This window comes from Lithobates pipiens, unplaced genomic scaffold, assembly GCF_037356315.1.
Source record: "Lithobates pipiens isolate NorthernLeopardFrog02 unplaced genomic scaffold, aLitPip1_a1.2 Scaffold_27, whole genome shotgun sequence".
NCBI lineage: Eukaryota > Metazoa > Chordata > Amphibia > Anura > Ranidae > Lithobates > Lithobates pipiens.
This window is the reverse complement of record NW_027507788.1, coordinates 88213842-88337923: the sequence shown is the minus strand read 5'-3', so window position 1 is coordinate 88337923 and position 124082 is coordinate 88213842. Positions and strand designations below refer to the sequence as shown.

At 43.4% G+C, this 124082-nt stretch overlaps 1 protein-coding gene across 1 annotated transcript; it reads left to right on the top strand.

The window, feature by feature from the left end:
• The first annotated feature begins 35662 nt into the window (after positions 1–35662).
• PRRG2 (proline rich and Gla domain 2) lies at positions 35663–117402 on the top strand. The gene is made up of 7 exons (XM_077457189.1): positions 35663–36147; positions 79958–80063; positions 92199–92362; positions 102277–102325; positions 105604–105736; positions 109630–109785; positions 114685–117402. The coding sequence occupies exons 2-6, from the start codon at positions 79970–79972 to the stop codon at positions 109781–109783; spliced, it is 594 nt and encodes a 197-aa protein (XP_077313315.1). The 5' UTR covers positions 35663–36147; positions 79958–79969; the 3' UTR covers positions 109784–109785; positions 114685–117402.
• Positions 117403–124082: the final 6680 nt, after the last annotated feature.

Below are 124082 nucleotides of genomic sequence, written 5' to 3'. Positions count from 1 at the left end.
ATCCCCCCCCCCCCCCCCCCCCATCTGATGGGCCCTTGCTAAAAAGGGAGGGGGGATGTTTAGGACAGGTAACCCTCTCCACTTGATTGAGAGCTGAATGCCTAAATAATGTGTGATACTTTGGGAAGCCCCTCCTTAGTTACACTATTGGCAGCCCACCAGACAGGTAAGGACAAAGGGGCAGAGCATATGAATTAGAGCATATTGCAATGATGGTAATTAGGGAATGAGGAAAGAAATGCAAGACATTAGCAATCATGAAATACATAGAATGTGATGTTTAAGGATAAAAATTAGCATAATATAGTCCTTCTGCAGGAGCTGAATGATGGCAGAACAGGTCTCTGGAATAATGATCCCCAGAGCCTGGGGGGAGATGCCTGTAGAGAACTTGAGGTCCAGAAGACGTCTCCCTGTCGCCAAGTAGCGCAACGTGGCGATGAGCCTCTGCTCCGGAGTGATGGCTTGCCACATGCAGGTATCCTGCCTGGTGATATAAGGGGTCAGCAAAGCCAGCAGACGGTGAAAAACGGGGTCCGTCATCCTGAGAAAAATCCAGAAATTATCAGGATTATTCTCGCGGATCTCACGGAGCAAAGGCATGTGGGAGAACTGGTGACGCTGGCGCAACCAATTCTTGGTCCACAAACGCCTCCCCTCCCTGTTAATGGACCGGGCTTGTGTCAAAGTCAAAGTAAGAACCCCAACAAGAAGCCCCTGCACAGCACAAACTGTACGATGAGTACGCAGACTAAACATGTTTGGAAAACGGTCGGCTGGTCAGAACGGACACCAGAAAACACCGATAAACAGCAAGGCCTGAAAGGACGACCTAAATAGCAGAAGCAAGCAGACAATAAAAAATGCCTTTCAAAGCGTACTATAACAAGATATAGTCCACAATGAGAAGCAAATACTTAATGACTGCACGCACTGATTATCAGATACGCAAAGACAAGCACAAACTGAAGAGCGATAGCGATCTGAATCACTAATCTGAAAAGCGCGAATCGTCTCTCACCAAACTTGTACTAAAACACGAGATCAGCAGAAGGAGCTCAAAGGGTGCCAGACGTGGTGCTGAACTTCCTTTTTCTAGTCCCGCCGTACATGGCTTACATCACCGCGTTCTTGGCAACCGCTAAATCAGACAACTTGGCCCAACCGTGTGTATGCAACAGTTTCGGACACAATCCGTCGGACTAAATCCGACGGACAAAATCCGACGGATTTGGTTGGCAAAATCTCCGACCGTGTGTACAGGGGCTTAAAGTCTATGGGACATTAACATGAAAAATCAAAAGTGTTCGTTTTAAAGGCTTATATGCAAGTTATTGTCATAAAAAGTGTTTGGGAACCCGGGTCCTGCCCCAGGGGACACGTATCAATGCAAAAAAAAAAGTTCTAAAAACGGACAGTTTTTTGGAAGCAGTGATTTTAATAATGCTTAAAGTGAAACAATAAATAAAAGTGAAATATTCCTTGAAATTTTGTACCTGGGGGGTGTCTATAGTATGCCTGTAAAGTGGCACATTTTTCCCGTGTTTTGAACATTCCATAGTTTCATAGTTAGTAAGGTTGAATAAAGACACCAGTCCATCCAGTTCAACCTAAGTGAGTGTCCACAATAGACCCTATCCCTGTACATTGCACACTCACATTGGTCCCTACCCTCAAGGCGCCCACAATCCAAGGTCCCCATTGATATACTAGGGCCAATTTTGGACAGAAGCCAATTAACCTACCCGCATGTCTTTGGATTGTGGGAGGAAACCGGAGTACCTGGAGGAAACCCACGCAGGCACAGGGAGAACATGCAAACTCCAGGCAGGTAGTGTCGTGGTTGGGATTTGAACCAGCGACCCTTCTCACTGCTAGGTGAGAGTGCTAACCACTACACCACTGTGTTCCCTGCACAAAATTACATTTCTAAAGGAAAAAAAGGCATTTAAGTTGCTCGCGGCTACAATGAATTGTCGCTCCCAGCAATACAGATAAAAGTCATTGAAAAAAACAACATGGGATCCCCCCAGTCCATTACCAGGCCCTTTGGGGTCTGGTATGAATATTAAAGGGAACCCCAAACCAAAATTAAAATAAAAAAATTGTGTGGGGCCCCCCCCAAAAATCCTTACCAGACCCTTATCCAAGCACGCAACCTGGCAGGCTGCAGGAATAGAGGGGGAGACGAGAAAACGCCCTCCCCCTCCTGAACTGTACCAGGCCACATGCCCTCAACATGGGGAGGGTGCTTTTGTGTAGCCCCCCAAAGCACCTTGTCCCCATGTTGGTGGGGACAAGGGCCTCATCCCCACAACCCTTGCCCGGTGGTTGTGGGGGTCTGCAGGCGGGGGGCTTATCGGAATCTGGAAGCCCCCTTTAACAAGGGGACCCCCAGATCCCCACCTCCCCCCTGTGTGAAAAGGAAACGGTGTACAAATGTACCCCTACCATTTCACAAAAAAAGTGTCAAAATGGTACAAAAGACAAGACACAGCTTGGGAAAAAATAAAATAAAAATGTCCCACAAAGTCCATTCATCTTCTTCTCTCGCTCTGACGACGGACCGAAAAAGAAAAAACAAAAGCCACGACCGACCCCCCTCCATGGCTTTGACAGTTCTTATATAACTGAGGACGGGGCCACACAGTGACGTTCCTGGGTGACCTCGCCCCCTCCGACGCACAGGGACTTCCCCATGGCTTTCCAGAGGCGTCAGAGGGGGGCAGGGCCACCCGGTTACATTTTATCAGTTTTATTTGCTTTCATGTTGAAATTATGGCGTGATCATTTAATAGTTTTGTCTGCTGACCCTGTCAGAAACAAATCAAATTCTAATTTGGCTTTATCTAAGTTCAATTTCAGTGAAAGAGGAGGATTATTTTGAAATGCCATATAGTATGTATTAATATTTGTTTCTAACTTACAGCAAATGGCGTTACGTTTTTGAGTAAAAAATCTTTAAGAAGCCATGTGGGAACATGTGTTTTTGGAATTGTAGAGACTATAACAGTGTAGATTGTGCTAGGATCAGACCATGGGATGGGTACGATTTTGAATACCAGAATTTCTGGGACCATACCTATGGTCAAGAATATACGATCAATCCACGAAAGTGAACGATGGGGATATGAATAATGTATACAGTATACTGTCTTTTAGTGGGATTCAACTCACACCAGGAGTCTACTAAATTGTATTAGTCTACTAAATTGTATTTCGTAAAATAAGTTGTGAAAAGGAGTGTTTATTGGGGATGTTTGACTGAGGTATTGGTGATTTGTCTAAAAAGGGAAAAAGAGTCTGAATATAATCTCTGTATGTAACTACAGTACCTATTTTATGTGATTCCACCATTTGTAATACATGTGAGAGAAAAGAAGTAGGTTGTTTATTAGTGGCATAGTATGACACAATCTATCTAATAAATGACCTGTAAGAATCAGATAACAGTCTTTAATCTCCTTTAATAATGTAAATGGGATACTACTAGTGATGGATAAACTTCCGACGGGACGTTTCGCGAACGCAAACCGCGAACGCGGCCAAAAGTTCGCGAACTGCAAAGTCTGAGGTGGACCCCATTGACTGTAATGGCAGGCGAACCTTAAAAACCTACAGGTCATATTTTCAGCCACAAAATACTTACTAGCTGTGCACACATAGTCCCACAATATGGACACTGACATAACAAAAGTATTAAGTGAATCTAGGATTGACAACGACAAGCATTCTTTTTTTATCTGTGAAATTTTAACAATTCAGGAGCGCATGAAGGCCATGGAGGAGATGCAAGGTCATGGCAGGCTATGAAGGGGGTGCAGGAGATGATCAGTTCCACAGTCAGGGCAGCGCAGTCCTGTGCCAGTGTCCCAGTGTGCCAACCTGTGCTTGAGCCCCTCTTTCTGCCCGGCCCTTACCCCCACCTATGCAGGGCTCCACTGCGGTGGTCCGGAGGTGCCAGTCCTGTGCTGATCCTCAGCCATGGTGCTGGCACTGCCTGCTGATTGGCTTCTCCGCTGCTATCTCCCTCACTGTCTGAAACCAGCACTGCTATAGAGAGCACTGACACCAACACCGTGATAGAGAGCACTGACACCAGCACCGAGATAGAGAGCACTGACACCAGCACCGTGATAGAGAGCACTGACACAAGCACCAAGATAGAGAGCACTGACACCAGCACCATGATAGAGAGCACTGACACCAGCACAGAGATATAGAGCACTGACACCAGCACCGAGATAGAGAGCACTGACACCACACCGGCACCGTGATAGAGAGTACTGACACCAGCACCACGATAGAGAGCACTGACACCAGCACCAAGATAGAGAGCACTGACACCAGCACCGTGATAGAGAGCACTGACACCAGCACCGAGATAGAGAGCACTGACACCAGCACCGAGATAGAGAGCACTGACACCACAACAGCACCGTGATAGAGAGCACTGACACCAGCACCGTGATAGAGAGCACTGACACCAGTACCGAGATAGAGAGCACTGACACCAGCACCGAGATAGAGAGCACTGACACCAGCACCGTGACAGAAAGCACTGACACCAGCGCCATAAGAGCACTGACACCAGCACCGAGATAGAGAGCACTGACACCACACCAGCACGGTGATAGAGAGCACTGAAACCACACCAGCACCGAGATAGAGAGCAGTGATACCCCACCAGCACCGAGATAGAGAGAGAGAACTGACACCAGCACCGAAATAGAGAGCACTGACAGCAACACTGAACCAGCAACTCGCTACGGGACCCAAAAATATGACACCGCTCAACCTCTTCAAACAGAAGGGGTACGGCATATAGTACGGTGTGCTTTTTTTGTACAAGGAAGTGAGCCAAAGGTAGAAAAAAGGTCAGTATTCGATTAAATAAATCGTTTATAGAGTTATGCATATACATGGTCTACTGGTGACATGTGTTGAATTCCTCCGAGATCCACGCCTCAATCATTTTTATAAATGTGAGTTAGTAAACACTGTCGTGAGCTAGGCGAGTGCGCTTATCGGTCACAATCCCTCCTGCTGCACTGAAACGTCCTTTCGGACAGGACACTGGACGAGCGGCAAGCCAACAGTTCCATTGCAAATTGGGCAAGCTCTGGCCAGAGGTCAAGCCTGCCCACCCAGTAGTCCAGGGGTTCATCACTCCTCAGAGCGTCCACATCGGCCGTTAACCCAATGTAATCTGACACCTGTCGGTCTAGGCGTTCCCTGATGTTGGATCCGGATGACACCTGTCAATGGGTCGGCTGAAAGAATGACCTTATATCAGAAGTCACCAACACATCTTCAAACTGCCCTCTTCTTGCAGGCGTTGTTGGATTGGTACCCGCAACTCTTTCTCTGGGAGTGGGAATTCCTCCTCTGCCAGCGCACCCAAAAGCAGAATGCAGCATTTCTCGAAGCAAGGCCTGGAAGTGCTCCATTCTGACAGCCCTCTGTGACGGTGGTAACATTTCCGCCATTTTGTGTTTGTACTGGGGGTCTAAGTACGTTGCCACCCAGTACTGGTCCTTGACCTTTATGCTTTTCATCCTCCTCTGACTCCTCTTCTGACTCCTGTTGTTGACTTGTCTCAGATAGAGGAGCCCCCCCTGGGAATTCATCCAGCATTGCGACTTCCTCATCTTCCTGCTCCTGCTCCTCCATGGCTTGATCAATAACACAACGCAATGCACGCTCCATAAAGAAGGCATAAGGTACCATGTCACTGATGGCGCCATGGCTGCGACTGACCAGTTTGATGATCTCAGAAGTCTGCATGTGTCACGCATGAGCAGCCACTGGCGCTGTGAAAAAAAAACCAAGCCCCCCAGAACCTGTTCTGCCACAGAGTTCGTACAGGTAGTCGTTAACTGCACGTTTCTGCTGGAGCAGCCTATCAAGCATATAGAAGATTGAGTTCCATCGAGTCGGGCAATCGCAAATAAGATGTCTGACCGGCAGATTGTGCCGCCGCTGAATGTCAGCAAGGCGAGCCATGGCCGTGTAAGATCTTCTGAAATGGGCCGAGATTTTCCTTGCCTGCCGCAAGATGTCCTGGACCCCAGGGTATTGGACAACGAATCGCTGCACGACCAAGTTTAAGACGTGTGCCATGCATGGCACGTGTGTAATTTTGCCCTGTTTCAATGCGCTAAGCAGATTGGCACCGTTGTCACACACCACTTTACCAACTGTCAAATTGAGCGGTGTTAGCCACTGATCTGCCTGTGAACGCAAAGCTTAAAGGAGTGCAGGGCCAGTGTGGCTCTTGGCTTCCAGGCACAACAGACACAGCACAGCATGGCAACGTCTCACCTGGCATGTCGAATAGGTTCTGGGGAGCTTGGGCGGTGCAGCGGAAAAGGAAAAGGAAGAGTCAGCCGAGGAGGAGAGGGAGGAGGATGGAGTAGGAGGAGGAGAAGAAGAGGCAGGCCTGCATGCAATCCGTGGCGGTAAAACCAAATCTACACGGGTGCCACGGGTTACATGCTTGACGGCCGTCAGAAGGTTCACCCAGCGGGCAGTAAAAGTTATATACCTTCCCTGCACGTGTTTGCTAGACCATGTGTCTATGGTCAGATGTATCTTGGCACCGACACTGTGTGCCAGAGATACATTTGTTTGCCGCTGAACATGGCCATATAGCTCTGGGATTCCCTTTTATGAGAAATACTTCCTTCCTGGGACCTTCCATTGTGGTGTTCCAATGGCCAAAAATTTTCAAAAGGCCTCCAAGTCCACCAGTTTATATGGCAGTAGTTGGCGGGCTATCAGTTCTGACAAGCCAGCCGTCAACCGTTGGACAAGAGGGTTATCCGGCGTCATAATTTTTTTACGCTCAAACATTTGGCCCACAGAAGCCTGCCTTTTTGCAGAAAAACGTGAGGACAGCATGATGGAAGGTGGAGTGGAGGACAATTGTGAGGAGAGAGGAGAAGAAGTAGAAGACGAGGCTGGATGGTGAGAGCCTGGAGTGTGGCTTTGTGGGTTCCGTTGCTCCCACTGGGCTCGGTGATGGCAGCTCATGTGCCTTCTTAAGGCAGTCGTCCCTAGGTGAGTGTTGGGCTTACTGCGACTTATGCGTTGACTGCAAAGATTGCATATGGCAAAACTATTGTCAGCAGCGGACACGTTAAAAAAAGCCCACACTGCGGAGCCCGGTGCCGGCATCCTGGGAGCGCCAGATGTGACCGTACATGGTTGATGCCTCGCTCCTGATTAATTAGCAGTCTGCTTTGTCCCTCCAGTGCAATCTAAGTTCCGTCTGCTTCTCCTCCCTATCTGCTGGTCCATATCTTCCTCTAAACTCCCCTCCTCTTCCTCTCTTGTGGGCACCCACGTGACATCACTAGACACTTCATCATCGACGTCACCTTCCCCACCGCTATAATTAGAGATCTCGGAGTAGGCAGCAACAGCGGGGAACAAACCTTGGACTGATCTGGATACTGTCGTCAGACTGCTGAGTGGCGGTTGTTCCTACCTCCTCTTCCTGATCCAATGCCAAGAGTGGCTGCGCATCGGAAATGTCTTGTGATGGATCGGAAAATAATTACTGTGACTCAAGCGGAAGGTATATGGTGGTGTTGGCGGTAGTGTCTTTGTGGGTGCACACAGCAGAGAGTGAAGAGGGTGCAGGACAAGAGGATGAGGAGGGTGCAGAAGAGTAAGGCTGAGTGAGCCACTCAACCAAGTCTGGTGCGTCCTTTGACATAATCGCACGCACCTTCTGCAATTTGCCACTTTGGCTCAAGTCTGTTGCTCCTGCCGTACCCCTACCACCCCTGCGGAAGGGCAGGCCTGTTCCTCTGCCTGTGATTTTTTAAATGACCCTGTGACAAAAGTCTCTAGAGAAGTGCAGTATGTATGTGGAAGAAGGTATATAACACCCCGCTTCAATATGTCGTTTTTGGGGGCCACTGGTCTATCACACCAGTTATAATACTTTTTTTTATTGCGTTTGTCACTCTTTGTAGTATCGCTGCAGAACCGCTCAGCAGTCACAATGCTGCACAGTGGAAATGCACTATACTATGCTTTCTATATGTGCAAGTATTTTATACGTGTATTACACCCCTATATACTGCACACCAATTAGTACACCTATACCAGCCCTTAAAAGGACCTTTGTGGACCTAGTAGCTAGTGATTTGCAGACTGTCCCTCAGTCCCTACACTGATAAAAGACAACTGCAGAATCGGTCAGCACTCAACTCAGCAGTCAAGTATGATAGGCTTTCTATATTTGAAAGAAAGTATATTATACGTGTTCTACCCCTGCTATATACTGTACACCTATACCAGTCCTTAAAAGGACCTCTGTGGACCTAGTAGCTAGTGATTTGCAGACTTTCCCTCAGTCCCTACACTGATAAAAGACAGCTGCAGAATCAGTCAGCACTCAGCTCAGCAGTCAAGTATAATAGGCTTCCTATATTTGAAAGAAAGTATAATATACCTGTACAACCCTATTTACTGTACACCTATACCAGTCCTTAAAAGGACCTTTGTGGACCTAATAGTAATAGCTAGTGATTAAACAGACTGTTCCTGCTCCACACAGTGTCCTGTCCCTACACTGACAAAAGACAGCTGCAGAATCGGTCAGCAGTGCACTCAGCAATCAGCAGCACAGCAGTCAGCAGCAGTGCACCAGAACCCTATATACTGTACACCTATGCCAGTCCTTAAAAGGACTTTTGTGGACCTAATAGCTAGTGATTTGTGTCACTACAGTCTGTCCCTGCTCCACACAGCAACCTCTCCCTACACTGACATAAGACAGAATGTAAAATGGTCACCAGATCAGGTCTATTTATAAGGTAAGGGGAATGTCCAATTGTCCATGTGCTGAAATGTCTCAATTGGCTGTCCTGTACCCCACGATGGATGTGTCATCATGGGTCAAAGTTCTTTCACAATGTAAACGCATATGTCCGCCCGCGCGAACAGCACCAGAAGTCCACCGGTTTGGCGAATCGCGAACATGCAAAATTTGCCGCAAACCAACCGCCAGGCGAACCGCAGGGCCATCCCTAGATACTACAATGAAATGCACAAAAGACTTTAGTGCATTTTTGCAGGACGTTGAATCCCTGTACACTCAGGCATATGTTTAAGGGAGCCATGATATTAAAGAGTTATAAAGTATGGTATCACGGACACGTAGTCAAAAACTGCATATGAAAGAATTTGCCTCCGGAAGGGGGGAGGATAAAGAAAGATAAAAAAGGAAAGGGAAGAAGATCCAAAAGAAAAAGAAAATGTTAAATGTCATGAATATTAGATATAATATAACTAATTAACCTATAACATATCCATTGAGGGGAGAATAAATCTCCCTCCAAGGGTACATTAGCTACTGTCAATGATTAACTGAGGGTAGCAATAAGTGAGTGCAGGGAAAAATCCCTGAAGGATATGGAAAGCCAACTATTAAAATTGTACCATAACCATTTCTGAAACAAGAACAAAAAATGCCCAAGCATGAATTAAGGGTCTGAAAATGGCAAAATATGATCACTAGAAAGGAATCCAGGTTTTATATGAAGCTAGCCATGTGAGTCTGGAACATATTGATGTCTACAACACAATGTATTAAAATTGCTTAATCTTATTGATGCAAAAAAAGGTTAAAAAAAAATAATAATAATTAAATGAATGAATGAATGAGGAATGAAAAAATAAAACCTTATAACATCTTTAGCATTTATGAAATAGCAAAAATAAATCATATAAGTGTGAGCCTATGAACATAACATAGCCAGATGCTCATTGGTAATAGACATGTGCAGAGTAAAATATTTTGTTTCGGAATTTCGTTTTCGACCGCAAAATTTATTTATTTAGTTACTCCTGAAATTTTATTTATTTTGTTTTTCGTTCAAAAATTGCATTCGTCCGAAAATCCACATGAATTACGGTCGAATCTGTCTTTGAAGGCTTATGGTGTCTGTCGAATGTATAAAGAAGATTAGACGGAGCTAGTATATAGCATACTTCGTGTGAACTTTAGAACCCTATTAAAGTCTATGGGACTCCAACGTTCAAAATCTAAAGTACTAATTTTAAAGGCTAATATGTAAGTTACTGTCCTAAAAAGTGTTTGGGGACCTGGGTCCTACCCCAGGGGACATGTATCAATGCAAAAAAAAGTTTTAAAAACTGACGTTTTTTCGGGAGCAGTGATTTTAATAATGATTAAAGTGAAACAATAAAAGTGTAATATTCCTTTAAATTTCGTAGGGGGGGGGGGGGTGTCTATAGTATGCCTGTGAAGGGGTGCTTGTTTCTGGTGCTTAGAACTATCCCTCCACAAAGTGTCATTTATGTAGGAAAAAAAGTCCTTTAAAATCACTCGCAGCTATTATGAATTGTCGGCTTCGTAATACAGAGAACACTCATTGAAAGTCATTGATAAAAAAAAATAAAAAAATAAAAATAAAGCGTGGGGGTCCCCCAAATTCAATTACCAGGCCCTTCAGGTCTGGTATGGATATTAAGGGGAACCCCACGTCAAATTTAAAAAAAATTGACGTGGGGGTCCCCCTAAAAATCCATACCAGACCCTTTATCCGAGCACGCAACCTGGCAGGCCGCAGGAAAAGAGGGGGGGGCGAGAGAGCGGCCCCCCTCCCTCCTGAACCGTACCAGGCCACATGCCCTCAACATTGGGAGGATGCTTTGGGGGTCTGTGACCCCTCAAAGCACCTTGTCCCCATGTTGATGTGGAGAAGGGCCTCATCCCCACAACCGTGGCCGGTGGTTGTGGGGGTCTGCGGGCGGGGGGCTTATCAGAATCTGGAAGCCCCCTTTAACAAGGGGACTCCCAGATCCTGGCCCCCCCTGTTTGAAATGGTAAGGGGGTACAAAATTACCCCTACCATTTCACAAAGAAAGTGTAAAAAATAGTTAAATAAGACAAACACACTTTTGAAAAATTCCTTTATTAAAAATAAAAAAAAATAAAAAAAGATTCCAGCGGTGGTAATCCACTCTTGCTATCCAGCGACGGATGATCATCTCTCCGGGCTCCAGCGATGGCTCATCTGAATCAGCGCAGCGATTCCATCCATCTTCTGTCTCCACTGAGGAGACACTGTGGGGAATTTCCGGCGGCCTGACGTTTGTTATATGCGGAGGGCGGGGCCACCCGTCACCTGACCCTGCCCCCTCTGACGCAAGGGGAAACCCGGGTTTTCCCGTGACGTATGGGTGACCCCGCCCCCTCTGATGTAACGGAAACCTGCCTGTGTTACATTAGAGGGGTGCGGGGTCACCCATACGTCACGGGGAAACCCGGGTTTCCCCTTGCGTCAGAGGGGGGCGGGGTCAGGTGATGGGGGGCCCCGCCCTCCGCATATAACAAACGTCAGGCCGCCGGAATCCCCGCAGTGTCTCCTCCGTGGAGACAGAAGATGGATGGATTCGCTGCGCTGGATCAGATCATCCATCGCTGGACCCCGGAGATCGGTCGCTCGATAGCAAGACTGGATTACCACCGCTGGAATCTTTTTTTTATTTTTTTTTATTTCTAATAAAGGAATTTTTCAAAAGTGTGTTTGTCTTATTTAACTATTTTTTACACTTTCTTTGTGAAATGGTAGGGGTACTTTTGTACCCCCTTACCATTTCAAACAGGGGGGGGCCGGGATCTGGGGGTCCCCTTGTTAAAGGTGGCTTCCAGATTCTGATAAGCCCCCCACCCGCAGACTCCCACAACCACCGGCCATGGTTGTGGGGATGAGGCCCTTGTCCTCATCAACATGGGGACAAGGTGCTTTGAGGGGTCATAGACCCCCAAAGCATCCTCCCAATGTTGAGGGCATGTGGCCTGGTACGGTTCAGGAGGGAGGGGGGGCGCTCTCTCGTCCCCCCTCTTTTCTTGCGGCCTGCCAGGTTGCGTGCTCGGATAAAGGGTCTGGTATGGATTTTAGGGGGACCCCCATGTCAATTTTTTTTTAAATTTGACGCAGGGTTCCCCTTAATATCCATACCAGACCTGAAGGGTCTGGTATGGATATTCAGGGGGAACCCCACATCAAATTTTTTTTAAATTTGACGCAGGGTTCCCCTTAATATCCATACCAGACCTGAAGGGCCTGGTAATTGAATTTGGGGGACTCCCACGCTTTTTTTTTTTTGTTCTCTGTATTACGGAGCCGACCATTCATAATAGCTGCGAGTGATTTTAAAGGACTTTTTTTCCTACATAAATTACACTTTGTGGAGGGATAGTTCTAAGCACCCAGAAACAAGCACCCCTTCACAGGCATACTATAGACCCCCCCCCCCCCTACGAAATTTAAAGGAATATTACACTTTTATTGTTTCACTTTAATCATTATTAAAATCACTGCTCCCGAAAAAACGTCCGTTTTTAAAACTTTTTTTTGCATTGATCCATGTCCCCTGGGGCAGGACCCGGGTCCCCAAACACTTTTTAGGACAGTAACTTGCAGAATCTTTTCTCTCTGTCAAATCTTTTTTTCTCTGTCGAATATTTTCTCTATATAATCTTGGACTAATAGAGGTAAGGTTAGGCACATTTGACCACAGGTTCTATAGACACAGATTGTTATTGTCAGAGTCACGTCAAATCTCCTATTCTATATCTAACTGTTGTAACAACTAAACGAAAATAAAGCATTTATTTATGTCGGATCTTTCGTTTTTCGGATTCTGTGCTTTCGTTATCGTTTGTCAAAACTAAAATAGCTGAAATTCGGACGAAAATGCATTCGGACGAAAACGAATGCACATGTCTAATTGGTAATAATAAAAGAATAGAATCAAGGTGACTTGTAAATACCATGGGTTTACACAATGTGGCAATCTCTTTCTTGTTTTATATCACTTGCATGAGAGAGAAAGGAAAAGGAAGAACTAGCAAGGCTGATTTCAATGCTATCTTTGTCTGTTTTCCATGGATGTGTCCTCAATGGAGTGTGTGAATCAATGCTTTGCTAGGCTCCTATAACGTGCAGTCTACAGTGGGGATCGAAAGTTTGGGCACCCCAGGTAAAAATGTGCATTAATGTGCATAACGAAGCCAAGGAAAGATGGAAAAATCTCCAAATGGCATCAAATTACAGATTAGACATTCTTATAATATGTCAAAAAACGTTAGATTTTATTTCCATCATTTACACTTTCAAAATTACAGAAAACAAAAAAAAGGCGTCTGCAAAAGTTTGGGCACCCTGCAGAATTTATAGCATGCACTGCCCCCTTTGCAAAGCTGAGACCTGCCAGTGTCATGGATTGTTCTCAATCATCATCTGGGAAGACCAGGTGATGTCAATCTCAAAGGTTTTAAATGGCCAGACTCATCTGACCTTGCCCCAACAATCAGCACCATGGGTTCTTCTAAGCAGTTGTCTAGAAAACTGAAAATAGTTGACGCTCACAAAGCTGGAGAAGGCTATAAGAAGATAGCAAAGCATTTTCAGATGTCAATATCCTCTGTTTGGAATGTAATTAAGAAATGGCAGTCATCAGGAACAGTAGAAGTTAAAGCAAGATCTGGAAGACCAAGAAAAATATCAGACAGAACAGCTCGCAGGATTGTGAGAAAAGCAATTCAAAACCCACGTTTGACTGCACGATCCCTCCAGAAAGATCTGGCAGACACTGGAGTTGTGGTACACTATTCCACTATAAAGAGATACTTGTACAAATATGGTCTTCATGGAAGAGTCATCAGAAGAAAACCTCTTCTACATCCTCACCACAAAAATCAGTGTTTGAACTTTGCAAATGAACATATAGACAAGCCTGAAGCATTTTGGAAACAAGTTCTGTGGACCGATGAGGTTAAAATAGAACTTTTTGGCCGGAATGAGCAAAGGTACGTTTGGAGAAGAAAGGGCACAGAATTTAATGAAAAGAACCTCTGTCCAATTGTTAAGCATGGGGGTGGATCAATCATGTTTTGGGGTTGTATTGCAGTCAGTGGCACAGGGAACATTTCACGAGTAGAAGGAAAAATGGATTCAATAAAATTTCAGAAAATTTTGGATGGTAACTTGATGCCATCTGTGAAAAAGCTGAAGTTAAAGAGAGGATGGCTTCTACAAATGGATAATTATCCTAAACACACCTCAAAATCCACGGGGGATTACATCAAGAGGCGTAAACTGAAGGTTTTGCCATGACCTTCACAATCTCCTTACCTCAACATTATTGAAAATCTGTGGATAGACCTTAAAAGAGCAGTGCGTGACAGACAGCCCAGAGATCTCAAAGAACTGGAACACTTTTGTAAGGAAGAATGGGCAAAGATACCTCAAACAAGAATTGAAAGACTCTTGGCTGGCTACAAAACGCGTTTACAAGCTGTGATACTTGCCAAAGGGGGCAGTACAAGATATTAACTCTGCAGGGTGCCCAAACTTTTGAAGACGCCATTTTTTTGTTTTCTGTCATTTTGAAAGTGTAAATGATGGAAATAAAATCTGACGTTTTTTGACATATTATAAGAATGTCTAATCTGTAATTTGATGCCATTTGGAGATTTTTCCATCTTTCCTTGGCTTCGTTATGCACATTAATGCACATTTTTACCTGGGGTGCCCAAACTTTCGATCCCCACTGTATCTATCTGGTAAGGGTACATCTTTTATACTTCACAATGGAAGGTGCACTTTGGGTTTCTTTGTTATCCTTCATTCCAAGAATCACGAGGAGTGTTTGGACAAATATATGGACACTTTTTTGGATTCATTATCCAGTTTTTCTAGACACTAGCGCTGCAATATTTAGTTTTTATGTTATATGTGGCACCCTCTGCCAATAGGTAGGTGCTAATAATAGTTTTATACTAGAGATTGTCAGCACGGGCAAATTTAGGCAGGCCTATGCTGTAAGCTAGGCCTGTCTGTTTTGATCTGGGGGCTGGTAGTGGTCAGAGTAGCAGTGGGGGTTACCCCCTGTGCTCTAGTTCTGAGGCACCTCTCCTGCTTTCAGGGAGAAGATTCTGGAAGAGGGGTTGGGTCTGGAACTGGAGAGGCAGGCAGCTCATGTGGGAGCCCTGACCAATCCCCAATTGGTATTGGTAGGGGGTGGAACTCCTATATAAGCTGAGGTGATATGGGGGGAGATGTCGGCTGAGTGAACTGAGATGTCAGCTGAGTGAAGTGAGGAATGGAATGCTAGGCAGCAGCAGGAGGGCACCCCCATCTGGAGGGGTGTACCGATTGCAGGAGGAGGCCCGAGGAGAGCTGTGAAGGAACTTTGCCTCCACACAGTCGTTGCCATTGTCTTTAGCACCACACGGTCAGTGGTAAAGAACTCCTGGAGCAGAGCGGCAGGTGAAGCTGTCGGAATGCATGGTCCTGTCAAGTTCCTCATCAAGGACTCAGGGCAGTGGAAGGTCGGTAAATGTGTTAGAAGAGATAGTCTGCAGCAGTTAAGAAGAGGAGGAGCATGGAGATGCAGGAGGAGATTCATACTCAGTTTATATGTACATCTAATCTTCTGGCTCTAACTTTGCGCTGTTGTGCTTAAATCTTAAAATATGATGACAATGATAGATTCTATGGGCATCCCATATCCCTATTCAAGTTGTAGCCCCCAATAAAACAACAAAAACAAACCCAGCTAAAGACTGTGCATTGTCTCTGAAAGTGATGTATGAAGTCTGACAGTGGGGTGAATTGTTGGATTGTTTGTTACTAGCGGCAACTACATTGCTACATATATTTTGTTCTTTAAGGTTTTCAATCTCTGTCGAGTAATTCAGGCTATAGTTTTCCATGTCATCTTCTCTAATTTCAAGTTCAGACATGCGTTGACCTAGTTCCCTAATCTCTTTAGCGAGGCTAGCTGTAATATGGTCTGAGGTACAGTTTAATGATTCTTTGCATCTTTTGCTTGATGTGTTTTCCATTGAAATGAATAGATATGCATCGAAACACATCTCAATGCCCCTCATGACACATGTCAACACGTCATAATGGACATAAATAAACCCCGGTAATTTGTGTTATGATGCACAATGACATCCAAAACAATTAATTGAAATGTGTATTAAAAAGTGTATGCTACCCAAAAAAAAAATATTTTCGATATATGTGTTTGTCTATTTATACCTTTTTCAAAATGTTATTTTTATTGGGTTATAAGAGTAAAACCAAATACAGAAATTGAAGTACAGTGCACATTGTACCAATAGTATAAGCATAATGATTACAGATAGTATTTATGAAAATGATGAGAACAGGTGAACAATGTCCATTATGCAGAGCACAGGGGTGATCTGCACAGCTTATTAAAGTTATATAATGTAAACAACTCACATGTAGAGTCCCATATTCCGATCGATCCCATGGTTCCCAAACTTTATCAAATTGGGGTATAGAATCGTGTACAGAAGCCGTTAGATATTCCATCCTCAGGATCTCGGCTACCAAATATAAAAATCTGAGCCACGAAGGAGGCGTGTTGGACAGCCAGCATAGTGGAATAATTATTTGGGCTGCAAGCAAGATATAGGAGATCAGCTGGTTAACTTTTTTGGTTAGACCATTAACAGGAAGCCCCAGTAGGCAATTTAAGAGATCTAGCGGAAGTGACACATCTACCACCCTCTGGATTAGTTGCCTCACATCACGCCAGAAGGGCTGAATCAGAGAGCACTCCCAAAAGATATGAAACAAAGAACGGTATAGAAAGAATACATCCTCCGCATAGTGGGATGGAGCAGGTTTTGAAGTTGAAATAGTGGGGCACTAAGCCATGGAAATACCCTGCCCAGAGACATGTTGTCCGGTATGACTGGGTTAAACAACACATTCATAAGGGGAGGGCATGATGAGGCAAGGGGGTAGCTTTTGAGGCATTTATGCCAAACATTCAAAGTAAAGTTCATTGGAGTGGTACGTTGGCGTTTAAAAATGGGATTCAGGGATGGAGGAGTACCCCAAACTAAGGAGCAAGGGTGGACCGGGTATAATATTCCCTTTTCAATAGCCGTCCACTGATTAAAGTGTAAAGAGGACCATGAAACTATAGCCCTCAAGTGTGAGGCGTAATAATATTTGATAATTTCCGGGGCGGGCCCTGGATCTTAGAGCCAATAGCATCGAGCTCGCTATACGGTGAGCCCTACCGCCCAATACAAACTTCAGAAAGGTCCTCTGGAGTTCTTTTAGTTGAGAGACTGGCATGGAAACTGTCAGTGTTTCAAAGTGATAGAGCAGTCTAGATAAAATAGACATTTTTAGGACATTAATCCTATCTAATAGGGATAGAGGATATTTTGTCCAGGTCGACAGGGATTTATATATGTCTAAAACTAGAGGAGGGAAATTATCAGGATATATGAGTGAGGAGGACCCCTAAAAATTTAAGAGAAGTGTTGCACCATTAATAAGGGTATGCCTCCTTAAGTTGCAATACCAAGGATTCTGGGATGTGTATGGGGAGGGCCTCAGTTTTGGAGGTATTAACCTTATAGCCGAAAATAGCACCAATGGAGGACAGCAATTTGTGTGAGGGGAGGGATATTAGTGGGTTAGTGATAGTAAGAAGAACATCGTCCGCAAAAAGCGTCAGTTTGTACTCCCCCTGTCACATCAACACCCCACGAATATCTGGATGAGTGTGTATGGACTCGGCCAGGGGTTCTAGACATAAAATAAAAAGCAAAGGGGATAAGAGAGACCCCTGCCGAGTTCCATTTGTCATGGGGAAGCTAGGCGACAGGAGAGACGGCATCCGTACCTGGGCTATAACCATCGTAAAAAAGACTTCTAAAGCTTTTAAAAAAGGGCCATTAAACCATATACTTTTAAGGTGGTAAACATATAAGGCCAACCCAGCCTGTCGAAGGCCTTTTGTGCATCCAAACTCAGAATCAATGCCAAGCGGGTAGACCTGTCCAGAAGATCTATCAGATCTATTGTACATCGGGTGTTGACTCCAGCATGCCTGCTGGGGACAAAGTCAACCTGATCTCTATGAATTTGTTTAGGGATCAGCCCAGACAGTCTAGAGGCAAGGATCTTAGTAAATATTTTATAATCTGAATTTAAAAGGGCAATGGGTCTGTAGTTTTCTGGAATAGAGGGGTCTTTACCAGGCTTCGGAATAACTGAGATGTAGGAATGGGAAAAATGTGGATGTATCAGGAACCATGAAACAGACAGAGACAGAAGTACAATCAAATCACACTTGTTTATTAATAAAAATAAAAAGGTAAATAGAAAAAAGCGTAGTCAAGCATAGCCAGAGTCCAGTAGCCAGATCGGGTAGTCAGCCAGTCCAAAGTTCATTAACCAGATCGGGTAATCAGCCAGGCCGGAAGCCAGGGATCCAAGAAGAGCAGCTGCAAGCAGGATAGAAGCCAGGAGGGATGTCAGCAAGCCAGTCTTGAAATAAACAGCAGGAGATGGTTCCCTATGATGTGACCAAATGTGAAGGTAATGGAGAAATGAGCTGGAAGGCTTTAAATAGGCAGGTCAGACGAGCATCATCGGAAACAGCTGGTAACAGTGGAGAGAGAAAAGAGCTGGCAATTAGTCGACAGCTGAGCGGCCAGCTCAGAGGTGGAAGGGCTAAGCCAGCCCTGACAGGATGTGGGGATGTCTATTTATATCTTGTGCATATTAGTCTAAAACATTTCAATCTAATTAAAGTAGTATTAAACCCAAAACCAAAAATTTTAATATATTCCAGCTTACCTACTATTAGATGTGATAGCTGCATTTGTTTTTTTTTTTTTGAGGCTTTTCCCCTCTGTTTAAAAAAAAAAACGATCTGGGGCCGTCCAATCCATACCAGACCCTTATCTGTGCATGCAGCCCGGCAGGTCAGGAAAGGAGGGTGGGATGAGCAAGCACGCCGTGTCCTGGGCCATACCAAGTGAAATGCCTTCAACATGGGGGGTAGGTGCTTTGGGGATTGTACCCCTACCCATTCACCCCTAAAGAAAAAAGTGTAGTGGAAATAAAAACAAGAGATGGTTTTTGACAAGTCCTTTATTAAAAGTGATGAATGCCCCCATCGTAGCGCCAACATGTCTTCTTTCTCCGGTTTTGCCACAAATGTTTTCTTCCTCTGGTCTTCTCCCTCTGCTGCTGTCTTCTCTGCCACCGACCCGGTCCTCCTCTGATGCTGGCTCCCACTGTTGTGTCATCTGCAATGTCTGCCAGTTCTTATATAGTCCTGGGATGTAGCCATCCAGTGGCGTCACAATGAGACCCTGTCTCTTGTGATGTCACGTGACCCAAGTCGGACCAACATAGTGCAGGAAGCATTTTCAAACTTGGACTGACACAAGTCGGCCCAGTTAAAATTGCTCTCATAAAGAACCATAGATTTTGACATGTCATGGAACTTGAAGTCGGAGCACACATCGGACCAGTGTGAACCAGCTCTAAAGTCGGACAGATTTGTGTAGTATCAGTCAAGACAGCTCTTATAGGGAAACATTGAATTTCACATGTCATCCGACTTGGGGTCTCACAAGACGGACCCTAATTCAGTATACACACGGTCGGAATTTTGGCCAGCAAAAGACCGATGAGAGCTTTTCGTTGAAAAATGCGACTGTGTGTATGCTCCATCGGAATTTTGCTGGCTGAATTTCCGCCAGCAAAGGATTGAGAGCAGGTTCTCAATTTTTCAGACGGAAAAGGTTTCTATCGGAAATTCCAATCGTGTGTATGCAATTCCGATGCGCAAAAACTCACACATGCTCAGATTCAACTACGAGATGGAAGCTATTGGCTACTGAACTTCCTTTTTCTAGTCCCATCGTATATGTTGTACGTCACCACGTTCTTGACGGTCGGAATTTGGTGTGACCATGTGTATGCAAGACAACTTGAGCGAAATCCCGTTGGAATTCCCTTGGGAAAACCATCAGAGCTTTTTCTGACCAAAATTCCAATCGTGTGTATGAGGCAGAAGGGAGGATTATAACACATCTGTTTTTTTTGTTGGTTTTTTTTTTGCCATCACGGGAGATTTCCCTTCACTTCCTGTCCCGCAGCCAAACAGGAAGTGAAAGGAAATCTCTCCAAAGTGAGGGATTTGCCGGAGTGTCACCAGTACTAGTGTCCCCATTGGATATTTCCCCTCTATTAGTGTGCTAATGTCAACCCAAAATTTGGGATTTTTCACTTTTAATGATAATGGTAAACAGGAAAAACAGAAAGAATGTATCTCCCAAATGGGGGCACAGACACCAATAAAAATAGACATGTGTTTTTCCTTATAGTTATACTTTAATATTTATAGTGGACTCACACACATCTCAAGGCCCCTCATGACACATGTCAACACGTCATAATTCACATAAATAAACCCCGGTAATTTGTGTTATGATGTACAATGACATCCAAAACAATTAATTGAAATGTGTATTAAAAAGTGTATGCTACCCAAAAAAATATATTTTCGATATATGTTTGTCTATTTATATCCTGTCTATATTAATCTAAAACATTTCAATTGAATTCAAGTATTATTAAACTCAAAACCAAAAATGTAAATATATTCCAGCTTATCTACTATTAGACGTGATGGCTGCATTTGTTTTTTTTCAGGCTTTTCCCCTCTATTTTCACCTGGTGATCTGACCAGTAACACACCTCCTATATTATGGTGCCTACACTCTGGATGAAAGCGCACAGGGGGGCACCTTTGGACAGCATTGTTAGTCTGGGGGGGAGGGGAATGTTAGATGAATTAGCAGATTTAAATTCACTAACAAATTGAAGCCAAACTCCAGCGAATACTTTATAAGTAGTTAAGTTGCTTTCATATCGCAGCACATATATTTTCACATTGCAGCACTTCTAAAATGCACTGTGTATCTTAACCCTTTCATGACTAAGCCTATTTTTGGAATTTGGTGTTTACAAGTTTTTGCTAGAAAATTGGAACCCCCAAACATTATATATATTTTTTTAGCAGAGACTCTAGAGAATAAAATGGCGATTGTTGCAATATTTTATGTCACACGGTATTTGAGCAGCGGTGTTTTAAACGCAACTTTTTGGGAAAAGGGACACTTTCATGAATTTAAAAAAAAAAAAAACAGCAAAATTAGCCCAATTTTTTTGCGTAATGTGAAAGATAATGTTACGCCGAGTAAATAGATACCAAACATGTCACACTTTATAATTGCGTGACAAAGTACGGTACCTAAAAATCTCAATAGGCGACGCTTTAATTTTTTTTTACGGTTACCAGGTTAGCGTTACAGAGGAGGTCTAGTGCTAGCATTATTGCTCTCGCTCTGACGATCGCGGCGACACCTCACATGTGTGATTTGAACACCGTTTACATACGCGGGCGCGACTTCCGTACGCGTTTTCTTTACTTTGCGAGCTCGTGGGGACGGCGGGCGCTTTAAACATTTTTATTTATTTTTTTTTATTTTAAAATGACTAAATTGTTTTTTAAAAAAAATTAAAAATTTGATCACTTTTATTGCTGTCACAAGGAATGAAAACATCCCTTGTGACAGTAATAGGTGGTGACAGGTACTCTTTATGGAGGGATCGGGGGATCGGGGGACCCCCCACTTCTCCTTTACACTTCAATGTATTCAGATCGCCGAAAACGGCGATTCTGAATACCGTATATTTTTTTTAAACCGGCGCCATTGGCAGCCGAGTAAACGGGAAGTGACGTCATGATGTCGCTTCCGTATTTACTATGAGGAGACTAGAATGAAGCCGATTACGGCTTCGTTCCAGTTCCTCCCCAGCAGCCGGAGGCAGCGGAATTTGAATCGGTGCTCCCGATCGAGCGGGAGCACCGGTAACAGCGGCGGGAGGCGGCGGGAGGAGGGGACGTCCCCTCCCGCTCCTCCGGCATAACAGCTGAGCGGCTTTTTGCAGGTGCGGGCATCATCCCGGTATACCCCCCGAAAGCCGAGTACGCACATCTGCGTACGCTCGGTGGGAAGGGGTTAAAAAAATGCCCAGTGTGCTTTAAATGAATTGCATTACAGTGCATATGTGCATATGTGTGAATAGCTGGTTGTTAAGGACACTGTCGGGTGCCAGGACCTTAACAACCAGCTATTCATTGGGTTTTAAGGATGCATGTTAGGAAGCCGGGTACCCACAGGCATCCTATACATCCAGTAATGAGGCCTACCCCTCAGTGGTCAGCATGCTCCAGGCCTATTGTGCAGAAGCAATGCTACCACCAGTAGCTAATGTGAGAGAAGGAGGGGTGAGGGGGTGCGGGCCAGAGGAGCTGCATGGTAAGATTGCAGAACTCCACGCTGCCCCAGTGGGGGATGGGGGGCATTTAGTGAACATGAAGATGCTTCACACAACCCCCAGCGCATGACCAGGTACCCTCCTTTTTTAGGGTGGTTACATTCATTCTCTGTGGTCCCACTGTATGTAGGAATGTACCCACCCTCTCTTTCTCACTTTCGAGATGGACTAAGGGATGTGTAGTGTGCATAGAATAGTGCACATGTCCACATCTGTCTTCTGAAAGTGGTAATTATTATATTTTTAATCTGAGTCTCTAGTAGACCATATAAGGAAAGGTATGAAGGGAAAACAGGAAGTGACCTGGGGTGTGCCGTAATCACATGGTCAGTATGCCTATAGGAGGCATACCCAAGTATAAGTATAAGAGAAGAAATAGAAAGAAAAGGGAAAGGGCGGATGAGACACAAAAGAAAAGTCATCAGGAAATGGAGGCTAGAGGGCGCGCTTAAATACAGCCCGACTCCTCCTACAAAATCAGGCTGACCTGTGGTCAGCCTTCCTTCTTGTACTCTGAGTCTCTAGTAGACCATATAAGGAAAGGTATGAAGGGAAAACAGAAAGTGACCTGGGGTGTGTCATAGTCATGTGGTCAGTATGCCTAAAGGAGGCAAAAAATAAAGACAGTAGGAAGAGCTAACAAAACAGATTTATTGAAAGTCACCGTATGCAGCATAAATCAGCCAAATGCATGAAATACCCATGACATCAGTACATGAGGAACCGGGTGTCAGGTCACCTTGAGGCGAGGTGACAGGTGCACACCGTAGGATCAGGAGTGCACCGCAAGGTTGTGGACCCTACGGCTGACTGCTGCAGACGGGGGATAGATCCCACTGGGGTTAGAGCGTAAGATTCCCTGGGTGAGTCTACGAGCCAGCAGGTGTTCACCAGCTCCTCTGGTGGTGAGGATGAACTTGGCTGCAACTGGCTCCAGGTCGCGACCCCCAGTGTCCCCCAGCTCACACCCACAGTAGGCAACAGGAGGATAGGGATGGTGAGGGACAAAGCCAAGGTCGGGGGCCACAAGCAGATAAGAATAGTCGGGGACACGCCAAAAGGTCAGGATCACAGGCAAACAGGGATAGTCAAGAACACGCCAAAGTCTGTAACGGAAAACAGTAGCAGAGCACACGGCAGGAAACAGGAAGCTAACACACAAAGGAATACACAATGGTTGATCAGCACTGATGGCCTGCAGTGCACAGGTTAATATAGGGCTCCCTGATAGGGCCTGGGGTGGAGCCATGCTTAGAGGAGAGGTTATAAAAACCACCAGGTGGAAGTGACTGGCCTCTTAGTCAGAAGACATGAGGGGAGGTAAGCAAACACAGGAAGATCACTGCATAACCATGACACCGGGATATATGGAGAAGCATACTGAATTCTAACTACCTGACTTCTTAATTACGTGAACAGGGTCCCCTTGGCGAGAAACAGCAGAAACCACCCCTACTCTGAAAGAATGGTCAGAATAAGCTTTGGGGACCTACCTAGGTTTAACAGCAGGGTGTAACAATGATTTATGAACTGTGGAGAAAAGGGAGTACTAGGGAACGGTAAAAGTGGACTATTCCTGGTTTTATTCGCAGTGATCACCATGGGCTGATATAACTGTGACTGGGCACCAGGCATCGCTAGTCTCGAAAACTCTAGCGCCAGTACCGGCCCCTGCCTTCTGCATCTTGTAAGTGTTCACATGCAAACGGAAATGATCGGTTTACCTAACTGGTATCACGTCCAGTATGAATGAACTTACCTAGCCTGAGGAAACCATAGAAAGCCACATACACGGCCACCTTAAGGACCAAGCTGGGTAGCAGAACCAAAAGGAGCCCTGGAGAGTAAAACGGACATGCCCTCGAAAATATGCCCTGTAAGAGGGAGTCTCATAACAGTGGTAGGGGGCTACTCTTCCGAATCCCCTTAAAAATGGCCTAGATGGGATGTGCTCCAAAAAAAGGAAGGCCTATTAGGGTTCGGCAAGGGCAACCATGCTGGATACCTACTAGATATGTCTTTATAGTACTGCAGGTTAGCTTGAGCTATGAGTGTCAGAAAGCAAGGAACGCAAGTAGATATTGGATGTTGTGGCAATCACACCTAGGATACCTAGACTAGAAAGCCTGGAAAATATTCCAGGCCGTTTCAAAAGCCTACTTGACGTTAACTCACAATGACTGGTTGATCAAAACTGCTGCGCCGGCCCAGTTGGAATCTAGTCCATTGTTAGCAGTGAAAAAAGCGGGGATTGTGTGGCACATGTGTCTGATTCTGGGACCTGTCAGAAAATAGAGGGTAGTTCAAACAAGACAGAGCATCCCCTGCTGTATGACCTACACCAGTGGTCATCAACCCTGTCCTCAGGGCCCACTAACAGGCCAGGTTTTATGTATTACCTTGGGGAGATGCAGACTGGAATACTGCATCACTGAACAGCAAATTATATCACCTGTGATGTATTTCAGTTATCTTGAAAACCTGGCCTGTTAGTGGGCCCTGAGGACAGGGTTGATGACCACTATCATACACCACAAATGGACCTACAGTGAATGTGGAAATGGAACTGAAGGGACAGCCAAATCAGCCTACATACAAAAAACATAATGAGTAAAGACCTGGCTCTGCTTTGTTAAACAATTCTGAGGTAGCCTAATTATCTGTGGAGAAAATCACTGTTTCATCTATCCAAAAGCAACTCCAAGCCTGTGCTGCCGACACTATGGGGTAAATCTCAAATAAAGTCGATATCTCTGCAAAACCCTGGAACATCCAAGATCTCGTCTGGCCATGGCTTAGCTGTCAGTGAGTGCCAAAAAAATAGCCACATAGCCTTTAGTGGAACTTGCTGATGTGCCTGGAATGGCAGGATCCACCAGGACCAGACTTGGATGGCTCTCCAAAGCCCCAACCCTGACAGGAGGTTGCCAGCAAGCTCAGAGTGGCGTGAATCAGTTAAAAGGATGAGGCGACAGTCCATGGGGGTAACCTGCTCCGCATAAGAGCCTGAAGTACAGGGGAGGGAGGGCTGGTAGCCTTAGGCCTGGGGGGCAAGTCCAGTCAAGTGGCCCATTGAACCCCCGAATCAGCTCACCAACCATCTACACCACATTCCCTGTACAGAGAGGGAGGGAGACTGTTCCACATTGCCCCAGAGAGAGAGACTGCTTGACACTGCTTGCACAGAGAGTGACTGCTTCACACTGCCGGTCACTCTTTCTCTGTGCGGGCAGTGTGAAGCGGTCACACTCTCTGTGCGGGCAGTGTGAAGCGGTCACTCTCTCTGTGTGGGCAGTGTGTGAAGCGGTCACTCTCTCTGTGCGGGCAGTGTGAAGCGGTCACTCTCTGTGCGGGCAGTGTGAAGCGGTCACTCTCTGTGCGGGCAGTGTGAAGCGGTCACTCTCTGTGCGGGCAGTGTGAAGCGGTCACACTCTCTGTGTGGGCAGTGTGAAGCGGTCACACTCTCTGTGCGGGCAGTGTGAAGCGGTCACTCTCTGTGCCGGCAGTATGAAGCGGTCACTTTCTGTGCGGGCAGTGTGAAGCGGTCACTCTCTGTGCTGGCAGTGTGAAGCGGTCACTCTCTGTGCTGGCAGTGTGAAGCGGTCACTCTGTGTGGGCAGTGTGAAGCGGTCACTCTCTGTGCTGGCAGTGTGAAGCGGTCACTCTGTGTGGGCAGTGTGAAGCGGTCACTCTCTGTGTGGGCAGTGTGAAGCGGTCACTCTCTGTGCTGGCAGTGTGAAGCGGTCACTCTCTGTGTGGGCAGTGTGAAGCGGTCACTCTCTGTGCTGGCAGTGTGAAGCCATCACTCTCTGTGCTGGCAGTGTGAAGCCGTCACTCTCTGTGTGGGCAGTGTGAAGTGGTCACTCTCTCTGTGCAGGCAGTGTGGGGCAATCATTTTGGAGCAGTCTCTCAGAGAGACTGCATGATTGCCCCCAGAGAGACTGAGAAAAAGAGCTTGCCCTTTCCCCACACTCAGTAAAAAGACCAATAAGACTGCAGGAAGATGAAGACTAAAGACTGTGCTGTCACTACAGCTACACTAAGTGCTACCTGTTGAGTCTGGAGCTTCTCTGGTGAGTGAGCACTGCACCACTGGGCAAGCCAAGCCAGCAGAGTAGCTGAGAGTCACAGCGAGTTCAGCAGGCTAAACACGCAAGTCCTGCTTTCTCTTTGGCATGACCACCAGATTCACCAAGGTGCAGGCTCCTCCTGTGTCAATTGCGGGTAGTGAGAAAAGCAAATGCAGGTGCACACCAGAGCACCAGCCAGATTAAGGGCATCGTTGGCCTGATGCTGCAGTGGAGCAGGTTTAGGAGTGGCAGGAATATGAGGCAAGTAAGGTCATATCCCAGCTCTCCTCTTACTGGCCACCCTCCCATGTTTCCAGGAGCCTGTGCTAGCTTGTGCCCAGACTTGGTCGCAGTCACACAGGTGTAATGCTAGAGAAGCCTGGCACTTGATTTACTAAGCATCCGTAAGAGCCGTGTGTGGGTGTGTGCTCTGAGTTGAAAGTTTTCAAGCCATCAGAATACAGTGATCGCTGCGGCAGCTTAGCAGGTCCAGCCTCTGCCAGCCAATGGTGTGGAGTAGGGAGGGGCTGGGCGGGGCTGTGCTGTGTAACACAGACTGTCAGCCCTGACATGAAGACATCGCTGGATCACAGTACTGGACTCGGCCAGCTGAAGATCTGCGCATGTGTGCTCTTGGGCTGATGGCACAACAGCCTTTGCCACAGCATATCAGAGCAGCCCAGGGGGCAATTGCATCCCTGCCCCCCAGCCCAGCCCGCCCCTGGGAATAATATTCTTAATACTTCAGCTTTGCGAGCTGAAACCAGATACCAAATACCTCTGTACCACAGTTCTGCCATGAGCATCGGGACGGTCCAGGTTCTTTAAAGAGGACATGCTACCCTGTTCCAAACCCCTGGCTGCTGAAGGAGGGGTGGAGGCAAAGGCTTTGATATCCACTGCCTGTGACATGACCTATGCAACTGAGAACAAATTGTCATAAGCAAGAGTCATAACTTAATGTACCACAACTTATTTCAAGGAAAGGAAAATCTCTTTACTTTTTTTTTTTTAACAACCTCCCAACAGTGATCGTGGTTAATGACAAGGACTGAAAACGTGTCAGTCTCAAGAACTACCAGGGCTGAGTTACCTGAGGTGTATCAGGCAAATTAAATGCGTGAACTCAGGCCTATGAAACCTGAAGACATGTCAGGCAAGTGATATGAGTAGTGTGATGTCATGACGTATGAAACATAAGTCGTATGAGAAACGGATGAGTAGACTTGCCACCAGACAAGTCAATTAGAAACGATCATCTTAAGCCGTTGGTACCTATAGACGTGATAGGTAACTTGCAGTGGAGAGTTGCCGTAAAACATACAGTGTGAGGCTATGATCATGTACCGTGTATGCAATGACAATGAACCTGGTGTAAAGGGAAAATGAAGTATGCGTTATAAGACCAAGAAAGTGTTCATCATGCAGATACTGAATTACAGAGGCTGAGTAACCTGAGGTGAAGCAGGCCAATTAAAAATGTAAGCTCAGGCCCATGGAACCTGAAGGCATGTCAGATCTAATGTGGTGAGTATTGCAATGACAACAAAATATGAAAACAGTCTAACGTCTACTGTATGAGAAATGGGTGAGAAGGATTAGAAACGATCACCTCAACCCGCTGTTACCTATAAACGTGATAGGTAATACTGCAGTGGAGAAAGCCGTGACCTAAAACGTGAAGGAAAAACATGTACCATAAAATGGCAACGAGACACCGGTAAGCGGCGAACCAACAGCACACCAAAAGCAACCATAACTTACTTTCAACCTAGATTTCCTCTCTTATGCTTTAAGGCCTGCCCCTGGTGACCGAGGCCAACCCTGAAATACAACGTATGAGTAGAACTGAAAATGTGTCAACCCCCTGAAATACACAGGCCGAACAACCTGAACATGGCAGGCAAATTAAAATATAGCTCAGGCCCAAAAGAAAACCCGAAGATGTGTCAGACAACTATGTGAGTAGTGAAATGTTATGATGCATGGATATCTGATATGAACCGTATGAGGAACTGATGAGGAGACTTAAAGTAAAAATAAATGATCCTGTGCAAGGAATAAATACCAGCAGAGAACAGGTTAAAAAGGAAAAAACATATGCTAATTAGGTGAAAGGGAACTGCTGCCTCTACTTATTACTTTAGGTGGAGTACATGGGTATAGAAAAAGATGAAGTAGAGATTGGCTCTGTTCAGAAAACTTCAGTGAAAAAAGTGTAAAAAATGAAAAATAAAAATGTGTAAAAATACCTAATATGACAGTAGTGATAGTTAAAGATGAATATAACTGATATTCATTAACTATATACTATATGAAATTATGTCCACCAAATAATAATGCCAAAGTGAAAAATGTGAACTACACACATACAAACGTAATAATTAATAATGAAACAATGTAATTAATAATTGAAACAATGTGATCCACAGACCACCTGTGATGGTCTGCAAATGAATATACGAATATTAGATTACACGATAATTAGTCCAAAATTGTGCATTTAAATTCATCAATCCTAAAAATGTCAGTCCAAAAAAAAAAAAAATATTAATAAATAACAAAGTCCATGAAGTGCTCTTGTGGCAGTGATAAAAAAAAGCAACAATGCTGATATTTTTCACTTCCCAAGGTGATCACAGCAAGCGGGTGTTTTATCCGTGCACCTAATGTGATTGCACTCCCCGGAAAATTCACCCCCTCCTGGGGTCTGAGGCTTTCACAGTATATGCCCCTGTGTAGCACTTCAGAGGCTTTCCCGTCCACGTTACTTTAAAAAGCTTCCATCATGCATCAAATATCATAAAAGAGAGGAATCCCATATAGTTGTCAGGGACTTACCAGCGATGGACAGGCACAGCTGCGTGCACGCGTGCTTCTTCTCAAACTGAGCCTCAGCGCGTTCACACTGGCAGGCGTCGGTGCGTGCTTCCGGAACACGTTCACGAGTGGTGCGCGGGCGTACGTTAGACGCGCACGTGTGCGCAATAGCGCTGTTTGCCGCCACTGAACGCTTAAAGGTTCTCCTAGTGCGCTGGTGTGGCGATGTTTCGTCTCAGCTCCTGTGTATCTGACTACCTGAACCTGAACCTGATCATCTGCTATTGTTACCGACCCGGCTTTGTCTGACTTCTCTGACTTCTCCAAACCCAACCCGGCCCGCCTGACCTTGCTACCACTTCTGCCTGTGATTCCGTTGCCAACCTCTGCCAGTTTTACCGACGCTTCCTTGCCAGCTGCTATCACCTGTCTGCTCGCCTACTGACCCGGACCGTCCGACCCTGCTCCAACCTGCTGCCTGTTCAGTGTTCTGCTGTGCCTGTGGTTCCTCTCATCGGCTCCTGTAGCTGCTGCTTGCATTTCTCAGCTCTTCTATCAACTTCCAGCCATCCAGCCATCCAGAGGAATCTCTTCTCCGCTATCAGTCCCAGCGGTCCTATTCCAGCAGGCACTCCTACCCACTGTGCTTTCGAGACCGCTGTTCCCATTCCAGTGGCTCCTGAACCAGCGTTGTAAGAGAGGTCTCCTTCTACAAGTCGGGCTTCAACACCAGGTACCTAACAATAGTGTAGTACTGTATTATAATGTTTATTGTAAAATTGAACAGGTACTCGCATTTGTTTAGATTGAAAAAAGCCTATATTGCTGACACTAGCGTCCGTGTATGGAAGTGATACAGAGACGTGAGCTAGCCCCGCCATATGAGTTTCGTCACTCTGAAGTCATCTGGAGCGTGCATGTACTCAAATGTGAGTACCTGTTCAATTTTACAATAAACACAAATTTATTGTAATATTCCCACTAATACTATACAGAATTTATTCTGTATAGTATTTCGTATACTATTTAGTGCCAACACTTCACAATATAAAAGGGAGACAATACAGATACAATACAATAAAATACAATAGGATTAAGAGGGCCATGCTCAGAAGAGCTTACCATCTAATAGGCTGGGGCAGGTGGTACAAAAGGTTGCAACTGTGGGGAATGAGCTGATGGAACTGGTAAACGATTAGTTTTAGATGTGATAGGCTTCCCAGAAGAGATGAGTTTTCAGGGATTGCCTGAAGGCAGCTAGAGTAGGAGATAGCTGGACAGGTTGAGGTTAGAGTGTTCCAGAGGAGGGGAGAGGCTCAGAGAGAGGCTCTGGCGAAATCCTGGAGACGAGCATGGGAGGAGGAGACAGGGGAGCTTGATAGCTGGAGGTCTTGAGAGGATGGTTTGAGTGATATTTGGAGACAAGATTGGTGATGTAGCACGGGGCAGAGTTGTGAATGGCTTTGTAAGTTGTGGTTAGTATTTTGAGTTTCATTCGCTGGGTGATCTGGAGCCAGTGTAGGGATTGGCGGAGAGGGTTGGCAGACACTGAGTGGTTGGGGGGCATGGGCGGGGGAATATTACCAGCTCGGTTTTAGAGATTTTTTAGAGATATTTCGTTTAGACCCCTTTCACACTGGGGTGCTTTCAGGCGCTACAGAGCTAAAAATAGCCCCTGCAAAGCACCCTGAAAGAGCTGTCTCTCCAATGTGAAAGCCCCGAGGGCTTTCACACTGGAGCGGTGCGCTGGCAGGACGCTAAAAAAAGTTCTGCCAGCAGCATCTTTGGAGCGTTGAAGGAGCAGTGTATACACTGCTCCTGCTCATTGAAATCAATGGGGCAGCGTAGTTATACCGCCGACATAGCGCTGCTGCAGCCGAATATCACTGCAAAATTGCCCCACTAGCAGCCGAATATCACTGCAAAATTGACAGTAAAGGGTTGCTAAAAATAGCGGCGCTTTACCGCTGATGCACCCACCGCCTCAGTGTGGAAGGGGCCTTAAGGAAGTGATGCGACATCCATGCTGATATGTCAACAAACCCAAAAGCAAACACTATATTGCAGCTTACCAATTCTTAGATGTGGTGGTTGCACCACATCTAAGGTAGTTTCAGCATGCCCCGGGACTGTGGCATCATAAGGGGCGTGGTCCCTGGGTGACATCACCCAGTGACCCAGCCAGGGCCGTCTTTAAGGTAGGGCAAAAAGGGCAGCTGCCCTGGGCCCTGTCATTGTTGGGGGCCCAAAGCAGCTGCCTCATACTTGCCAACTATCCCAGTTTAAATTCCCTTGTCCCTTGAAGTTTTAGTCCTGTGCTGTGTCCCAATATCTGGTACTAATGCTGCCCAGCTCTGCCCTATTGTTGTATACAAGTAACTCACCTGTAGACCCTGTGTTTACATGTAAATAACCGGCATTCATATGTAAATAGCAGCAGCATTAGTAAGCAAATAGATGCGGCCGGAGGCATTGAGATGTAAATGAAAGCAGCATTCATATGTATACCATGCTCCCCTGCAGTGAGGTGATGATGTGCTGTAACCTCTAGCAACGAATCAGTGAGCCATAATGTGTGCTGTAACCTCTAGCAACCAGTCAGTAAGCAGTAATGATATGCTGTAACTTCTGAAAACCAATCGCAATTTCTGCCTGATCTGATACAGTAAACTGATTTTAAGTCTAGCTGTTATTTATTGTATGTCTCAGAGCAGGTGGAGAGTGAAATTGCATGGGGGGGGGGGGGGGCTAAAAAAACTTTTGCCCAGGGTCCAATCAATATTAAAGACGGCCCTGGACCCAGCCCCTTAAGACTATATAAGTCGCCGTGCACCGTGTCCACGGCATTACAGCGGGAGAGAGCGTCGTGTCAACATCAGAAGAACAGAAGAAGGAAGAAAAAGAAGAAGACGGCGATGACGAAGGAGAAAGACGGCCCCCGCTAGCAAAGGAGCAGCAAAATAGCAGAGGAGCCCGGCGAGAAGATCTGGAAAGCATGGAGAAGTCGGAAGAAGACCCCCGAAGTCAGAAGAAGACCCCGGAGCTGCCTAATAAACTACTTTAAAAACCTGTGTAACGTGTTTTTTTATTAACACTTTTTCCCCCAGGTGAATGGGTAGGGGTACGATGTACCCCATACTCATTAACATAGGGTGGGGGCTGGGATCTGGGTGGCCCCTTATTAAATCCCAACAACCAACGGCCAGGGTTGTCGGGAAGAGGCCCTTGTCCTCATCAACATGGGGACAAGGTGCTTTGGGCTGCGGCCCCCTTTCCCCAAAGCACCCACCCTCCATGTTGAGGGCATGCACCCTGGTACGGTTCAGGAGGGGGGGGCTCACTTGTCCTCACACCCTTTCCTGACTGGCCGGGCGGCGTGCTCGGATAAGGGTCTGGTATGGATTTTGGGGGGACCACCGCACCTTTTTTTGGCGTTAGGGGGTCCCCTTAAAATCCATAGCAGACCTAAGGGCCTGGTGTACAGTACCCTGTAGCTGAGAACCAGCACGATGGGATTGCTCTGGAAACATTCTCGCAGGCAGGTGCTGTAGTTGCCGTTGCATCATAGTTGGTCCGTCGGACCAGCATACAGACGAGTGGACTTCTCGACATGAACTCAGTCCGGCGGACCTATTTCTAGGTCCGCCAGACTTTGGGGAAGCAAAAGTCCGCTGGAGCCCACACACGATAGAATTGTCTGATGGACTCTGGTCTGCCGGAAAGTCTGATCGTGTGTACACGGCATTACTGAAACGCAGGACATTTTTTTTAACATGGGTTTCTATTGAACAAGTTCAATGCATTTTTTTCTGCCTCTGCATTTTTTACTTTTAAATGCAAAACTGTGGGGGGTTTTTTTGTGTTTATGGTTCAATAGACTTCAATGGAGAAGCTGCAGAATAGCATGTAGTTCCTTTTTACTCTGATTTTCCCACCATTCACGTGTTTAAATCTGCCAAACTTCTTTTGGGCGACAGGCGCAATTTTACTGTAAATCTTCGGGCGACAATCGTGGCAAAATCTTGCCATTCAAATTAACAGGGATCGCAAGGGCATTTTCAAATCGCAGCGACTCTGCCCGCAAAATGAAATGCCATGGTGTGAATAGAGCCTGAAAAAACCCATTACAAAAAATGTAAATTGCAACAAAAATCGTAAAAAAAAATGCAAAAAGCACATCAGAAATGCTCAAAAGCAACATGCATTGTGAATTGAGCATAGATGTGAATCGAGCCTAGGGCTCCATTCACACCAATGCATTTTTTATGCTTCTTACTGAAACACAGGATATTTTTTTTAACATTGGCTCCTATGGAACACGTTCATATGAATGCATTTTTTTGCCTCTACATTTTTGGAAAGAGTTAGGGACTTTTTTAAATGCGAAACTGTGTTTTTTTGCATTTTTGGTTCAATAGACTAGAATAGAATAGTGCCTTTTTACTGCGATTTTGCCACCATTTGCATGTTTAAATCTGCCCAACTTCTTTTGGGCAACAGTTGTGATTTTACTGTGATTCGTCGGGCAACAATCGTGGCAAAATTGCGGCATTCAAATCAATGGGGTTCGCAAAGGCGTTTTTCTGAAACGTCACAAAATCGCGGTAAAAAAAATGCAAAAAGCACTACAGAAACGCTCAAAAGCAATGTGCATAGATGTAACTCAAGCCTAGGGCTCCATTCACTCCAATGCGTTTTTTCATGCTTTTTCTACTGAAAAAAAAGGAATTTTTATTTAACATGGGTTCCTATAGAACACGTTCACATCAATACATTTTTGTAAAGCATAAGGCTGGATTCACACCTATGCATTTTTAGAGCTTTTTGCATTTTACAGATTTGCACTACAGCCATCTTAACATGGTTTCCTATGGAACCCGTTCTGTAGAGCAAATCTGCAAAAAGCACTAAAAATGCATAGGTGTGAATCAGGCCTTAGGCTCGATTCACACTAGCGCGTTTTTTGATGCATTTTGCAGAAATGCAAGGAAATTTTTTAACATGGGTTCCTATGGAACATGTTCACATCAATGCATTTTTGTGCCTCTGCGTTTTTGGAAAGGGTCGGGGACTTTTTTTCATGCAAAATGCAGCGTTTTGCATGTAATAGAAGTCAATGGACCTGCATCAAAAACGCAAGTGCCGCTTTTTTAACGCGTTTTGCCGCGTTTTTGCCGTGATTTTGCCACGATTTGCGTTTTTGTTTTTTCATTTTTTTTCACTGTATATATATGGTTGCTAAGCAACCACAGTGTAAAAAAAAAAAAAGAAAAAAGCGTGTCCAAAAGAACGCGGCAAGCACCGCAAAAAGCACTGCAAAAACGCTCAAAAGCAACATGCATAGATGTGAATCGAGCCTTAGGCTGGGTTCACACTGAAGCGATGCGGGAACGCCGCGAATCCGCGGCGGGTTCCCGCATCGCATACCTCCCGCCGGCAGTTCACACTGCCCTATGCGGACTGCTGGGAGTGTCAGTGAAACCTTAATGACACCCCCCAGATCAGTTCGCATATCGCAGTGCGATCTGCAAACTCGGACAGGAATCGGATCGCATGGTGTGAACACCCATGCGATCCGATTCTGCTGCGGACCAAAAAAAGGGTCCTGTGCGAGTTTGCGGCGGGTGCGATGCGAATTCAGCCATACTATCTGTATGGCTGAACTCGCATCGCACAGAGATCGGATGCGATTTGCACTGCAGTGCGGTGCGAATCACATCCGGTTCTCGTAGCCGCTCCAGTGTGAACCCAGCCTTATGGACTTTTTTAAATGCAAAACTGTGTTTTTTTGTTGTTTTTTTTTTTTTTTGCGTTTTTGGTTCAATAGACTTCAATGGAGAAGCTGCAGAAAAGCATGTAGTGTCTTCTTACTGCGATTTTGCGTATTTAAATTTGCCCAACTTCTTTTGGGGCGACAGGAGCGACTTTACTGTGATTCGTCAGGCGACAGTCGTGGCAAAATCGCGCCATTCAATTTAACGGGGATCGCAAGGGCGTTTCCATTCTTTGTAATGGGTTTTTTTCAGGCTCCATTTGCACCATGGCGTTCCATTTTACGGGCAGAATCAATAGGATTCTGCCCGCAAAACAGAACTCAATGGAGTGAATGGAGCCTGAAGAAAAAACATGTAAATTGTGTCAAAATCGTGGTGAAAAAAAACGCAAAAAGCGCTGCAGAAACGCTCAAAAGCAACATGCATAGGTGTGAATGGAGCCTTACTACTTTATCTATTTGAGCTCCCATGCAGCTGGGTCCCTCCTAATGTGCACCTTTCCTTAGCCCGTTATAAATTGATCCGATCAGAGAGTTTACGTCTGATCGCTGTGTTATAAGTCAGGAACTTGGCTATGAATTTGAAGCAGAGGGAGAGTCATTGAGGAATGCTCACATTCCATTGTGCACCTGCCTCTAGCCCTTTGTACAGCTTCTACCTGTTTCCCAGCTAGCCATGTGACCTCCCAGCACACCTCCACCTCCTCCTCCTTCTCCTCCTCCTCCACCACCTCTTCCTCCTCCTACCTGAGCTGGACCTCTGATCAGTCGGGGCTGAGCTGGTAAAAAGGAAAGAGCAGGGGGGAGAGAGGCGGGTGAGCTTACAGGAAAAGGAGGAACATATTGTGATTCAGCAGTGGAAAGGAGACCCCTGTTCCTGGAGGAAGAAACTCTTCTCAAAGCAACAAGTCATGTATCAGTTCAGAGTTTTTCTATTTCTGCAAGCTGAGGATCTCTTCTCTTCCTCTTGACATGTTGGAGGTCTTCACTTCAGGACTCCAAGATCAAGTGATTGCCTTAAAATAGCCTTGCTGGCTCCTTCTTGACCAGGACGTTGACTTGGACTGCTGGATCACATTGATTCCTGGGGGCTTTTCATTTTTTTTCTTTTGTAAGCCGGAGAAATTTGAAGGCTGATTTTCTGGTCTCCAAACAGAATTCCAGCTGTTCTTGTTTTTCCATAACTCTGTAGGGTGGATTTTTTTTTTTTTAACCATAAACTCCCACGGCGGTAAGTGCACCGAGCCAGATGCTAGTTTTGTGTTGTATTGTTACATTTTATGTGTTGCTGATTCCTCCTGTGTGTGGCAGCTTTAAATATTTTAAACTGTAAACTGACACATTTATATCCCTTGAGCGTAATGACTTCCCACCCTCTGTAGTAATAATGCTTTAATAGAGCGTAATCCTGGGAGGCTTTAATGCAGGGATTTTTATTTTTATTTTTTACAAGCAAATGTTTTTGAAGTCGCCTTGTAAATACAAAATATTTTTAGCATGGCTCATAATTGATGATATTATTATTATTATTATTATTATTATTATTATTATTATTATTTTTTGTTTGTTTTTTTTTTTTTTTTTTTTTTTTTTCCTCAAGTTTGCTTCTCTACAACATAAGGACACTGTTGAGGCTTGGGTATGTTGGTTGCAACCACCTCTAAAAAGCTATCTGCAGTGGACTGTTTTTCAGAGGGCGGTTGACAGACATCTGGGAGGCAGTATGTCACCTCTTTAAGCAAGCCATACATTTTTCTTTCCTAAGGCTGCTTTCACCCTGAGCCGTTAGCGGTAAAGCGGCGCTTTAACGCCACTTTTCGGCCACTACCCAGGTCGCTTAACCCCAGACATGGAGTTAAAAACTCCCATGTTGCGGCGCTTCCGAAGTGCTTTCCAGGTGCTTCGGAAGCGCTGCCCAGTCATTGCAATAGGCAGGGGCGGTTTGGGAGCACTGTGTACAGTGAATACAAAGATGCTGCTTGCAGGGGTTTTCCGAACGTCCCGCAAGCGCACCACCCCAGTGTGAAAGCATCCATTGTAATGAATGGCAGGCCGTTTACAGGCATTATTGCTAGAGCTAAAACAACTGAAAATTGCCACAGCGTGAAAGAGGTCTAAAGTAAAAGTTTGAAGAAAAGTATTACTTCATTCTGCATCACCAGTCAGTGGATTGACTTCAGTACAGCCAGCCTGTCCCAGTAGCGGTGCGTCCATAAGAATGTACGGGCGCCACCCCCTCTCTCCTGCCACCCCCTTTATCACCAATAGATTCATGCATTGCATGAATCTATCTATGGCCGCCGCTGCTGCCCCCTATTCAAGTATTTGTTTTTTAACCACCTGATTAGAGCCATAGGCTCTAATAGGCATCGAAAAAGGTAAACAGCGAGCACCATGCTTGGCACTCGCAGTTCACTCAGCTGTGTTGGGAAAGTGAATGAATATTCACTTTCCTAACACTGAGCCGCCTCTCTGCCAATCAGGTGCTTGGGTCTGTTACCCGTCACCTAATTGGCTGAAACGACAGGCGCTGTGAAGCATTCAATCATGGCAGAGGACGGGAAGAGAGTATGGGAGAAGACATTGAGACCGCTCGCCACCATCACCTGCTGCCCCACCAAGAGACAGGTTAAGTGCTGGGCAGCCGGCAGGGGGGCACAGTGGCTGCGTTTGATGGGCACAGTGGGTGGTGTTGTAACAGGGGGCGTATCCATTTGCTTGTGATTTACTTGAATGGGTCAGGGAGTTTCCTTTTTGCTGCAAAGTGTGTACAGTTCCCTTCAGCTGCAGTGCACAGGTGCAGGGGGCCCCCATGATAGTCTTACATTATATCATATTTTCCAACTGTCCCAGGATTTGCCGGGCCAGTCACGCTTTTTACTAAGCTGTCCCAGGATGGCCTCGTCTTGAGCAGCATCCCAGAACCTGTACTGTGCCCTCCTGATCCCCCTGTACTGTACCCTTGTGCCTCCACCTCTGTACTGTGCCATTTGTGATTTGATTCGTCTTTGATTTATGGAATGCTTTTTGTATTGTTTAAAATCAATTTTATCAAACGAACAAAAATGTTTAACTCTATCAACTATGAGAGTAGGTGCATTCATTTGGGCATGCTGATAGGGACCAAGTGCATTACTTTGCCCAGGGGCCCATGATGCTATTAACAGGGCCCTGAACGTTAGGATAAGGAGCACAATAAAACTGCAGCTGCTTCTGTGAATAAGTCCCTTAAAGCGTATCGAAACCCAAAAACAAAAATTGGCAGTGTTGCAGCTCACCGGCCCCAGGTGGTGGCTGCATTTGTTGTGGGGTTTTTTTTTGTCTTTTTTTGCACTTTTAAAACAAATATCATAAATAGTAAATAACCATGCAATAGTAACAGACCAACCGGGAACAAATAAGAGAAATATATTGTTTACATACACTTTAAAGCTGGCCATAGATGGATTGGAATTTGTCCGCTTCAGCAGGGACCATCTGAGAAGCCATCCATCTAATAGTAGGCTGATTGTACTCAAGTCATTTTCATCGATCGATTACATACAAACAGCCTGTCAGATTTTAAACAATATATTTACTCCTGGTGGCTATAGCCGCTAGAAGTTATCATTTGTGTTCTGATGGGCAGGAATGCTCCACATGTATGCTGGTAGAACACAATAGCGCTGTGGGAGAACTTTCCCCAACACTGACTGTTGATGGGGGACCAAGTTATATATATTTATATTATATTATATTTTTCTTCCACCTATAGTGAAAGAAAATCAAATCTACGGGCTGCTTGGGTGGGAATTATGCTTGTTTGCACCCAACCCCCCCCCCCCCCCCCTCATTGACACATTTTGCCACCTTTTTGGGGGAGCTGGGGTAGGTAGCAGGTACCTGGTTTTGACAGGTACCTGCTCCCACTTATGGCTCAGTTCACTGCGACAAACTGAGCCTGAAGTTTGGCTACACCCCCCCCCCCCCCCCAGTCTTCTGGGATGATTCACTGGACACCCAGTGTATGTTGCCTATAGCCTTGTCCAGTGGTGTGAAAAGCTAACTCCTGTTTACTTATTTGATGTGCACATGGTTGGGTATTCAAAGTAAAATAAATTTTAATACATTTTTTATTTTTTGGCCACGGGGCAAAGCGATGTTGTATAATGTCTTTTCGCCCAGCCGTGCCATTCTGCTGCAGTAAAACTGCGGCGGCTGGTCGGCAATTGGTTAACCTTCCCTGCTGCTGTGTACATTGACACAGACAGTAGGACTCGGCCCTGCACATCGCTGGATCGGGCTTGGGTAAGACAAAGAGGGGGTTCTCAGGTGGAGCTGCAGCAATGAAGGTTTTTCAGCTTAATGCATTAAGCTCAAAAACCTTGAGGCTTTACAACCACTTTTAAGGCTACTTTCACTTGGGTGGTTACAAATGAAAAGCAGATTTTTGCAGTAAGAATCGCAGGCTTATGGGAATAGCTGCCATCCAGGAAGTCTGACATGACAATGACAGGCTGATGGTAGCCGCATTTCAATACACACACATATTCACCAAACTATTCAATTCATGCTGTGTTAAACTAGACTGAGCTGAGGGCAGCAGTTTTGTTGCAAGTGGCAGTAATGAGCATTTTACTGATGCCAACCAATCAGAAAGCGGCTTTCATTATTCATGTTGCAGTTGGCAAATTAAGTTGGTTGCTATGGCTTACAGTTCTACTTCATGGATTTGGCCATGAAAACCTGGAAAAACGTAATTTAATAGAACGGTAAAGCAATATACAATTGCCCGCAACAAAACAATTTCAGTTCCTGAAGTATGTGCAATTGTAATGAACTTGGTGCAGGATAAGCAATAAAATCTGATTTGATTACTAGGATTTATCACAGTGCACTGATAACTTACATATTGGCTGACCTTTAAGGCATGGCATGTTCAGCATAGTTTCCTTACCTGTTAAGGCAATACTCAGTCAGCATGGGGTTCCCTGCTGTTTCGGCAAGGCTCAGTCAGCATGGAGCTACTCAGTTTTTAGGGCCCATTCACATCAGAAACAGTGCGTCTACTACGTGTTTTTTTTTTTTTTTTTTTTTATGCAAATTTACATGCTTCTGATGCATGTTTTTTTTCCATCTGCTTTTGTGCTTTGAGGGCACTTCTTTCTTTCCTTCTTTGTACTTTTATGGACGCTGTGATGTGGTGCATTTGTGCGCACGTTCCTGTGTTTGCAGTGTATGAAAATGCAGCTTGCTTTACTTTTTTTTGCACTGCATTGTAATAGTGTGCATTGTATGGTATGCCCATAGGATAACCTGGATTTTGGACTATCTATACACTTGGAATACAGTCAAAAATGCATCCAAAAGGCATGGCTTGGTTCACAGAGTTCTCCATCCATCTGTTGAGGCATGGCTTGGTCTGCATAGATCTTCCAGTTATTGGGGTCTACATGTTCCATCCTACTCTCACAGACAATTGACTTTCCACACTAGGCAAATACTAATAGCTGACCTGCTTCTCAACTTGGCTTTTTGTTGGCTAATTAATATATGCAAAATGGAGCTAAAGTTGATCTTTGGCCAACTTCAGCTAAGCCCATTGCTTTCTACAGGCAATGCTTGCCTTTTTTGCTCTGGTTTTCATTGCACAGCCCACATTTGTAGTTGGGAACAGCCCAGCTTGTCAGACGCTGAATACTTTAATCCAGTGCATAGTTCTTTGTATGTTCTGATGCTGTTTGCTTTTTCTGGTAAAGAACTGGAAGGCAGAGACTTCCCCGGTGCTTTCGTTTTTCCTGTAATCCCTCTCCACCTGTTATTATAACCTATTTCACCTCGTCGTCGTCTTGTAGTTATGTGACAGCAGAGTTTATGTATTACTGTGCTGGGCTGATGTGGATTATCCCACTTGCAGCCGTTTCACTATGTACAGGAATAGAAAGCTTTGAAAATGAAAACTAGTTTGGCCTGAGGACAGGGTGTGACCACATTAGTGTCATTCTTCTCTGTTCAGTTGTGTCAGTGAATGGCTTTCTTCTCTCTATATAATCATTTTTTTAATTATTTGTTTATATAAAGGTGTTTTTTTTTTTTTTTTTTTTTTTTTTGTTTGTTTGCATGTAGCAAGGTCCTAGGTCTCCTTTTGATTTTAATGTGAACCTCCCAGGTCGGTATGTAGTGGGTTGTGAGGCATGGTGGGTGCAGAGTAGCTAGTTATTGGGCGCCAGACACTTCTTGAATGCAAAAGAACTTTTATTTCTCTTAACTTTTTGGGGTAGAGAGGGTTAGGGCCAGGAAATCCTTAGGTAATTGGCAGACTCTGAGACTTCAATAGGAGGACAGCCATGCAGGGAAAGGCATCCAACAAGACGCCACATCTGCATGTGCAGGAATGCTGTCTCCTATGGCAGCAGTCTTGAACAGTTCCTAACACAAAGCTGAACAGTTCCTTTCTATTCCACTACAATCTCTTATTGTAGTTCTTCAGCCCACTGAGCTCCTGGTCTCTCACTAGACCTGCTGATTCCCTGCCACTGAATCCCTTGAGCTCCTCCAATCTTCAAGGTGATATCTTCCTCAAGCGTCACCCCTGCTTTTTTGCTGGGCCACTAGATTGGCACTCTAGATGGTTCTCAAGCTTCAGTTCCTGGCTTGACACACAAGGCTGCTCTGCAAACATAACCTCTACTGGTTGGGTCCCTGACTTGATAACAACCTGAAGTTTCCAGATTCTTCATCGTCCATGGTTGAGAATACTGCTCTGGTACTTCAGTTATTCACTGTAGTCCCTGCTAATTGGGCTGATAGTCCCTTACTGGCGACAGCTTCCCCTCTTCCTCCAACCACAACTGGTTCTAGGGCCGGCAGAACCGTCCCTTTTGGTTGGACTGCAAGCTGCAATCCCAACACTGTGCTGCTCTCTTGCTTCTGGATAGGCCCTCAGGCAGCCTAGCAGCCAGATGTGCCCTGGATAGGCCCAATCCTAGCAGCCCAAGCAGTACAACACATGTCCAGGTGGCACAGAACTTAGATCACTTGACTCCACCCGAATATCTAGGCTCTCCCAGTAGGCCAATGGATTCAAGAAAACCATTGCCCATTGGCTGAGATACCCCACATACCCATAATCTGACCTTGCAATGTCCTTCTCATAACTAGTACCACCAAGTACCCAGCCACCTAGTTGTAGAAGAGAAAAGTGCAACAAAGCCAAACTTGGGGAGAAATCAATAGATAACCATTCCTGGCAAGTAAATTTGTGAAGCGCAACCCTGCCTAAACTCCAGGGTGCTACATTTAGTTGCCATTTAACCACTTAAAGACCAAGCTTTTTTTTGGCATTTTTTTGTTTACAAGTTTAGATCAGTATTTTATTGCTAGAAAATAACTATTATTATTATTATTATTAATAATATATTTATTTTTTTTTTCTTAGCAGAGAACCCAGAAAATGGTGATTTTTGTATGTCACACAGTGATTGTGCAGCAGTTTTTCAAACGAAAATTGAAAAAAAATACCACTTCAATACTGAGCACTTTTGCCCCCTTCCTTCTCAGACCAATTTTAAGCTCTCAGCGCTGTGGCACTTTGAATGAGAATTGCGCGGTCATGTAACACTGTACCCAAATTACATTTTTTCAAAAATTTTTTTTTCACACAAATAGAGCTTTCTTTTTGGGGTGGTATTTAATCACCGATGGAGTCTTTATTTTTTACGCTACAAATAAAGGACCAAAATAAGCATTTTTCTTACTTTCTGTTATAAAATTTAGCAAAAAAGGAATTTCTCTTGATACATTTTGACCAAAATTGATGCTGCTAAAAAGAACCCAAATTAGATTTTTTTTTTTTTTTTTAATTAGGACACTGAAATGTGTATAGGGACAGGGGCATATCAGTGGTGCTTGGTGTACTTTGTAGGGTGATCTGTAACAGCTCTCTGTGTAAAATTCATCCTCACACAGAGTTCACAGCGCCCATATCCCAATCTCTGCTCAGCTGGATCCTGTGATCGCAATGATCACGGGATCGAGCTGCTGTGAGCACTAGTTCTGAGGAATGTTCCTGAACTTAAAAATCTCCATATGTGACAATTTTAACCACTTCAGCCCTGGAAGATTTGGCTGCTCAATGACCAGGCCATTTTTTGCTATTCAGCACTGCGTTTCTTTAACTGACAGCTGCGCGGTCGTGCGATGCTATACTCAAACAATTTTTTTCCCCCCACAAATAGAGCTTTCTTTTGGTGGTATTTGATCATCTCTGCGGTTTTTATTTTTTGCGCTATAAACAAAAAAACAGCGACAATTGAAGAAAAACCACAATATCCCCGTTGTGTGTGTGTGTGTGTGTGTGTGTGTGTGTTGTTATATTGATTTGGTTTGCGCAGTTTTTTTTGCATCTACAAAATAGGGAATAGATTTATGGCATTTCAGCGATCTGCGATCTTCTTCCCCCCCCCCCCCCCCCCGGGAAGTAAACATCAGGAATGTAAACGTCTCTTGTAATAGAAGGATGTCGGGTTCTCTTTTTGAAGAGAACTGAGGTCAAAAAGACCCCAAATCTCTTTACTTTTTTTTTTAAAAGCAAAAGATCAAAAAAAGTTTTTTTTACTTTTTGCTTTAAAAAACAAAAACAAAAAAAAAACTTTCCACTGTGGACCGACAGTGATGTTGCTGCAGTCCTCCAAGGCCTATAGAGGTGATCAAAGAGGATCTACTGTTTGATGCCTGCGTGACTAGCCGGGTGCACCGTTTGGATCATTTCTCGGGCAAACCAAAATGGTAGGCTGGAGAGACACCGGCAAGTGGCGGGGAGATGTCACCTACCGCTTCTGAGCTCATGAGGCGCTCAAAATGCTTTCAAGAGAAAGCCAGTCGCTGGCTGAACAAACTAATACTGGGGGTGTGGGCGATATCTTCAGCCATAATCTCGGTTAACCACGTACAAACTGAAACGTGTGTGTGTGTGTATGTATGTATGTATGTATGCATGTATGTATGTATTGCAGTTTGCAAGTGGTTTAAAGTATGACATTGTGTTCCTAAGAAGGTATTCATATATCATCGAACCTCCAAAAAAAAATCGAAGTATTTGGGCTAGATTCATACTATAAAAATTCAGCATTTCGGCATTTCAATTTTTACACTGTTTTTTGCTCTGCTTTAGGCTCAGTTCAAACTTCTGCTGTTTTTGGACAAGTTTTTCTGTCATTCAAGGCTTAGATGTCAAAGTTCACCCCCCCCCCACCAAACCACAAGCTTAGACAAATGGATCTTGCATATCCGTGGCTAAGTGCAGAAAGGACTGCCACCATTTTCCAGGCCTTTTGGTCCAAGAACAATTGATTTGGGTGAAATGCTGTTGCAATAATGTTTCAAGCGTTTAACTCTTGCAGTGCAGGAATGGGTGGACACTGCAAGGTTACTTAAAAAAAATAAATAAAAAAAACTGACTCCAGATATAAGTATTGGCAAAGTTCAATTTTTCTTGTGTATAAGGGTTATACAGGCGCGACAGCTGAACTGGTATAACTCGTTATCATCTCTCCTTTCTCCTCCAAAAAGAATACAAATCAAGTAGGACAAGCACCTCTAGAGAAGTCTAAGAAGTGTCACCCCCTTATCACGGCGTGCCTAAGGGTCTGCCCAGCCACCAGGCTTATGTGGGCTGTTGTGTCAACTGCTATTGACAGGGTAATCCTCAGCCTATACAGAGCAGGTGAAAAGGGGTCCACAAAGCATTCTGGCGGGCAGACTAGGAACACTGCTGATTTTGGATTGTCTTCTACTGTTAAAATTTCAACTGAAAATATAAAAATGGAAAAAGGCCCCAAGATGTTGAGTGGGTCCACAGGTATGAGGGTTGCCTAAAAATGACTGATAAGCTCCTGAATGTGGTAAGAGATTTCTCTGGGAAACACTTTCTGAACTTTGTATAGAACATGCCCTTGATATTTTGCTGGGTGACTACATGTCTGGTATCTGACATGAGAGAGGAATGCAGCAATTCCATTGAGGGCTGCTTTTGGGATAATTCACTCAGGCTAACATAGTTGTGGACAGAAGCTGCAAAATGTATTAAGCAAGTTTCATTATTTTCCTGGCATCCTGTTACCGTTTTACAACAATTTTTTTTTTTTTTTTTTTTTTCACACATGCATGGAAAACAGTTCAGTTACAGACCTTTGCTGTGTATATGCTACTAATTGTCAGCAAAATAGAAACAGGTGAAACTATGTCTTTTAAAACCGTATATAGAGATCTATCAAATTTTTTTTAATTTTTTTTATATATGGCAAAGGCTAAAAGTGGCAGTGAAAGGCCACAAAACCTAGAGCTAATTTGTGTGAGATATATATAATTATATATTATAATATTTTACACACAGACAGTATCTCACAAAAGTGAGTACACCCCTCATTTTTGTAAATATTTTATTCTATCTTTTCATGTGACAACACTGAGGAAATTACACATTGCTACAATGTAAAGTATTGAGTGTACAGCTTTTATAACCGTGTAAATTTGCTGTCCTCTTAAAGTAACTCAACACACAGCCATTATTGTCTAAACTGCTGGCAACAAAAGTGAGTACGCCCCTAAATGAAAATGTCCAAATGGGCCTAAAGTGTCAATATTTTGTGTGGCCACCATTATTTTCCAGCACTGCTTTAACACTCTTGGGCATTCACCAGATGGTGGATGTTGGAGACCTTGCACTCCTCCACCTTCCGTTTTTGAGGATGCCCCACAGATGCTCAATAGGGTATAGGTATGGAGACATGCTTGGCCAGTCCATCACCTTTACTTTCAGCTTCTTTAGCAAGGCAGTGGTCATCTTGGAGGTGTGTTTAGGGTCGTTTATCATGTTGGAATACTGCCCTGCGGCCCAGTCTTCAAAGGGAGGGGATCATGCTCTGCTTCAGTATATCACGGTACATGTTGTCATTCATGGTTCCCTCAATGAACTGTAGCTCTCCAGTGCTGGAAGCACTCGTGTAGCTCCAGACCATGACACTCCCACCACCATGCTTGACTGTAGGCAAGACACGCTTGTCTTTTGTACTCCTCACCTGGTAGCCGCCACACACGCTTGACACCATCTGAACCAAATAAGTTTATCTTGGTCTCATCAGATCACAGGACATGGTTCTAGTAATTCATGCCCTTAGTTTGCTTATCTTCAGCAAACACTTTGGGCTTTCTTGTGCATCATCTTTAGCAGAGGCTTCCTTCTGGGACAGCCACTCAGAATTTGATGCGGTGTATGGTCTGAGCATTGACAGGCTGACCCTTCAACCTCTCCAGCAATCGTACATCTATTTCTCAAAGACAGCATCTGTGTATAACGCTGTGCACTCAACTTCTTTGGTTGACCATGGCGAGGCCTGTTCTGAGTGGAACATGTCCTGTTAAACCGCTGTATGGTGCTGGCCACCGTGCTGTAGCTCAGTTTTAGGGTCTTGGCAATCTTCTTATAGCCTAGACCATCTTTATGTAGAGCAACAATTACTTTTTTCAGATCCTCAGCGTTCTTTGCCATGAGGTGCCATGCTGAACTTCCAGTGACCAGTATGAGAAAGTGAGAGCGATAACACCAATTATTTAACACACCTGCTCCACATTCACACCTGAGACTTGTAACACTGAGTCACATGACACTGGGGAGTGAAAATGGGTAATTGGGCCCAATTTGGACATTTTCACTTAGGGGTGTACTCATTTTTGTTGCCAGCAATTTAGACATTAATGGCTGTGTGTTGAGTTACTTTGAGGGGACAGCACATTTGCACTGTTATACAAGCTGTACACTCACTACTTTACATTGTAGCAAAGTGTAATTTCTTCAGTGTTGTCACATGAAAAGATAAAATATATATATATATTTTTTTTATTATGTACACCTTTATTGATCATGCTAATGTGCTTTGCCTCGTAGTTACAATCGTTTTAAGCAGAGGTTCTCTGAGACCTGAAAATCTATTTCAAGGGTTCCTTCTGGGGTACAAATGTTGAGAGGTTGTAGTAGAGGATGGGCCAAGCCCAGATTTTGAAGGCAACAAGAGAAAAGGGAATATAAATTTATATCTAACTTCCGTTCTCTGGATCCACTGATCCTTTTGTCACATGGTTTTCATTGAAAGCAAGCCCTACCTAAAGCTGGCTGTACACTGCGTCCAGTTCCTAATGAATCAGCCGAATTTTGGTAGCCCTGTTGGCAATCTCCTGCCCAAAAATGGAAGCCCGGTGAAAAATTGTCAGAAGAGGCTGCACACAATCGGATGCAACCAGATGTCAAAACACTAAAGATTATAGGCAGAATGAAACAAATCTATATGTGTATGGCCAACTTTACCTGGCTGATCACGTTGTCCTCTAAAAGTTAGGCACAGGGATGTCTGCTGGTTGTGGTGAGGGTCTGCTGTTTGTGATTAACTGAGCAGCTACATTATGTGGTAAGATTTTTTTTTTTTTTTTTTCTCTGGAAGACTTAACTGTATACACATGAAAAGAGAATAAACGTGACCTAGTATCACTTGAAATGGTGTATGTGAAAGCATGACCACCTCCTTGTGTTACATAATGAACACCCTCACGCCCATTCTATTCACTTTCAAACATGTCTAAGAGATTAGCCAGGGGCAACAATGACATTACAGCACCAATACAGTAGTATAAATGGTTTCATTGATGGAGCATTAAGGCATTTGGTGAACTTTCCTGTTTTGTACAAAGTGGGGGAAGGGTTGAAAGCTCTGTCAGGTTTTTATTCTTGTCTGTCTCAACTGCAGAGAATTAATGGGCTTGCCAATACTGCAAGCCCTGATCTGTGAATTCTGGTGGGGGCAGGAGAGCCTCTCCGCTGCCAGAGTTTAGGGTTGATCATCGCACCAGCATCACTTGTTTTTGGACGACGATCTGTCAGTGTGTAGCCAGTTTTATCATCTTTCTGGTTTGTCCCCAGGACAAGGAAGTAAAAGTAAATTACGCCAAAAGAAGTCGGTTTTGCCAGGAGCTCTATTTTAATCACTTCAGCCCTGGAAGATTTTACTCCCTTCCTGACCAGAGCACTTTTTGCAATTCGGCACTGCGTCATTTTAACTGATAGTTGCTTGGTCATGCGACGTTGCACCCAAACAAAATTTGACGGGGGTTTTTTTTTTTTCCAACAAATAGAGCTTTCTTTTGGTGCTATTTGAACACCTCTGTGTTTATTTTTTGCGCTATAAACAAAAGGGCGACAATTTTGGAACCTAGGACATGACAGCGATCACTGCTCCCGATGACGGGGAGCAGTAGCTCTGTCATGACACACAGCAGAACGGGGAAATGTATTGTTTACATGGGCATTTCCCTGCTCTACCTATCCACACAGCAATCGCAGGCCACCAGTGAACATTGAGTTCCCGGGACCAGCGGGCATACGCCCAAAAGGTGACAAATTTAAAAGGACGTGCCATTCTGCCAATGTACATCTGTTTTGCGTCGGTTGGCAAGTGGTTAAATAAGTTGGATATGGACATATAAGTCTAAAGCTGAGTACATACTGACTGATGAAAAAAAAAACAGATCACTGTACCAACACAAATAATGTTGGAGCTGTGACTTCCCCTACTGTTCTATTGAATTCTGACAACAGGGTAAATCCTGACCCGTGCTTTGTGTGTATGTGTTGACACACACAGCGTGGCTTGGGCCCGCCATTGCTGTCTCCTACCTGGCTGTGATTTACAGCAGCAAGAGCTAATGGCTCCCGCTGCTTCTTCCGTGTCCAATGAGGATAGAGTCCCTGCTCTGACACAGCATGGGTTTGGGATCAGACTCGGGTAAGCATAAGAGCTCCTGGGGGGGGGGTTGGTTATTTACCTTAATGCAGTGCATTAGGGTTAAAAAAAGTTTTTTTTTTTTAAATGTATGCCTCTAGAACTACTTTTAAGCATAGGTTAATTTCCTCCAGCAATGTTTAACCACTTGCTTACTGGCCACTTAAACCCCCCTCAGTCCCAGACCAATTTTCAGCTTTCAGCGCTGATGCACTTTGAATGACAATTGCGCGGGCATACAACACTGTACCCAAATGAAATTTTTATCATTTTTTTCCCACAAATAGAGCTTTCTTTTGGTGGTATTTAGTTACAGCTCGGAGTTTTATTTTTTGCTAAACAAACAAAAAAAGATGCAAAAAAATAAATAAATCATGTTTTAATAGTTTGTTATAAAATTTTGCAAACGGGTCATTTTTCTCCTTCATTGAAGTGCGCTGATTAGGCGGCACTGATGGGCTGCATTGGTGGGCACTGATGGGCTGCATTGGTGGGCACTGATGGGCTGCATTGGTGGGCACTGATGGGCTGCATTGGTGGGCACTGATGGGCATAGTTAAGGCGGCACTAATAGGCACAGATAAGGCGGCACTAATAGGCACAGATAAGGCGGCACCGATGGGCACAGATAAGATGGCACGGATGGGTGGCACGGATGGGCACTGATAGGTACCACTGATTGATGGGCACTGATAGGTGGCTCTGATGGGTGGCACTGCTGGGCGGCACTGCTGGGCACTGATGGGCGGCACTGGGGTGCAGCACCTTTGAGGCAGACTGCTGGGTGGCACTGCAGGGTGGCACTTACTTTTAGGGTGGCACTGCAGGGGGCAGGTGGGCACTTGCATTGCTGGCCGTGATCGGGACTGATGTCCCTAATACCTTTTTATTTTATGTGTTTGTTTTTTTTTTGTTTTTTTAACCTGCAGCCGTTCATCTCTCCCTCCTCACACGCTGTCTGTGTGAGGAGGGAAAGCCAGCGATGAGAGATGATCTCATATGTAAACATATGAGATCATCTCTCATTGGGTACGCCGATCGCGCTGTAAACGGCTGCTGTGATTGGCCGTTTTACAGCGATCTGTGACTGGCTGTGTCCAGGGGACACGGCCAGTACAGAACTTCCCCGATGCGCGCTCTCAGGAGCACGTAACGCCGAAGTGAACAGGAGGACGGCCTCCCGGCAATTGGTGTCCGCGCTGCAGCCGTCTTACGGCTATAGCGCGGACACCTAGTGGTTAAAATTGCATGACACGTCACAACCTATTTGTGCCTATGGAACCATTTATAAACAGATTCGACTCCAACTTGCAGCAATTTAAAAAAAGTAACTACATTATTTTTGGTAATTTCATGTGCAACTTGCATAGACATCCTGTGCATGAAGTCACACAGATGTCAGCAAGCCTCACATGAAATCGCACTGATCAGCGGCTTTGAAAATGCAATGAAGTAGCTTGATTTCAAAGCTGCATTCAGTGTGAAAGGGGTGTTGAGCACCGACACAGAATAGAAAGTTAGCTGGGCATGTTGCAATTTTAAATTGGCTTGCAGAGTTTGATAGACAGGACTGTCAGACGTGTCCATTAAGGTCAATGGTAGCACGCCGCAACCACGAGCCAAATGCTCGGCTCTGATTGCAGAGCAGTATTTCAATACATAACCCCCCTTAAGATTAAAAAAAATTAAATACGTTCAGGAGAATGGATGATTGCCCCCTAAACATCTGGCAGCTACTACTCTAAAACACTCTGAAAAGTTATCCACTGGAGAGCCTCTTGTCTGAAAGATTACCTGTGCATACAAAACCCCTTTTACAGAAAGGTTTATCGCACCACAGTGTTCGTTGCTTGGGAAGAGCACCATAGTACCTAGACAACATTGAGGAAAACCTTTTTCCTGTACACTTTTTTGAGCTATTGATGAACGATGAATGAAACTAAACCCCATAAGTTGAGTATTCTGAAATCCACTTCCGATTTTCATGGTTGTGGCTGCAGATACAAACTCAGGCATGGCCTTCGGATATGTCATTCATATTGATACCTCTATACCATGGGGCCCAACCTGTGGCCCTCCAGTTTTTGAAAAACTACAAGTCCTATCACGCCTTTGTCTTTGAGGTTATACTTTGTATCTTTCAGCCTTGCAGTGCCTCATGGGAGTTCTGCCACAGATGGAACACATATGCTCTATACCCGGGTTCTTTCTAAACAAAGGGCCGTTTTACTGTCCTTCAGATATTAGGAGGGCCGGACTTTGGCCAGTGGGTAGAGAAAAGGTCCCAACATCATTAGGAAAAAAATAATGCCCCATTGTTTGTTTTAGTGAGAGTAATTGTGCCCCATTATTGCTCTAACTGGGAGGAGTTGTTGGGCCCCCATCATTGATTTAATTGAAGGGAATTGTATCCCATCACTGATGTTATCGGGCCCCATTGTTTGTGTCATTGGGAGGAATTGTGCCCCATTGTTGGTGTCAGTGGGAGGAAATAGGGCCAAGGGTCGGATAAAAGCAAGCAAAGGGCCGCATCTGGTTCCGGGCCACAGTTTGGAGACCACTGCTCTATACACATCAGATCTACCACATCATTTCTTTGCTGGTTTAATTTGAACATACTCCTCAGACCACAGGCAATGTTGGTTCATAAATATGTCTTTGCTGCGGTTGCCACTAAGCTCCACCGTCCAGTGCTATGACTAATAAAGAAGACTGCACCTCCTATTTAAACATTGATAGAAAGTGTATGAAGCGTTCTTCCTCTTTCAAGAGGGAGGAATGACAACCTACACATTACACAGAGCCTGTCCTATTTTCTTCTAATTTCCCAATAATTATTTTAAGGTTGCAGCATTTTGATGTCCTAGTCAGAATTAGTGATCCGATGAGTGTTGTCAGTCTACAGTATAAGTATTTTGATGTCAAAATGATAAAGATGATGTGGCAGTCACTATGTTGGTGTCATAATGAGCACTTTGATGTGACAGTATTGTCCTCGTGTTAAAATACTTCCTAAGTCAATATTGTAAGGACTCAGGAAGTATTGGTATGTCAAAGTAAGGTTTATGATGTCATAGTTACTACTATCCTATCACTGGCATGACCCAGTGTCTGTCCTATATTTTTACTCTCAATACTGTCCGATACCCCTGTGTATTCTGGGAAGTGTGATCCTCTGTCATTAGATTGATCATTCTGCTGCACACCAGCAGCACACACCTTTTTTCTCATGACAGTCTTATAGATTGTGGCATCTCTACTATACTTTTTTTATGCATCTATCTTTCCCATCTGCTAATTTAATAATGTGATATTACATATGGTGGCAGTTGAGGTGTTTATCACACAAAGTGGACATAGTTGAGACTCGGAGGAATAATTCTGGTTGCAGTTTTTGGGAATATCAGACTTCAAGGTCCCATGTGTTGTGTATAGCAGGTGAAGTAAAAGCAATTCTAGTGCATTACCTCATTCAAAGGGACAGTGTCTGGGTCCAAAAGAGTGATCTATGCTAGTAGTCTCCAAACTGCAGCCTGTGGTTTTTGGGGCACTATTCCTCCTACTTGTACATGGCGTTATTCCTCCCACTGGCACCCATGATTGGGCACTTTTCCTCCCACTGGCACCCATGATTGGGCACTATTCCTCCTCCTACTAACCACAGGTGCAATAATAAATGTTTTTTTTTACTTCCACTGACCACCAAGGCTTAGACATTATTTAGTCCCACTGACCGCTACTCCTTCTGGCCACCTGAAGTCTCAAGGACCGTTATCTCTCCTTTTTTTGTTTAGTGTGTGTGTGTTTTTTTTTTTTTCCCCCGCTTCTACCATGCATTTCTCAATAAGGTGAACAAGTCACCAATGGCCTCTCCCATATTTCTGTCCAGACAGGTTCTTTCAGGATAAAAAAGCCATATGACATTTTGGTACAAGGAAGGGACCAAAAAATAAAAATAATCTGCAGGCAGGAGACGGCCATTAAACTGCTTTGGATTGAAGTTTTCTGTTTTGACAAGTGTCTTTAAGTTGGGCTTTAGACCCCATCGGAGCTTATCAGAAGCTGCAACCTAGAATTACTATCTAAGTTCATTGATTTCCTAATACAAGCACAGTACTAGTTTCCAAGGCCTTGTGCAGCAGCCACATAACTGTAATTATTCCCAGACTGAGAAACACATTGAACACACAGTGGAGGAGGTTTAACCTTGGCTATGCTGGATCTTGCTGCAATCCCACTTGCAGCCAACTGATTTTCTCCCATGCACAAAAAAAGAAAAGGGGGGGGGGAAAAAAGCCAGAATGCATAAAGATAAGCCTTGCAGGCAGTATGACCAGCACCAGACAAAGCCCTTCTTTCTTTAAACCACACTGAGCACATTGCTTGTCTGATAAAAATTGTTCTGACGTATTTCAAGTTTGTAGCCCAATATCCCCAAGTGCTGACTCTGCAAATACATTCTGATTTTTCTCCAACAGTTGAGTGCTCTGTGCCAAGCAATAATTATCATGAAAATGGAACATGCTTGGATAATAATGCATGCAGGCACTAAAGAAAATGCTTTAGAAAACAAGCAAAAGCATATAGGGCTGTAACTATTTTGCAATCGATTAGTTGGCCGATTTATTGTTTGATTAATTGATTAATAACCATAAAAGTGTATAATGTATAATTTAGTTAATATGTAAAGTAAAAAAAAAAATGTATTCCTAAATATCTCTTTGCAGTCAGTGGTAAATCTAAATGACCAACTAATATGGTTAGGGAGCAAAATCTCTAATCCACCCATGGGCGTCCGCAGCAGGGGGCAAGGGGGGGTCAAGTGCTGCCGCCGCTGCCACCATGCTGCATCCTCCGCTCTCTCTTCTGGTTCACAGCGCTGGCTCTGTGTTCGGCAGCCGTCTGTAACACCGTCCCGCCCTCCCCCCCCAGACCAGCTCGTGTGATAGTAGAGAGAATCACGTTCCGCCTATCACATGAGCCGGTCTGGAGGGGCGGGACCGTGTTACAGAGTGGCCGCCGAACACAGCCATCCAGCGCTGTGATCCAGAGGAGTAGATGCCCATCCGTGCCACAGTGCCTGGATAAGGAGGATCGGGGGGGGGGGGGGGGGGCTGCAGTACTCTCCTCCACCACCACACTCTCCTACCCCCCCCCCAGTGCTCTCTTCCACCACCACACTCTCCTACCCCCCCCCCAGTGCTCTCTTCCACCACCACACTCTCCTACCCCCCCCCAGTGCTCTCTTCCACCACCACACTCTCCTACCCCCCCCCAGTGCTCTCTTCCACCACCACACTCTCCTACCCCCCCCCCCCGTGCTCTCTTCCACCACCACACTCTCCTACCCCCCCCCCCCCAGTGCTCTCTTCCACCACCACACTCTCCTACCCCCCCCCCAGTGCTCTCTTCCACCACCACACTCTCCTACCCCCCCCCCCAGTGCTCTCTTCCACCACCACTCTCTCCTACCCCCCCCCCCCCCAGTGCTCTCTTCCACCACCACTCTCTCCTACCCCCCCAGTGCTCTCTTCCACCACCACACTCTCCTACCCCCCCCAGTGCTCTCTTCCACCACCACACTCTCCTACCCCCCCCCCCCCCGTGCTCTCTTCCACCACACTCTCCTACCCCCCCCCCCAGTGCTCTCTTCCACCACACTCTCCTACCCCCCCCCCAGTGCTCTCTTCCACCACACTCTCCTACCCCCCCCCCCCAGTGCTCTCTTCCACCACACTCTCCTACCCCCCCCCCCAGTGCTCTCTTCCACCACACTCTCCTACCCCCCCCCCCCCCCCAGTGCTCTCTTCCACCACACTCTCCTACCCCCCCCCCAGTGCTCTCTTCCACCACACTCTCCTACCCCCCCCCCAGTGCTCTCTTCCACCACACTCTCCAACCCCCCCATCAGTGCTCTCCTCCACCACCGCACTCTCCTGCCCCCCCCCAATGCTCTCCTCCACCACAGCACTCTCCTGCCCCCCCCAGTGCTCTCTTCCACCACCGAACTCTCCCGCCCCCCCCCCCCCAGTGCTCTCTTCCACCACCGCACTCTCCTGCCCCCCCGTGCTCTCTTCCACCCATGGGCGTCCGCAGCAGGGGGCAAGGGGGGTCAAGTGCCCCCCCCCCTGGAATCCCCAAGGTGTTGCCGCCGCCACCATGCTGCATCCTCTGCTCTCTCTTCTGGTTCTCAGCGCTGGCTCTGTGTTCGGTGGCCGTCTGTAACACAGTCCCGCCCCCCAGACCAGCTCGTGTGATAGTAGAGAGAATCACGTTCCGCCTATCACATGAGCCGGTCTGGGGGGGCGGGAGTGTGTTACAGAGAGCGGCCGCCGAACACAGCCATCCAGCGCTGTGATCCAGAGGAGTAGATGCCCATCCGTGCCACAGTGCCTGGATAAGGAGGATCGGGGGGGGGGGGGGGGCTGCAGTACTCTCTTCCACCACCACACTCTCCTACCCCCCCCCCCAGTGCTCTCTTCCACCACCACACTCTCCTACCCCCCCCCCCAGTGCTCTCTTCCACCACCACACTCTCCTACCCCCCCCCCAGTGCTCTCTTCCACCACCACACTCTCCTACCCCCCCCCCAGTGCTCTCTTCCACCACCACACTCTCCTACCCCCCCCCCCCCCGTGCTCTCTTCCACCACCACACTCTCCTACCCCCCCCCCCCAGTGCTCTCTTCCACCACCACACTCTCCTACCCCCCCCCCAGTGCTCTCTTCCACCACCACACTCTCCTACCCCCCCCCCCCCAGTGCTCTCTTCCACCAACACACTCTCCTACCCCCCCCCAGTGCTCTCTTCCACCACCACACTCTCCTACCCCCCCCAGTGCTCTCTTCCACCACCACTCTCTCCTACCCCCCCCCCCCCAGTGCTCTCTTCCACCACCACTCTCTCCTACCCCCCCAGTGCTCTCTTCCACCACCACACTCTCCTACCCCCCCCAGTGCTCTCTTCCACCACCACACTCTCCTACCCCCCCCCCCCCCCGTGCTCTCTTCCACCACACTCTCCTACCCCCCCCCCCCAGTGCTCTCTTCCACCACACTCTCCTACCCCCCCCCAGTGCTCTCTTCCACCACACTCTCCTACCCCCCCCCCAGTGCTCTCTTCCACCACACTCTCCTACCCCCCCCCCCCCCAGTGCTCTCTTCCACCACACTCTCCTACCCCCCCCCCCCAGTGCTCTCTTCCACCACACTCTCCTACCCCCCCCCCCCCAGTGCTCTCTTCCACCACACTCTCCTACCCCCCCCCCAGTGCTCTCTTCCACCACACTCTCCTACCCCCCCCCCCCAGTGCTCTCTTCCACCACACTCTCCTACCCCCCCCCCCAGTGCTCTCTTCCACCACACTCTCCTACCCCCCCCCCCCAGTGCTCTCTTCCACCACACTCTCCTACCCCCCCCCCCCAGTGCTCTCTTCCACCACACTCTCCAACCCCCCCATCAGTGCTCTCCTCCACCACCGCACTCTCCTGCCCCCCCCAGTGCTCTCTTCCACCACCGAACTCTCCCGCCCCCCCCCCCAGTGCTCTCTTCCACCACCGCACTCTCCTGCCCCCCCGTGCTCTCTTCCACCCATGGGCGTCCGCAGCAGGGGGCAAGGGGGGTCAAGTGCCCCCCCCCCCCTGGAATCCCCAAGGTGTTGCCGCCGCCACCATGCTGCATCCTCTGCTCTCTCTTCTGGTTCTCAGCGCTGGCTCTGTGTTCGGTGGCCGTCTGTAACACAGTCCCGCCCCCCAGACCAGCTCGTGTGATAGTAGAGAGAATCACGTTCCGCCTATCACATGAGCCGGTCTGGGGGGGCGGGAGTGTGTTACAGAGAGCGGCCGCCGAACACAGCCATCCAGCGCTGTGATCCAGAGGAGTAGATGCCCATCCGTGCCACAGTGCCTGGATAGGAGGATCGAGGGGGGGGGGGGGCTGCAGTACTCTCCTCCACCACCGCACTCTCCCGCCCCCCCCCCCCCCCCCAGTGCTCTCCTCCACCACCGCACTCTCCTGCCCCCCCAGTGCTCTCCTCCATTACCGCACTCTCCTGCCCCCCCCCAGTGCTCTCTTCCACCACCGCACTCTCCTGCCCCCCCCCCAGTGCTCTCTTCCACCACCGCACTCTCCTGCCCCCCCAGTGCTCTCCTCCACCACCACACTCTCCCGCCCCCCCCAGTGCTCTCTTCCACCACCACACTCTCCTGCCCCCCCAGTGCTCTCTTCCACCACCACACTCTCCTGCCCCCCCAGTGCTCTCTTCCACCACCGCACTCTCACCCGCCCCCCCCCCCCAGTGCTCTCTTCCCACCGCACTCTCCTGCCCCCTCCCCCCAGTGCTCTCTTCCACCACCGCACTCTCCTGCCCCCCCCCCAGTGCTCTCTTCCACCACCGCACTCTCCTGCCCCCCCCAGTGCTCTCTTCCACCACCGCACTCTCCTGCCCCCCCCCCCAGTGCTCTCTTCCACCACCGCACTCTCCATCTATGTCTCTCCGTGCTTTAAAATTTATGGTTTCCCTTTCATGAACAAGAAAATGACGCTATGCTGTTGGGCTGGTATAATAATGCTGTGAGGCTGGTATGAAATTTTTTCCAGGGCTGGTTTTTGAAAGCATGGGCGTCCGCAAGGTTACTCAGGTGGCTGTGTACCATGCCCATATAGCCTATAGAATGTACATCGTTTTACATTGCAATACATCTGTTGTGGAATACTGGGTATTTAATTCCATAACAAGAGAAGACCCTTCAATTAGTTTGAAGCTGTGATATGAGTAAAGATGCGTATACGTACATTTGGAGAGAGGCAATATATCCTGTTGTAACTATTCTTTACATATCTTTTGCATTTCTGTTTTAAAATGTGAATGCCGAAAAGCCTGTGGGTAAAGCTTTCACAGGTGGCTTGTGAGTGGTGTGTGTGTGTGTGTGTGTGTGTGTGTGTGTTTATTTATTTTTTCCTTTTTAATACTCCATTTTTGGTGTGAGCATGAGGAATACATTCACAGTAACAAAGATAGTTAGTGTTTCTGTGGATGCCGAAAAGCCTGTGTAAAGCTTAAACGCTTTAATACCAACCGCTATCATTATACTGTGGCAGGTTGGCTCTCCTGGGCAAATCAGCGTAGATGCATGTCGGCTGATTTTAAGAGCGATAGGAGGCACGCGCAGCCGGAGCTGATACGTGTGGCCAGGACAGCTGCCACCCGCGATCTCTCCATAAAGAGCCATAACGGGGATTTGTCACTGTAAACATCTCTCTCTCTCTCTCTCTCTATTTTCCAGCACTGCCTTAACCCTCTTGGGCATGGAGTTCACCAGAGCTTCACAGGTTGCCACTGGATTCCTTTTCCACTCCTCCATGATGACATCACGGAGCTTCTTTGGTCGACCATGGCAAGGCCTGTTCTGAGTGGAACCTGTCCTGTTAAACTGCTGAATGATCTTGGCCATGTGCTGCAGCTCATTTTCAGGGTCTTGACAATCATCTTATAGCCTAGGCCATCTTTATGTAGAGCAGCAATTCTTTTTTTCAGAGTTCTTGAGGTGCCATATTGAACTTCCAGGGACCAGTAAGAGAGAGCGATGACACCAAATTTAACACACCTGCTCCCCTTTCACATCTGAGACCTTGTAACTCTAATGAGTCACATGATACCAGGGAGGGAAAATTGCTAATTGGGCCCAATTTGGACATTTTCACTTAGGGATGTACTCTTTTGTTGCCAGCAGTTTAGACATTAATGGCTGTGTGAGTTATTTTGAGGGAATAGCAAATTTATGCTGTTATACAAGCTGTACACTCACTACTTTACATTGTAGCAAAGTGGTAATTTCTTCAGTGTTGTCACATGAAAAGATAAAAATAAAATATTTACAAAAAATGTGAGGGGTGTACTCCCTTTTGTGAGATACTGTGTATGTACGTATGTGTGTGTCGGCAAAATAAGTATTGAACACCTCACCATTTTTCTAGGTAAATCTATTTCTAAAGGTGCTATAGACATTACATTTTCACCACATGTCTGTAACAACCCATGCAATTCATGCATACAAAGGAGCCAAAACAAATACGTTCAGAAATTAAGTTATGTGTAATAAAATGGAATGAAAAGGTCTGTCATCACCAAGGTGTCACACAAACATCAAGACCTTTGCAACCTTATTGTTGCAAAACATACTGATGGCATTGGTTACAGAAGGATTTCTAAACTTCTGAATGTTCCAGTGAGCACTGTTGGGTCCATAATCCAGAAGTAGAAATAACATAATTTCCTTGTAAACTCGCCACGACCAGGTGCTCCTCAAGGAGTGAAAAGAAATATCAGAAGGGTTCTCTGAGAGCCAAAAGAACACGTGTGGAAAGCTTCAGAAAGACCTGGAATTAGCAGGTACAATTGTTTCAAACAAAACCATAACTAATGCACTCAACTGCCATGGTTTACATGCACGCTTACCACGCTAGTCTCCTTCGCTGCTGAAGAAGCATGTTGAAGCTTGTTTAAAGTTTGCTGCACAACATTTAGACAAGCCTTTGAAATACTGGGAGAATATAGTCTGGCCAGATGAGACCAAAATGTAACTCTTTTGGATGCCATAATACAGGGATCTCAAACTGGCCCTCCAGCTGTTGCAGAACTACAAATCCCATCATGCCTCTGCCTGTGGGAGTCATTCTTGTAACTTGTCAGCCTTGCAATGCCTCATGGGACTTGTAGTTTTGCAACAGCTGGAGTGCCGCCAGTTTGAGACACCTGCCATAATGCATACCATGTTTGAAGGTCAAATGGCACTGCACATCACCCCAAAAACTCCTCCATACCAACAGTGAAGTTTGTAGGTGGGAACATCAAGGTGTGCAGTACTGGCAAAGTTCATATCACTAGAAGGAAGGATGAACAGATAACTGTACCAAGACATTCTTGACAAAAATGTGCTACCATCTACCAGGATGTTGAAGATAAAACGAGGGTGGACATTTCGGCAAGACAATGATCTCTAACACAAAGCCAAGGAAACTCAATTGGTTTCAAAGAAACGAAATCTGCTAGAATGGACCAGCCAATCCCCTGACTTGAATCCAATTAAAAAAATCCATGGAAAGAAATAAAGATCAGAGTTGATAGAAGAGGCCAATGGAACCTTCAAGATTTGAAGACCGTGTGGAAGAATGGGCCAAAATTGCACCTGATTCTTCATCCAGGAGGTGTCTTGAAGCTGTCATTACCAAAAAAGGATTTTGTACAAAATATTGAACACACCAACTGATATTTAATAAGTTTTTCCACGTGTCACTTTATTTAATTACACATGAGTTAATTTCTGAACTTATTTGTTTGGGTTTCGTTGAATTTCACTGGTTGTCACAGATGTGCTGAAAATTTTATGTCAATAGCACCTTTACAAATCTATTTACCTCAAATAATGGTGATGTATTCAATACTTATTTTACCCACTGTGTGAAATATATAGTTTTTAGTAGGGAGGTACCTCCTTTTTAGGTTTTTATGGTGCTGATTTTCCTGAAATGTCTTCCAGTCAGTTTATGTATGGTTTGGTGTTGTGTGTTTTTGGTTTTTATTTATTTTTTTATTTAATACTCAGTTTTTAGTGTGAGCATAAGGGATGCATCACAGTAACAAACTGGAACCAATGAAAGTGTAAGGAGAGGGGGCAAAGCATAAAACATGTACAAAAGAAACCGACTAGGCCAAAAAGAGAAGGTTGGGCAGGAACAAGCCAGGTTGCTGTGATTTTAGGAAGAGAGCACATTTAGTATTCTTGTATGGAAGTAAATCCTATGCAAGCAAACCACGTAGATCAGAATTTATCATGTATGTTTTGAAGGGAGGGAATTGAATCCTCTATCAACATGGTCTAGTTTATCCCTTTTGAAACCACATACCCATACTATATGGGTAACCTTGTTTTTTTGCGGTCTCTGTCCCCACTGGGGAGATCCTCTTACTTTTTCTATTTGGTCACCAGGACAATAAATGAGGTGAAATCTCCCCAAGAGGCAAACATACAGAAATTGTTTTATATCCCTTTCTCAATGCAACCAAAACCTGTTGAAATTCAAATTTGGGTCAGTCTGCTTTTGGCTCAAGTTACACAATTTGCAGTCACTTGGAATTTTGCTCTTGCTCTTAAAGCGGTAGTAAACCCGGTGAATTATTTATTATCTTTTTTTTTTTTCAGACCTGCAAGGGAAAAGGCATAATGAGCTAGTATGCATACTAGCTCATTATGAAATACTTACCTTAGAACGAGGCCTCGATATCTCCGATGATCCATGCCGAGGGAGCTGACATGTCCCCTTGGCGTGTCTTCTGGGTGTCGCGGCTCCGGTGTTGTGAGTGGCCGGAGCCGCAATATCATCACTCCCACGCATGCGCGCAGGAGATGTCTTTCCAGCAAGGTCTGGCGTCTGCCGGGCTTTCAGCCAAAAATCCCCTGTGCGCATGTCTCAGCGGTTCATTTCGAGGGGAATATCTCCTAAATCATACAGGTAAAAGTAAAAAAAAAAAAAACGCTATACAACCGCTTTAAAGAGACCATATATCAGTTTGAATGGTGAATTTATTTCACACAGGTCATGTTCCATCTCTTACCTTGGTAATAAGGTAATGAGGGAATAAGGGTTGGGCGGTTGGATCAGTATGGGAGAAACAAGTATGGAGGGGGTCGAGCTGATATGGGTGCAGGAGGCTAAGTCCAGTTAATTGGGGATAGAGTGGGGAAAAGGTGGGGGGTGAAAGGGCCCCCATCCAGGAAACATATGAGCAGGTAAGGAGGGAACAAAGATTAAGGGCAACAGGAGGCAGTGCCATCAACCCAGTACATGGAGTAGTGATTAAATAAATTTAATTTCTTTAGGCGAATGTTTCAGACTTTGGTTGTCATGAGAGAAGCACAGCAGGGCCCTGTATTCTATGGAGTTTGAAAATTTGAGCCAATAGAACCAGGTTTTGAGGGAGAAAGAGAAAATGGAGGTTCCCTTGATGGGACTAGTGAGGACTTCCCTCTGCTTAATATCTCTTTTATATGTTGGAACCACATTTCAATTGTGTGGGGATACAAACTTAGTGCCAGGATAGGCTGCATTTACCAATTGATTCAGGATCACGTTTTTGAACCAGCTTTTTAGTAAATTTATGTGTAGAGCTCTTTGCTACATTTCAAAATGTCCCAAGTTTTGGCTAGAATGTGTGCAGCATATCCCGTTTGTTTGGAGATCCCCAGCTCCAACATAGTTCAGGTATGGACAGGTTCCTCAATTGGAAAGAAGGAAGCGCACCTTAATCCATCTAGTAAGTATCTTCTATTCTGTTTCCTGATCGCAATTGCATGTAGAAGAGACAATAGAAATCTTTTGTTCAGTGGACAAGCAGATCTGTAAGTTGCCATGCTCATTTAGGAATGGGAGAGGGTGTTTTGTCATGTTTTTGGGGTTGATATGTGCAAAGAGGGATCATACAAATGCTTACAATTATAACATTTATCAAAGATAATGACAGATGCAGATAAAGAAAATATAACAAGAATACTTAGAGATGCTGTTTTGCCAGTCCCCCTGCACGTGCAGCATGTCCAGATCAGAGGCTTGCATGGTTAAGCTCTGGTGTGAGACTAGCCCTTCAAATTCTAGCTAGGGTATATATGTCTAGTATGTAGGGAATGGTCAAGCCCACCTTCAGAGCAAAATTACCTTTCAAGGAAAATGACAAATTCCTGAAGGTGAGGAGGGCTGGTTTGTCCATATAGTCAGTTCACCTTTCAATAAGATGAGTCATCTAAGGTAACCAGAATAAACAGGATATTGGAGGCTTTATTAGATATTTGTGAGGCCAACCTTTAACAAGGAATATGACATATGCTATTTCCATATCAGAGGGGTATTTAAGATTGGGTGCCTTAGGAAAAACCTATGGTTAGCTGGGCCATTGTTTGTTCGTTCTGCTTCAAATGTGTGTAAGGGGTCGGTGGAAAAAAAAAGGGCTGCTGGTAGGGTTCTGAGTAATGGAGAAAGTTGTTGATTCCTCCAAGGGCCAGGTGGACACAGTTCAACAATCATGAAGGATGGACTGCAAGGCGAACGATCTTTGTCTTGGAGTCCATTCACACGGGCAACTTTTGGATCCGACTTGAAGTCGCCCCAAGTTGCCTCAACTCGCGCAACATGATAAAATCAATGTAAGTGAATGAGAGCCGTCTTAATGCACACTACTGAAGTCGCTTCGACTTCAGAAAAGGTTCCTGTACTACTTCATACCGACTTCTAGGCAACTTGTACCCATAGAATTCAATGGAAGTTGCCTTCAAGTTGGATCCCCTGTCTTAACTGAAGCAACTTTCAAGGAAGTAAAAATGGTTTTCTAGGCAAACCCCTCCCTCCCACAGAGCTGATTATTATGTGATTGGCCACTGGCAAAGTCCCCTGTCCTGGAGGCAACTTCAAGTTGCCTTGTAAGTTGCTTTAAGTCGTGCTGTGATTCTTACTCAAGTCGTGTCCAAGTTGCCTCCCAAAGTCTCACTGGAAATTGTGTTGCCCCTGTGTGAATGGACTCTAATTTTTTTACTTTTTTTTTTTACAGGTGAATGGGTAGGGGTACATTGTACCCCATACTCATTCACATGGGGTGGGGGGCCAGTTCCCGGATTCCGATAAGCCCCCCGCCCGCAGACCCCGACAACCAACGGCCAGGGTTGTCGGGAAGAGGCCCTTGTCCTCATCAACATGGGGACAAGGCGCTCGCTCGTCCCCTCCCCTTTCCTGGCCAGCCGGGTAGCATGCTCGGACAAGGGTCTGATGTGGACCTGGGTGGAACCCCCACGTCGTGTGTTGTGTGTTTTTTTTTTTTTTTTTTTTTTTTTTCGGCGTTGGGGTTCCCCTTTAAGTCCATACCAGGTGGCGGGGCCAGCGACGTCTCCTTCGCGGGCCCGTCTACCTGGAGACGCGCTCAAAATTAGCCGACTTTCCTCCGCGTGTGTGGGCGAGTCCGTTCATTTCATAAGTACGGCGTATAGTCTGGCGGACTTAGTACGGCGTATTAGTCTGCTGAAAAAGTGCCGTGTGTGGGCAAGTAGCCCGTTAGGAAAGTCTGCTATGTGTGTACGCGGCAATTCCCCTTTTGAAATATTTTACTTATTATTTTTTTTTTTTTTTTCGGTCTGCACAAAGTACTATTTTTATTTTTCACCTTGGTTTACCTTCCCAGGAAAAAAATGGTAAAGATTTAGTGTGGGATGTGGACAAGGGAGACTTCTAGTGCGTATATATATATGTATGTGTGTGTATATGTATATGTGTGTGTGTATATGTGTATATATATATATATATATATATATATATATATATATATATATATATATATATATATATATATATATATATATATATATATATATATATATATATATATATATATATATATATTATAAATTATAATCTTGGGAAAATGTTCATCTTTAGGATGTTGTATCTGCCCAGTCATGAAAAGTTGCTTTTGGACTGGACCATTTTTGCAAGCCTTTTTTAACCCCTAATGCTGTGGCTTCAGTTCTGTTGGCTCCTGGTCAGAAGCCTTGACCGAGCTGTTGGGGAACTTGGTCCATGTGCTGTGACGCACACAACTTTCTGTCATGTGCAGTGTCTTGAAAAAGTATTCACACCCCTTGAAATTTTCCACATTTTGTCGTGTTACAACCAAAAATGTAAATGTATTTTATTTTGATTTTTATGTGATGGACCAACAAAAAGTGGCATATAATTGCAAAGTGGAAGGAAAACCAATAACATGGTTTTCTTAATTTTTTACAAATATATGAAAAGTGTGGAATGCATATGTATTCAGCTCCCTTTACTCCAATACCCCTAACTAAAATCCAGTGAGATTAATTGACTTCAGAAGTCACCTAATTAGTAAATGGAGTCCACCTGTGTGTAATTTTAACCTCTGTATAAATGCAGCTCTTTTGTGAAGCCCTCAGAGGTCTTTTAGAGAACCTTATGCCCCGTACACACGTTCCGATTATCGGACCACAAAAGTCGCTTTCGGACAGATCGTTCGATAATCTGATCGTTAGTACGCAGCTTTCGACAGCCGATCACGACAGTCCGTCCAACTAAATCCGAAGGAACAAACAGGAAAACTTTGGTCGGATGACAGCCCATCGTACGACAGTCGTGTAGTCAGTACAGTATGCGTCCGATAAAAAAGTCATTAGACAAACACCACGCATGATCGGAAACATGAAAATAAACCAGAAGGACACACAGGTCACACGTTTTTGACATCATTTAAAATACGTAGCTACGCACGACGGAAGATTTTTCCAGAATCGTACGACAAAAGTCTTACACACATTTTGCACTGTTGTATTCAATCTTAGTTGTATACAACAAAATGTGAACGATCGGTCTTACGATAATCGGAACGTGTGTACGGGGCATTAGTTAACAAACAGCATCATTATGGCCAAGGAACACACCAGACTGGTCAGGGATTAAGTTGTGGAGAAGTCTAAAGCAGAGTTGAGGTATAAAAAAAAAAAGCCCAAGCTTTGAACATCTCACGGAGCACTGTTCAATCCGTTTATAAGAAAATGAAAGAGTATGGCACAAATACAAACCTAACAAGACATGGCCATCCACCTAAACTGACAGTCTGGGCAAAGAGAGCATTAATCAGAAGCAGCCAAAGAGGCCCATGGTAACTCTGGAGGAGCTGCAGACATCCACAGTTCAGGTGGGAGAATCTGTCCACAGGACAACTATTAGTCGTACACTAAATCCATTGTTGAAAGCCATGCAAAGTTCCATTTGCGTTTTGTGAGAAGCCATGTGGGGTACACGGCAAGCGTGTGGAATAAGGTGCTTTGGTCAAAGTCAAATCAAAATATATTGATGTGTTAGAATTGCCCAGTCAAAGTCCAGACCTAAATCCAATTGAGATTGTGGCTTGAAAATTGCTGTTCACAGATACTCTCCAATCTGACAGAGCTTGCGCTATTTTGCAAAAACGAATGGGCAAAAATGTCACTATCCTAGATGTGCAAAGCTGATAGAGACGGACCCAAAGAAGACTTGCAGCTGTAATTGCAGTGAAAGGTGGTTCTACAAAGTATTGACTCAGGAAGGCTGAATACAAATGCACGCCACACTTTTCACATAGTATGTGCGACTTTGTATCTAGCAGCCCTTGAAGTACCAATAAAATACATTTTACGTTTTTGCTTGCAACATGACAGTAAGATGTCTGTCTTCTTCTGACTGCAGGTGTTCCGTCAGATTAGGCAACCTTGTAGCGGCTGTACACATGTGCAGGTGATGAATCGTCACTTGCATTAACTAATCTGATGGGTGGCTGATTCTGACGGAACAGCTAGTAGATATCACTGGAGTAGCGGTGTCTGCTTCAGCTGTTTTCCAGGGGCATCAATCAGGTATTAGGATATACATAGTTACATTGGTCCAAGCTGGCACCTATGCTTGGCAAGTTTGAGGTTTGCTGTCCTGGAAGTTCGCTATCCAACCACTTTAAAAATCTTTCTGGTCTGCCTGCCAAACGTTTATTTTATTTTTTTCCTCCCATCTAAGCAGAAGAAAAATATACATTATTGTATGTTTTCTGAGTTACTAGAGAAATTAAAATGTATAATTTGTCACAGAGATTTTGCAACAGGTAGGTAACTGATAAGAATTCCTGATGCATGTGTTGTGAGGGAAACCCCTACAGAGTTCAAAGATCAGAGATAGAAGGGCAGCTAGAAATGCAAGCTTTCACAACACTTCCTTGACCGATTCTACTCATTGAGTATATTCCCTTTTCAAAGGGTCTGCCCAAAAAGTGATATTTTAGGCACAGATGAAGTCAGGCCTGTTGTCATGTTTTGGGTGTTTCCGTTAGCGAGATCCCCCCCCCCCTGTCATTTCTGGATGAGCGTTCTGGGAGTTCTTGCCCAAATTTGATACATTCCGGATTAAAAATCCAACATATTGGGACCTCCTAAGTAGGAGTACAGACCCAGCAAGTCCAGCAAACTTCCAACAGAGCTCCTTTTGAGATAGTAAGAAATTTCAATCTTCATTTCTGATAGACTAGGGTTGGAACCTTTTTGGTGGTTTTTTGCGGTCTGTGTCTTTGCAAGGGAGATTACCTCTTCCCTTTTTTTTTTTTTTTTTTTTTTCTCTAGTGACTATTGTCGTGGGCACTAAAATTGAAGTTCAATGACAACTGCCTAAGAAGAATGTTCGTTCCCTTTACATTTGGAGAGATGTTCGCTCGTTGCTTGCTGTATCTCCAAGACAGAAAGTAAAGGTGAATCTCCTCAATGGGACAGCCAGCAAAAAAAAAAAAAATGAAAGGTGTTTAAACCATTCCTTACTCAATCCAAAACTAAAAGGAAAAAAAAAGTTGGGGCTTTAGATTTGCAGTAGTTAACTTTCAAGCATCTGCCCAAAACTAAAATAATAAAAAAAATTTAAAAGTCACTTATAACTGCGAGGCCTTACACAAAATAAAAATGACGGTACTTTCCCAGTCTTCGGTGCAAACTGTTAATAGATTTAATTGATTTGATGGGCTGGACTAATGTCAATGCATCACTGAGGTGTATTCTTGTTTAGTTTCCAGTAAAATACATTAACCTTTTGAGTTCAGATATATTCCATACCTTCAAAAGAAGCTAACTAAATAAAACCTTTTTTTTTATTTTTTTTAATTAGATTGCCTTTTTTTTTTATCAGCAAACAATAAACACATTTATATAAGTTAAGATTTTTTTTGTGTCCAATACAGATTATCTGATTTGTGTATGTATTTGCCTATAGTTGGGTTGTTTGCATTTTCTATCAAGTTTCTGTCACAGGTTTTATGATGCTAATATTGTGGTGTATTGTTATTGCACACCATATGTTTTAATGCATGAAATGTTGGATGGGATAATTTTTATGATATCACCATTAGTATTGCCATTATAGTATTTATTGTACTGGCAATAAAGCATGTAATTGCCATGGCGATTTGCATTTTAGTTTAGGATCTACAGTTATTAGGTTCAAGCTAGGCTTGGTTATACAGATTGGGTTTAAATTAGGGCTAAATCTGCTATGTTTCTATGTGTTATTGAAATTTTAATATTTGGTTGTGATAAGTTTATTTAGTACAATGTATCGGTGCTAAAAAAAATGTTATTACAGTTTGTAAGATGGCACCTGCTGTGCCGAATGGCAACCCGTAACAGCCACATTCTGTTTTTATTTCTAAGGGGTCAATTCACTAAGTGTGTAATGGGCAATAAAATGCTGTAAAATAGCGTTGTGGTAAATCGCTTTTGAACGTGCAATTTACAATGTAACGAATGCAGGATTTGTTTGATTGGTAATTGCTGCATTTTTTCATGCAGTAATTTACCGCATTGAGCTGGTTGCTAAGCAGCAGGCTGGGAAGCCGACCACCGAGTGCTTAACAATGGATGACTCCTCGGCTGTCAGCATGGTTCCCCAACCGGTGATGTACAAGTCACTATCAAATGTTGATAATCCTTGAAAACAATCACTTTGTTAAGCAGGCCATAGATGGAGCAATTTTCTTTCCTGCAACTACAGGTTGCAGTAAAGAAAATTTACTTGATTTCCCCCATCAACACAGTTAGTGTTGATTGAGGGAATCCCTCCCGTGGAGCGATTGTGTTCTTCTAGCGCGATGGGGTAGCCATGCCTGCCAGTGGAACACAGTAATTACAGGCAGTGGCTATAATAGCAGCTAACAATAATCCAATTAAATATCCGACAGGCTGGTTGTACCCAAGTTGATTGATCAACTTTTGTACAGTCAGCCTGCCATAGACAGTTAAGCCCCATACACACTATATCAGATTTTCTCATGATTTTTTCTTTCAGATTTACCAAAACCATGTAGTGCAGGGCCTGCCTGATTGCTTACAAATTGAAACTCCTAAGGGTTGACCTTGTAATATATGGTTTTAGTAAATCTTAAGGAAAATCTCCATGTGTATGGGGCTTAAGAATCTTGGACGGTCCCTGCCGAACTGGCCGAGATTCAAATCTTCTTCTATTGCCAGCATTACTCTATGATTTAACTAACGTTGCAGTGATACCCATGTATGAAAGCTGATCATATACACTATATCCCATCTATGATCAACCCAACCATTTATAGTAGCCATTGCCCCATATACAGTTAGGGCCATAAATATTTGGACAGTGACACAAGTTTTGTTATTTTAGCTGTTTACAAAAACATGTTCAGAAATACAATTATATATATATATATATATATATATATATATATATAATATGGGCTGAAAGTGCACACTCCCAGCTGCAATATGAGAGTTTCCACATCCAAATCGGAGAAAGGGTTTAGGAATCATAGCTCTGTAATGCATAGCCTCCTCTTTTTCAAGGGACCAAAAGTAATTGGACAATGGACTCTAAGGGCTGCAATTAACTCTGAAGGCGTCTCCCTCGTTAACCTGTAATCAATGAAGTAGTTAAAAGGTCTGGGGTTGATTCCAGGTGTGTGGTTTTGCATTTGGAAGCTGTTGCTGTTGCTGTGACCAGACAACATGCGGTCAAAGGAACTCTCAATTGAGGTGAAGCAGAACATCCTGAGGCTGAAAAAAAAGAAAAAAATCCATCAGAGAGATAGCAGACATGCTTGGAGTAGCAAAATCAACAGTCGGTACATTCTGAGAAAAAAGGAATTGACTGGTGATCGCCGCATACTTTCTTTGGTGAAGAAGAACCCGTTCACAACATCAACTGAAGTCCAGAACACTCTCAGGGAAGTAGGTGTATCTGTCTCTAAGTCAACAGTAAAGAGAAGACTCCATGAAAGTAAATAGAAAGGGTTCACATGTAGATGCAAACCATTCATCAATTCCAAAAATAGACAGGCCAGAGTTAAATTTGCCCAAAAACACCTCAAGAAGCCAGCTCAGTTCTGGAAAAGTATTCTATGGACAGATGAGACAAAGATCAACCTGTACCAGAATGATGGGAAGAAAAAAGTTTGGAGAAGAAAGGGAACGGCACATGATCCAAGGCACACCACATCCTCTGTAAAACATGGTGGAGGCAACGTGATGGCATGGGCATGCATGGCTTTCAATGGCACTGGGTCACTTGTGTTTATTGATGACAAAACAGCAGACAAGAGTAGCCGGATGAATTCTGAAGTGTACCGGGATATACTTTCAGCCCAGATTCAGCCAAATGGTGCAAAGTTGATCGGACGGCGCTTCATAGTACAGATGGACAATGACCCCAAGCATACAGCCAAAGCTACCCAGGAGTTCATGAGTGCAAAAAAGTGGAACATTCTGCAATGGCCAAGTCAATCACCAGATCTTAACCCAATTGAGCATGCATTTCACTTGCTCAAATCCAGACTTAAGACGGAAAGACCCACAAACAAGCAAGACCTGAAGGCTGCGGCTGGAAAGGCCTGGCAAAGCATTAAGAAGGAGGAAACCCAGCGTTTGGTGATGTCCATGGGTTCCAGACTTAAGGCAGTGATTGCCTCCAAAGGATTTGCAACAAAATATTGAATAAATAAATATTTTGTTTGGGTTATGTTTATTTGTCCAATTACTTTTGAGCTCCTAAAATGTGGAGTGTTTAAAGAAATGTGTACAATTCCTACATTTTTCTATCAGGTATTTTTGTTCAACCCTTCAAATTAAACGTTACAATCTGCACTTGAATTCTGTTGTAGAGGTTTCATTTCAAATCCAATGCGGTGGCATGCAGAGCCCAACTTGCGAAAATTGTGTCACTGTCCAAATATTTATAGCCCTAACTCTATATATTATTTTATCTCCTCCCTCCTCCCCCCCCCCCGCCATCTGACTAACAACCTAGTAAGAGAGAATATGGGATGCTGCATAAAACACTGATAAACAAAAGGAATGTGTGTGTGTGTGTGTGTGTGTGTGTGTGTGTGTGTGTGTGTGTGGCACTGACCCCCGAAGGAGCTGCTGTTTTTTTTTTTTTTTTTGGGCTTACAGTTACCTCACCTGCTTGCTTCTCCGTCTTGGGCTTCCTATGTTAGATGGCCCATAGAATGTGAAAACTTACACTGAATCCTCTTTTGGGTTATTTATTTAGAACAAAACAAAGTCTCTCAATAGAGGGTTAGGAGTGAGTTCAGGCACTTAGATTGCAAGATGGAAGTCTTGAGAGAAAATCCAGAGAATCAAAACTGTTTCACAAGTGGATTTAACAACCCCCGAATAGACCTCTCTCGCTAGGCCTAGCAGCCGGTGGGGAGCCTGACAAAGTCTCTCCCACAGACTTGTGAGATACACTTGAGCATTACTGAGGGATGTGGATAAATTTAAATTACTTGCATACAGTACCAGTTTCTCACAGCCAATCCGGCGATATATGAGTGTTGATCCAGGTTGCGTCCTTCAACTAAGCCTCCAGTTTCCTTCAGAGAAACCAGCCCTTTGCACTGTCTATTCCTGAAAGAGTCCTCCCCTTGGGGGTCATCAGTTTCTGGGCCTCTCCCTTCAGATGAGACGGCACCGGACCATCCTTGGATCAGTAGGCCCAAAAATTCCCTCAGGCCTGTCCCTGCAGTGGCGTTGGCTCGGGCCAGGCGGCCCGAGACTCAGGATGTATAGTTCCACACCCCAAGCCAGGAGGGCCATGGGGCTGGGTCAGAAGGACCGCCAGAACCAAACAGACAGAAAAAAAAAAAAGTCAACGTGGCGTCGGTACCTTTAAATACCACCCCCCAGAATGCACAGCAGGTAAACACTCCCACTGGGCTGCTTCCGAGAGATGAGTGGCATTCAATGCACCCAGCTAAACTGTGTTTCTACTCTTGCCAGCGATGGCAGCGACACCTGCGTTCAAAGAGGACCCAGTGCAACCCAGCTGGACTGGTACAAATAGTCCAGAAGCCCAACTGTGGCTTCAGGCAACTTAACTTTTAAAAAACAATAGCGCCTGCTCGTCAGGAGCCAGTGCTACATATCTATTTCTACAGTATTTTATGTTAACTTTTCATGTGACAACACTGAAGAAATTACGCTTTGCTACAATGGAATGTCTAAACCGCTGGCAACAAAAGTGAGTACACCCCTAAGTGAAAATGTCCAAATTGGGCCCAAAGTGTCTATTTTTTTGGCCACCATTATTTTCCAGCATTGCCTTAACCCTCTTGGGCATGGAGTTCACCAGAGCTTCACAGGTTGCCACTGGCGTCTACTTCCACCCCTCCATGACAAGATCACGAAGCTGGTGGATGTTAAAGACTGTGCGCTCCTACACCTTTCTGCTTGAGGATGCCCCACAGATGCTCAATAGGGTTTAGCTCTGGAGACATGCTTGGCCAGTTCATCACCTTTACCCTCAGCTTCTTTAGCAAGGCAGAGGTTGTCTTGGAGGTGTGTTTTAGGGTCGTTCTGTTGGAATACTGCCCTACAGCCCAGTCTCTGAAGGGAGGGGATTGTGCTCTGCTTCAGTATGTCACAGTATATGTTGGAATTCATGGTTCCATCAATGAATTGTAGCTCCCCAGTGCCGTCAGCACTCATGCAGCCCCAGACCATTACACTTCCACCACCATGCATGACTGTAGACACACTTTTCTTTGTACTCCTCACCTGGTTGCCACCACACATGCTTGACACCATCTGAACCCAATAAGTTTATCTTGGCCTCATCAGACCACAGGGCATGGTTCCAATAATCCATGTCCTTAGTCTGCTTGTCTTCAGCAAACTATTTGCGGGCTTTCTTGTGCATCATCTTTAGAAGAGGCTTCCTTCTGGGACAACGGCCATGCAAACCAATTTGAAGTATTGTGCAGGGTATGGTCTAAGCCGGTGATGGTGAACCTTGGCACCCCCGATGTTTTAGAACTACATTTCCTATGATGCTCATTAACTATGCAGTGTAGTTAGGCATCATGGGAAATGTAGTTCTAAAACATCTGGGGTGCCAAGGTTCACCATCACTGGTCTAAGCACTGACAGGCTGCCCCCCACCCCTTCAACTTTATGCAGCAGTGGTTTAGACCTTTTAATGGCTGTGTGTTGTTAATTTGAAAAGGTTGATCTACCTGACCTTGGCTTGAGATCCCCACATTTTCCACTTCTTAGTAAGTTCCTTTTTAAAAAAAAAAAAATTTAGTAGTTTTTTTGTTTTTTTTTTTGTTTTTTGAGCAGTGTACTACAGTATATGTAATCTCTTACAATAGTTATCAAATTCAAGTGATCGAGCATCAATAATACTCCATAAGTTAATGATAGAAGAAAGGTCTGACAAACTATCAAATAATGAGGAAAGGGAAAAATTGGGACTTTAAATGAGGTCATAGCCTCCATTCCTATCACTGAGGCAAAAATTAAAAACGAGAGCTTAACGGGACTTTTATATGAAGTACGGGGTTAAAAAAGGAAACAAAAATGGCTATTATTTAATTGTTTCTATGTATACAATTGAGGTGCGCCTTTTTTAACTTATTTTGTATCAGTTACCATGAGTGTATAAAGAAAATTTTGATATTAATGATATGTATGTCGGCGCACCTCATTAAATATATGTAATCATGTTTTGATAGACAAAAAATATTTTTTTAATAGCTATTTTTGTTTCCTTTTTTAACCCCGTACTTCATATAAAGTCCCGTTAAGCTCTTGTTTTTAATTTTTGTGTCTGATAAACTATGTTCAGTATGTAAATGAAAAGGTAATATAATAAAAATAACCATAATAATGATATACACCAGCCCTCAATTTCCATTTGGTAGTGGAAAACAATTGCTGGTGAGTATGGGGCTTCCTCGGAGGTGGGGTTGAATGGGAGCCCTTCTCACAGCGGTTGCCCAGGGGAAAAGAGCGACTGCCTGTTCAACACAGAGTCGGGAGCATTGCTGTAACAGCTTTCATTTGAATTGCCAAGTGTTCTCCTGCGCTCGCTGTCGCATACAGCCCCGCCTTCTGGCCCGGGTATTTTGATGGACAAAACACCCGTCCAATGCCAGAACGTGAGACATATATCAAAGTACCCAGGGCAATTAACTGGTGGCAATTAACCCTTAAGGCCTGGCTTGTAGCTCAGGACTTGAAATTTTGAGCCCTGAAATTATATAAGTAACTCTCTAAACTTCCACATGAATTCTAAAAGTGTGATCACTCATACAAAAACAAGCTTTATAATATAAAATGTCAACATAAATATGTATAAAGCAAAACGTATACTCCGTTATAGAAACCATTAAGAGATTCTAAAAAAGTAATCAATATCATTTAAAACTATTTTTTGATTAAGTGTTCCAACCTAGGATTTTAACAGTAGGCTTTATATCCCAGAGCCAAATTTTGGAACGCTTGAGGTGTGTGTGTGTGTGTGTGTGTGTGTGTGTGTATATGTATGTGTATGTGTATGTGTATGTGTATGTGTGTGTGTGTATATATATATATATATATATATATATATATATATATATATATATATATATATATATATATATAGTGGAAGTGGGTCATTGCACATGCTTATAAAGGCGCTATGTAGAATTTGAAGCAGACAACAGGTGCACTAAGCAGGACTTGCAGTGCTAAGAATTTACAATGCGGTGTAATTTTTGCCATTTGTAACCATATTGGAAATTCCTCCTGTTGCAAGTCCACACTGAGAACACCTGCTGCTTTATTTATTTTTATAGAGAGATGGAGATATGCTCATAAGTTTACATACCCTGGCAAAATTATGATTTCGTTGCCATTTTTCATAGAATGTGAAATGACCCTGATCAAAAGTTTACATACCCTGGTGATTTTGGCCTGATGACATGCATGGACGTTGACACACAGGGGTTTGATTTTGCTTTTAAAGGTAACTATCCTCACCTGTGATCTGTTTGCTTGTAATTGGCGTGTTTGTATAAAAGGTCAATTAGTTTTTGGACTCCTGACCGACTCTTGCATCTTTCATCCAGTGCTGCACTAAGGTTTCTGGATTCTGAGTCAGGGGGAAAACAAAAGAATTGTCAAAGGATCTGTCGGAAAAGGTAGTTGAACTGTACAAAACAGTTCAGATATATAAAAAGATATCCAAGGAATTGAGAATGCCAATCAGCAGTGTACAAACGCTAATCAAGAAGTGGAAAATGAGGGGCTCTGCTGAAACCAAACCACGGTCAGGTAGACCAACTAAAATTTTAGCCACAACTGCCCAGAAAATTGTTCAGGATGCAAAGAAAAACCCACAAATAACTTCAGCTGAAATACAGGACTCTCTGAAGACCTATGGTGTGGCTGTTTCAAGATGCACAATAAGAAGGCACTTGAAGGATGGGCTGCATGGTCGAGTCACCAGAAGAAAGACATTTCTATGCAAATGCCACAAAGTATCCCGCTTACAATATGGCAGACACAGAGACAAGCCTCAAACCTTCTGGCACAGTCACCTGGAGCGATAAGACCAAAATTAAGCTTTTTGGTCACAACCATAAACGCTACATTTGGAGAGGAGTCAGCTAGGTCTATGGTGAAAGGTACACCATTGCCATGTTTTGGGGATGTGCGAGCTACAAAGGCACAGGAAATTTGGTCAAAATTGATGGCAAGACGAATGCAGTATGTTATCAAAAAATAGAGGAATATTTGTACATTCTAACATAACGATCCAAAACACAAGGCCAAGTTGGCCTGTCGTTGGATACAGCAGAATAAAGTTAAAGTTTTGGAGTGGCCATCTCAGTCTCCTGACCTCCAAAATCATTGAGTCACTCTGGGGAGATCTCAAACATGCAGTTCATGCAAAACAGTCCAAGAATTTACAGGAACTGGAGGCTTTTTGCCAAGAGGAATGGGCAGCTTTACCATCTGAGAAGATAAAGAGCCTCATCCACTAATGCCACAAAAGACTTCAAGCCATCATTAATGTTAAAGGGGGCAATACACGGTATTAGGAACTGGGGTATGTAAACTTTTGATCAGGGTCATTTAAGTAGTTTCTGTTTTAAGGCAGGGCAAAAGGGGCAGCTGCCCTGGGCCCTGTCATTGTTGTGGGGTCCAAAGCAGCTGCTTCATACTTGCCAACTATCCCAGTTTAAATTCCCTTATCCTTTAAAGTTTTAGTCCTGTGCTGTGTCCCAATATCTCAATGTGAAGTGCTGGTACTAATGCTGCCCAGCTCTGCCTTATTGTTATGTACAGATGACTCACCTGCAGACCCCGTGTTTACATGTAAATAACCGACATTTATATGTAAATAGCGGCAGCATTCATAAGTAAATAGCTGCGGCCGGCAGCATTGATATGTAAATAAAGGCGGCATTCATATGTATATCATGCCCCCATGCTGCCCCATTGATAATAAATGGCTTCAGCCAAACACTAATCATGAGTGAAAAATGTTTGTTATTTACATTCTCTGAAAAATAATATATAACATACTGTATTCTACCTCCCCTGCACAGCAACACTTTGATTGCAGCACTGTACAGGCAGGGTGTCAGACTGCTGGGCTCTATGTGAGCAGAAGTCAGGCTCTCTAGTGTGCTGCTGACATACACAGCTTCAACAGTCTCAAATACATGTAATTAAAAAAAAAAAAAATGGAGATAAAATGTGCCATATTCTTTACAGCTTAATTTTTGACTGGCTAAGAAGTAAAAAAAAAGTCTAAGCTAGCAATTTGCATAGTATGCATTTTCGTCTATTTTCCTTATTTGTTCACAGTTCGTAATTAATGAGCTGCTACAGTATATAACCTAGAGGGTAATTTTATAATATAAACCTTGCCAAATCTAGATGACGACCCTCTGTTTACCACTGTGCTGATGCAGCCAATTCCAGCATACCTATTGTGATAAGTGATTCACTGCAGTGAAGACTTTAGGCGGATTTCTATTTTGGTGCTTGGGCCTGGCTTCAGAGGTGTATGCTCCTGTTCTCTGCACTACCACTGTTGAAATAGTCAGTCATCTCTAAATGCATTGTTAATGACAAAAAATGCGCAAAAAACTTTTTGTTAAGATAGTGATCAGCTGGCTTGTAGGCCACCAATTTCTCTCTCTCAAAGTTTCTCAGTCACCCCTAATCACAGGGGAACTGCTGTTAACGTAGCTTGCAAGATCCCCCCCCCAGGAACTTGACTGGGTGGGAGGGGACCTCTGCACACTGCCCGGGGGGGGGGGGGGTGGTGAAATCTCTATTCTGTATTCTCTTTCTATGCACTATAGGAAAAGGTCACCACCAGTCTCTTCTTGGCATCAAGTCAACTTCTGGTTGGACATCTCCCACTCTTTTAGTACTCAATCAAGGTATCGTCATTTCACCAGGTATAGCAAATGGGCTTGTTGGCTTATATATCACTCTTGTGCTATGCTCACTGTTCTTGACCCATGGTTTTTGACAATTTGGGACTTGTATCTCTCTTGAATCTCTTTTTCATAAGGCCTTTAAAAATAAACGTGTGAAAGAAAGACAAGAAGAACCGCGCAATCCCTAGAAATTAATAATAGGGTATACGCCCCTCACCTGAGAGACTGAAATGAAAAGCAATAGTGATTAAAGTGCAATATCCCCTATTGCAAAAAAAACTCCATGTAATACAAATAAAAACAACATATATAAAAAAAATGTCACTTATTATACATATAGTGAATCCCAAGTTATATCGCATATACTAAAAACACTCTTAAACGTACAAGTGCAACAGTGTCACAAATTGCATGTGCAGTGGATAACAAAGGTATTATACCACACTATATACTAAAGTGTAAAATATATTGTGCAAATAAAAATAATGAACTGATCATATAAGATCTCAATAAGTCCTTTTGTTATAGTCCTTAGAGTGAGACCAGAAAAAGTGAACTTTAAAAAACACCACGTGTCACAGATAACTCCAACTTCCTGATTCGTATTCCAACTCATAAACCATGCTGAGGTGCACCACCACCAAAAAGATAAGATTGGCTCCTTACCAGACGTCCTGGTAGGTTACGCTTTGAGAGGTCAAGCCAGACCATACATGTGCCTTATTCTCCAGCCCTGTTTCCACTCTCAGACCAGACCACAGTTCGAAGGTATTCCAATAAACCGAGCGAATAATCCACCATAGAAAGGAAAAAGCGCTCCAAATAGTGTAATACCATTTATTAAAATTGAATGAAAAAAGAAATACACTTACAAGGTTGCTGTAAGAGAAGGCATATCATAGTGGGAAGCGTCGGCCGAGCACAATTCTCCACAATTGTATCCTTATACCGGCTAATGTTGAGAGGCAAAAAAGTAGCGTGTCACACCGCCCTACGCGTTTCGTGATATATCACGTCGTCTCAGGGTACTTCTTTTTTCTTCCAATTTTAATAAATGGTATTACACTATTTGGAGTGCTTTTTCCTTTCTATGGTGGATTATTCGCTCGGTTTATTGGAATACCTTCGAACTGTGGTCTGGTCTGAGAGTGGAAGCAGGGCTGGAGAATAAGGCACATGTATGGTCTGGCTTGACCTCTCAAAGCGTAACCTACCAGGACGTCTGGTAAGGAGCCAATCTTATCTTTTTGGTGGTGGTGCACCTCAGCATGGTTTATGAGTTGGAATACGAATCAGGAAGTTGGAGTTATCTGTGACACGTGGTGTTTTTTAAAGTTCACTTTTTCTGGTCTCACTCTAAGGACTATAACAAAAGGACTTATTGAGCTCTTATATGATCAGTTCATTATTTTTATTTGCACAATATATTTTACACTTTAGTATATAGTGTGGTATAATACCTTTGTTATCCACTGCACATGCAATTTGTGACACTGTTGCACTTGTACGTTTAAGAGTGTTTTTAGTATATGCGATATAATAACTTGGGATTCACTATATGTATAATAAGTGTCATTTTTTTTATATATGGAGTTTTTTTTGCAATAGGGGATATTGCACTTTAATCACTATTGCTTTTCATTTCAGTCTCTCGGGTGAGGGGCGTATACCCTATTATTAATTTCTAGGGATTGCGCGGTTCTTCTTGTCTTTCTTTCACATGTGTATATAATTTTTGGTATATATTAGAACTGCAGCAGCATTGATTTTTACACGTTATTCTGTAGCGCAATTTTTCTTCCCTTTTTTTCTTTAAAAATAAACATTTTCAGCAAAAGAACCGATTTTATAGAACCTCTAGATCAGTGTTATGCAGTTAGTGGACCTCCAGCTGTTGCAAAACTACAAGTCCCATCATGCCTCTGCCTCTGGACTTGTAGTTCTGCAACAGCTGGAGGTCCGCTAATTACATATCCATGCTCTAGATTCAGTAGCCACTCTACAGTCAGGTAGGCCTTTTTTTTCCTAGGCTTTTCTGGAGAACAGACTAAAATCTCAATGCTTCTCCTGCATCGGCTGCCCAGGGATAACATGACCGAAAACACCATGTTCCTCCAAGATGCCATAAACTCCATTGTACTCTCTCACATAGAGACCCAATTTGCTTAGCCACTGTCCAGGTGAAAATGTTGGAGCATAAGAATCCCTGCATTTTAAAGAACCCTACAGGCTGGTAGCTGCACATTCAACCACCCTCTGTATGCTGTCCCAGGACAGGTTTCTCTAGTGCCCAGGGCAAGGATGTGGAAATGCGCCCCTCCCCCATTGTTGATGCATGCCTTAGGATGGGTTTACTGCCATGTGCCTGGCCCTGGATGTCTGTGATCAGCTTTAAGGTTTACACACCAAATTTTTAACTAAAGTTCCCCACAACACCCACAACAGTCTTTACAGTAATTTTAGAATAAGGAACCACCTTTTTTTTTCCTTTTTAGAAAATCAACAACTTGTAAAGGGGGTCTTAATGGTTGCAGGAGCCAAGAACATATGGATAAATTGCTACTCTAAGCACATCATAGCCAGGCAAACCTTAAAATGTTTGAATTGATTAAAGAAAAATGTACTCCAAAATCAATACACGTTTGTCTTGCTATGCTGTCAATCAGTGTGCAGTAGAGTGATTGGGCACAGACACCATATGTTTTGGGGTGGCAGATTTTGGACTTCATATTATTTCTTTGCATAAAAAGGAGAGGAATGCAAATTGGTTATTGCTGTGTTCTTATTTAAAAAATAAAATAAAAAAATGTCTTCTGTTAGATTAGCAGTCTTTGTCCTTGCATCTGCCCATTTTCAATTTTGTGTATGGTTAGCATTAAAATAGTATAATGTGCAGCATATGTTTTACATCTCTTAAAGGTCTGTGCCAAGATGTGGGCAGGGTGCCTCTTGCTGCTTCAAATTATCACAGCCACAGCAGGGTATATTGTGGAACCAAATAAGCTTCCTAAACCTGGGAAAGAAGGTAAGGAACTTTTCACTGATGCTAAAGCTGATGGTTTACTTTTAAGGGGTTTCTATTGCAATGTAGTGGACATGTGCAATTCATATGGTCTTACAACTGTGTGTGTCATGAGGATGATTATGATTACTATTATTCAAAATATACATACCGTAGAGATTATAACATCACTGTCCCGGCTCTCCACCTCATCTAATCAGATAATGCCTTGAAAAATGCAAGGAGTTATTTGAATGGCGCTGGTGTCCAGCGAGCAACCTCCTATGTTAACCATACATTACGGCATCTGCACGGCATGAGACCCTGAAGATCATGTTAGTCACTGTAGTAATTATGACCACTACATTGATTCTGTGTTTCCCCAGGGATCCCACAGATATGACCTATGCATACTTGCATTGGTCCAAGCTGGACCAATGTAGCGATGTAAAAAGGCGGTACCTGAAATTCCGCTTTAAATAAATAAAGGGAGACAGATAAAATATTTGCTGCAAAAGGGTTATATGTAATGTTTTAGATATTTTTATTACACACTTGCTCCTTTCACTTTTTTTTACCATGTAGCAGAGATGATGGTGCTATATAAAGCATTAATGATAAGCTAGGTTCACCTGTCATTTCCTCAGTTACTGATCCTTTCATTAAATACAGGCACCTAGATGATCTTGCATGCATCATAAAACATTTTAATTTAGATTTGATATATAAATCCTAATTCTCTCTGTGGCTATGAATATGGATGCTGACATGTATGGGAGGGAAAAAAAGAAAAATATATATATATATATATTTAATATATTACACACACACACACACACACACACACACACACACACACACACACACACACACACACACTATAAAAAGTCTACACACCCCTGTTTTAAAATGTCAAGTTTCTGAGATTTTTTTTATTTTATTTATTTGCAAATATAAATCCTTTCAGAACTTTTTCCACTTTTTTTTAATTTTTTTATTTTTTTTATTGTGAGATATAAACTGTACAACTCAATTGAAAAACAAACTGAAATCTTTTAGGTGGAAGGAAATAATAAAAATGGTTGCATAAGTGTGCACACCCTTACAGTAATAGTGTTACAGCTCTGTCTTTTTTAGATATCAGTCTATCAGCATGGCACATCTTGACTTGGCAAAATTTGCCCACTCTACTTTGCAAAACACTCCAAATCTGTCAGATTTGTGAGGGCTTCTCCCGTGCACACCCCTCTTCAGATCACCCCACAGATTTTCAATTGGATTCAGGTCTGGGCTCTGTGTCGGGCCACCTGAGGCCAGGTGACAGATGTACACCATTCGGATCAGGAGTGCACCGCAAAGTAGTGGACCCTACAGCTGACTGCTGCGGAGTCAGGGTGGTAAAGGAAGGCAGGAATGCCAACACGGATCCCACCAGGGTTACAGTGCAAGATTCCCTAGGGCGAGGAGTCTCAGGGCCAGCATGTGTTTACCAGAGCCTCTAGTGGTGAGGATGGACTGGGCTGCAACTGGCTCCAGGTCATGACCCCCAGAGTCCCCTTGCTCACGCTCACAGTAGGCAACAGGATGATGGGGATAGTAAGGGAATAAGCCAAGGTCGGGGTGACTCTCGGACAAGGACAACAGAGTACACACCAAAGATTCAGGGTCACAGGCAAACGGGTATAGTCAAGGACACGCCAAAAGGTCAGGGTCACGAGCAGGGCAACATGCCGGGGGGGGTGTGTAACGGAGACAAACGGAGAGCATACGGAAACGGGAATCTAAGCACATAATGTTGATCAGAAGGCCTGGCCTGCAGTGCACAGGTTAATATAGAGTTCTCTGATAGGAGCTGGGGTGGAGCCATGCTTAGAGGAGAGATTATAAAAGCAGTCAGGTGAGAGTGGCTGGTCTCTAGAGATGAACACATGATGAGAGGTAAGCTGACAGACAAACTCTATTGCATAACCATGACACTCTGGCTGGGCCATTCCAAAACTTGACCCTTCTGGTGAAGCCATTCCTTTGTTGATTTGGATGTTTGCTTTCGTTGTCAGGCTGAAAGATGAAGTTCCTCTTCATGTTCAGCTTTCTAGCAGAAGCCTGAAGGTTTTGTGCCAGTATTGACTGGTATTTGAAACTTTTCATAATTCTCTCTCCCTTGACAAATGCCCCTGTTCCAACTGAAGAAAAACGGCCCCAAAGCATGATGCTGCCACCACCATTATTCATGGTGGGCATGGTTTTCTTTTGGAGATGTGCAGTGTTTTTGCGCCAAACATATCTTTTGGCTATATGGCCAAAAAGTCCAACCTTGGTTTCATCAGACCATATTCCCACGTGCTTTTGGGAGAATTCAGATGTGTTTTTGCAAAATTTAGCTAGGCTAGAAAAGGCTTCTGTCTTGCCACTCTACCGCATAGCCCAGACGTATGAAGAATATAGGAGATTGTCAAATGTACCACATAGCCAGTACATGCCAGATATTCCTGCAGCTCCTTTAATGTTGTAGGCCTCTGGGCAGCCTCCCTGACCAGTTTTCTTCTCACCTTTTCATCAATTTTTGAGGGACTCTTGGTAATGTCACTGTTTTCTCAACTTGATGACTGGCTTCACTGTGTTCCATGGTATGTATATCTAATTATTAAAGATACACACACACCGAACCCTTTACCTAGTGTATCACCACAGCGCTTAAATGACACTAATTCTACACCTTAGCTGCCACTTCTTACAAACTATCAAAATATATGAAGGTGCATACAAAACTAGTGCTAAAGATATAATTAACTAATTAGTTGCACGTGGCGCTGTTACCTGTGTGCCTTTCAGTCAACACTCCCTAATCTTCTAGAAAATCATATCCCACATCATACAAAATGTGATAAATAATAAACACTTAGGTAAATACCCAAATTTACATTTAGATTAAGTAAACAGTGACATAAATGAGCAAACGTGAATATAGTCCATCCGCCAAATACTAAAAAAATCTAGAATGTATAAAAAAATATATTATCTATAAAAATAAACCAAAAAAAATTATATATAATATCCAAATAATAAAGAGTCTTTTTATAGAAGCGTGAGCAAGTCTCCAGTGTTTAAATCTCCTTATACACGTGACTCCTTCACCACACCATCCGTGCTTAATGACCCCCCTTCGTGAAAAAACTCACCAAATGCTAAGCCTTACACTCTCGTGTGAGGCAAAAGGGCTTGCAACAGATCTCTCAAGATGTAATTCAGATATCAGCACATCCGATTTTATCTTCTCCAATTGCGTACTTCAATGTGTATATATGAATACCTCAAAGATAAATCACAGAGGGAGACCCCAATAGTGTAATACTGCAATCACTCTTTAATGTAAAAAAATCGCACTCTTTATGCACTCACATGAACTTAAAAGGGTAAAATCACTTCAAAAGGATAAAGAAACTTGCTTCACAAATCCACTCCACAACAGCATTCTGAATACGTCGGGGCATTGGTGGTCACAGCGGACTTATTAGATACGGTACTGGATCACTTAATCTCACCCCTCCTCGTGCGTCCCGCCTGGTCCCACACAGCAGGTCCGTTCGAAAAAGGCGCCTTCAGATCAGATGATTCAGTTCACTTAGTCCTGTACCTCCTTCCCAGCTCCGTGTATGTCAGCTCAATGTTCACCAGATAGCCACGCCCCCGACATGTTTCGTCATATCAGACTTATTCATGGGATTGGTTATCTGGCCTAGCACCCCACCTTATATTCCCCCATCGTCCAATCAGCTCATCTCACTATCAGTCTCACATCCATATTGCTGGGATGTGTCCTGTCGTACACATTAAGCGCCAAAGCCAGAACTATGATTCGCGCATGCTCAAATCACAGTATTCGATATCCCCCTTTTTCGAAAACTGGTGATCGAAATATTCGATCCGCCAATACGCTACGGTCTCCGGTGCGTGTATCAAAGTATACTAGGTACGTCGAAACATTCGACCATAGTTGTAATATTCGACATACGGTAAATTCCGCTCAGGTGTCCACACAAGCTGCGTCCCACCAGGTCGCGCATGCGCCGAGATCGAAACCGCATGTCCCCGTCTCCACAATACTCAAGTGTAAGAATCCGTGTCACCGTCTTCTGGAACCAAACAAAGTGTGAAACCAATCACAATACCTATGGTGGTGTCAGTCCCCATCTATAGTATCTCTCCATCTATGAGGCGGTATCTTTCTAAATAACACCCTGTACCCAGTACACTCTGCTTAATCAATGTGTCCTCACACAGTAGATGAACCAGTCTGTCTACAGATACAGACTGGTACACTTATCTACCGCTGTGTCACCAATGCGCCAACGTTTACACCAATGATTAACATATAATATAAACTAACCCATTAGTGCACATTTTCATTATTATCCTGGAACATTCGATATACAGCTCCAATTAAAAATCAAAATGGAGATGTATATATATCTGAAGCAACATCTAAAGTGTAAATACACAAATAAAACTCCAAATAAAAATCATTTTAAAACAAATAAAACAGGAACCTACTACTATTAGTCCTAAAAGAGACATAATAGGTATTCTCATAATAATCTCAGAACTCCCCCATCAATAACTTCACATCTATTATAAAGAAATGAAGATTAATGATCGGTAACCTCATAAACACTTCCATATCGGAGTGACACCCTTCCCTCTATAATGTTTAAAAGACAATACTTATGGCCTATTAGTGACTAAAAGTCACTAATATAGCAGTTCAGGTCCAGTTCTACATTCATACCCCTCGGATGAAGGCTCTTCAGCGAGAAGATCCACCTGGTTTCCCTCTGCGACAAATCTCTAACTCGATTAGAGCCCCTCCAAGAGGGATGAACATGGTCTATTCCACAGAACTGCAATAAATTCGGATTTTGTTGGTGATATTCTTTGAAATGTAATGATACGCTACGATACTGGTAACCTTTACGGATATTAGTCAAATGTTCTGAGATTCGTACTCTCAATAATCTCTTGGTGCGTCCTACATACAGTAAGTTACAGGGGCACCCCAGTAGGTACACGACATGTGTCATATTACACGTCATGAATTCCTTAATGTCAAATGTTTCACCCTCACTGTTCGTTATTGAGGTGATTCCCCTGTTTACCTGCTGTACAGTCCTACAACAGATACACCTCCTACAAGCATAAAAGCCTTTCAGTTCCCCCGAAATAGTTGCTCGCTGAGGAGGGTCCAGGATCTTTTTTACGACTCGATCACCGATGTTAGGTGCCCGTCTGTAGATGAACCCCGGAGTTTTGGGTATCACACTCCCCAGATGTTTGTCCCTTCCCAAAATATGCCAATGTGTCCTGAAAATTTGCTCTACCTCTCTAAATTGATGATGGAAATTGGATAGGAATCTTAATTGATGTTGTGTCCCCCCTTCTCCCTTTCTCCTCCCCTCCAGGCAAGCTTCCCTTGGAATATTCGCAACTGTCCCAATGGTTTCATCCAAGGTGGTCTCTGAATACCCTTTCTGTATGAACCTTTCTTTCAAAATTTGGGATTGGGCTACGAAATCTTCTCTAGTTGTACAGTTCCTGCGGACCCTTAAAAATTGTCCCTTAGGGATATTTCTAATCCAAGATGGATGATGTCCGCTCTTCGTTGTTAAATAGCTGTTCCTGTCTGTATTTTTAAAGTACACTGTGGTATTAAATCTATCATCCTTTCTCTCTATCAAGAGGTCAAGGAAATTTACCACCGTGGGATTAATATTGAACTCCAACTTAATGTCGTTCGAGTTGGAGTTCAATCTCTCCAAAAAGTTTAAAACAGAAGCCTTAGTACCCCCCCATATGAAAAACAGGTCATCTATGAATCTGCGATAGAAAATTAGCTGTGGGCATTCAATACCAAACACGTATCTATCCTCCCACTCGGCCATAAATAAGTTGGCAAGGCTAGGGGCATATTTAGCCCCCATTGCCACGCCAACTCTCTGGGCATAGAAGGTCCCATCAAACCAGAAGTAGCTGTGGGTCATGCAAAACTCAAGTGCCTGGCCCACAAACACCTTCCGGGCATGTGGGATATCCTCCCTTCTGCTCATAGCCCAGTTAAGTGCTAATAGGGCATCTTGATGTTGAATGATAGTGTATAGGCTAGCTACATCAGCCGTAACCAAATACACTTCCATAGACGAGGGGATGGAGATCATATTGAGGGATTTCAGCAAATCTGTTGTGTCCTTCAGATATGCTCTTGTATTTTTCACACTGGGTTGGAGTGATCTATCTAAATATTCTCCCAGTCTGATATAGGTATGATGTAGCTAGCCTATACACTATCATTCAACATCAAGATGCCCTATTAGCACTTAACTGGGCTATGAGCAGAAGGGAGGATATCCCACATGCCCGGAAGGTGTTTGTGGGCCAGGCACTTGAGTTTTGCATGACCCACAGCTACTTCTGGTTTGATGGGACCTTCTATGCCCAGAGAGTTGGCGTGGCAATGGGGGCTAAATATGCCCCTAGCCTTGCCAACTTATTTATGGCCGAGTGGGAGGATAGATACGTGTTTGGTATTGAATGCCCACAGCTAATTTTCTATCGCAGATTCATAGATGACCTGTTTTTCATACGGGGGGGTACTAAGGCTTCTGTTTTAAACTTTTTGGAGAGATTGAACTCCAACTCGAACGACATTAAGTTGGAGTTCAATATTAATCCCACGGTGGTAAATTTCCTTGACCTCTTGATAGAGAGAAAGGATGATAGATTTAATACCACAGTGTACTTTAAAAATACAGACAGGAACAGCTATTTAACAACGAAGAGCGGACATCATCCATCTTGGATTAGAAATATCCCTAAGGGACAATTTTTAAGGGTCCGCAGGAACTGTACAACTAGAGAAGATTTCGTAGCCCAATCCCAAATTTTGAAAGAAAGGTTCATACAGAAAGGGTATTCAGAGACCACCTTGGATGAAACCATTGGGACAGTTGCGAATATTCCAAGGGAAGCTTGCCTGGAGGGGAGGAGAAAGGGAGAAGGGGGGACACAACATCAATTAAGATTCCTATCCAATTTCCATCATCAATTTAGAGAGGTAGAGCAAATTTTCAGGACACATTGGCATATTTTGGGAAGGGACAAACATCTGGGGAGTGTGATACCCAAAACTCCGGGGTTCATCTACAGACGGGCACCTAACATCGGTGATCGAGTCGTAAAAAAGATCCTGGACCCTCCTCAGCGAGCAACTATTTCGGGGGAACTGAAAGGCTTTTATGCTTGTAGGAGGTGTATCTGTTGTAGGACTGTACAGCAGGTAAACAGGGGAATCACCTCAATAACGAACAGTGAGGGTGAAACATTTGACATTAAGGAATTAATGACGTGTACTATGACACATGTCGTGTACCTACTGGGGTGCCCCTGTAACTTACTGTATGTAGGACGCACCAAGAGATTATTGAGAGTACGAATCTCAGAACATTTGACTAATATCCGTAAAGGTTACCAGTATCGTAGCGTATCATTACATTTCAAAGAATATCACCAACAAAATCCGAATTTATTGCAGTTCTGTGGAATAGACCATGTTCATCCCTCTTGGAGGGGCTCTAATCGAGTTAGAGATTTGTCGCAGAGGGAAACCAGGTGGATCTTCTCGCTGAAGAGCCTTCATCCGAGGGGTATGAATGTAGAACTGGACCTGAACTGCTATATTAGTGACTTTTAGTCACTAATAGGCCATAAGTATTGTCTTTTAAACATTATAGAGGGAAGGGTGTCACTCCGATATGGAAGTGTTTATGAGGTTACCGATCATTAATCTTCATTTCTTTATAATAGATGTGAAGTTATTGATGGGGGAGTTCTGAGATTATTATGAGAATACCTATTATGTCTCTTTTAGGACTAATAGTAGTAGGTTCCTGTTTTATTTGTTTTAAAATGATTTTTATTTGGAGTTTTATTTGTGTATTTACACTTTAGATGTTGCTTCAGATATATATACATCTCCATTTTGATTTTTAATTGGAGCTGTATATCGAATGTTCCAGGATAATAATGAAAATGTGCACTAATGGGTTAGTTTATATTATATGTTAATCATTGGTGTAAACGTTGGCGCATTGGTGACACAGCGGTAGATAAGTGTACCAGTCTGTATCTGTAGACAGACTGGTTCATCTACTGTGTGAGGACACATTGATTAAGCAGAGTGTACTGGGTACAGGGTGTTATTTAGAAAGATACCGCCTCATAGATGGAGAGATACTATAGATGGGGACTGACACCACCATAGGTATTGTGATTGGTTTCACACTTTGTTTGGTTCCAGAAGACGGTGACACGGATTCTTACACTTGAGTATTGTGGAGACGGGGACATGCGGTTTCGATCTCGGCGCATGCGCGACCTGGTGGGACGCAGCTTGTGTGGACACCTGAGCGGAATTTACCGTATGTCGAATATTACAACTATGGTCGAATGTTTCGACGTACCTAGTATACTTTGATACACGCACCGGAGACCGTAGCGTATTGGCGGATCGAATATTTCGATCACCAGTTTTCGAAAAAGGGGGATATCGAATACTGTGATTTGAGCATGCGCGAATCATAGTTCTGGCTTTGGCGCTTAATGTGTACGACAGGACACATCCCAGCAATATGGATGTGAGACTGATAGTGAGATGAGCTGATTGGACGATGGGGGAATATAAGGTGGGGTGCTAGGCCAGATAACCAATCCCATGAATAAGTCTGATATGACGAAACATGTCGGGGGCGTGGCTATCTGGTGAACATTGAGCTGACATACACGGAGCTGGGAAGGAGGTACAGGACTAAGTGAACTGAATCATCTGATCTGAAGGCGCCTTTTTCGAACGGACCTGCTGTGTGGGACCAGGCGGGACGCACGAGGAGGGGTGAGATTAAGTGATCCAGTACCGTATCTAATAAGTCCGCTGTGACCACCAATGCCCCGACGTATTCAGAATGCTGTTGTGGAGTGGATTTGTGAAGCAAGTTTCTTTATCCTTTTGAAGTGATTTTACCCTTTTAAGTTCATGTGAGTGCATAAAGAGTGCGATTTTTTTACATTAAAGAGTGATTGCAGTATTACACTATTGGGGTCTCCCTCTGTGATTTATCTTTGAGGTATTCATATATACACATTGAAGTACGCAATTGGAGAAGATAAAATCGGATGTGCTGATATCTGAATTACATCTTGAGAGATCTGTTGCAAGCCCTTTTGCCTCACACGAGAGTGTAAGGCTTAGCATTTGGTGAGTTTTTTCACGAAGGGGGGTCATTAAGCACGGATGGTGTGGTGAAGGAGTCACGTGTATAAGGAGATTTAAACACTGGAGACTTGCTCACGCTTCTATAAAAAGACTCTTTATTATTTGGATATTATATATAATTTTTTTTGGTTTATTTTTATAGATAATATATTTTTTTTATACATTCTAGATTTTTTTAGTATTTGGCGGATGGACTATATTCACGTTTGCTCATTTATGTCACTGTTTACTTAATCTAAATGTAAATTTGGGTATTTACCTAAGTGTTTATTATTTATCACATTTTGTATGATGTGGGATATGATTTTCTAGAAGATTAGGGAGTGTTGACTGAAAGGCACACAGGTAACAGCGCCACGTGCAACTAATTAGTTAATTATATCTTTAGCACTAGTTTTGTATGCACCTTTATATATTATGTATATCTAATGCCTTGGAAATTCGTTTGTACCTTTCCCTTGACTGATCACTTTTAACAATGAGATCCTTTTTGATGCTTTGGAAGCTCTCTGCGGACCATTGCTTTTGCTGTAGGATGCGACTAAGAAAATGTCAGGAAAGACCTACTAGAACAGCTGAACTTTATTTGAGGTTAATCAGGGATACTTATAAATTATGGCAGGTGTAGGGACCCATGAATCCACTGTTTGGAACTCCAGGTTTTCCACCGGCCATACAGGGGGTGAGTTTTGGACCTTGGTTTAAGACCACCACTACCACCCAAAACATAATCTTTAGTCTCATCAGACGGAAATTGTGACACAGAGTTTCACCCTAAGAGAAACTGCGATTAACACAACAAAAGCCGTAGCATATTTGTAATAAGTGAGCACCGCTTATTGAGTGGATAGTCGTGCTCACTGACCCTTAAAGAGGAAGTAAACTCTCCCCTTGTGATGCTTTTCATTTAGTCCATTATAATAAGTAATTAAACTATAGCCACTGTAATCCAGCCCAAATTGCATATTACTTACTGTTTAAAGAAACTTTAAAAAACTTGTTTCCAGGTGTTAGGCAGCACCATCTTAAGTATTATTTTCCCACAGTGAAGAATCCACAGTGGAGTGTATTTCCGCCCTTATAGTGAGCACTTCCTGTGCTGTTAACCAAGCCTCCTTCTCAATCCAACGTTTCTATGGCAACCCTGCTTCTCTGTTCATAGCTGACTTGTTTTATTTCATAGTATTTACTTGCTGATTATCTAGTGTTTTCCTGTGTGAGTCCTATCAGCTTCAGCTAAGTCTGCAGTAATGCTGTCCCATGCCCTGCTTTACACTGCTTGTGAGGTCACATGGGGTGTAGGAGGAAGCTCTGAGTGATTATGAAGTCTCCTGGGATAACAGTGGTGTGCTGTAGGAAGTCCTGATAACAAATAAGCACATAGTGTGTGCCGTAAATCAGGGGAGATCTGGGCATGCTCAGTGACATCATTCTAAAGAACAAAAAGGATTACAACAATACTATGCAAGTAAGGAGATATCTACAAGCAGTGTTCATTAGGGTTATTTTTTATGCTGATTTACATGGGACAAGGTTGTGGGGGAGGGTTTACAACCACTTTAATAAGTCATAATTGACGATATAGCTACACAGGCTTGTATATCAAACTAGATTAATTGAAGCTAACAAATTCCATACTACATGAGACATTTTGGCACCAGTTTTAAAATTTATATTTATTATGTTATTGAATAACATATATTTTTGTACTGTACACTTTGCCTTTCTCGATAAAATAAGATTGAATTAAAATTATAGCAGGTGTGTACTGACGCCTTCTTAACATGGCTTTGAATGTAATTGCTTAATTCTGAACACTGCTACATCCCCAGTTATAAGAGGGTGTGCACACTTCTGCAACCCCATTAAAGGTGGACAAAGTTCTGAAATGATTTATCTTTGTCCCATGTTTTTACATCACAGAAACCTGGCATTTTAACAAGGGTGTGTAGACTTTTTATATCGTGTGTGTGTGTGTGTGTGTGTGTGTAATATATATCCATACCCCAGCAGCCTGTGCCCTTCTCTCCTGACACTTTGGCATGGAGGTGGGCCCTTACCATCCTAACAAACAATGCAGGACTCCTAGTGCTGCATTGTATATGATGACATCAGTCTTGCAGCCAGAGGAGCAGTGAAGAGAAGGGGCTTCATGGTGGGGAACTGTAATGAGGTAGGTATTACTGCTTATTCACCTACCCCTAGATATAACGGCATTTAATCACAACGGTGCAGGGAAGCTCCAATACCAGAGCCATTTCTTTTCTGCTGCCTGGAATGGGGCTTTAAATGCATTTATAGGCATCTCTGAGTGCCTGCATTTTAAGCAGCAAGCAGCTAACGTGTGAGGAAATTGAAAGTGGTTCTAAGGGCAGAAATATTTTTACCTTGATGCATTCTATGTATTAAGATAAACACCTGCATGCAGCTGCCCCCCCCCCCCCCTCACACTTACCTGAGCCCGATCTCCATCCAGCACTGTGCACAAAAGCAAAGGCTCTCTCCCTCCTCATTGGCTCAGGGACATCAGTTTGCTTCTGTCAATCACAGCCTGGGTTGGGTGGGGGGGGGGGGGGGGGACACACATAGGGCACAGCCTTACTATGGAGGCACTCTAACAAGGGAGTAGCCAGGAGCACTGGCAGGGGAGCCTGAACAGGAGAATCTAGGCTGCTCTGTGCAAAACCGTTGAACAGAGCAGGTATGTATAATATGTTTTGCTAATTGAAATGAATAAAATGTAATCCTTTTTACAATCTCTTTAAAAGATTCAATATCGAGGGATATTGGTCCATCCTATCGTGCATTATAGAGCTAATCTTGACACACATTTCTTGCAGTTTTCCTGGCCAGTGAAGATGCAAGTGAGTTTATTGGCCGTAGGCTGCTGTATAACAGCTGGGATTTTGAGGCGTTTACACCAGGTAATCTAGAGAGGGAGTGCTATGAGGAGGTGTGCAACTATGAGGAGGCTCGGGAGTGCTTTGAGGACGACCAGAAAACTGTAAGTATATGATGACTTGTCATGTTTAGTAAAATGTGCAGAATCGGTAGATGTTTATTTTATCCCTGGAATAAAAGGAAAGCAAATAAAAGTCCTATTTGCGCTTTTTCTTTTCTTTTTTATTTCTACTGGTGTTTCATTTGACAGCATTGTCCTATATTATTTTTTTAGTATTTTTCATTTTGGCTAAAATGGGGAGTGGCTAAACCTCTAAGTTTTTATTATTTTGTCATCTGTGTCCCATTGGGAAGGCACGACAAAAAGTAAGAAGAAACGGACAAAGTGAGCAGAATTGAAATTTGTTGCAGGATCTGCGATTGCTGACTTATTTTTGAGCTACTAGTTTCAGGGCTGTTCTCATTGGTTTACTTTACAGTTTTTTAAATGATTGACTTTTCCTTACTTAAAACAGGCAGGTTAATATGATGTTACTCAACCAGGGTGCTGCAACCATAAGACATGTTTTTTCTTCTCTGGATTAGTGTAATGAGTTTCCATGGTGCAGGCCAGCCTTCGGCTGCTTGACATCATTTGTTGTTTTGGTGTTGGCGGTTGGCCCATGCACACCAAAGCAACACATGACAATGGTCCAGGGAAGGTGGTTTGCAGTCCTAACCCCAGCAATCAAGAGAGGATGGAAGTCCACCTCCTCAAGACCAGTTCTAAACAAAAAAAAAAATCAGCAGCTACAAATACTGCAACTGCTGAGTTTTAATAATCCAACACTTACCTGTCCCAGGGTCGGGTCGTCTCCCCCCTCATCACTGCGGCGTCGGCATTGTAACTGTGGGCTCCTGGCTGTGGCTTCACAGCCGGGCACCCACTGCAATTACGCGAGCCACGCTCCATGCTGTGACTGGCCGGGCAATCATCTGGGACCTGTGACATGTGTTTACAAACATAGGACCAGGAGGGACAGGGGGAGAGGTGATCTCCCTTCTGGTGCACCGGCTACCCCCCCCCCCCACAACAAAAAAATTACATGCCAAATGTGGCATGTCAGGGGGTCACTGCCCTTAAAGTGGAAGTTCGATTTTTGGGTGGAACTCTGCTTTAAGCCAAAAGGCAGGTCTCTGATTTGATAGATGGACTGTGTGATTGGGTAACCTCTGATGTGATGAGAGAACACCAGGATGGGAGGACTCTGTGAAATGAGAGGATCTCCTATCTAGTGACGTCTTTGAAGAGATGGGGAAACTCTGGCATGATCTTATCCAAGGGTTATTGATAACGAAGATTTACATTTTAGACTGGGGGTTACTCAAGATTTTGCATACTTTTAAAGGGTGCCATGACTGAAGAAATATTGAGAAACCCTGGCATAGTATCAAATCTCAATATGCAAGTACTTATTCTGGGTGGCTGGTTCCAGAAAAAGAAAAGCTTGATGATAGCGAGCCTAGTCCTTTCAAAATAAATTATCAGCAATGATTGCTCTCATTTTCCTGTCTTAACAAAATCCTTTTAATAGCAAAGACCTAATTTTGCATTGACTAGGAAGCCTGACAAAGATTTCCAAAGCGGAAGTGTGATAGACCAACACAAAGTGGCACAAAGTTGTGAAGTGGAAGGAAAATTATAAATAGTTTTTCAATTTTTTTTACAAATATATGTAAAGTGTGGCGTGCATTTGTATTCAGCCCCCTTTACTCTGATACCCCTAACTAAAATCTAGTGGAACCATTTTTACCACTTGTGTTTAATTTAATCTCGGTATAAATAAAACTGTTCTGTAGAGCCATCTGAGGTTTGTTAGAGAACCTTATAGAGGAGAAATCGCAATCACAGAAAAGTTGGACTTTATGGGGACCATTTTTCTGCGTTTGTAATGTCTCCTCTATATCTTCCAGGGGCATGGCATAGTATACTTTAATATGTCCATGGTAGTCATACCATGGTGACTTATATCTAAATTAATTGTTTGAGAACCTTTAGTGAACAAACCACATCATGAAGGCCAAGGAAGGCAAAAATTTTAAAGCCGAGTTAGGTTATAAAAAAAATATCCTAAGCTTTTTCCATCTTTGGATGATGGATTGAACAGTGCTCCGTGAGAGGGTCAGAGTATGGCACAACTACAAACCCACCAAGACATGACCGTCCACCTAAACTTACAGACCGGCCAAGGAGAGGATTAATCAGAGAAAGAACCAAGAGGCCCATGTTTACTCTGGAGGAGCTGCAGAGATCCACAGCTCAGTTGGGAGAATCTGTCCACAGGACAAGCAGCCAAAGTGTGTTTGTGTGTATGTGTGTGTATATGTATGTATATATATATGTATGTGTGTATATATATATATATATATATATATATATATATATATATATATATATATATATATATATATATATATATATATATATATATATATATATATATATATATATATATATATATATATATATAATATAATATATATAATTACCCCTCAAATATTTTGTACATCATTTATTATCTTTTCATGTGACAACACTGAAGAAATTACACTTTGCTACAATGAAGGGTTGTTATAAATCAATGATTTTTTTTTATTATTATTTAAATTGGATTTAGCTATTTGAAATTTATCAAAATTATTTTAATAAAATCCTTTTTTGAAGTAAAAATCTATCCAAAGGTAATTTTCTATTTAAGATTAACAATTTAGTTTACTCCGTATGAAATGGAGTTTGGTTATGTTGCATGAGGCTGTATAATCTGCAATATTTCCATTTTTGTTAAACTCATTTAATGAATCCAAGCTCTGCAAGCTGAGATAACAATGTGCACTGCATTGATGCATTCACACAATTTTTCACAGTAACCATGAGATAAACCAAAGTTCAAGAATGTTTCTTTATCCCATTGTTTGTAAATCTATGTACACTACAAAATGTATGAATGAATTGGTTCTGATATTACTGTTTTACTAACTTGACAGCTTACTATTCTAAATTGGAAACCTTCATTTTGTTTGCAAAAATTTAAGTTTATAACTACCAGCAAGAATAAGTCCTTGCATTTAAAGAGCACTGGCCATTTTGGATCCATCATGGCAGTGCCTGTTAGTGGGCATCCACTCACCTATAGCCGCCATGTCCCGCATCTTGTGGTGTCACTGCTGCATCACCAGCCATCCTATTAAATTGAATGGGACTGTTGGTGAGTCAACAGCGGGTCAGAGGAGTAACCACAGATGACAGTTGCTCTTTAAAAATTATGATTTTAAATCAAGCCTTTTTACTAGTGATTAAATTGACTTCATTTAAATCAAATGCACCCTGCTAAAATGTAAAGTAGTGAGTGTACAGTTTGTATAACAGTGCAAATTTGCTGTCCCCCTCAAAATAACGCAACACATAGCCATTAATATCTAAACCGCTGGCAACAAAAGTGAGTACGCCTCTAAGTCAAAATGTCCAAATTGGGCCCAATGTGTCAATATTTTGTGTGACCATCATTTATTTTCCAGAACTGTCCTAACCCTCTTGGGCATGGAGTTCACTAGAGCTTCACGGGTTGCCACTGGAGTCCTCTTCTACTCCTCCATGATGCCATCACGGAGCGGGTGGATGTTAGAGACCTTGCACTCCTCCACCTTCCGTTTGAGGATGCCTGACAGATGCTCAATAGGGTTTAGATCTGGAGACGTGCTTGGCCAGTCCATCACCTTTACCCTCAGCTTCTTTAGCAAGGAAGTGGTCTTCTTGGAGGTGTGTTTGGGGCCATTATCATGTTGGACTACTGCCCTGCGGCCCAGTCTCCAAAGGGAGGTGATCATGCTCTGCTTCATTATGTCACAGTACATGTTGGCATTCATGGTTCCCTCAATGAACGGTAGCTCCCCAGTGCCGGCAGCACTCATGCAGCCCCAGCCCCAGACCATGACACTCCCACCACCGTGCTGACTGTAGGCAAGACACATTTGTCTTTGTACTCCTCACCTGGTTGCCCCCACACACGCTTGACATCATCTGAGCCAAATAAGTTTATCTTGGTTCCAGTAATCCATGTCCTTAGTCTGCTTGTCTTCAGCAAACTGTTTGGGAGCTTTCTTGTGCATCATCTTTAGAAGAGGCTTTGTATTATTGTAGCAAAGTGTAATTTCTTTAGTGTTATCACATGAAAAGATAATAAAATATTTACAAAAATGTGAGGGGTGTACTCACTTTTGTAAGATTGTGTGTGCCAATTTTATGAATATACGTTAAAATATTTATCCCAGATTTTATAAGGATGGAATATATGATAATTTTTATAAAACATTCCAAAATGTGAATATATGACTGGCAAAGGACATGCTAAAGTTCATATAATGGCTCACAGCACGAAAATTGCTTGCATACATTTGCTGAAATTTGAATATATTTTGAAGCATCCGTCTTAATTTTCTTTTATTATGCAATGCATGCTAATGGACTAAAAATTCCACATTCACATTTTTTTTAATACTGCTAAATTCAGCCTAGATAAATATTAACATTCACAATTTAATATAATGACACAAGTTAAATCACTGAATATTCATAGCTGCACAGTTATATATGGAAGAATGGGAAAATAATGGGGAAATTAGGTTTCTGTAATATGCGAATGATTCTGTCCAGTAATTGAAGGTCAGAGGGAAAAATACTGAAATCTTGTGAAAAAGCCTTTATGTTCACTCATTCTAGTCACATTAAAGATGGAGATGTGAAGATTCTGTGATTGACGGGTCTGGCAGTCAGGTTGCCATGGAGACATGAGGGCTGACTGAGCAGTGCCGGCCATGCTTTGCTTGACACTGCCAGATGGCTTTCTTACTATCAAAAACCTTTCTGTTGGTATCTGAAAGGGGGATGGGAAAAGCATTGGGGTAGTGTCATTAAATTAATGGTGGGTATCATGCATTGCGTGATGATGCAATCATATTGCCTATAGTATATAGATATGTTTTTTTTTTTTTTTTTTTTTTTTTTTTTTTTTTTTTTATTCCCAATTTTGTCCCCCGTGAAATATATATTTTTTTTCTTTTTACATTTATGATGCTTATAAATTTCTGCTTGTTTTTTTTTTTTTTTCAAGAATTCAAAATTTTGGCCCATATGAACTAATGCTATAATGCAATTGGTTTTCATCAGTATATAGATATACATATTTGTAATATAATTCACAAAATTTTGGCACGCATGAAATGCAATTTCCTTTTTTCCACTCTTCATTTTATTTATTTTTGTGCATTAAATAAAAGTGTGTGTGTGTGTGTGTGTGTGTGTGTGTATATAAAAGCAGCTAATGACCTCCAACCTTAGTCCAGCTATGTTCCCTTGCAGCTCTGCGATAAGGTGGTGTCCCCTTTTCATTCAACAGAATAGAAAATCCCTTCTAGATATATCTGACAGATCAGTCCAGTGCTTGCCACTTTGGTACGTCACGCAGAAATTTATGCTGATATTTTTAAGCAAAGTATCTAAATTGTGATGGGAGGAAAGGGGTGACAACGCAAGAAAAGAATGTAGACATTGTAAAGCAGATGACTTGCAGAATGTCTTGGAGCTGAAGTCTCGCTATATGCTGCAGCACCAAGGGAGAGAGAGACACTCCCATATCTCCTCTCTCACCCTTCTGCTTTATCCTAATGTCTGGAGATATTTCTACAAATCCTGGACCACCATCATTTACCTTTTGAGCCAACATACCAAGCACCCCCTATCCTATGCCAGCAGCTGCAATCTAATTTCTATTCCTCTTCTGCCTAAAACCAGCCTCCCATTTTCCTGTGCCCTTTGGAATGCCTGCTCAGTTTGCAACAAACTTACCACCGTCCATGACCTATTTATCACAAACTCCTTCAACCTACTTGCAATTATGGAGACATGGCTTCAAGAATCTGACTTTCCTTCTCCTGCTGCCCTCTCCCATGGTGGCCTCCTGTGGACTGTCTCCCAGGCCTAGTAGACAGAAAGGAGGTGGTGTTGGAATCCTCCTGTCCCCTCAAAGCACTTTTGAAATTCTTCATCCACCCCCCTCTCTGTCCTCATTTGAAGCTCACTGTAGTCGTCTATTTTCTCCAGTTTCGTTGAGAATTGCTATGATCTATCGGCCTCCTGGACCAGTATCAAGTTTCCTTAATGACTTCTCTGCCTTGCTTACCCTACTATCTCTCTTCTGAAATCCCAACAATCGTTTTTGGTGACTTCAACATGCCTACTAATCTTAACACTCCCGCTTCTTCTAAATTTCTGATGCTAATCTCTTCTGACCTGAAATAATAGGCAAACACTTCTACTGTGTTGGCAACTGCCTTGACCTCATATTCTCCTACCTATGCACACTAAACTACACTACACTACACAACCTCTCCAACACTTTTTCCTCTCTCTTATCACCAACTTATTAGTTTCACTCTCTTCTTGTCTTCCAACTACCAAACAATTACCAGTAGAATCCTTTGCCATCTTAACCCTTCTCTTCTTTATTCTGCTACAGATTGTCTCTATGCCAAAATCTCATCCATGTCCTGCCCCAACCTGGCCACATCTATCTACAACAGTTCACTGTCATCCACCCTGGATATCTTGGCCCCCCTCATTATGCACAGAATCGGCCCCGACCACTACAACCCTGGCAGACAGACGTTACCAAAAGCCTAAAAAAAACAGCCTCGCTCTTGAGCATCTGTGGCATAAGACAAAGTCACAGCAAGATTTCAGCCAAGAAAAAAACGTCCTCGAAAAATAACATTCCTGTCTCCACGCTGCCAAAAATACTTGTTATCACTCTCATTAACACCCTCTCACGCTGGCTCCGCCAACTCTCTTCTACCTTTTTATAAATGCTCTATTTCGTCCGCCATTACCTCCACCCTCTAACTTAATGCCCAGGAGATTGCTAATCACTTCAAAAATAAGATTGAGACAATTTGTCTCGATCTCCTCCACTCTACAGATATCGCTCCCTCACTTTACTCTGTCCTCCTGTATAATAAAAACTCTTGTTTAACCTAACTACTATAGAGGAAGTCAAACTTTTTTTCTAATGCCCACCTAACCACCTGCCCGCTGGATCCTGTTCCTTCACAAATATTAGTCACCCTCTGACTATTCCACTCTAACTCATATCTTCAACCTCTCCCTCTCTACTGGCATCTTTCCCAACCCTCTGAAACATCAGCACTAGTCACTCCCATACAAAAAAAGGCCTCGTTTGACCCCACCAATCTTAACCTGAGACCCATCTCCTTATTCCTTTTGCCTCCAAACACCTTTAACATTTAGTCTACAACCGACTGAGCGACCATCTCATTAAGAATAACCACCTTGATCACATTCAGTCAGATTTCATCCACAGAAACTGCTCTCCTAAAACTCAAACAACTTGCTAACAGCTAAAACCAACGGTCATTGTTCTGTACTCTTACTCTTGGACCTTTTCGCTGCCTTTGATACAGTTGATCACCCCCTCCTCCTCGGAAAACGTAATTTGCTTGGTATTCATGGCTGTGCTCTCCGTTGCTTCAAATCTTACCGCACCTTCAGTGTCACTTACAACTCTACTTCCTCCTCTCCAACACCTCTTACCGTTGGGGTCTCCCAAGATTCTGTCCTTGGACCTCTACTATTCTCGATCTCCACATCCTCCCTGGGTCAGCTGATAGCCTCCCATTTATATGCCGATGACACTGACACTGAAATCTATCTCTCTACTCCTCAGCTTACCCCATCAGTTTCCTCGCACATCACTGATTTACTAACAGACCTATCAGCCTGGATGTCACACCACTTCCTCAAACTGAATCTATCTAAAACCAAGCTCATAATATTTCCTCCCCCACGTGTCCCTTCCCCTGACTTCTCTGTCAAGAGCAGTGGCACAACTATCAGTCCGTCCCCACATGCCAGGGTGCTGGGGTAACCCTAGCCTCTGAACTGTCCTTTCAGGCCCACATCCAATCCCTGCCCAAATAATACCGCCTCAGCCCCTGCAACATCTCTAAAATATGCCCCTTTTTAACCAATAACACCACTAAGCTTCTAATTCACTCCCTGGTCATCTTTTGCCTCGACTACTGCAACCCCACTCCTCATTGAACTACCTTTACATACACTATCCCCCTTCAGTCCATAATGAATACAGCTGCAAGACTCCTCCACCTTACCAACTGTTGAGTGTCCTCCACCCCTCTCTGCCAAACCCTGCACTGGCTTCCACTCACCCAACAAATACATTTCAAAGTACTAACAATAATTTACAAAGCCGTCCACAACTCTGCTCCCAACTACATCACTAACCTAGTCCCAAAATACCAATCAAGCCGCTCTCTTCAGTCCTACTCCAAGACCTCCTGCTCTCTAGCTCCCTTGTCACCTCCTCCCATGCTCGCCTACAGGATTTCTCTAGAGCTTCTCCCATCCTTTGGAACTCGCTACCCCAATCTGTCCGACAGTCCCCTAATCTATCCATCTTTAGACAATCCCTGAAAACCCTTCTCTTTAAAGAAGCCTGTCCTGCTTCTAACTAATGCATTGTTTTACTTTCTCCATCAGCTCATCCCCCACAGCTATTAACTTTTCTATCAATTGACCCTCCCTCCTAGATTGTAAGCTCTAGCGAGCAGGGCCCTCGGATTCCTCTTGTACCAAATTGTAATGTAACTGTAATGTTTGCCTTTATTTTGTTGAGCGCTGTGCAAACTGTTGGCGCTATATAAATCCTGTATAATAATAATAATAATAATAATAATGCTGCAGCACCAATGGAGAGAGTGAAATGGCAGAATTTAAAGCATGGGTCTTCAAACTATGGCCCTCCAGTTGTTCAGGAACTACAATTCCCATCATGCCTAGTCATGTCTGTGAATGTCAGTTTTATAATGCCTCATGGGATGTGTAGTTTCGCAAACAGCTGGAGGGCCGTAGTTTGAGGATCCCTGATTTAAAGGAAGCTTTTATTAATAAAGCATGGGGGCTGCCATCTTTGACTCCAGCTTATGAACATGCTAGTTCCCTGGTTGCCATGCTAAATCAGTGATTTCATTATTTGATGAGTTGGAGCTTCAATGTATTTTTTTGTAAATAAATAAAATTAGTTTTTCTGATCAATGAACTTGTCATGAAGACTGTTTTGTAAATAAAAATATAATACATTTGAATATATACTACAGTATTATTTTTAATTTTACACAGCATCATGAGCCCTACAAAGGAAAAGTACTTTTGTGATTGCCCTCTAGTGGCTATTTTCCAGAATGCACCCACTGTTTATGGTTGGGCAATTTGTAGTTTTGTGGCTATATGAAGGTCATGATTACATCTTAAGTTTTATCACATAAAAGCTAGCAATTCATGTCAATGCATTGACCTTAATGCCACAAGACCACAGTAATCTATGTACAATTATTTTATCAAAAACCATAAAGGGAATAAAATATCACTATGTATGTATGTATATATCAGTTTGACATACCATCTAGGTTTGCAAAGCTTGTCGTTATTCTGGCAGTGAGATCACTGCAGCTGATTTCCCAGCTCTGTTCCCTTGCTGCATCAACTAGAGGAGGCTTGGTAGGAAAAGTGCTGCAGAGCTGGAAAATCTAGCAGGGAGGTCTCATCACCAGACTTCCTAATAGATAAAAGGAGCTAGTAGGTAATTTAACACACACACACATGTCCTCGGCACTGAAACTTTAGTAATTTATGTCATGCCATGTTTACTTTAAGGTGTTTGGCTACCTTTTGTAATTTAGATTCTGGTTTAAAAACAAAATTTGTTTTTCATAGCAATTTAATTGGCCTTCAGCTTCATAGCATGGCCACAAAAAGAGCAGAGGATTTGGTGGTGCTTTTTATTTGCTCCAGGTTTCACCAATTAGCCCTTTGCTTCTAACAGTAGGTGTGTGTGTGTGTGTGTGTGTGTTAGTAATTCTGTATCTATATCTTCTTTTTTTATTTTATAGAAAGCATTTTGGAGCAAGTATCAACACAATGGACAAGGAGGCAACTCTGGTAAGTGATTTTATAGTTTAAAGCTCAAAACGTGGCCCACAAATTATTTTTCAGTTCAAATGAAGAGGTCTCCATTGTGAGCGGCAGTGGGGTATTATGTCACCCCACATCCTGAGGAACCTGCCAATTGAGGAGTTCCAAGCAGGTTGTTTGACAAAAATATGGTATGTTGGGCTAATTCCAGCTCTTGGAGTCTGAAAATATGGTTACCAGCCTCTGTATAATGCCAACCTCCTATGCCTGTAAAATGTTGTTCTAAACTATAGAATTCTAGCATTTGATGATTAAAAAAATACTCCTGCTGTCGGTAAGAAGGGTGCCATTTTGCTGGTTGTGATAAATTCAACACATTTCTTTCTCTGCTCATCATAACTGCAAAAGAAAGATTTTAGCCTTTAGAGAAAATGATTCTGCAGAATAGACTTTACACTGCTTACACCTTTTAAAGTGGAATTCTGGGATAACCCTAACTACCCCTTTTAAAACTGTCACTTCTCACCTAACTCATATGCTTACTACCTGTGTAAGAAAGATGGGCATACTCGTCTATTTTCAGGCCGCTCTGATCTGGTCCTGATCTGTGTCAACAAGAGACTTCTGCAGGGGAAAAGAGCACTGTGGTACTGATAAACCTGGGGGGGGTGTCATCCATAGGCTTCAATGGCCCATCCGTTGTCTGTGCTTCCTCCTCTCCCCTGCAGCAGTGCTGGCTGGTGCAGGGGAGCCAGATCACATGGCCTGACTGGAGTGGCCAAAATATTTGTCACTATATATACACTTTTCTTATACAGATTGGTTAGCATAGGTGTTAGAAGGGAGGGTACAGTTTTAAGGCTAAATATGTGTATAATTATCTCAGAATTCCACTTTTTAGGGGCCCATTCAAATGTGCGACTATTATTGCTGCCCTCTTTAAAAAGTGATACACCATGGTTGATAGGAGGTGAGGAGGCAATGTGTTTTGGCCCTTGCCTCGTACTGCCGTACAATGTACAGACCTGACAGCGGGGGGCTTCACACACAATCCGGTAGCTACAGCCAATCAGGGGGAAGCATTCAGGCTGCTGCACTGCCACCCAGTTGCTTCCACACACGCCCAGTGATGGCGTTAGTGGAGCACAGGGAGACATCCAGGGTCTCATTATAGAAAAACTGTCACCAAACTATCAACCTTCTAGTAAAAATGAATAAAGGGGACTAAGTCGTAAAAAAATGAGTTACACTCAAGCACATAAAATCGCCCCCCAAAAAATTTGAGACCCCCACATATACACACATATGAACGTAAACGCATGCATTGGGGGAGCCAACGCATGAAAAAGTTGATTGTGATACTCTTATATCGCCATGCACGCTGAAGTGAGTAATATTTCTAGTACCAGACCTCATCTGTAATGCTGAACTGATGACCTATAGGGGCTTTAAAAGTGTTGTCTATGGAAAATATAGGGTACTGAAGTTTGACACCATTTCACAGTCGCACGCAAATTTAAGGTTTGACTTGTTGGGCTTTTATTTATTGCGTCTGTGTGCCCTAAAATTCAACAGTATTTTATATCGAAATTACCTTTGCAGTAATTTTGTGTGACATAAAAAAATTGGAACTACCATTCTCTAGGGTGTCAGAAAATAATCTTTTTGGGGTTGTATGTAATCTTCAAGCCTAAAGTTATTTTTTAAGCATGTGTGCACAAAATACAAAAATGTCTTTGGCAGCGAAAGCGTTAACCCTGCCTGATTTAGCCTTCAAAATGCCAACCCACTGCACAGCAACCTTGCGCATTGTACTCGAATGGGTCACATGTGGCAGCGTTGCCATCTCCTGAATGCAATGCCATTTAATTTTTGCCATGATGCAAAGTGCCAAGGCAGGTGTAAAGCTCTGAGTGGCTGCATTTCTGTGTTTTGATTGGTGGTCATGGGCAGGTAAAACTGTGGCTCAACTGCCTGTTTTTGCTTCCCCTTAGAAGTTGTTTACACAGGTGCCAACAGTCCAATACCCCATGTCTTTTGAGGAATAAAAATAAATATGTGCCTAAAGTGATCAATTTCTGGTCTAAAACGTACATAAGGAAAAGTCATGCTGAAATGCCAACACTCTGTGGTGCCTGCAGGCAATAGTCTCACAAAGGGATTGAACAAAGTTGAGGTAATATTTCAACCCTCACAATTTCCTACCCCAAACCATTCAATAGTCAAATGGCAGAGACTTTACTTCCCGGTGAGGCTTTGGTATTTGACTGCTGAATGAAGGGGTCTGGGTCTAGGCTCCAAGGGGCTCTACAAAGGTTGATTTTGAACACAATCCCAGGTATGAGCACTTGAGCTGTATTGTTGCCTTATGCATAATTTAGTTCAGAATATATTCAGTTTGGAGTCCTAATCGCCTTCTTCTTAAAGGAAACTTGTCAAACAAAATACTTTGTTTTCTTTTTAATGAAGGCTGCCATACCTAGCTAAAATTCTGCACGCTACACCTGTGGAACACCTGTTCAGTGTTGCAGCAAGTAAAGTTACTGCTTGGAACTTGTATGCAGCTTCCAATAGAAAGGGTTGTAGCTTAATGACCATTTCCATTTTCAAAGTGAATAAAAGTGACTAGGGCTGTGCCATTTCCATTGCTCTAGGACTAGGTGCTGTGGAATACTGTATCGGGGTTGTGACAGGTTCACTTTAAGACCACCCATGGATTTATAGAATACACATTTTAAATGGCAAGGCCCTCTGAAATATCCAGACGACCATCTGCCTTTTGAGAGCTGTGCTGGAGCATCCTACCTATTGCACTTTTCTTTCTAGTTCTCTGCAGGTAGAGTTCTATGCAAAGGAAGTTATATCAGAGAAGACATCCCTGGCATGTTTGTATTCATGCATTCTCCCTAAAATGGCTTCTAAATGACTGTCAGGAAACATCAGGGATGCTTGCACATCCTAAAGGATGCCAGTGACGTTTATTGCATAGAATACTAGCAAATGCTGCAGCTTGCCTTGCTTTCTTTGTACTTCTAAATACTGGTCTAGAAGTATGTGCTCTATAGAAATCATTATGCTTAGAGCCGTTGGCATTGAATCAGCCAGGCATAATTAGCAGCATAATAGATAACATTTATTTTTTCCCCATTTTCTCTCATCGTTTAACACAAAATGGCACCGTGTTGATTTACAGATGCAGAAAGAATTGTGCATCTTTGCTTTGCAGATCTTCTGAAGTGAGCTAGTGTGGGCACCACTGTGGTCTGAGACTCGCTCTAATATATGTTCTCCCTCTGTTTATGCAGGAAAATCTCCAACACTAGATGTTGCTGGCCTTGTGGCTGGGCTGGTAGCAGGAGTAATAATTCTTATAATGATCGGAGTTCTTATTATGTACTGTGTAAGGTACAGGGCCAAAGAAAGGACAAGACAAGGGAGGTAAGTGCTAATGGTATACATGTGTGAGTCATGACATGAACATTTGAAAACAAAGCCAAGCATTCAACAGTCTGGTGTTTGCTTTGACCTTGTTTGCCACCCACAAACAATATAAATACCTCTGAGTATATCTAGCTACCCAGAGACTGCTGATCGTATCTCTAAGAACGCCCAAGAATATAGAGCCACCAGTCCACACTATTGTCCAAAATGGGGTTTTCCACTTTCTTGCTGAGATTGTAATACCTCTTATAAAGTTGGGGCATTTGCTCTTTAAGCTTCTTGAAAACATGTTTAGTGTGGACCCACTGCTAAAATCAAAAAGTCCACCTTTCTTGATATGATTGAGGATCACCCCTCTAAGCTCTACCATGTTGCCTTTTATGCTATGGGACACTGCAGAGAGCTTATTTTGAATTACACAGACATTATAGGGTTGATTTACTAAAACTGGAGAGTGCAACATCCTGGTGCAGATGTGCATGGTAGCCAATCAGCTTCTAACTTCAGCTTATTCAAATAAAGGAGAAGTATAGCCAACCCCAGCTCTTTTACGGAATGCTGGTGGTGTGGAGGGGTTCCAGGAGATTTTACTCATATTTTCTGGACCTGCTCAGTCGCTGTCGGGTTCTGAGAGGAGGCAATGGCGCTCATTCATTTGGTCAGTGCCATATGTCTGCAACTCTCTCTATCTGTATATTGGGGCTGATTGAATACTTAATTCCTACTGTAGTGGGATGTTCTTTGGTTGGTTTGCTTCTGCTTTATGCCAGAAAGTCCATTCCCCCCACCCTTTACTTTCTGGAAACAGCTGGTAAACAGCCTGCCTCTTTATAAAGATACATATGCCACCATAGGTTGTCCCAAAAAATATCACAAGGTCCAGTCTAAGTGTTTTAGCTGAGCCATCAACAGCTTCTGATATGCCCTCTGTTTGATGTGACCTCCATCGGCTTTATTGCCTTTGATTGCCCTCATGCCATGCTCTTGTTTGCCAATCAATTTGGATGTGTGGGTTAACGCTTGTAATACCTAATGACCTGAGGGAGCCATACCTCTTTTCATTAGTTCTGCACTCCTGTGACCTGTTTTGACATGACGTCACTGAGCCAGTCCAGGCTCGGAAAAGATCTAGACTTTTCAATTAGGATCTACCCAAAATCCTGGATTGGCAGCTTGCTCAGCCTCTCAGCGAGCTGCTGGGAGACTGAGCCTGCCACTCCTTCCCCCTCCACAGCCTGCCATTCCAGTGAGTGCTGGTGGAGCAGATCAGACAGCCGGGGACTGTCACCAGTTCTCTGCTCAGTGAAGACTGAGAACTGAGCAATCAGTGGTCTTTGATCGCTCTTAGAAGCGGCGGGGGAGACATACAGCATTGGACCAATGCTGCATCCACCTAGGTGAGTATAAATGTATATTTTTGTAAATCCATACTTCTCTTTTTTTGAAAATATGGAATATGACTGATTCCTATGCAGAGCTGCACCAGATTTTTTACTCCTTCGGTTTTTAGAAAATCAACCATAATATGAGATTAGAGAGAAGCAGTCTCTCCTTTGGTTAGACAAAAATATGGCAGCCTCATGCACATGAGTTTTTATTTTTTATTTTATTTTTTAACACTTATCGATAAGATTATTTTTGGTAAATCTGTTTCCTATGTAACCTAATTAATAAAACGTTTAAACTACACTATTACTTAAGCAATTAATTTCAAGATCATGGGGCTTTAGGACGTGTATAGTAATGCTCTTTTGGGGCTTAATCCCACCATTCTCAATGTAAAAAAAAAACAAAAAACTGCAACGGAATACTGGTTTTGCAGAGTTCCTTTTGCACTATGCAATAGTTTTTTTCTAGATGTATCCAATGGCATGCAGAGGTGGTCAAACAATAAACATACAGTATTAAATTGAAAAAAGTAGATTTTATGTCCTCAGGGTTGGCCCAAGACCTTGTGCTGCCTGGGTCCATGAATGAAATGCAACCCCCCCCCCCCAAAAAAAAAATTATGTCCACCAAAAGGCCCTCGCATCCATTATTTTATATTGTGATAATTGTAACTAAAACTTATCAGCAAGTCAGATTTACATGCAACAGCGCCTTGTCTATATGCAAAATTATGACATACCATTATGCTCAATTCTAGGGGGTGGGCTTGGGTAGTCTATGGACAGGCTGGGGTAGTATATACATGGGCTAGGATAGCATAGGGGCAGTCGGAGCGGCCAGGGGGCAGTTGTCGCTCATCACGACACACAAAACTGCTGGAAAAAAAATATTGGTCGTCAATTTGCTGGGTAAATAGAAGAGAAGGAGAGGTGGCCATGGTTCAATTTGTTGCCCCTCTCAAAGTGCTACCTGGGTCCAATGGACCCACTGGGACCCATGGTAGGGCTGCCGGCCCTGGATGTCCTCCTTGGCACGGATCTACAAGCATCTTGGCAAATACTGCCCTAGGTTACCCAGCAATGATTCATTGCTGTTTATATACTCTGGCCATGAAGTGATTTGTATATTTCACCCATCTTCTGTGCCTGTTAGGAGGGAAACTTGCTCTATCCAGTAGACTTGAAATGATGCTGTACAATGGGGGTTCCTTAGAATTGAGAGTGGCTTCAAACATGCTAGGGAAAACCATAGATCTATACTCGGACAAAAAAGTTAACGAAAAAAAATGGCCAGACTCGATGGACTACTGTCTTTTTCTTCCGTCACTTTTCTATGTTTCTATGGCTCAAGCAAAAACCTTACAGGGAATACATTACTGCTACCTGAGAGGTTAAAGACGTAAACCCATGTGTCAAAAATGCACACAAAATCAATTTTTAAAATGGATAATATCTCAAATTAGTTCATATTTTGTGTAGCCAATCTAATGATCAAGGAAATCTTGCCAGACCAATGTGTGGAGCTTGATCACGACACCTTTCCACCACAACCTCCTGATATAGGATAATCAGTGAGGTCATCACTCTTCTAACTATGTTACAAGAATCAGTGTTAAATTGGCTATGCACATGAAATATCAGATTTTTACAATCGCCTTTTGAATTTACCAAAATTATGTAATATGAGAGCGAACCTCAAACAGCCTTTTCAGTTTGTATCTAGTCATTGCCCTTGCACTATGTAATTGTTAGATCTTTCAAAGATTGTTCGATCAAATTGCAAAGTATATTTTACCTTTTTAAAAAAAAAAAATTGAATGTTTATGGCCAGCTTTAAAGTGTAAGTCCAGCTTAAATCTGCTCCCAGCCCTCTATTCTATTTCTCATGTGAAAGAAAGATGTGTGTACTTGGCTATTCTGAGAGTGATCTGGTCTGGTCACTTGATCAGCTGTCAGCGGCGGCTGCAGTGTAGAATGAGGGACCACCAACAACCGATGCCTCATAGTAAGTCAAAGAGTGACGTCCATGCCCAGGCTCTGCAGCTGTTGTCGACGTTCTCTTCACTGAAGCTGGCCGCTGCGGAGATCATGTGACCGGACTTGATCACCTTTTAGGATAGGTAAGTCTTCCTTTCACAGAGTAGATAGAATAGGATTCAGAAGAAGGGGGTGGGGGCAGGTTAAGCTTGGTTTGGGTGAACTTCCACTTTAAGCTCACCATTCACGTTAGACGCTGACTGTACAATTGCCTTTACATAAACTAGAACTATGTAAAATGAGAACCTACCTAGATTATTCTGTCAGGCTGGCCCCTTCCCCCAGGCCTCTTTGCTGTGACACAGGTACTTTATTTAAATCATTTTTTGATTCAGTTAATAAACGCATACCAGGTATACACAGTGGTATTTGTATCTGCCTGTTATAAGGGTGGACTGATCCTTTTTACAATTAAACAAAATATTACGTTTACTGAGTCTAATTCTTGTTTCCTTTTTGTATCAGGCCCCCAGTAAACCTTACTAGCAATATACCCCTTGCTGAAACATTGCCGTTGACACCTCCACATTTACCTGAACCTAATGCCCCAGGACTCCCGTCGTATGAAGAGGCTTTAGAAGCATCGGGCACTTATGATGCACCTCCACCACCATATTAGAGGTAATTACACCTAAAATCCTAATTACAGTAATACTCCAGTAACAATGGTTGTGATCCAACAAAGGTTATGTACAATTTTGGTCAAATAAGTGTATGGGCAGCAAGCCCGCAACTTTCTATGACGACGGTCATCCAGACCATTTTTTGACAGAGAAGGCCCCTGGCTTCAATACCATGTGTACCTAATTCTTGTTTTTTTTTTTTTTCCCACATAGTATAGATGTTTAGCATGTGTGCCAAAGGTCTGCATTGTTTAGGGTTGGTCATCATTGTAGATGGCCATATCTGTTACAAACCAGCCTGCTGGATGCTATGAACGTGGACTTTTGGGAGGTCTGATTTCTCTAGATGGGCACACTTTAAAACTACCCATATGTTAGCCTCAATCCACGCTAAACATACATTTTTAATATTATTATTTGGGAAGAAATTACATTATAGCGTTTACAAAATAGGGGATAGTTTTATGGCATTTTTATTAATAATTAGTTTTTTACTAGTAATGGCAGCGATCAGCGATTTTTATTGTGCCTGCGACATTATGGCAGACACATCGGACATTTTTGACACATTTTTGGGACCATTGTCATTTATACAGCAATCACTGCTATACAAATGCAGTGATTCCTGTGTAAATGACACTGGCAGTGAAGGGGTTAACCAGTGGGTGGCAGTGTAGGGTTTAAGTGTTCCTAGGGGTGTGTTGCTAACTGTGGGGGGCTGGGCTTTCATTTAGTGAACACTGATCTCTGCTCCAATCACATGGAGCAGAGATCAGCGTCACTTGTTGCTAGGCAGAACGGGGAGATGCTGACTACAACAGCATCTCTCCGTTCAGCCGCCCAGTGAGATGATCGCGGATATGCCCACGGCGATCGAGTCCGTGGGACCTGCAACCGGACTCATGGGGGTCCCGCTCGCGATGGCAGGAGGGCATTAAAGATTGGACGTACCTGTATGCCAATATGCCTGCCCGTGCCATTCTGCCGACGTACATCGGTGTGCGCTGCTCGGGAACTGGTTAAAAAAAAACTTTTCTTTACTTTTTGCTATAATATGCCAACTTAAAAAAAAAAAAAAAGTTTACTCGGTTTAGGCCGATGTGTAATTTTCTACATATTTTTTGGAAAAAAAATTGCGATAAGCAGTAATAAGTTATAGCGTCTACAAAATAGGTTATTGATTTATGGAATTTTTATTATATTTTTCTTTTTACTAGTAATGCTGCGATTTTTATAGTGACTGTAACATTGCGGGGGACAGATCGGACACTTTTGACACTATTTTGGGACCAGTGACTTATACAGAGATCAGTGCTATAAAAATGCACTGATTACTGTATAAATATCACTGGCAGGGAAGGGGTTAACACTAGGGGGCAATCAAGGGGTTAAATGTGTTACCTAGGGAATGATTCTAACTGTGGGGGAGATGGGACTGATTAGGGAGGAGACCGATCCTATATACTAGGAACACACAATCTGTCTCCTCTCCCCTGACGGGACGTGGATCTGTGTATTTACACACACAGATCCACATTCCTGCTCTATCGTGAGCGATTGCGGGTGCCTGGCAGACATCGCAGCAACCGGGTACGTGCATCGGCTGCTCGGTGACGTGTACCGCCAGGAAGCCAAGGATGTCCTATGATAAAGAGCACACTGGTGACATCTATCATAGAACCTGGTCCAGGAGGCCGGACTTCGTAGGACAGCAGCTGCACTGGGTAAGCGGGAGATCTCCACTCTGTTATCCAGCGGCTTTTCTCTCTCCAATCCACATGCACTGAACAGACTGCATTGATGGGCTATGGTGAGGCTGCATTGATGGACACTGACAAGGCTGAGCTGATGGGCACTGGTGAGGCTGCATTGATGGGCACTGGTGAGGCTGCATTGATGGGCACTGGTGATGGTGAGCTGATTCGTGGATTGACTAGACTTGCCCCCCAGGCCTAAGGCTGCCAGCCCTCCCCTGGTCCAGTTTACTGTTCTTCAGACTTTAGGGGCAATAGAACATTTTTCTAGCATCACTGAGAGTAAACCATGCCCAATCGTCTGTATTAGGTGAGAAATATCACCCCATTGTTGGTGTCAGTGGGGGAAATGGCTCCCATGGTTGTCAGTTTCAGGACTTGTGCCCCATTTTTGGTGTCAGAGGGAAGAATAGTTTCTCATATCAGTGGGATGAATAGTGCCCCAAGGGCCGAATAAAGGCAAGCAAGTGGCTGCAGTTTGGGGACCTCTGATCTAGATGCAGTAAAACACACATGTATTTTTGGGTTTTGCTGCCTGAAAATGCAATTCAAATAGAAATTCTATTCATTCCTATGTTGCTTGTTCACATCTATGTCCTACATCTTAGTCCATGTTTAAAATCAAAGGGCATGTTGGATTTTTGTGCTTTTATGCACATTAACAGGTACATTGAAATGAATGTTAAATGCAACAAGTGCATGTGTCTTGTAGTTTTGTATATTTTTATATATCTACACAATGGAAAATCCTGTTTCTGAAGGTTTACTGCCCACTTTGTATAATGAATGAAAAAAAAAAAAATTGTGTTGTTAAAAATGTTCAGAAACCTGTGCATAAAATTTACAAAAGTGTAACGTGCATAACTGCAAACGCATAAGGACCATTTCAGGTTTACATCCATATACAAGAAAGTCATTTTTTTTTTCTTTTAAAGTTATTTTTAGGAATTTTAACAAGACTAAGAAACCAGTATATAGAGTAACAGAGTACAAAAAATGTCATTGATTGAATGGTACATAGGGGTGGCAAGGTAGGAGTCGCAGTCCCAGGCTTCCAAAGGTTCAAAAGAAAAGTGAAGTACACATTACGATTACAAAAAGGTATCTGTTCTGTTGGAATGCTTCTGTTATGGAACAGAAAGTAAACCAACTATTCCCATTCCCACATTCCATCTCCAGGTCTTCCAGAATAATTTTTAATTTTTTTCATTTTTGATTAGACATTCTGCAATGTGAGGAAAAACCATTCAAAATAGTAATTTTATATTCAGCAGGTGTGTAAAATGGACAAACCTAGCAAATTTTTTGTGCATTTACCCAAAACAGACACTCGCCTGTGCCCATTATCCAGTGCTGTGCTCACCCAAGCCTTTGGTCCACTGGTCTTCAGTCCCCGGCTTACGGTTTCACAGCAGGTTGCTCACTGCATATGCATGAGCCGCTCTGCGCATTGTGAATGGCCCCGCAGTCTTCTGGGTCTCGGATGTGTCCTAGAAGACTGTGGACAGTGAGGGGGAAAGGGAAACTTCCACTCGGATTGCCTAGACCAGTGATGGCAAACTTTTGCACTCCAGATGTTTTGGAACTGCATTTCCCATGAATGCTCATCTACACTGCAGAGTGCATGAGCATCATGGGAAATGTAGTTCCAAAACATCAGGGGTGCCAAGGTTCGCCATCACTGGCCCAGGCTTTCCAAGCGGAAATGGGAGTGGGTACCTGTTGAAATTCCTGGGATGTAGGCCATAAATCAGTAAGCAATTGAAGAAATGTAAAAAAAAAAAAAAAAGTGAATATAACACACCTTTTTATTTATGCTAGGAGCATGAAAATTTAAAATAGTTATGTTGATTGAGAGAGTTTAGTTCCATTTCAAGGTACATAAATGCTTACACTGTGCAACTTGCCCTATCTTTTTAAAGACACAGCATGATTCCTAGCTATATATTTAAGAATATGATTTCTACTTTATATTCATTTTTATGCAATAAGGTGTGTGTGTGTGTGTGTGTGTGTGTGTTTCATTGCAGATATAGTTCAAACAGGCACTATTGGATTTAACAGCCTATTGGGTCTGAGCCTTTTTTTATTTTAATTTTTTTTGTTTTGTTTTTTTCACCCCCCCTCTGGGTAATCAACAGGAATTTTCAAGGCTAGTTGGTATGTTGAATACTAATCTATGTTCAGCTCCTTCTCCCTTTCTTTTTTTTTTTTAATGTGCACTCTACAGGACAGCGCTGGAGGGGGTGGGAGGAATTGAGCAGGGCTATTGCAGGATAGAGCAATGTGCTATCAACTTAAAGAGCTGTAGGAAGAGCTAGGCATGGCTATTAACTGATAGGACTATCAACCGTGTCAGTATCTAAGCAACTAAAGCCTAGTACACACTAATAGTTTTTTATTTTTTGTTCAACCCAGCTGGCTGAAGGAAAAAAAACTGACAGCTTAGGTCGGAGCCACTGTACTAACAAGCCAATGTTAGAACGACCATCTCCCCTGCTGCTCTATTTTGTTTTAACAGGAGGACAGGCATTTTTTGGTCTTCCTCCTTCGACCGAATTATCCGAGCGGCCGGCTTCTGTTGGACTGGTTGCAGTACACATGGGCCGAATGTCGGACGGTTTCTTTGAACCAGCTGATGCCGCTCGGTCCATGCGTACTGCGTATTCGGCTTCAAGCAGCATCAAGGGTGACCATGCTAAAGTGATTTTAGTGCTGTCACACTATCAAAGGAAGTTCCTTCCAATGGTTCTACTGGCAGGGTTTAGAAAATATTTACAGGGGTGCTTAGAAAAACAGAGCCCATTCTTGGTGTGGACAACAATGCCAAGTACAGTATGTCATAGTTAGACTATAGTTTTGCTTAAAATTACTGTCCTATTTTAATGTAACCTACGATTGGAACAGAATAGGTTGATTTACTAAGGGCAAGCAGGCTGTTTACTTGCAAGAGAATTTTCCCTTAGCTTAGTGAATGAGATGAAACTCTGCTGACTTCCATCATTCAATCATGTCCAAGAAAAAAATACTGCTTTTTGTTCTTTTCTTTTTTTCTCCTTGTCCATTATTGGATGTTTTTTGCAAAGGAAAAATTCCCTTATGTATGTACATATGCTGACTGTTCTTTCCATTATATTTTAAAGGTTCCTCCAGATCTAATCGGCCCAGCTGAAGATTGAGGTTTGCAATTGACTCGCATGACAGGGAAACTCGTGTACTGTGGACCAATTTTTATTTTATTTTTTTATTTTAATAATGCTACTGAAATAAACACTTACCAAAGAGATGACCACTGAACCAGGTTCAAGACTTTATTAATGTTTACGCTCTGCTAGAAGAAGCCGCTTTATCCAATCCCCAGGATGCAATCTCAGTAACTGAATTTGTAACTTAATATGAGCCATCACGCTCATTATCCATCACACGGGCACACCAAGATTCCAATGCTGTCGAAGGCTTACATTAATGTAAATCTTTCCCCAACTTGAAATGCACTGCTGTATGTGTGAAAATGAATTTCAGGGATCACAAAAATTCCTCCAGAAGGTTGAGAATACCCTACAATGATGATATTTTCCAGGTGGAATCTGAAGTCTAAGCAGCCGGTTACTGGGCCGAAGCTTGACTTTTAGTTTAGTTCAAGCTGCGTTAAATATTTCAGAAGTAATTGCCTCTATCCTGTAACATCCAGCCGTTCTCTAAATTCCAAAGGAAATTCCTCTAAATCTGTGATGGACGTGACTTCAGAGATTATTCCGCACATCCAAAAGCTTTCAGATTCCCTGCCTGAAGGCCTTAATGTGTACATCCAGAGCAATGTATTTCAGGGCACGTCAAGCTGACAAGGTTTAACGCAGCTGTCAATATAAAGCCTGGGATTTGCAGCATTCTAAATGACTTTTAATGACATGGGGAGAAGGGTGTACTGTGAATTTTTAGTGCTGAACAAGGCCAGAACCAACAAGATGGCTGTTGTGTATATTTGATTTTTTTTTATATTTAAAACAGCCATACCTACAGCCAAGAACAGCAAAAAGAGAAAATATTTTGTTTAAAGGTGTAATTTGTATCTTTTGTGTGTTTTTAGTAATAAAAAATGTTTTTTGACTGTAATATATGTATACAAATTCTTTCTCTGTTCAGGGAAACTAGAAGACGCTGAAAGAGCATCATTTTAAGGGAACTGGTCATAATAGAACTACAAAAGTCACTGCTGTTTTTTATGTTCAAGCTTAGGGGCTTGTCATCCATTCCTTACTACCTACTGAGGCGTTGTGTGTACAGGTCAGACAATGCTAGCCGCATCTTTGTTTTGGGTCAATGAATGGCTGGATAGTGACTTAAGTATGACAGTCCTGAAGGTATAATGCTAAAATCCAGACTAAACAAATTTTGTCTAAATATGTTTGTGTGTATTCTTTCTTAGCGTCCTTTGTGTGCTTCTTACAGATCTTTGCAGTAATGCAGCATAAAAGAACTACTGCAATTTGCTTTTGTGTCAGAAACTTCCTTTAACAAAGACCAGTCACTGCTGCTTTCTCTCCTCATGCCAAGTGACTGGTCTTGCACCCACCCCCCTTTTTATTTTTTTGGCAGACAGCCTGTTGTGGGCATACCACATAGCCAGTGCATATCTTTGCTCTTTTTGCATGCTATGTGCAGCACATTGATGTGATATTAATATGTGGCAAGTTCTTGAATTAAAACACAACAACTTGCTAAGGCTATTGAGGAATTCTATTGTGAAGTTTTTTTGCCCAGAGTTCAGCTTTAGTAATAGTAATCAGTTCCCATATTTTGTTTGATCATGTTTAACTAAAGACCGAATGAGTGGCAGGACTGTAGGAAGTGAGCAGGGGCAAGGGCACACAGGTTGTGGGGTGGGGGGCACTGAATGTACACCGCTTTAGTCTGAAACAAAAGCTGCGTTGTTATACATGTGGAGGGATCTGGCAATATCTGCTGGTACAAGAATCTTATTGGCTTCATTTTTTGTTTTGTTTTTATTGACTTCATTTTTATTTATTTTTTTAAGAGGGGGGGATCTAAGCAATCCATTCTATCGATGAATATTTCCTTTGTCTAAGTTCTACGTAGAGATCTTTGGGAATGAAATGGATTCAAAAGTAGCAATACTGTGGAAAAACTGGAATTGTAAATCTCCTGGCTGTCAGAATGCATAATTATTTCAGGGTTTGTCTATGCCACAGTACTATATGTGGCACATGAGTCGAGGAGTGGCTTTCCATCTGAACCTTCACTAACAGCTGCTTTGGTTTGTGACAAAATCCCTTTAAGGAAGGAGCATTATTTTAATGGGCTAAACCCTATGCTTGCCTTCCCAGCCCTACTATACCATCTGAATCTAGATGGATTCACTGAAGAAATTTATGGTGAGTCTATTGGCCATTAGGAACAGGGGTGGAATCGAAGAAAAGAAAATTGCTGGAAGAAGTTTAGACCACTGTATCTAAAGAGTATGGGCTTAAATTTAAGCACCATTTTACACTGCCTGTTTTCACCATCCCTCCAAAATATGATAGTATCAGGTAGAGGGCCACTTTAATAATTAAATCATTGGTTTAGCCCACAACATGGCTGTTTTCGTTGCCGGTACCCATGTGATTGTGAACCCGCCCCATGGTGGAATGTCGAATAAAAAGCATAAAACCACTGCAGATTGCCTATAGATAATGTTTACATCTTTTCTTTATTAAACAGTCATTATTGTGCCAATGTGTGGGAGTATGGAGATCGAGTGGCCATATGTTTCATAGTTTTTATGTGTATTGGAAACACATTTCATTTAATTGATGCCTTAATTAAATTTGTATTTTTAAATAAAGATTATTTGCTGAGAATTTGTCATAATATGTAGTGTTTTTTTAAAGATTACCACCAGACCTATTGAAATCAATCAGTGCAATGCTAGTGCAAGCCAGAATACTTTGTAACGCAATGTAGCTAAATCTCCCCTTGGAATTTTAGCTAAATTTTCCCTTGGAATTCATTGCGACCAGACTTGGTATGATTTATTTTACATGTTTCTGGGCAGTACTAAAGGTATATGATTTTTGTGTGGTCCAAATTCCTTTTCTGTTATCTATTTAGGATGGTATTTGTATTTTCACCGGGTGAAATTCAAGGTTATTCAGACATTTAGAGGGATTAGGCAAATAGGGCAGTCTGATGAAGAAGAAGAATGCTAGGAGAGTTTTAGCCCTACCAGTAGATGGGATTGAAGTGTGAGAGTAATGTTAAAGTTGGAGGATGGGTCATATTGTGGGCCACTATTATTCACACACGTTTTTAATGCTAAAAGCTATGCACCAGTACCTACCAGTGATGGTTTTTCCATGCAGTGTACCATTGTAGCAGATAAATAGAAAAGAGAAGTACACATGGAAAACCCACAATCCATAGACTGTTTGCTTTACAGAGGGATTATATAATGCTATATGTCTTGTACTGTATCTATGATGTGCTCTAGATATGGGGTATAGAACATTTATGGGAGTTGTGTGCTTTATAATTGGTAACAGTCGGAGTCAGCCAATCCAGTGCCTCTGCCTATAAAGATCTCTTATACAGGTACTATGCCAGAGTTAAAGTAAGTGTCAGTAAGAACCTGTATTGACTGGCTTTTGTTTGCATACAAATCTATAGAAATGCAAAACCCAGTTTAAGCAAGTCAACTGCAGGTCAAATACGCATGTGCCTGTTCTTGAGAGGTATTTGTGGTGGTCAAGTGGATATTTCAATGGCAGCTGCAAGGTGGACAAACAGATGTTAATGTAATCGGTTTCAAACAATTGATCAGCCCCCCTCATTTTTTAGACATTTTAAAAAAAATTTTTGCATGTTTTCTTCAGGACCCATGTCGCTGTGGCGAGGTACATCACTTCCGCGTTTGCATCGGGCCCTCCTTCTTCCCCCCCCCCCCCCCGCAGCCTTCTGGGACGTGTGTGTGTGTCCCCCAAAAGATGACAGTACCATTCAGAAAGCGCCACGCGACTCATGCATGCGTAGTAGGAAACTGGCTGTTAAGCTTCACCGCCGGCTTCCTTACTATGCCAATGCCTGCACCCGAAGCTGATGGATGCCGACATTTTTGGCTCCCTGTACAGGTAAGTGTCCTTCTATTAAAAGTCAGCAGCTACATTATTTGTAGCTGCTGACTTTTAATTTGTGTTTTCCCCAGGCTGAAACTCTGCTTTAAGGTCCACTTTAAAGTGTCCTATCATCACAGCTACTTTACCTGTGGCCCACGTCTTAAAACCTTGCTGCTTTGTTTCTCCCAGGTCTTATCAGGTATTCCACATTCCTGGATGTGGGGAATATCTGCTTCCCCACCCACACTAGTTCACAGGTCACATAAGAGCTTCAGAAGGAACTACAGCATGCAGCGGGGGTAACGCGTATTTGACCCATCCTACCAGTTGAATACTGCAACAGCTAGAAGACAGCAATGCTGTGCCATGTCAACACACAGCCTGACAGAAAGGTAAGTCTATTGTATCTTTAGCAGCTTTGTTTTTGTATAAAGAGGAACCTGTGCTGACAGGGTCACCTGCTGGCATTTTTTTCTGCAGATTTGGAGATTTAAAATGGAGCTTGAGCCAAAATATTTTTTTCTCCTGCTTTAGGTAAAGAGGGGAAGAATTAGATCTCCTGCTAGATTCTAACTCCAGCTTAGGTCATCATTTTGGAGATTTCCCCCTAACTTTCTGCCCTTTTGTCACTGGGATAGAATGTAAACGGAAATATACAATTTACAGCAGTAACAGTCATTCTCTCAATGCAGACGCCTGTTCTGTTGAACACATTTTTCATTCAAAGATATGATTTGCATTCATTTTGAGGAGTTTCCTCTGAATCCTTGTTCCACTTTAAATTTAAGCCCCTGAAAACCACTGGATGAAAGGCCTAAAAGTATTTAAAAGTACTGATATGTTTAAAGATAAAAAAAAGTACAAAGTTAAAAATTGTCCCGTCTGTTATTTTCTGTCAATATTTATTGATGTGAAAGCTGGACAATGCAGAAGCATGACTGGAAAAGTATTGATGTCTTTTGAACTTGGGTGTGGGTGAAAAATTCTGCTAGGGACAACGAGGACAACTAAGTGGATCCATCAAGCTGCCATTTGAAACTGTAATGGCTAGGCTTAAACTGTCTTATTCTGGACATATGAGAAAAGACAATTATGTTTGGAAAACTTAAAGATAAAAGAAGAAGAGGACAACCGACAATAAGTTGGATGGATACAGAAATTATAAACCTGCTGTTGCATTCTGGAAAAACGCTATCCATGTAGTCGCCACAAGTTAACATCAACTTGACGTCACTTAATAACACATTAAGCTTTCGAAAGCCAATTGAAACATGACTTTAAAGAGAATGTGTCAGGTCCACTCTTTACCACTATCTCCTAACCAGCACCCTAGTTTGCCAGTGCCATCCCTTCAAAATCGGTGAACCCCTCAGCAACTCTGACTGCCAACACTTACAGGAGTTAGCCATGGGGATCTCCAGCTGTACCAGGTGATAACCATCATAGAAAGTTACCTTTTATAAAGTTTGATTTCTAAATTTTCATTTTGTCCTACAACACACATTTCTCTAAATTCTGCTAGATGTTAGCTTTTCTATCTAGTCTTTATACAATTGAAATTAAGACTATAAAAATTAGCACGTAGAATCTCAATTTATAATGAAATGATTAATGCTCATTTAGGTATGATTTAATGGAATGCATAATGAGGAATGCAAAATGAATATGTAATTGCTCATTAGTTAATCAGTTCATCAACTGTCTTCGTTAGTCAAAGACCACCTCTGCTACAATGTGCTCATTTCATGTACACACAGTAGAGACTGCACTTTATTTTCTGTGGGGGTTGGGGTACCTTGTAAATTGGGTTTTCAGTGTAATATGTACTTCTCTGTGAATTGTAGGTGGGGATGTTGCCTGCAATCAATATCTACAGTAAAACTATAACGGCTCTTACCCAACGGCACTAATAAGTCAGAGCTTACGTCGGGGGAAGAGGCTTTATTTTTGCTGCTTTTATTGAGGGTATCTATTTACTTTTTGTATTGATGGTGAAGACACCTGCTAGAGGTCACTGGTATTCAAATGCTCTGAGTAGCATTGGGGAAACAACTAGCCACATTTAATACAATTTATGCTCTCTTCCCCCATGACAGCCCCTACTTAGGGGCCCCCCTCTGATGTAACGGAAACCTGCCTGTGTTACATCAGAGGGGTGCGGGGGTCACCCATACGTCACAGGGAACCCCGGGTTTCCCCTTGCGTCAGAGGGGGGCGGGGTCAGGTGACGGGTGGCCCCGCCCTCCGTATATAAGAAAAGTCAGGCCGCCGGAATCCTTGCAGCGTCTCCTCCATGGAGACAGAAGAAGGATGGATTCGCTGCGCTGGATGAGATGAGCCATCGCTGGAGAGATGACCGTCCGTCGCTGGATAGCAAGAATGGATTACCACCGCTGGAATCTTTTTTTTTTTTTTTTTTTTTTTTTTTTTTTAATAAAGGAATTTTTAAAAAGTGTGTTTGTCTTATTTAACTATTTTTTACACTTTCTTTGTGAAATGGTAGGGGTACTTTTGTACCCCCTTACCGTTTCAAACGGGGGGGCGTGATCTGGGGGTCCCCTTGTTAAAGGGGGCTTCCAGATTCTGATAAGCCCCCCGCCCGCAGACCTCCACAACCACCGGCCATGGTTGTGGGGATGAGGCCCTTGTCCTCATCAACATGGGGACAAGGTGCTTTGAGGGGTCACAGACCCCCAAAGCATCCTCCCAATGTTGAGGGCATGTGGCCTGGTACGGTTCAGGAGGGAGGGGGGCCGCTCTCTCGTCCCCCCCTCTTTTCCTGCAGCCTGCCAGGTTGCGTGCTCGGATAAAGGGTCTGGTATGGATTTTTAGGGGGAACCCCACGTCAAATTTTTTCTTAAATTTGAGGCAGGGTTCCCCTTAATATCCACACCAGACCTGAAGGGCCTGGTAATTGAATTTGGGGGACCCCCACGCTTTTTTTTTTTTTTTTTATCAATGACTTTCAATGAGTGTTCTCTGTATTACGGGAGCCGACAATTCATAATAGCTGCGAGTGATTTTAAAGGACTTTTTTTCCTGCATAAATGACACTTTGTGCAGGGACAGTTCTAAGCACCAGAAACATGAGCCCCTTCACAGGCATACTATAGACAGTCACCCCCCCCCCCCCCCCCCGAAATTTAAAGGAATATTACACTTTTATTGTTTCACTTTAATCATTATTAAAATCACTGCTCCCGAAAAAACGGCCGTTTTTAAAACTTTTTTTTTGCATTGATCCATGTCCCCTGGGGCAGGACCCGGGTCCCCAAACACTTTTTAGGACAGTAACTTGCAGAATCTTTTCTCTCTGTCAAATCTTTTTTCTCTGTCGAATATTTTCTCTATATAATCTTGGACTAATAGAGGTAAGGTTAGGCATATTCGACCACAGGTTCTATAGACAGATTGTTATTGTCAGGTCGAATCTCCATTCTATATCGAACTGTTGTAACAATGAAAACGAAAATAAAGCATTTATTTATGTCGGATCTTTCGTTTTTCGGATTTTGTGCTTTCGTTATCGTTTGTCAAAACGAAAATAGCTGAAATTCGGACGAAAATGCATTCGGACGAAAACGAATGCACATGTCTACAAAATATTTACTAGCTATGAAGGCCATGGAGGAGAGGCAAGGTCAGGCCAGGCTATGAAGGGGTTGCAGGAGATGATCAGTGCCACAGTCAGGGCAGCACAGTCCTGTGCCAGTGTGCCAACCTGTGCTTGAGCCCCTCCCTCTGCCCAGCCATTACCCCCACCTATGCAGGGCTCCACTGCGGTGGTCCGGAGGTGCCAGTCCAGTGCTGATCCTCAGCCATGGTGCTGGCACTGCCTGCTGATTTATAGTAAAAGTATCCCTGCGCTATCATCAAGAGCATAAGCTATCACTAAAAATAGGTTGCAGCAAGCCACCGACAGGGGTATAAACCCTACCCCCAAATAATACCTGTATATAAAATCAAACAAATGGTGTTGCGCTACCTCACAAAATTAAACTATACTATAATCTCTTATACAAAAAATGTATATTAAAAATTGTGCTACCAAAGATGCAATTTCTGCCTATTAAGTGGGTGTAGTATACCCTAAACTAAACAGTTATATATTGCACAGTATATACAAAATAGTTCAAAATGTATAAAGTGCCTCAGACAGATACAATCGTGAATAATCAGGTAGGTGAATATAAAGTGTCCAGTGCTTAAGTAAAGTAACAACAATAAATATCAGTGTCTTGTGCATACAAAATATCTCTAAAATAATTCAAAGTATTGTGTAAAATTCCAAACGTGGCACACACCGTGCAAAATCAACAAAGTAAAAGCGCAAAAAAAACAAAGTAGCTCATTAAATAAAGTCTATATGTGAACTTGGGGTGGATCAAGTGACCAGTGATTAATTCAGTGCTTCTCCAAAGGGTTGCCAAAAAAACGTGTGTCTAATCCTTATTTTCAGTGTTTTCACGGCACATCAGGTGAAGTGGCCCCTTACCTTACTGCCGTAAGGTAAACAGCAGAACAACCAAATAGAAAGATCCAGGGATTATATCCCCTTTCCTGGCAGGGAAGTGCTGGCCCCCACGGTTGATGTTTTGTATTTCTATAGTTTCCACATAGGTCTCATTGCTCAATGTTATTTTACAAGTGTTCCATAGGAAAGAGAGAAGTGTGCTCCAATAGTGAAGTATGTATGAAAATTTTATTTACATAAATATATTGAACAGGTACTCACAAACCGGGCGATAAAAACAGCTTTAGACACAAACAAACGAGCGTTCCACTCGTAATACGAACGTCACTTCCGGTATCCAAGTTCCGACGCGTATCGTCACCGATCACGTGACTTCCTCAGGGAATGGGATACAAGTTCACGGAAGTGTCTTTTATACTAGTGTATGTAGCGGCCATTATTCCGGAGTCTCTCAGACTCCCATTACCGCGGGCATTTTCTAGTGGATCAAGCTCCACCCGCGGCCATTTTACAATTACTCAGGTACACTGTGCCAGTGTCCCAGTGTGCCAACCTGTGCTTGAGCCCCTCCCTCTGCCCGGCCCTTACCCCCACCTATGCAGGGCTCCACTGCGGTGGTCCGGAGGTACCAGTCCAGTGCTGATCCTCAGCCATGGTGCTGGCACTGCCTGCTAATTGGCTTCTCCGCTGCTATCTCCCTCACTGTCTGAAATCAGCACCGTGATACAGACTGAGCACTGACACCAGCACCGTGAGAGAGCACTGACACCACACCAGCACCATGATGGAGAGAGAGCACTGACACCACACCAGCACCATGATGGAGAGAGAGCACTGACACCACACCAGCACCGTGATAGAGAGAGAGCACTGACACCAGCACCGTGATAGAGAGAGAGCACTGACACCAGCACCGTGAGAGAGAGAGAGCACTGACACCAGCACCGTGAGAGAG

Coding starts and splice junctions, on each gene's coding strand:
- PRRG2 (XM_077457189.1), top strand. CDS start 79,970: ATGTGGGCAGGGTGCCTCTTGCTGCTTCAAATTATCACAGCCACAGCA. Junction 80,064..92,198: donor TCCTAAACCTGGGAAAGAAG/GTAAGGAACTTT, acceptor CATTTCTTGCAG/TTTTCCTGGCCAGTGAAGAT. Junction 102,326..105,603: donor TGGACAAGGAGGCAACTCTG/GTAAGTGATTTT, acceptor CTGTTTATGCAG/GAAAATCTCCAACACTAGAT.